The sequence below is a fragment of the Poecile atricapillus genome, chromosome 2 (genome assembly GCF_030490865.1).
Source record: "Poecile atricapillus isolate bPoeAtr1 chromosome 2, bPoeAtr1.hap1, whole genome shotgun sequence".
NCBI classification, from domain to species: Eukaryota; Metazoa; Chordata; class Aves; order Passeriformes; family Paridae; genus Poecile; species Poecile atricapillus.
Window position 1 is genome coordinate 146,123,383 of NC_081250.1, and position 144,179 is coordinate 146,267,561.

The window sequence follows — 144,179 nt, forward strand, 5'->3', positions numbered from 1 at the left end:
TGCCACCTTGATACCAGCCAGGAGATAAACTACTGCTGCTGCTACTGTTCTGGAGGCATTATTTACTAGCACACTTGGACTCACTTTCTTGCACGTGTTTATTCAGAGCAGTCACGTGCTTGAGCAAAGATCAGTGTTGATTTGTGATGTCTGCTGAAAACCTCCAGAATATCAGTTAGTGATTAAATTCTTGTTATCATTTGTTAGAGATGACTGTGCTAAGGAGCTCACAGCACACTCAATGGGATTTGGCGGGGACTATGGTAAAGCTTGGTCAATACCAGCCTGAAATTAAGTATTGCTTTATTGTACTTTGCTTTCTGCTCAGGAGACATTTATGAGAGCTCAAAATGTAAACATGAAATTCTGACTTCAGATAAGTCTTATCCAGAAATACAGGCTAACTGCTCAGCCGTTTGTGTGCATCTGCCTTTCTGTCCCTTTGTCACTTTGAAACACGTCTTTATCTCTCTTTTATGTTTTAATAGTGGCCATAATAGTAACCACCCAGCTTACTGCAGGGAGCATGTCCTTCAGCAGTGAAACACACAGAGCTTTGCAGCTGCAACCCTGAGAGGGATGAACAAGATGGCAGAAAAATAAAACTTTCTTGATAGAACTGCTACAATTCAGCTGCTGCTGCAGCAACCTGGACCTGGCACCCAAGCTGGGAAGGGCTGAGAGAGGAAACAAAGTGGGATGGACTCCAGTGTGAGCAGAAGCCAGGTTCATGTCTGTCACTGTCCCTGTTCCAAGCAAAAAAATTCCAGGCTGCAGCTGAAAGTCTGCACCAACCAAATTGCTCAGCTGCACCATGAACTGGGGCAGTGGTGCCTCCAAAGGCTGCACTGTCCTGTCCAACCTGTCAGGCTCTGGAAAGAGATAACCCTTCCTGAAGGACACCAGTATTTTGAAACCTCAGACAGCTACTCAGTCTGCCCACTGACCTTTACTGAGAGGCCTGTTGGGAGCAGATATTCATTTATGGAGACCTTGCACTGCATTTCTCAGAAGTTGAAATGTCCTGTAACACGATTCAGCATTCTATAAAATGCTGCCTCAGACTGTCTTGGTTAAAGGGAAGTATTACTTCCCCCACGTTACTTGTAATCAAAACAATGGACATTATTATACTCTGTGCTGGCTCTGGGGTGTGTGAGTGGGAGAAAGCGAGTCACAAGTTTTACTAACTAGATGGATTGTTTGATTGCCTCTTAAAAACATCCCTAAATCTGGAACAGCAATGCTGCAGCCACAGCCATCTTTCAAGTTTTGTACTCCCCCAAATGAGGATTTATCACTTGCACTGCTGGCAGATGGATGACTCGCCACTGAGTCACAGAGAGTTGCTCCTTTTTGCCTTATTTGCCACTTGTTTCCCACAAAGGCACAGGATGCTTTGTGTTTTAAAGTATACCTCTGTCACTTGATTTTTCAGGTGTATTTTAGAGTTTAAAAAGAAAAATAAATAAAAATAGAATGTGGGAAGCAAACAAACCAGCTGAAGACTTCTTCCTGCCCAGGTGTTGCACAAAGCAACCCCAGCTCCACTGAGCAAGTCTAAATTATGAAAGAAAAGGCCATTTATAACTTGGAATCCTGATTTTTTTCACTGGAAAATTGAACAGATTTTTCCAGTTGAGGAGCTGATTAGGTGGGTTGTTTTTTTTTTTTCTTGACACTTCTGTCTGAAAGACAAATTCTTTAACCACCCTTTCCTAGGATACATTTGTTTATACATAAGGATACATAAGTTTATTTGCATCTGCATTTTCCCACTAAAGATGAAGATTTCTCAGTTTACCAGCAGTCTGTAATCACAACCACACAGTGCCTGAGGTGTGCTGCCAGTGCAGAGTATATGCAGAATTCCCACACACACACCTGTCCCACCAACACCCAGAAAGGGTATTTCTCCTATACACCACAAGGAAATGAATAATTAATAAGAAATAAATACTAATACATTATTTATTATCAATAATTAGTATTTTATATCATGTCTTCATGAGGATGAATGTAGGCTTAAAAAACCCAGTGTGGACTGCTTGTGGGTGGAATGGAAGTGTGTGCAAATGGACACATCCCAGTGCAATGGGATTCATGGGGTGACCCCACTGGAGAGAGGCACTGCTGTGGGTAAAAGGGCACCACCAGAATCCTCCTGGCTGCTCCCAAAGTGTTGGAAACCCCAGATAAGGAAAGAGAGGAGAGCACAGGGCAGTACCCTGCAGGAAACCCGCCAGATAACACTGGAATCCTTTACATATTCAAGCAGGATGGACCCCAGGATAAGTTTCCACTCAATAACTATTTCAGGAATGCACTTGGGATCCTGCAGGGAACAGCCCAGCCCTCAGCAGGTGAGGCCCAACCTGCTTTTAATGGGAAAAATCATGAGACAGAGTTCCCTGGGTAGGAGGCCAAGGAGCTGGAGCCTGAAGAAAACATTCTACTGAATTGAAAAGACTTGCTCTTGGCAAATAAATCCTGTAAGGTCTGATAGAAAATTAAACACCTGAAAGGAAGATTTGAAATGTCCTCTAGGAATTTACCTTTGTGCTACATATTTTACAAAAATCTGGGTAATGCATTGCATTCTTACCTCACTGCAGGGAGCTAAATGCTCTTGAAATTTCTTGGAGTTTTGACAGGGATGGCAAAAGCCCCAGGATTTTGTATCACAGAATCACTTTCAGTGCACTACATGGCATCCACAGAAGTGACTTGTTCATCACAGCTGGGCGCAGCAGGATGCTCCATGCCAGAAGCAGTGGTAAAACTACCTGCTGGTGTTTTAGGGACTGAGGTGTGGGGGACTTCCAAGTGCCTGGATGGAAGGCAAATCTGCAAAGAGGGTGGGGAAAGAGGATTTCTGCTTCTCCTCACATGACTTTTCAATTTCTCTGGTGGAGCTCTTAGGAGGGGTGAAAACAGGATGGCTGCCAACAAACTTGTGAGAAAGCCTGCTGTAGGCTAGATTTATTTACTAGATAACATCTAGTGCAGGTAGCTTGCAGCCTGCCTTACACTGAAGGTTAAACATTTCTCTGTCAGTGAAATTCAATTTACAGGTGCACTAATTAGTCCTAGATTGGACTCTCAGTGCAAACTGGGAGACTTGGGGCCATATTTTGTATCTTCTATTCTCCCAGAGAGTGTTTACATTGCAGAAAGATCAGGCTTCTAACAACTGCCACTGGGGAAGCTTTGCATTTCTGAAATATTTGAATAGTGCTATCCTAGCCCATTTGCTGCATGCTTTGTTGTCACAAAAAGGACATAATCACCATAAACAGCATTTTTGCATGGCATTGTGCATGCTGTGGATTCACATGGTAATTCCCTGAAGCATCTGTTCCTCCATATTCACAGGTCCTTTAAAGGACTACAGTCTGCAGGTGTAGAACTTTGCATCCTAACATTTCCTGATTTCTGCCATAGATTAAGGGTATGTTTCTCAACTGCATGGCTGTGAAACACAGACTATATTGAATACACCTCAGCTAGATATCCTCTGAAAGCTCTTCCTAGCTCTCTGCTCTTGAAAGGACTTTCTGGAGGACAGGGTGGGAGTAAAGTACTTTGTGAGGAGCTAGGTGCCACTGAGACTGCAGCTGTCTTGGGAAAATCTGGCACCTAGAAACAATGTTGGCAGTGCTGACACAGAGTGATCCTCTCCAGAACCTGGCTAAGTGTTTTCCTCTCTAGAAAACCTTTTTCAGGCATAATTTACCCTGGAACTCCTTGCATATTTTAAAGAAATCACACTGCTGTGTAGCAGTGAGGTTCTGATACCAGTTTCCAGCACTCCTGCTGGTTCACAGCTTTGGCAGGGCTTGTCTGGTCAGGGGGGATGCTCTGAGCTCAGCCCTGCAGTCCTTAAGTGAAGAAACAAAAGAAAGAAAACACTTAATAACTGGTGGGCTCCTCAGAAATCAGTTGCTGACACAAAAGTTTTATGCCAATAGCTGAATTGATATGATTCATCCCAGGCTTTACTGAGTTTAGAAGTTCTTCAAGTGGGTGCTTCCATTATGTGTTTGGACACTTTTACGGCAAAAGGAAAACTTAAGTTTCAGCCAGAACTCCACTGCCTGCTATTCAGTTTTATATTGACATTTTCCCACTAAATTAACATCCAGTCACTCAGTTAATCTGGTCCCATCCCAACACACACAAGATCTCTGCTTTTCAGTAAAAAAGGTTTTTAGTACAGGACAAGTGGTAACAACATGAGTTTCATCTGTGTAATGTCTGTTTTCCTACACAAAAACATAGAGCTGGGCATGTGAGAACAGACACATCTTTGTGGCCCGTGTCAGGAACATCATTAATTTCATCATGATTTGTTTGGGGATGGAGCATACTCAAACCTTGGAGAAACCAAAACAGTATTTTCTTCATACAGGGCATCTTATCCCAATCTCAGAGAGCCCCTAAATTTCTAAGATCAAATCTACAGTGTGTTAAAAATTCCTCAGGCTCTTCATAAATCCTTTACTCCTCCTCCATACTCGGTCTCCCTGCTGCTAATGCAAGTCCCTCCTCTTAGTGGTGACCTGAGAGGAAGCACAGTTTGTGTAAGATAATCACCATTATCTTATTTCTGCTGTTCTGTGAAGATGGTACCAAACAGAACATTTCAGTTTTGCTCTACTGTTTTTCTACCAGCTGATCAACTTTCATTCCTTGTTGTGAACCCACAGCAGGGATTTCCCATTCAAATCCTGGGCAGGTCCACTCTTAGCTTCTATTAGCAAGAGTGTTCAGACCATTAAATACAAGGTGGGGTTTTGTTTTGTTTGGTTGGTTTGGTTTGCTTTTTTGTTTGTTTTTATTTCTTTGGTTGGTTGATTTGGTTTTTGATACTATAAATGGCAGCAAAAATGAGAGGGTGCTGCTATGTCAATGTGTAAAGGGTGATGCTCTTGGCATCTGTACAGTCTGTGTGTGACTAAGAGACTTATATCCTGGTCCACACTCATTTCCTTAAGGTCATCACCTCTGTTCCTCTTTGTCATATGCTCAGACTGATTTTTTTTTCTTTCTTAACCCCTGGCCTGGAGACTTCAAGGATAGGATTTTCAGAAGTGACTTAGAAAGAATTTATGTCTGGAATAATCCTGGCTGTCTTAATCTTTTGGCTCTGAGTTGGGGCATGCTGTGCTGTTTGAGTACCAGCTCACGTGCACCACACAGAACACAGGCATGGTTCTGGTATGAGGAAGCTGATGTGTAAATCAAGATTTTTCTTTGTAGCCACCCTTGATGACAAAACAATGTCTCACCTTGCGTAGAGGAGCAAGGTGAGTCAGCAAATCTGGTGACTTCATTCTTCCCACAGACACAAGACAGGGTGAAGTTCACCCCTTTTCCTTCCTTTCCTTGTGTGCTGGAAAGTATTTTGGAGGCTGAAATATTTCCCATACAAGCTCAGGGAAATACAGGGTGTTTTAAAATAGAAAAGACTGCCAAGATTCATGGACACCTCTTAGCAGTAGCAGGAAGAGATAGATATTGTTTTATCAAGACAATGAACCAAAATCAGAGAAGGTGAAAGGCATCTGAGAATATTGAGAACTGTTATGGAGGACATGACCTGAAGACCTCAACTTTTCATTTCCTTTGGGTCTTAGTTTGTGGTTTTAATGATACCTGAAGAGAAACAATGAACTCAGAAACCTCCTGTGAAACTCCTGGGTGCTGTTGTGTGCCTGGGTGTGTTTGTGTGTTGCAAACCTCCCTTGTGCACCTCCCAGAATGGCAATGGTGGTGAAAGCTACACTGAATGTGCAGGGCAGTCTGGGAGCCCCTTCCAGGCATGGGAGCTGGTGTAGGTACAAATGTTGGGATTGTGTTAGGCCTTTCCAGGCGTGCCCAGAGTCCAAGGCAACACTGATGCTGAATTTCTGCTGAGAATACACTTTGGTTTAAATTAAATTAAGTCCTGGAGATGCCTTGGGCCTTTTGAGTGTCAGATCTGGGGTAAAGGAAGAAAACTGGACTGAGAAATATCTTCAAAGTGTTTATAAGGAGCAGTCATCTCCACTCTCCTGCTCTTGGACTCCAAAGCCTTGTACATGTAAGAACACAGGAAGTTCTGTGTCTGGCACTGGCCAGAACTGGAATATTATTGCTTGATTGGTCACTTTTCCCCATGTCTGGTTTCCACTTTCCAGAAATAAAGCAATGATTAGTAGCACAGGAGAGGAAGCAAGGAGAAAACTGCAGGCAAAGCTGGAGTTTAGTAGATTATAAACCTTGCTAGGTTTGGTGAGTTCCAGGCTGGGCTGTGTAATGTCGGGAAAGTAAAGTAAAATTTTAACTCAGACAAAAATCCCAGTGGTGAATCAGCAACCAATTCTCTACCATCACATCCCTGCAGGCACGTCCATCACGTCTCAGAGGAGTGGGTGATACCTTTCCTGGGACATACACCTTCCATGTGATATTCCTGAGTTCAGTGCTAAAAGAGGAACAGTGCTGCCTGGCATGTTTTGACCTGCATGAGCTCTGAGCATGTCATTGCCTCTGATGAGCTATTCTCTTTCATCCTCCCTCTTCCCCTAATTTTTTTTTTTTTTGAGAATTAAGGTCTGCAGTCATAAAAAGTGCTTCTGCTCATATCCATTGACTACAGGTCTGGATGTGATTTGTTTCCCTGTGAAGATATTGATATGTTTCTGTAAGATAAGGCCTTCTCTTGCAATACAGATAAAAAGAGTATCTGTCCTCAGGCAAGGCAAACTGCAGAAAAACTTTCCAAACAGAGAAAATTGCCTTTCCTGATTCACAGGTCCTACATGCCTGTGACACCTGGTTGTGCCATGTACACTGTTTATCAGAAGACTTCAGAAGAGGTTACAGTGTAAGGACATCTACTCTGGAAAACCTAGTGGGAAATTAGTGGGCAGCTATGGGAATTGCTCTCTTGCCCCTTATCTGCTGCAGCCATCCAACCCTTCTCCTGCCCCCACTGCCAATACACAGCACGTGTGCTTCTCTCACCTGCAGCCACGTCACTGAAGGTACCCACCAGAAATGATGATGCATCAGCCACTGAGCAGAAAAGACAAATTGGTTGCACAAGGAGTAGCTGAATGTAGATGGAAATGTAAAAACTTCCTTGTTAACAATCACTGAAGAGGGCAATATGGTGGTTGTTCAGCCCCTGGCCAACTCAAGCCTGGATGTCTCAGCTCAGGGAGGTTCCCCATGGATATGTAATTAGCAAACACATTTGAGCTGTGCAGGGAGCTCTGGGGGGCTCTCAGTGCCAAGTGAGATACTGCACTTAAAGGAAATGTGTATGCCCCCACTGTTGTCTCTCACCCCATAAATTCAGATTTGCAGGTAACTGTGAAATGGGGGCAGCAAAGATTTTAAGGTTTTACACTTTGAGAGCCCATGCTGCACTTGACACCTAGACGATGCCTTGGTAGGAAATGCAGTAATTTACAGCTGAGCCCCTTGCACTGGAAAAGGCTGGTTTGGATTGCCTTGAGCCTTATGGAAAATGCCAAAATAAACCTTTGTGTCTAGGGATGACTCTGGCTTTCATATGAAGCTTGTGCTTTATAAGACCAAAGCTCTTCAGCCTGACCAATGACTTTGTATGGCATTTTCATGCTCAACAAGCACCCTGCTATGGAAAACCAATTCATGCAACTCTAATAGAGTTCACTCTAATCACTAATCACTGTGGTCACAGGTTTTCTTGGCATGTTCTGTGGAGGCTGATTTCTGTCATGCTGCAGAGCATGGACCTCTGCTTGCTCTGTATTGTTCTGTTCTTTGTGACCAAACTACTGTTTTACCTCCAGCAAGATGAAAATGGAAAATTACTGACCATTTTTATTTTTTTTTGTGAGGTCTCTATTTCTTGCTTACTCCTTTCTTTTGCCTCTTTCATCTCACTGCATATAACTGAAACAGTTAATAACAATTTGGTAACACAAAAATATTGTTCTCTCATCTCACTAGGGAGCTGGGGCTTTTCGGGCAGGGTAATGAACCTAGAGCTGTTTTTGCAATAGGTGGCTTTAATTAGTGTTTAATGTAGGCTGGAAAGAGAAAAGGGGATTTCAGAATCAATGCTAGGAAGCAAGTAACATCATTGCCAGGTCAAGAGAGTTTCTTCTCTCAAAAGCAACCAGGAAATTTGCCCTGCACGTTTCTAGATTTGTTGTTTCTGGCTTTCTGTTGTTAGACTTTTCCAGTTTACAGGAAGAATAACTCCATCAATCCATCCTTCCTTTCTCAGTACCACTCCTTTAAATGCTGCCTAGGCATTTAAAGCTGTATGCTTTCAGGCTCTGACAACATCACCAGGAGTGTGTACTGCAGAAGCATTGTTTCTTCATTTAATTATCTGCCCCTGGCTTTTATTCTGAGTGAGCTCAGGACCATGCTCACAGTCTATTTCTCTGCTGAAGGTTATGTGGGTGAGCAGAGGCTCTGGGACAGACAGCCCCACCAGGAAGCTGGAGGGGAGTTAAGGAAGAGCAGCTGTAGCACTTCTGGTGGGCAAAGAGGAGTTAAACTTGGATTATTGCACCTTGTTGTCAGTATTGAGAAGAGTGGATTATGAACAAAGCTTTGACACCATGGACTTTTTTAGCAGTTGCTTTAAAAGCTGTGTTTTGAAGAAAGAGAGGGAGAAAAGCAACCAAACCCAGTGAAGACCTGGGGAGAAATGAAACACGTGAAGGAATCAGAGCGATGGAGTGGGAAGGGGTGCAGAGAGATCAGCTCATTCTTTGTAGAGGAAGAATTGACTTAAAAGTGCACATTAATGCTTAATGGTGCCTTTACATACTTCCATAGATGTCAAAATCCTTCATGCTCAGCTGGTTTAGCATTGCAGTGCTCAGGACCACATTGCCTCAGGTTACATGGGAGCAGGCAGAATTGTTGGCTTCCTTCATCTACGCAGGTACAGAAAGTGCCTAATCCAAAATTCACTGTGCAATAAAAAATCATTCACTTCCTTGCTCCTCTCCCAGCAAGCACTGGCAGAGAGCAGAGGGAAGATATGTAGGACACAAAACTTTCAGAGATTTCATTTCTCCAAATGTTGCTGTGGTTCTGAGTGAACAGGTGGAAAGGAAAGGACAACAGGAGATGCTGAGAGACCATATGAGGGGTAAAGTCATACTGGAGTGTGCATGGAGATGCCTGCAGGACAGCACTGGACTGAGAACATGCCAGACTAGACATGGTGTCAGTGTACTGAAGGCGCTGATTTTTTTTTTTTTTCCTTCTTTGAATTTGTTTTTTTTGAATTTGAGAAGCACTTGAATATTCATTTCTACGTGCCAATAACTGGGGGATGCAGCTGCTTACAGTGAAAATGGCCACCAACAAAAGTCATAATATTTTGAGAGAACAGGTGTATTTAATCCCCTTCCCAGTAGTTACTCATTAAAAGGAGGAAAAATAACCCAAACCAGCAGGCATTGCAAAGGAGGAAAAAAAATGGTTAAACACGCAGGCGATAAACATCTGAGTTACTGATTAACTCCTGGCTTTTGTAACCCCCAGAGTTCTTCAGCTGGCTTACTGGGAGACCAAAACACTGAGCTGTGCCACTTCAATGACTTATAATGCACTTTATCTCTGCTTGGCACTGGTGTCCTGGGCTGTGACAGTGAGGACAGCACTGCCCTCTCTTGATGAGAAGAGTTCAGATCCCTTTCAACACTGGCAGTGCCTTTCAGTGTGAGTCAAAACAGCCAGAGAAATCCATGTAGGACAGGGTGGATTGAAATATAACCTCTTCTTTGGGGTGTCAACTGCCAGAAGTTGGGAGAGAAGAGAAGGAAAAATTGACTTACTGTGTGTGCACATCCTTGGGCATCTGCTTCAGGATGTCCATTGCAGATGGGATGCTGGGGCAGCTGAGCCTTTGGTCTGTCACTCTGTGGCCAGGCTTGGGCTCTCAGGGAAAATCTGGGCTTGAAGTGCAAATTTAGACATTTCAGGAGCAATCGCAGTGAAAGCAGTGCAACATGCTTGGCAGGATGGCTGATGCTCATCTCTGAGGAAAAAAAGGTTGATTTCAGATGCTTTCTTCCACCTGAAGCATCTTGTTTTCCTTCCTGCACCCAACCAGCTGCATTCAGTCTGGAGTGTTGCCTCAAGCAATATCTCTCCCTTGCTGTCAGTCTGGATGTTGTCACTCGTTCCTGCAGCCTGTGGCTCGGGTTTGGCTGAGCACATGCTGGTTGCCATCTGGAGGGAAGTTTGAGAAGCGAGAGGGCAGCACTCACTGCCATCAAGGGCTCAGCTGAGCCTCCTCAGCTGCTGGCTCTTCCTTATGCTGCCTGACTAGAGCATCCTGAGGTCTTGCAGGGATGTGAGGAAATCTCCTGAGGATGTGAGTCCCTGAAGAGGGGCAGTTTTGCCATGTGGTGCAGAGGAAGTCCTCCCAAAGTTTGATAACAGCATTTTTAATTAACCCAGCTTGTGCTTATGCAAAGTTGCTCTGGCATGGGGCTGATCCTGCAACAGCCCAATTCACTCTGAGGTGGCAAATGTGAAGAAATCAACAGAAGCACTCAGCACCATCAGTAGAGATGGACACAGGCTTGCTGAGTGGGCAGGGTGTCAGGAGCCCATCAGGCTCAAAGTGAATTCTAGACCATGGTGAGCTGAGCCAAGGAGGGCCTAGCTGTGTCTCTGGGGATAAAGGATGCCCTGTGAATGGAGTCTGAAAGATCCAAGTCTAGTTTGTGTTCTCTCTTACTTCTGCTCAGTCTCTTAAAGCTCCTCATCTATAAGCCAGAAACAATAGCCATTAAAAACATCCAAACTCTTGTATCTCACCATTAGCTGTCACAGAAGGCAAAAATTCCCATTTGCTGCACCAGCTCATTCTGCTGCTTGACCTGCCTTTGCAGTGCTCAGCTTTAATTTCACAGTAAGGCTCTATTTTCCAGGTCCCAAACAAACAGCAGGGTGCACACTGAACAATAGCAAAGGGTTTGGCAGCATGCAGGTTTCTCATCTGTGCCAGAAAAGCTTTCTGATGGCCCTGAGTTCCTCTTTACCCCCCTCTGCCAGGGCCTGACATCAGGGAAAGAGAAAATACAATTGAATGCCATCAAGAGTAATGTCCTGTTTATTTTCCTGCTAACAGAATTATTTTCAGAACATCTCAGAAATCAGAAATAAGAGCGATGGGAGGGGTGGGAAAAATCAGAACAAGCCCACTTTGGGATTTCATTAGCTGTCAGTAGAGAAAATACTAGGATCAGGACTAAAATGCAGACCAGGGACACAATAAATGAAGCTGTACATATGTCATGTGTCCTTATTTACCCTTCTAGTAAAAGATCATAAAGAGCTGGGGAGGTTCTTTTTGCCAGAAGCAGGACGACGTAATCTGTTAATTGTGTTTATTGGTTATTGCTGGTTCCTATAGCTGTGTGGGACACTCACTCCAGGGCAGCTCATACATCAGTATGGATTTACCAGGGGAGAAAATAAAAGGAGATGTGGGCCCCTCCCCATGAGCAGTGGCTGCTGCTGTTTGCCCTTGTGCCCAGTGATTTGGTTGTGCCTCTGCACAGCCTCTTCCTTGTGACACAGAATAGGAGAGCCAGTCTGGCATCCCCCTGGGGATGGGAAGGGAAAGGTCTCGCTCCCTCTTTTTACCTCTCTCCTTTCCTCCCCACAGCTGCACCAGTGCAATCTTGCCCTCTTGCAGAAGCTGTAGCTTGGATGGGAAGGGGAAAAAAATAAGCATCAGTGGGGCTGGAGCTCTACCAGCTTCTGTAAAACAATTTATTTTCTTTTTTTTTTTGGTTCAGTAAGGCTATTGTGTTAAATTCTGCTTGTTAGCTCTAAACAGTGGAGATCCTAGTCTGTTCTTGTTCTGTGAAACTGTTCTGGCTTAAAATCTGCTTAATTATTCCTTAAAAGGGAGAATCTTAGGATGCTGAGCTCTCTTATCCAGCACAGAGCAGCAGGACACATGGACTGTGCAGATCATCTCAGGGTTGCTGGAATGTTCTGTGTGTCCTCTTTCATGAGTGGGGTCCCCTTGCCCAAATGTTATGTGCCCATCACAGACATTCAGTTCTGCCTTCCAGGATTCTGAACAGCTCTCAAGAGTTCGAGTGGTCTGCTTGTCCTCAGGGCAGGAGAAGTGAGATGGATGGACATGTGATCAGGTGTGGGTTGGGGAAAATGGGGTGGCTTCCATCCAGGGTTGCAAAGTGGGAATCAGAGACCAAGTGTGGTGCTCCTGACCATGCAGTCTCTGCACCACCTCTGCCCTCGCCTGCCTGGGAGATGTTCCTCCTCTGGAAACCCCCACAGCTTCCACTGTTTCCACTGCTTTAATTGTTGTTCCCATCCCTGCAATTACAACTGCTGTGACATGGATCAATAATGAACTGATGAGCCAGAGCCTTTCCTGAGGCTACTGCATGGAGCAGGGGATGAGGAATGGAGCAGGAGGCTTTCCAGCTTTCAGTTCACTACCTCATGTCTCACCATGGTCAGGAATATCCCAAAATCAGGCAGAACAGAGGGCTGACTCAGCAGGACCCCCCGATGGACTTGCTGCCTGTTCCTCCCTGAGCTGACTGCACTGGTGATGATGGGTAAGAAAATATATGGGAAGGGATGATGGATCTGTCACCTCCAGACAGCAGGCTGGTATCAGCCATGGACTTAACTGGGTTTGTTGGGTAGAATAGGGGCACTTGTCCTCTCTTTCTCTCCATTCCTTGGGCCAGCTCAGGGATGTCTTTCCACAGATAACAGTGCCATGAAATGAACTTACAGTTTTCCAAGAGAAGTAGTCCTTCCATAGGAAAGAGTGAATGAGTCATGAAATTTCTGTCCTTTACACAGTATCAGGACCCAAAACTCTGTTGACCTTTTAACCAGGACAAGTTACTTTACTGATCTGTGTGCTGTGAAGTCCCTTCCTTTGCCCATTCCCATTTTGGTAAGGACTGCATTTGTGGCATCGCTTTCTTTGTACAACTCTTTTTCAGCATAAATCGCTTTCCATTGTTCCTGTCCAACCACTGAGTGGAAAAGAAAACATGTATGAGCTTTTATTGCCATCTCTCTTGCTAATAAAGGAGAAGTGCCAAACCTGCTCTCTGTCAAAGCCAACAGTGGGTGGCCAACACCTGCTTGGCAGTGGGGAGAAACAGCGATGAAGATGGCAAAGGACATGGGGGTGGCTCAACCTCCCCTGGCAGAGCGGCTTTTCCTCCTGCTTAGGAGTGCTTTGGTGGGACCTGGCTTTGAGCTGAGTCAGGTTGGGTCCACAGTGACAAATAAAACACAGACTGAAACCCTGCTCCATAGCTGTCCTTTCTGCTTTGTTGTTTGCACAATTGCTGGCCTGGTTTTGGGGGGCCATTCCCATGAGAGAACACCTGGAACATGGCTCTAAATGCAGCCCTCTGGGTGGATGTGAGCTGTGCTAAAGGCTTCTGACACGGACATCACCTGCAGTCCTCATCCAAACCCCCTAAAGACAATGGAAAGATCACCTGGTGGCTTCAGCAGCCTCTGTGTCATGTCCTAAAGTGAATCCAGGCCAACACGGGATCAGACCATCCTCACTGCCTAAGCAGCTTTAGGCTGATGTCAGTGGCGTGCTTGGTGTGAATTCTCAGCAGCAGGGCTGGTGCTGAGGGGTGAGGGCTCCCTCAAAGCCAGGATGGATGCTGGTCATCAGGTCCAGGAGTTATAAACTGTGAGCATGACAAGTCCAGTCAGGGTAAATTTTACAATAGTGGCCTGGATAATGGTTAATGACTGACCTACAGAATAAATTATTGTAGTTGAAATCTGTTAACCTCATGCTTAAAGCAGTCGTGCTGTACTCCTCCTCCACAGATGAGGGTTTTTTCAAAACAGAATGGGACTTCAAAAGTTAAAAAAGTTAATTAATTAATTTAAAAATTAAAAATTTAATTAACTTAAAATTTAATTTTTTCCAAGGAAAGTTTTCACTTTGTTCTGGAACTTACTGCTATGATGTAAACACAGGTGCTTTCTACTCTTTTCTCTGACCTTCAAAATTACTTCACAACTCCTAAAAATTTGGAGGGGGAAAAAAAAATTTGGATTACAAGTTAAAAAAAGTAAAACTTAGGCTCCAAGAACAGCTAGATTTTTTTTGTGTAAATATATGCATATTTCTATACAACCCACTTTATAAAAAATAAGTTTTAAAACAATTTTGAAAATTCTATTGTCATTAATTCCATTTCTTGATTATTCTTGGTAGCACAGTAGATATAGTAAATATTTACATACCCTGTGTGTCTTGGGGATAGGAATAATTTCTGTTTTGCATTTATACTTCTGGTATGAGGACAGACACCATTATGAAGACACTGAACACTTTTGCTGCAGCAACAAGGACTTGTGTCACTGTCATTTTAGAGAAAACCTGTGGCCCTGCTGCATTAAGTGATAGGATTTTTAGGAACCTGTTGAGGTACAGGAAAACATTTGACTGACAGACAAGTTTTACCAGGCTTTCTTTTTCACGGCTGCTGAACAGATCAAAACTGTCTGGTCAAGACCCAGATCCTCCTGTGCTAAGCTCCAGGCAGAGGTTTGACAATAGACAAGCTGAAAGAGTTGAATGCAATGGAAACCAAGTGTGGAATATCTATAAATGCCATGTGGTATTTCCATAAATCCGGATCCAGAAAGTTAAATTCAAGGAGAGCATACAGGTGATTTCAAAAATGGAATTTTTTTAAATTATTTTTTATTTCTTCTGGGACTAATGGGAAATCATGCTGCCTGGTATAAATGGATGTAGCTTTGACCTGTGGGAAGAGATGGTCTACATCCATGAGAACATGGCCAAGTGTTACTGTGCTGTATGACTGCACAGGAGAGGAGGCACCACTATCAAAGGAAATGAATACTTGAAACACAAAGAACTAAAGTTGTTCTGTACCAGTCATGAGGCCAACATTTGTTACTGTAAGCACAGTAATCTCTCTGTCCTTCCTGCAAAATAGAGCCTCCCCCAAAAATCCTGGATGACAGAGACTCTTTGCTGATTAATTTAAAAAACTTTTCTGTCTTTTGTTCCAAACCCTGCAACATCAGCTGGTTCACCAGAGCCATTCACCTCCTGGAGCAGCCCACTGCCATAACCCCATAACCTCAGCCTTGCAAATCAAGAGAAAAACACTGTTCACCAGAGCTTCCTAGAAACCTCAGCTGAAAGGACTCTCTGGAGGTGTCTGACCCAAGAGGGAATCCAGAGTACTGTACAAGACCAGCCATGGTTTTACTGGGCCATGCCCTGATGTCCTCCAGGGACAGAGGTCTCATTTCTTCTCCTGGCTGACCTGTTTCCTTCTTGCCCTCCTAGTGAGAAAGGTTTCTTGCCTAATGTCCAGCCTGAACCTCCCAAGCTGCAGTGCATGGCCATTGTTACTTCTACTGCCATTTGGTACTACAAAAATAAAAGTGTCTCAGCCATCTTTACCTCCCCTTAACAGAAGGGCAAGGACATCGAAGCCAGATGGTATTTCTTGGTACACATCCAGGCTAGAGACTGGTACCATCAATGTTGTTTAGCCCATAGCATGTTTCCTGGCACTGTTTTAGCTCATGGCTATTCATCCCCCCACAGATTGTACTCAGGCTTAGCCTGGGACACAGCATCAGCCAAGAACTGTTCCCAAAGAGAGATGAAACCATCCACTATTTCTAAGGCACTGAGGTTTAGCTGCACAGTCATACTCCATGCCCTTGGTCACAAGAATGGGATATGAACTATCTTATTATATCTTACTTTTATGTTTATATATCTGCATATAGAAACATGTCCCAGAACGTGCCTCTTGAGCACCAGCTGCCAGTTCAACCTTTCAATGTCCACCATTCCCTTCCTGCCACCTCTGGGGACACAGTGTGAACATTCAGCTTCTGTCATAGCAATCCCATTGATGGTGCTGTGGCAGTACTCTTACATTATTTCATACACTTAAAATATAGATGAGTTTAAGGAATAACATTATTTTAGGTAAGAGGGACAGTACTTGAAGCTACAAGAGATGCAGGGTTAGATGCTAATCAGAACATATAAATGGTCAGTCAGCTGGAGAGAACTTGTCCTCAGCACTGGGGGTGAGACCAGCTCCAGAAAATGATGTCTGAGCAGTGCTGATGTAGCCACAGGAACGAAGAGTTGGCTATTCCTGGAAGGATGTCTAGAGCTGGTAGATGAGCCCTACTGTGCTTTCCATTATCATGGAAAAAACACTGGGCAAACAGCTCACACACTGCTGGCAGCCAGCGAGACCTTCTGTTTTCATTGAACCCAGATAATTAATTTGCAGCATTGATTGTTTTTTACAATATATCTGTGCCTCATTTAACATTTGGGTACTACAGCTGAGAACAAATAAATCCAAAACTACAAGCTGATGGTATTGGTAGCATAACATGAAAGCCCTTTTAGAAATAACTGAGTTGACTTTATGGTCCACAAAGGACATTTTGATCTGCTATAACTGAAGTCTTTTACATAATAAAAGATTTGTACCACTGCAACTTAGCCAGAAGTCCCAAACATTTGTTCTTTATCAGGAAATTAGTTTACAAGAGAAGAATTAGTTTATTTCTTTCTTTTTTTTCAATGATGAACATTTCTAAAGAGTCAGTAAAAAGAAAAAAAAATCCACAACAAATCTGGGAGTGCTGTCCCCTTTCAAACAGAAAGGAAAACTGCACAGAAAACAGCACTGGTTGAAACCCTTAGGGTGTGAATCCTTGCAGAATTTCTCTCATCTTGTTTTCCCTCATGGCCTGTGGGCTCTTGCATTTAGTCATTACCCAGAGGCCAAAATAGATAGATTCAGCAAATAAATCCCAAGCCTCAGCTGTGAAGATAGAAGTGCCAGGAGGGAACATGCTCTGAGCTTGTGATGTGACACACTGCTGTGAGAGTGCTCCAGAATCCACGGGATAACTCATGGGAACAGGAAAACAGCACGCTCTAGTGGGGAAATTATTAAAGTCTATTAGAAAAATCTATTAAAAAACAAACCTCTGCACTGAATACTGCATGTGAGAGCAGCTGTTGCTCCCTGTCTCTACCCAGTGTTTCTTCTCCCATCACTGTGCATCTCCTGTCCCTTGTTGCCCCTGGTACCCCCTAGCCTGGGCAGGGGGACAGTCCTTCCAAGGTTGTCCCACCTACTGACACACAGCTTGGGCTGATTTAAGGAGCCAAAATTGGGTCTTCTCCCTAGGCCTGGCTGAGTGCACTTGGCACAGGGCACGTTTGCCTGTGCCAGTGTGGCAGGGACAGTAAGAGGGGTGTGGGGGGACAGCTGGGTCAGACCTTGATGGCAAAGTGCCCCGTCAGCACAGTAATTGGCAAGCTCCTTCCCTCTTCCTTTCACAGTCACACAGTGGAAAACTCTCCATTAAGAAGGAGAACTCATTACTGGTGAAACAGACGCTAATCAGATATTAGTTGTAACCATTAATGAAAAAGCTAATGAGGTGCTGAGATCCCCAGGCTGACTGAAATGAGTTAATCACATCTCACTGCTCAAAGGCCCATTAACCTGTGTGCATGCTGATGTTTCCCATTCCTTTGCTTATTATAGGAAATAAAAAACATCATCCTGGCTTCATTTATGTGCATCTGCTGGATCTCTCTGCTAAGCTGTAAAGCCACATTACAAAACCTGTGACTGGTGACAAGCAGTGACATTCCCTTGGCCCACAGGAAGCCAGCACAGAGAGGTGGAATGGCACTCACCTTCGAGGAAGAAAGGAAGCAAACACTGTGCCCACAGCCACATAAAAGTGATTTCTCATTGCCCCTGGCTGTTGGTTTAAAATGTTATTTCAGCCACTACAACTAACAAGAAGTGAAGAGCCACAAATACCCCAGGTACATTCCTCCTGAAGCAGCTTGTAGTTTTTTCAGCTAGTTTCCTGTCTTTATTGCTAGTGGTGAGTATTAATCTCACCTGATTCCAGTGGGATATCTCTGGGATGGATGAGTAATTAGAAGCATCCAGCAATTGAGGTAGTTAGGTTGAGCTACATTTATTTCAGGTGATGTTGGCAATACATGTTTGCAGACTTCCAGAGATCCCCTGGAATCTACAGGATTTATCAAGTGTCTAGTTTATTTTAATCTGCCTGGAGTGGAGTTTTATTCCTAGCAACCACATAGTGCCTTGTTTTGGATTGGTGGCTGTGGGAACTGGCTGTGTGGGTGCTTGGCTACTGGCCAGGGTCAAATCACAATGTGTGTGCCCAAAAACATCACCAGCTTAATTCACTCCTGGCCCACCTACTTTGATGAACCAAACAAATGGGTAAAACTACCTTTCTTCAAAATGTTCTCCAAAAGATCCATTTGCTTTATTTTTATGTATCCCGTCTTCACCTTTAAATCTGTTCATTTCTATTTCCTTACCTATTCAGTCTAACCCTCAAATGATAAAGCCTGTCAGCTTGCAGAGTTTCTCTCTGCAGCCAACTCTTTGGTGTTCTCAGTGAAGTACCATCAGTCATCAATTTCTCCCCTGCCTCTTTCCTGTAACTCTACCACTGTGCAGGCAGGATCTCTGTGCCTCAGCAGCATCTTGGGGAACTTGCTCACACTTATCCACTCCCTGATACCCACATCCTTCCACATTTATAGGAAAAAGCAGAGTTGAAATAGTGGTGGGACAAGGGGGAACAGTTTTAAATTGACAAGAGGCTTAGATTAGATGTTGTCAAGAAGTTATTTAGATGTTGTCAAGAAGTTATTTACTATGAGGGTGGTGAGACACTGGCACAGGTTGCCCTGAGAAGTTGTGGATGCTCCATCCCTGGAAGTGTTCAAGGCCAGGTTGGATGGGTCTCAGAGCACCCTGGTCTAGTGGAAAGTGTTCCTGTCCATGGCAGCAGGGTTGGAACTGGATGATCTCAAATGTCTCTTCCAACCCAACCATTCTATGTTCTTGAATACAGCTGTGAAAAAATTCCACCGCTTTTCTTTCACCCCCATTTCCCTCTCAGATCTAGTGTTAAAGGCACAAAACCTATTTCTGGGCTAAACAGATGAATGGGGGTAGAATTCAGCACCATAAAGTCACCCCAGGACATAATGATTCTATGACTGAAGCTATGAAATCACTATTTTATACCATATGAAACCCAGTGTGGTTTTTGCACAGGCTGAAGACCAGATGTGGCTGTAAACAGGAAATTCTTTAAAGCACAGCTCAGGTATGGCCAGTCCATCCACACCCCTAGCCCCAGACTGTGGGAAATGTGCAGCTTCCCTGGATGGTGGCAGCTCTTTGGGGCCAGCCCCAGCAAAGCAAGGAGAGAAACACAAAAATGCACATGGGAAGACATGGCCCTTAGGGGCTCCTTGATGTAACACTCAATCTGGGGCATCCTTGGGAGGACCCATGGTGCTGCAGCAGTGTTTGCAGTGATGCAGTGTTTGTGGCACAGGTTAGGATGCTTTCCTTACTGATCTGGTGTCTGGGTGGACAGGGAGGCCAGCTGGTAGCTGCTGGGTCTCTGATTACATGGGAACAGTAACTATTGTGGAAAATGTCCTGTCTTACAAGGAGTGTTAATGTCATGGGGACAGACACACTCACACATGGATATATTTATATTCTGCCAGCCAAAGGTTACCTTAGAAGCTGCAAGCTAAGGAATAGACCAACATGGTAAATTTCCTACAGGAGAAAATTTAACTGAAAACACAGAGATTTACCTCTGCATACAAGTACCTGACCATGAAGAACTTTTCACTGTCCCTATTTTATTTCATATTGCCTCAAGACAATAAATGTAAGGAGATTAACTCCCTCAAATTCTATAGAAAAGACAAGGGAAAACAGATTTTTAAGAGTGGCAAGGGACTCCTTTGCCTTTTTATTCATTTGGTTTAATTGCTATTCTGACTGTGAGCCATCAAAGGAACCCATGCCATGGACTGAAGCCGTACAGTTCCCCTGTGGGTACTTCTGCTCTTCATTTGATGGTATAAGCAAAGTTCTCTTTCCAAGTCCTGTGGTCGGTCCATCTGTCTGCACGCTGTTGTTGCTGCATGTCTTACTAGTCTCAAGTGGTTTCCAGATTGTAATTTTATGCAAATTACTTTCCTGACAAAATCATTTCAGACCTGGAAGCTGCATTGCATTGCACCTCTTGTGAGTGGACATGAAGCAAAATACAAAATGATTTCCAAGAAAGCTGTTCCTTGGTGTTATTCTGCTTTGCAGAGGAGCAAGTGCTTTTCATCTCCTCTGCACCTGAAGCGACTGGAACAGCTCCTCAAACTTGTGTGTCTCTACTTCCCACTCATTTTCAACAAGTGTGATTCTGGCTGGGCTGTATCCATTAATGGTGGCTAATAGCTCACTGATGCAGCACGTCTAGAGCCTGGATTGAAAAGCAAAGTGTCAGGCAGATTCTGAGAACCTGATGCTCTGAGGGTCACACTAGACAGCAGCTCTTACTGTGACCAACTTACCACTGCCTGTGTCTGAACAGGAGCTTCCCAAGCTGACCTCTGATGACTCCCTGAGCTCCTACCATCAGGATGGCTGCATTTCAAAGGGCAACTTGCATCACTGCCAGCCCATCCACCCTACTCAGTCCCTTAAACAATGAAAAGGAAAGGACAGATAAGGAAAGTGAGCAGTTTATGAGGTCCATAAAAAGTAGCCAAGGTGGTGTTCCCACATGTAGAGCCATGGTCATGCAGATGTGGGTGTGACCTGCTGAAGTGACACCTGATCAAAGGGATCCATCTCCTGGATGGGGTTCTTCCAAAGGACAGCTAAGCCAGCCATGACTGCAGTGCTTGTGTGACCACTGCAGGCCCAAAAACAGGGACCTGGGGTAGATCCTCTGATCTCAGGCAGGTCAGACAAGCTGAATCTTCTCTCAAGTCACTGATTTCTGAGTCTGCATTAATTTTCCTTATTTATCTCTTAAATAGAGCATAGATCCATCAGGAGACCACATTAGGTTCAATTTCTTTTCTGCAGAAAGGCCTAGAGCTGCCATGTGAGCAGTGTGATGCCATGACCACAAGCAGCCTGAAACATGTCGAGGTCACCCAAGGGATCACAGAATCATAAAGGTTGGAAAAGACCTCTAAGATCACTGAGTCCGACTGGATGGGTGTGAAGAAATGGAATAAGTTTCATTACACTGTTATGTGACAGAAGAGGTTCTAGGAGCTAATGAAAATACTGTGGAAAAAGAAGTGTGCACAGAAACACTTTGATTTGATTACAATAAAAAATTTATTTTGATTCATATCATACTGAAAAATTAAATAAATAAAATATCAACGAATGATTGTATGAGACTTCCCACCATTAGAGAAAAAAATCATAATAGATTGTGAAGTCAGAGAAAATTACAAAGAAAACCTGGTCATGGGAGGAAAAAAGTGCTCAAGAGATTTGGCTTTGGTAAAAAACATAACACACTCAAGGAGTGCTTCAGAGATTTTGCAGTGGTGGCAGTCCAAGTCCAAGAGTTTGAAGCCTTAACATGTTGTTAAATGTTTTCCTTGGTTCTTTTAAACCAAAAAAACCCAAAAAGTTTCTAGCATGAAAACAGCCTTCAACAATGCCAGTGGAAATTAATTCTTCCCTCAGGATCATTTGTTGGTATCTCCTGATTCTGAAGGCAATTGAAAGAGCAGCAAAATTGTGGAGAAACCGAGAGAAGAATCTAACACAATAGTTAGCTGCCTAAAGGACTCTAGAAAAAGTTCCCCTGGAATAGAAACATGATGACACAGACTATTCCTCATCCTACACCTGGAGAGATCCACTCTCTGCTCTCCTAACACTCTGAAAAATGGACATCAGTGGTACACAGTTACTGCTTGCTGTTGACAACAAAATTAAATGGGAATTGAAGCTTGTTCCATGACAAGGACACTAAACCTATCTGCATATATGAGCCACGAGGTTTTATATGTGCTGTCAGAGGCAGAATGTTCAGGGGAAATGGAAATTTTATTAGAACAGCAAAAGGAAGATTTCAGAACAACACAGGCTAGAATATAGCTGGCTTCTTTTTTTGATTCTAAATTGACCCATGATTAAAAACAAAAACAAAAGCAAAACATCAAGGGGATAAACCACCATGAGTTTTCTTCCAAATCTTTCTAAAAATGACTGAAAGAGCAGTCAATGTTTCTGAATTACTAATATTTGTCCATGAGGAAAAAAAGAAAAGTATTTGAAGCTCCAAAATCCAGCCACACTGTGAAGTTGTCACTGGCATCTTACACATAGTCTTTTACCTTTTAAACTTGCTTTGTTTGTATTACTGCAGCATCTCACAAGAGGCATATTGATTAACAGCAATTTAAACAAGCAGGAATGCTTAAAGCAAACAAACATGGTTCAGGCAGTAATGCTTCATTCTTTTTCAAAGGACATGTAGAAGACAGTAAGCCCATCAAATCTGCTGTGCCTGTGACATGCAGGTGAGTTCTGCTGGCCACCGTGCTGGGAAATGGCTTCTTGACATGAGGATCGTGAACAGGTCTCATCATGAGGATTTGAAAATCCTGCCCTTTCCATGTTGCTGACCTGAAGGGTCACACGAGCTGAGGGAGCTCGATGCCCACACAGACATTTGGCATCCTTGGCTCTCTATACCCCACAAGTGAGTAAAGCAATTCATGTTGGTGCACGGTGCTGTGGCCCAAAATTCCAGCTGACCATGACACTGTGCCATGTATTGATGCCTTGGAGGGCACCTCACTGGTACCAACTGGTGCAGAAAGACTAGGGGATAAATCTTGGATGGAGCACATCACTGTTGAAGGGCTTTCACTGACCTCAAATATTCATCTGCTTGGACATGCTGCCACAACCGGTGCATAGAAGAGAGGACCTTTAGATGATGATTTCTTTTGACATAAAAAAAACCTCCAATCAATGTGATACATTAAAAATTAAAAATGCCATTTTTCCCCAGCCTAATCGAAAGTCCCTCGAAGTCTGTGGCAAGAACTCCCCTGGTTTCACCAAGGCTGAAAGTGGATCCATAATTCATGAGTCCTGTTTCCATGATATTGAGAAGAAAAGGCCACTGTTTTCCATTCTTCACTGCCTGAACTTGGATTTATACTTTATCTGTCCTTGAAGCTTTAATGCACTGATTCCATCAAAAATCTGTGGATATAAAACCTCCACTGTACCTCCCCTCCTCTCACTGCCTGGAGGTACTGACATCAAAATACACATTTCTCCAGAGATGTGCATGATTTTGAAGTCTGTCTCATGCTCTAAGATCAGCTTGTGCAGATTGTGTCTTTGTAGGTGCTGCTACACTACAAAAGAATCTTAGTGTATAACTGGTTAATATCCCAAACCATGATTTTTTTTTTCCATTTCAGATAGAGAGCTTGTGAAGAGATATCGCATTTTTAAACTTGTAAAAAAAAATTTAGAAGAAACTTTTCCTTGGGACTTTTGAATATTTTCCCATAAAAAAAGGTAAAAGCTACCTTTAAAAATTGTCTTGTTTGTGTTTGTTCAAGTACAATATAGGAGTTGTTATTATTGGTTTTGACTACAAAAGCATACCAGACAGAAGCTAAACTTTGGTTACTTTTCCCCCCTTTTAATAAAAAAATGTTTAATTTAGGGTTTGTCATCTTGAAAAAAAAATCACATTTGTTGCACAATTATAAAAGGCACATATAAATGACTTGAAGAAAGTCCACTTTCCAATCTTAAATTGATTAAATAAAAAAATAAAATAAAAAAACAATTTCAGGGTATTTTCCACCAAAAAAAAAAAAAAACCCACAAAAAAACCAAAGAAAAAAAGCACAAAACCCCCCAAAATTACATATAACCAAATGAAACAGACAAGTGGCTAAAAAGGCCATTTTTTTTTCCTGGAGTTTTCAGTATTATTTTCTCCATCACTAGGACGGAGGAAGTGTACGAAACAATGTTAAATAACACATGAGATGATTTTCTAGACACTATCAATGCAAAATGAGGCAATGGTTGAAATATTTACTCCTCCAGGCAACTTCATCATGTTTTTCCTTAATACAGCATGAAAACGGAAGTAGTAAGAGAACAGAGAAGAGGTGGTTCAAAAAGAAGATCAACAGCAGAAGTGAATTCATTTCTTTGAGGTAATCCTTACTATGATGTTCACAGCTGCCTTAGTGGATCTCAAGTCCCAGAAGTCATTTCCTCTCCTCTTCAAGGATCTCCTGCCTTGCTCGAGGAGAGAACAGACACACAGATAGCAGTTCCTGTGCTCAGGCTTCCTCTAATTGCAACAGGCAGATCTTTCATCAGTAATTCAAGAATCGAGCTGTAGAGCCTAAGCAGAGATTAATTTGTTCCCACAAGTGATTGGTAGCTCCTGGCTATCCATAGATAGGAAAACGTGTGCAGCTTGGAAGCCGGTCCTCAGCCTCGTTCCCTGCAGTGTGAGCTGCTCCAAATCCACCGCAGATCCACGCATTCAAACCTGGCTGGTGTCCAGATCATCTTCACTGAGCTTTGTTCTTCTGCATGCTGGAAATTGCAGCCCCTACTTGTCCCCGTGGCCAGGGTCATCTGCCCTTGAAAAATTTTATTTTTTCAATGGAGGCAAGAGTCAAAGTTATATTGAACTCGAAATCCCCGTCATGGACACCTGTCTTCCGGAATGCCCCACCTGAAGTGTTGTTTTCCCAGTAATGATGCCAGTGTCCTTTGCTGTCTGCTCCAAAGCCGTACACATTCACCTAGGATGGAAGGGAGAAACAGTGTTATGGACTGGAAAGCAATTGCTCCTCATCTGAAATGCTGAAGAAAATCTTTACTCTCAGTGTATTTACAGGCAGCAGCACCTGAGCTCCTCAGTGGCGTCCTGAGCTCTTCTGCTGCAGGACATGACCACAGAGAAACAGCCCAGGGCCTACCCAAGGCACCTGTGCTGAGACACCTCCAGACCTGAACTCAGAGGGAAAAGGAGATTTCCATCCATTAATTCTTATTTGGCAATATGAAAATGCATTCCTATCCCTTAAGCATGACTGACCCCAGGAGATCTGTGGCTTGGGATGGGAATCTCCTCTGTAGCTGATTTAAGTCACAAAGAGTGAAAAAAAAATTTGGCCTGATCCTGGTCTTCTAAATAATGACTCATGGTGACCACACTTATATGCTTGATTATATGATATTTTCAGTTACTTCAGAGACAGATGGATTTTATGTTCTTTGCATGTGTACCCACCTACAGCCTCTCCCTCTCCCAAAGTCTGGTTTGTCGATGCCTATGCCTGTCTCCTCTGACGGTAACATCAGTCCAAACATCACCACTAATTTATTTAAGCTCAGAGTGGTGATATATCTGACTGTATTTGAATGGGCCATAGCCTCAAACCAGCTCCCTAAACCAACCACACCCAGGGCCATTCAAATATGAGCTATTTTTAAGTTCTTTCTGGTAATGTCAGAGGCCTGTTCATTGCCTGCTTACCAGAAAACAGGCTCCATCCAACCTGCTGTGACTATGATAAGAATTTCTTCCAGTATCTTTAGGAGTATTTCCATCACCTCTCCAAGCAAAACAGGCTGGGGTGACCAACACTCTCATCAGCAGATGTGTCCAGGACAGGGATTTTGGCAGCAAAGTGATTATTTCCCCCATGCTGCCAAGCCCATGATTGCAGAATTTTGTAGAACTGACCTTGCTCTAACCAGCTGAGTCTCCAGTCACCTTGGAGCAGCTCACATCACTCAAACCAGAGAATTTCCCCAAGTAACTGCTGGAGCAAAGGCATTTACTATAACCTACAGTATAAACCCACAAGCCTGAGTTTGAAAATATGAGACAAAACATAATTCAAACTTTCACTAGCAAGATGGGCACAGATACCATTCATGTCTAGACATCTTTTGATATCAGCTGGAACCTCTGTTTATGTTTAATTATATTCTCCTGGAGTGCATCATAAACCGTGCAATTTGCTGACATTAAAGAAATCCATCACTGTCCCTTGAGCATGTCTGCATGTTTCTGAGAAGTCTGCATATGTTTGAAGAGGTAAATAGCAGAGAAGGTGGAGAGGGGAAAACAAAGGCTGAGTGAGTGACCAGAGGTTGTTCCTGGCTCTCCAGTGTGAAATGCCCTGATTTTTTATCCATATATCCAAAACCAGCTGGACTTTACCTCATCGCATACATGGAGAGCAAACATCAAAGACAGAAGGCCTGTGGAGGGGTATCTCCCATGATGCTCCAGCCAGTTTTCATAGATGTATTTCATAAAAGCTGGATTATAAACCAGGATCTAGGCAAAATTGGAGAGACTCATTAGTAAAATACCCTGGGGAAAAAAACAATGGTAGCACACAATTCCTAAAGGACACTGGGTAAGAGACTGAGTAAGAAAGGAATAATAGTTACTCCTTGAAGGCAGGTGAAAGGCAAAAATAAGTCCCATATTAAGTGCATTCAGGAATATTTCCCATGTGCAATCACATATCAGTAGCCCTTTCTTGGTCTTGATATCCCTCCTGCTTCCAGTAATGTAAATCCTGGAGATTCCTACTGAAACCAATGGGTATGAAACAACACAAGTGAGATGGAACTTCGGCATTAGCCATTCAACTCTCCCTGCAGCACCTTGCAGGTGAGCTCTGGGGGGGTGGAATCCTGAACAAGGCAAGCATGGGATGCCATGATATGTTTCACAGAGCCATAGATTAATTTAGGTTGGAAAAGACCCCTAAGATCATCAGTTCAGCTGTAATTTGAGTGGGAACATAAGAGCAGCTGCCTCTTCTGCACAATGTGCCAGCCATCTCTTGGTACCTCAATAGGTACAGATCTAAGGAAACCAAGGGCCAAATTTAAACTATCAGTGAGCCTATCAGGTCGTGAATGCTTCTTTTATCCTGTTTTTCAAACGTGCCATTTTTCTATTCTGTATGTTGTTTTTTTTTCTTACAAGACACAGAATGCATTTTTTTATCTCACAGAGGTTAAATCACAGAGACAGAGCACTTAAGATAAGACCTGAGAGTACAGTAAATCCAAGGACTGGTAGGAGCCCTTGGTTTCAACCCCCTCCCCTGAAAGAGGCTTTTCCCTCCATGCAGCATTTGTAATTAGAGTGACAGCACTTCAGTGCTATCTGGTTAGCTGCAAGGCTCTTCCTTTTACAAAGCCAGAGGTTAATTGCTGATACTGCATCTGTGTGTAATCTCTTCTCACAGGGTGTTTTGCATTGCAGTGTGGGAAGAAACACAGGCTTCTCCTCTCATGCTCAGGAAGCTGCTGCATATCACCATGCCCTGTGCTGCTGCCACTCAGCTGTGATGTGAATTTAACAACCTGCCCTGGTGCTTCTCACAGGGCTTTTGCAGAGGTTATCATGAACCTCACAACAGGTAAGGATGAGCTAAGGGATCATTTAATGCACCCTAGAGGTACATGGTTTCAAACAAAGGAAAATAAACTGATATTAGTTCAGGCTCTCACCTCACTTTGGCAAAATCTGACCTCCTGAATGAAAGGTATGTGCTTCAATTTGTAATTTTAATGTTCTGGAGCTAATGTCATACTTTAACAGCCCTTGAGGGACTAAACACCCATACTTCTTTGGAAAATCAGTCTCTCCAAAGGCTGAGAGAATGAGATCTTTATTTTTTCTGGAAGCTCCACAGAAGAGGTTCTTCCTCTCCCACACAGCCTGCCTTGGTTATATCCTCAAACCATGCAGCTACAACACCAGAAGTCTTTGCACAGTGGCTAAAGTTCCTACATGGGAATTAACATCCCGCCCCATGGCAAATCCTGCCTCCAGCCTGTCCTGTCTGTGCTCTCATGCAAACTGTGCTTGAACAGTGCCTGTGAGACCTGTAATACACCTGGAGAAAACCTTCCTGGACTTGGCCTGAGCTCAGCCTCCAGGCTTGTTTAATTGGCTCCAGGTAATTACTGCAGCTGTGGGCTAAGAGCCCAACACCAGGAATTCTCCACTGACTTGGGAACGCACAGCTTTATTTGTTCAGAGTTCACTTAGCTCCTTATTACAAGGAACTGACCTGGGAGTGAGAAACATCCTTGGTGTTCAAATATTAAAATTGTTTAAGAAAACCTCTGAAGTCTCTCCTCAGCATCATTACATACAAATGACTGCAATGGGTAAGAACAGAGCAGTTTCTGTGGAGGACGATGCTGCACTTTTAATGTCCCTGAGCAGCACCAGAGGAAGTGATGCAACCTTCAGAACAGTGTTCATGCAATGTCATAGCCACAAGAGCAATTTCTTTCCAACCACAGTTATTTAGTGGTTGATCTATGCCCTAAATGGCACACAGGAGCCAAATCTTTAGCTTAGCTGAGCCTTATAAAGTGTCTGCATTTTGGCTGCAACTTTTTATGAATGTCAAGGGCTTGCTTGGATTTTTGCAGTCTACGAAGGAGGCGAAAGACCTACAAATAAATTAGCAGAACAAATCCACCAACCAGCATTGCTCACCTTTTCTTTTTTGACTTTGATTTTCCTTGGAACTGGAACATATGTGCTGTTAAAGAAAAAAAAAAAAGAGAAATAAAAGCCAAACTTATTAGTCTTTTAATGTAATTCCAAAGAAAAAATATTATTCACGTAAAGTAATAAATTCCAATTATTAGACAGTAGTAAACTCAAGAAGTTGTTGTAAAATGAGGCTGCAATTAAGTAACACAGCAGGAAAAGAACTGAGTTGTCACTGCAGCAATTTTATAGGAAACTATTACATTCTTAAATATTCAAGTTAATTATTGACAGTAGGACACCAAAGATTAAGTTGAGAATACACTGTAGAGTCAATACTATGTGGAGATCGAGACTTCCAATTCTTGGATCATTATTGCTGCAGTCTAGGCTCTTTGATGATGGGAAAGGCTTTCCGTTTAATTTCATGGCAGAAAAACCTTCTCCCACCAGGGGGAGACTTTTCCTCTCCTAACACTCGGAGCTACCACAGGCTTTTCAGAGTCGGTGGCAGCAGAGCTCACCAGTTCTCTGGTTATATGAAACTCGGGCATTCCCAGTACACAGCCCCTCACAGAAAACTATTTCCCTCCTCCCCAGGGCGATGCTGATGGCCAGTATAAAATTTCCAAGTTACACCTTATGACTGGATTGAAATCACGAGTCATATCTTAAAAATGAAAGGAACTTTTATTCCCTGTATCTCATGCTCGGTGTGTGCTGGCATTGCACTCATCACGAGTGCTGTAAGAAAAAAATCATCCTGAGTTTGTTTCAAGTGAAAGAATTTGGGTGAGCTGGTAATTGGAATATATCCCAAAACATATCCTGCACACTTTTTAGATGGGTTGTGGTAAATCACCAAAGCCTTCTATTAGTTCAGTATGAATGTTTTCGCTTGGGTTTTGGTGACGAGGTTCCTGTCATTAAGGTTTTATTTTCTTTGAACCACAGAACATCATCACTTTTAAAACTTAGTCTAAATCTTCCCAAACCAGTGGTGACCTGGCAAAGTTCTCTTGACCTGCAGTCGTGCTCTGGGCTGGAGGCAGTGGGAGAGGTGATGGGTGGTTCCAACACTCCTAAGAGGTGATGCTGTTGGGGAAAGGGACACTCACACAGACCTCTAAACCTGGTCTCAGCAAACAAGCCCTTGCAGCTGCAGCCCATGCCTGACCTTGATCAGCAAATCAGTAATCACAGTCTTGGTGATCCCATGCCCTTTTTGTGCTCATAAAGTCTACAAGGGCTTCTTTGCTGCTAGAATCTCCTTAATATATTATAAATAAACAGTTAATCTTTTCTAAAAAGGTGATGTGGAAGGAACAAGAGGGCTGTGTTTCATGGATAGATACAGCAGAAGACCAAAGAAACGAATATGCAGCGTTCACGACAGTACTTGTGGATATCCCTGATCTAACCAGGAAATACATCAGTCAAATGGGACTCAGAATGTCTGAATCACTCAGCTATTAATTGAAGCTAGTATTAAAGCAATCTGAAGTTTGACTTTTGTTTTGAATCCTAAAAATTGCAAAAATGGTGATAATACTAAGAGAAGAATATGTTTAACTCACAGGTTTCGAGTTTTAGGAAGTTATTTCATTTGGCTGAAATACAGAAAATTAAACACTGTGTAAAAGTCTAACCAATACAGGATGCTTATCTTTTTTTATCTATGAGTACACTTGGGATCTTGTTAGCCTAAACTCAGCTGACACTATGCAGCCTGTGCACATGGAACAATGCCCAAGCAGACCAGGGTAAGGAGATAAGTACTTCTTCCTTTCTAAAATACTGACTTTCAAATGTGTTTTATTTTTATTTCATGCTTTCTCTCCTTTAAAAATGTGCACTCAACAATTTCCTTATACCCATTATCTGACACTGTGTGTTTAATGCGTGCTTATAGGTTAATTCTACAAGGCTAAAATTATGCTATGTGCATTGCTATGATTTGTATGCTTATGATTTTCTGGTTTTATTATTCCAGCTTATTAATTACACAATTTTCTTGTTTTGAGAATGGCAAATATCTTAAAATAGTGGTATTTCTTTCATGTGGTTAAATACTCACTAATTTATACCAGATGCTTACCAAGCCCCTGTATACAATCCAATTATAAATATATAATAGATCCTGTAATTTATTAAGCAAAGGTGTTTTCCTTTTCACTTGCTGTGACTACATTGTGGTCAACCAGTTATGCTTTCTTCATAGGCTAAGAGCTCACTTGAAATCAGAGCAGGGCTCAGGGAAGTACCAAGAGCTTTCTCCCAGGGCAGGGACAGGAAGTGCACCTGCCTGCAAAACCTGTGTCCATGTAAATTACAGAACAATAGAACCATTTAGGTTGGAAAGACCTCTAAGATCATTGAGTCCAACAGTTAACCCACCACTGCCAAGTCATCACCAAACCATGTCCCTAAGTGCCACACCTATACATTTCTTAAACTCCTTCAGGGATGGTGACACCACCACTCCCATGGACAGCCTGCTGCAGTGCAGGACAACTTTACTGGCAAACAAATTGTTTTTGATATTCAATCTAAACCTCCCTGGTTTAGAAACTTGAGGCATTTCCTCTTTTCCTTGTTACTTGAGAAAAGAGGACAACCCTCACCTGGCTACAGCCTCCTGTCAGGGAGCTGTAGAGACTGGTAAGGTGCCCCCTGAGCTTCCTTTTCTGCAGGATGAATGTCCCCAGCTCCCCCTCATCAGATTCGTGCTGCAGACCCTTCCCTGGACAGGCTTCAGCCCCTCAGTGGTGTTCTTGTAGTGAGTGGTATACTTTTTTAAGTGTACTGATTTTCCCAAGTTATGAGTGTGTCTTGAAAGTGGGTTTTTTCAAGCCAGTTTATGACTGTATATATTAAATGCTGGTGATAAAAAAGGTTAAAGGAAGCTAACACAGATTTATTACAAGTTAAGGGAATCTTAATAAGAAATAATAAGAATCTAACATGTATCGACAAAGAAAGAAAAGAAAATGAAGAGAAAAAAATAAAACTTCATTTGTTTTTCCATGACAGAGTTTTACTTAAAATTGCAAAGTGGGTCTTATGTCCAGTCAACATACCCAAGACACACTTTTACAAGTTTAAATTTTCTGAGACTTTGAAATTGGGAAAAAAGTTGAAATGTCTTGAAATATTTCTCCCTGGAGTAAAGCAATCCGATCTGCTCTTGCTGCCTATGTGTAGCAGAGTGTCACCAAGCGATCCCACAAGGCTGTGGTTCCACATCCAGCAGATAACCTTGCACACAGTACAAATATCACGTATTTCATTCTCTGGATTAGGAAAAGCCAGGAAGGAAGAGAATCTGCTAGCAGGCTTCCAGAAGAAACATGCATTTTGATCACATTTCTAATTCTGGTGCTGCCATAAATATATCTAGCAGGAGACAACCTTTACTTCTGACAGCATTCAAAAAAGAACTGGAGAATAAATTCCAGTGTGTCACATTACTGCCAAGTAGAACTCTTGAATTTTAGGCTAAGTCATGGAGGTGACACATAAAACATTGTTTCTTCTAAACAGTTCTCAGTCATGTTCCACCAGGAAAGAGAGACCAAGCTCCTGACCAACCTGTCCAGGGGAGCTCATCCTCAAGTGCTGCAGTCTGCATCTGCTCTTAGGGGAGCAGCCCGCACACTCCTCATCCTCTTCTGCAAGTGTACTGACTCCCAAGGAACCAGAGAGGAGGAGGGATGAGCAGAAGCCCAAAATGAGGCAGTGAACCCCAAAGCTTATGAGCCTTTTGATCAAACTGGTCACCTCCACCAGCAAAAACTCCCCTTTTCATTTCTCTGAGACCACAGGGATGTAAGAGACTGGATCTCGATCTCTGCCTCAACAACTGCAATATAACATTAAGCTTTTCCTAGAAATCAAGTGTTTAGGGCTGAACTCTGACTTGAGTGGGTCTGCAAAGCACCCTAGGCCTGATGAGAAGCAGGGACTTGCCCCACACAGGCTAACATCTCCTACAGCAACGTGAAGTACAGAGCTCCCACCCCTTGTGCCTGCCCTTACTCACAAGTTGATGGTGCCTGTGGTGAGAGCGGTGACAACCCAGCGCAGGTCCAGGGTTTTGAAGGGGATCAGGATCATGCTCACATTTGCTGCCAGCTCTTTGTAGCTCTCAGGATAAACAAAGTGGTGAGTGGTCTTGCTCCCAACATCTGATTCGTAGCCAGCAGTGGGGGCACGGTTCATTCTGCAGCCCAAAAATAAGAATTGAGATAGAAGAGGAATTAGGTAAGTACAAGTACTTTGGTGAATTTTCACCAAGTCATTTGCTTGAGGTGCAGGAACATGCTCCATGGCTAAGGGGAGTGCTATATGCAGGGTCTTCAGACAGCCCTGACAGATGTAAGGGTCCTCAGGCAAGCTGGAATGATCATAACCCATATGACTGAACAGTAAATGAAAGCTCAGCCTTAGTGTGGAATTCCTTGGACTGAACAGGAGTGTCTACCAGGCAGGTGTATCTCTGAGCACATCCCTGCATTCCCTTTACAGTCATTAAAAGACTGGTGAGCCCATGAGGACACATCTCACTTCATCCTAAAGCTGCATCCTCCAGCTGGTGAGAAAAACATTGCCCTGAAGTACATCAGCTTGACTTCTTGCAGTTCCATTTCCCCCTTATCCATACAGGTGTATTTGAATGTCTCGGGTCAAGGTAATAAACCATGCTGTGTTTGATGAGAAGCAGCAAATATTCCTTATGGTTCTCCCATAAAAAGGCACCAAATCAGTGCCAAATAGACACAAATACTGGACCTGCTGCTGACCCTTCATTTACTCAAACCTTACTTTTACTTTGTAGGATGTCCTCCACAGATACTCAGGGTCACTCCGCACACACATGGGGTGCTTTAGGTAACCCTGGGGTCAGTACATGGAGATCTGCCCAGGGCCTCCAGGGCTCAGTTAAGATGTGTTGGCTAAACAGGGCTGCCCTACCTTATGTTGGATGTATCACAGATCGACAGAATCAAAGGATATTCTCAGTTGGAAGGGATCCACAAGGATCATTGAGTCCAACTCTTAAATGAGTGGCCCATACAGGGAACAGAGAGGGATTTCTGAACTCAGGACTGCAGAAATGCCTCTGTGCCTGTGTTCACTTCTGAAAGCCAATCTGGGAACACATCAGCAATTCTCTCCCTGCTGCTTTAGCTCCTCAGTGGAAGAGATTTGCATATTTCTGTGGTGCAGCACATTGTACATTAGAGATCCCTGAAGCAACTTGCATGACTCCATGGTGCTGTGTAAAACCATGGAGAAACCCCTCAGCTGTCTCTGAGCAAAATGTTTTTTTTCCTGCAATAACATTAGATCAGCTCCTGGCAGAAGCACAGGGAGGACAAGGAAGGATGTAGCTGACGAGGTAATGAGGAGCATCATACATTGCCAGACAACATGCTGCCCTGGTTAATGATAACAGGAGATGCAAAATCTGTTTATCAAGTCTATGCCAGGCTGTGTTATTGCAGTTCTCCCCCAGGTGAATTACTTAAGTTTCTTCTAACTCCCTTCAAGGGAGTTATTAGTGTAGTCAGAATATCCTGCCAGCCTTGTGGATTTGTTATTGAGTTCCCTGTTACTGGCTTCCCTGCCAGCGACCCACAGCATACTGTGTAGAAATACTGGAAAAGCACAGGACTTTCTGTGTTTTACCTTGAGATTAGTCAGTAGTCAAAGGTATAAAATATGGGTGTTTCTTTCCATCAAGACAAAGACAAGGGTGACATGTTGGTCATCTTACAATCTGCCCTTGGGTCTCTGTGCCTTTCCTGCTACCCATGGTGGGGCTGTCGGTGCCAGATGGCAGAAGGCAGCGTTCACACCCAGTCTCAGCAGGAAGGACCAAGCAGGAACTTCCTTCTGTCATGGAAGGAGCTAGTTATACAAATAAAAGTGGGCTGGAACATGCTGTTTGGAAGGAAAGGTGCCCCCTCAGACTCCTTGGCTCTCCCCAGCACTTGGCTGTATTGCCAGAGGATGTGGAAGTGAATTTCAGGTCACCAGAGATTTTGGGGTTGATGCACGGAGGTGTCACCTTTCCTGCACAAATTCCCACGGTGAATCCTAAAACCTTGTGCAATTGTTTCAGATCTGGCTTAAGATAGCTGAAATATAAATCTGAGACTGGAAGGTTCACTAAGTCACCGAGAGTTTTGTCCTTGTCAGGGATGGCTGGCTATGGGATGGGCAAGGCCTTGAGGCAGAAACATGCACCTTAGCTATTACTACCAGCTTTTGAGTCTGGCAAAGTCTTTCCTGCACAACTCTGGAAACGTAGGACAGGCAATATAAGAAAGTCCACACAGGAACGGGGCTGTCTGCATATGGGAGGACTCAGAGTTAAACATAAATGCACCACAGCATCCCATATTTGCAGCTGCCCCACATTTACAACCTGTAGGAATAATGTTGAGGGCTCTCCCTTTCCCTTCATGGATCTGAAGGACAGCTTGATGCCTCTGCCTTTGGGGAGGTACTTTTGGCAGGAAGCAACTCCTGATATGATTTGTGAAGATTTAGATGCCATCTGAAGACTCTATGCCATGTTCAAGCCACATCAGATGCCAAGGTGGCTTAACAATTCAAACAGTGCTGATGCTCTGTTGATTTATTCTTGACTTCAGAGCACAGTTTCCTTCTAAGGCTTTTGTTGCTTCTGAGAGAATAATCCCACATGTGGCATTTCAAGAGCAATCCCTCCCTTCCTGCTCTTTATTGCTCTCCAAATTGTGCTGTGCTGGCAGCTGTGGTGTGAAAGGCAGATGACACATTGGAGATGAATTTAGTCCAGATATTTTGGCTGCCCTCTGCATGATAAGCCCTGCTTGCCTAGTTCCTGCTTGCCTTTCAGTGGAACTAAGTGGCCAACCTTGTTGCCTCAAAAGGGAAAGGCAATGCCATGCTTTAAAAATTCCCTGCAGCCAAACAGGTGACTCCAGTCCACTGAAAGGCGTCTTTGGTTCCCCCACCTCACCACTGTTTAAGAGTGAGCTGGTGCAAGAAAGTCAAATCTAACACAGTCAGTTAAAAGCCTCAAAGATTGCTCGTGAGCACTGGCTGCAGAAATAACTTTTACTCATAAGTGCAAATCTTTTTTCGCCTACATTTTTTAACACAGGCAGTTATGGATTGTGCAGAACAACCTACAGTATCAATACCTATTAATGTTTTGTTGTCCAAGCTAAAACATGAGGTCCTAGCTCCAACACTCATAGTTTATGCCCCTGAAACTTAGGCCTGACTTAAGTACCAGGTTTCACTAGACAGACCCTGAAACCTTGTTTACTCACTTGTACCTCTCCAAATACCAATTTAGAGTGTGAATTTTAGACAAGAAAGGCATCTGTGGCTGAGGTGGTTTCCACTCACCTGAGCACAAAGTCATGGGAGTCGATATCCTGGCCGTACTGAGACTGCCGGAGGTTCCCGGAGTTGCCCACGACGGCGCAGCGCCTGCAGGTGTAGGAGCCCCGCTCCTGCAGTGGATCCCTGTCCCCAGGGATGAGCCCAAACAGCTCTGTGAGAGTGGCATTCAAACTCTTCGGAGCTTTCTCTCCTTGTAGTTTCTGTCAGGGAGAAAAATCGCTCCAGGTTACCAACACAGGCAGCTTTTCTGTGAGCTAGAGATGGCTTGAAATATCTCCTCAAAGAGCATTCCATCTACCCACAGATGCTGCCTTCTGCAGCACAAGGCTTCAGGTTGGGAGCCGAAGTGTGAAAAAAATCAAGCGGAAAACCCCTTAACTTTTTAAACTTGGCTTTCTTTTTCTCCTGCTCATCAGATTCTCACACTTCCTCAAGTCTCTATCTAGACATGATAGAACAGATCAAACATCTTCCCCGAGGCTGGCCTTAGGAGAATAAATGTTCCTCTGGTGTTCTATAAGCCTAAACCCACTCTGGGTCAAGTATCTTCTGTTAGGATACGTGTAAGATTTCTTTTAACTCTCCTACAAATGATGGAAAAGTCTCAGGGGAGCTGATTGAAGACGTGGCTGATATCTCTGCCACAAATTTTGGCATATGCCAGGTGTGGGAGAGGGAAATGGGAAGTGAACTGTGGAGGAACCAGCTGCTCATGCAATAAGAAACTCTACTAGAGTTAGCCCTGAGGGCTGGAGATGTATAATCATCTAAAAAAAAATCTCCAGGATGAAGAAAACCACCCGGACCTTGGTCATTGTGTCTGTTGCCATGGAGGGAAACTGCTCTGTTGCAGCTCTGTGGTGCATGGTGGAAACAATGGCTGGAGTGGGAAGGTACAGGCACGGTGCAGGGCAGGTGATGGTCACACACTCCTGTTCTGGGGCTCAGCTCTCAGAGATTTTCTGAAGAGGTTGGGAGTACTGGCATGCTCACAAACAGCACTGCCCACCCTCGTGGTGCCACTCGCTTCCAAGCTCACAAAAGGAGAACGGCTCCAGCACAAAATAGTCCAAAAAGGCTCTGTCTTGCTCTGCCAGCCCAGGGCATGGAAAGACAGGGAGGGACAGAAGAGAAACACCTTTTCCCACGACTCCCAGGAATGGCCTGGGCTAATTTGGCTTTAGTTTCTAATGTGTTTCCCTTGACTGCACCAGGAACTGATAATTTGTCCTGCTATCTCCCTCTCTCACACAAACACAAACAGGTGCAGCACTGTAATTTTTTGTTTAAATTTTGTGCTTTTTGCAGGACCTTATTTGCACTGAAATGAACAACAGCTCTCTGGAGCTCAGAGCTAGAAGATGACATGAGAAATTGAAACAAAGTAGACAAAGAAATCATATACATATACATATACAGACTTAATCATATACAGATTTAATCATCCCACTAATCCTTTCTAATCTATTTACTTGTATATGGACTGCACAAGGTGATTAGGATGCAAGGTAATTAGGATGACCAGACAAGCACTGTAATTGTGACCATGTGTGTCACTATTCAGTGCAAGGCTCAATGATATAAAAAAAAAGGTCATCTTCTGAATCTGTGTGTGATGCAACAACAAACACATGGCTAAATATCTGAACTCTTGTGTGTTCTTTATTAATCAAATCTAACCTCATCTTGCTCTGAATATGAGAAAAACAATGTTAGAAAACCTGCAGCCCTCAAAACAACTTGAGATTTCACAGATGTCACAGAGTGTAGTACAGGTGCATAATGTAGTAAAATACAGTATTTTCTGAAAAAGGAACTTATTTTGAGTTATTTGAACACACATTTGCATTCATCCATATATACTCTCTGCCTCTGTAAAGATGGGCTGATTCTTAACTGTCTTTCAGAAATGAAAAGGAAACCCATCAAAATCTCACCCTTGAACTGATTTTCCCTCAGAAAATTCAGAACAGGAAGGCAATTTTCAGAAAATTCCAAGTACCTGGGTATCCCTTTTAAGTTAAATTTTCTTTTCATTCATATTGACAGCATCAGAAAAGGGAAAGACCTGGATTATTGATGCATTTTTGCTGTATTAAAATAGTAAGAAACATCCTGGACAGGCTCCTCCATTTACAGATCTCAGGCATTCACCATTCTTTTATGCTTCTGTCTAGAGGAAGTCTACTGCAACCAAGGTGAAACATGGGAACTAACATCAACCCGAAAGCACAACACCACTGTCCTACAATCCTTCTGTTGTACACAACTTCCATAGGAAAGACAATTACTAATGTTAGAGATTCTCTCAGTGCCCTCAAATAGGGTGATGACCGTATTGCATTGTGTGTTGAACACCCATACAACGACACATCTGTCCTTAACTCATTTTAACTGCTCTGTTCTGATTTCTCAGGGATTATCTGATTGAACTATACATTTCAGGACTAATCTTCTATCAACACTGGTTAGTCTTTGACGTTGCAGCAAAACAGAGAAGAGGAAGCAACAAAGCTGGTTAACTCCAAGGCATATTCAGCTTGTAAATATTCAGACTTAGCATGCACAATTCCTTATACAGTTCCTTATTGCACAATATTTGCTTGGCTTATTGAAAAAAAGACATTTTAATAGCATTACAGTTACAAGACGATTATAGTTCACTTTCCCACACCAAACTTTAGTCTTTTTTTTTTTTTTTAGTATTGTTGTCTTTTCTTTTTTTCTTTTTTTTTTTTCCTTTTCTCCTTATCAAGCTCCCACCAGTCTGGCCTTTCCCATAAATCAACAAAAGCACAGAGTGGAAGTCTGTGAGTGAGAGCCTGTGGCTCTGCTAGGACAGCAGCATCCTCCCTCCAAATGCTGTAGATGTGTCACAGGGATATGTGTATGGATATAGTTGCTAAGAGCAGCCTTAACTACACTGAAATACTTGACCCCTATGTCCTGAGTGAAGTGGCTGTTTTTCTCAGAAGTCTGTGCAAGTAATACATGTATCTAAAGAAGCAGTTCAAGTTTTTGGCCAAGATCATAAAGCACCTTAACCCATTTTGTGTCCACATATAAAATATCACTGGATTACTGAACAGTCCAGCTTCCCTCCATAAAATATTTGTGTGTCACTTGAGAGTCAACTCTTCACCTCAGGTTGTTAAAAACTATATTTGGGAGTTGAGATTGAGAAGTTTCCTAAATCATCTCCCAGCCTTAGAAACTCCCCATTTCACATACAGAAGGGAGCTAGCAAGAAAACAAAAAAGGCAAGAAAAAAGAACCCTCAAAGTTCATGCACTCCCTTTCTTCACCCATGAATGGCTCTCCAAGGAAGAGCCTGTTGTTCCCTCCTCATCGCTGTGCATGCCCCCACTAAGGAGGACAAGGGATTTGCTGCTTTTTTAAACTTCTCAGGAGGCTTCACTGGGTTCTCCAACACCATCACACTGACAGCACTACCAAGCAGAAATACCCAAAACTTGGCTAAGGGGTTGCAAAGGGAGATTGTGAATCCAGCAAAGGCTGCTCAGAGCTAATGGCTTGGAGTGGTGAGGACACAGCTACAGTCATGCCATCACAAAATGGTTTGGGTTGGAAGAGGCCTTAAAGGTCATCTTATTCCAATACCCCTGCCATGGGCAGGCACAGGTCCCATTAGACCAGGTTGCTCCAAGCCCCATCCAACCTTGCCTTGAAAACTACCAGGGATGGGGCATCCAATTCTCTGGGCAACCTGTGCCAGTGCCTCACCACACTCAAAGGAGAGAATTTCTTCTTAATAACTGATCTTAACCTGCCCTCTTCCAGGTTAAAGCCATTCCTTCTTGTCCTATCAGTCCTTGTCCCTCGTGACAAGCTCTCCTGTAGCCCCTTTAGATATTGAAAGCTGGCAGTAAAGTTCCCCCAGAGCCTTCTCTTCCCCAAGTTCAACAACCCCAATTCTCTCAGTTTGTCTTTACAGGAAAGGTGTTCCACCTATCTTCCCAGGCCTCCTCTGGACTTGCTCCAAGACATCCATGTCCTTTTTATATTGGGGCCTCTCAAAGGAGCCAGGAGAACCACAAGGGAAAGCTCTCCTGCTGTGCATCCTGCACCCATGGCCAAGTTTGCCAGCACATTAAGCACATCTTCAAAATCCCAAATCATTATCAGGTAGAACAGATTAGTCTGCAATCACTGGTGTGGTGTGGATGCAGATAGAAGATGGACCAAGGCAGAACCCTTGTGGTGGACAGACAGGTACAGCTGTGGGTCTGGCAGCAGCCAGCACTGGTGAGGCAGCCCCAGAACACAGCCAGGCAGCCTGGGGGAAGTTGGGGTAGCAAAACTGGGGTTTGTGGCTTTTCTAATTTTTTTTAACTGTTTTTAAAAGATAAAGAGCAAATAAAGCTCCATGAGAATCTCTTTTGCACAGCTACTAATTGCCTCACTGCTGCAGTTTGGAGGCATTAACACTGATGCAACACTTCCCAGCTACAAGATTAATCCTACCAACAGTCTGGTGGGGCAAATCCAGGTAATCTCTGTTCTACAGACTCAAGGAGAGTTTGAAAGGAAATCATCAGGAAATTTTAAAAATGCCTCCTTCGTCTGGAAAATATGGCTTTATTCCTGTTATTATTTAATGTCCTTCAATTACTATGCATCTAGGAGTTGAAGGGGAAGAATAGAGGAGCTGTCAAGAGTTTGGGCTTTGTTTAATGATCTGTGTAGTCAGAAAATTTCCTTCTCAAATATAAATATGTATGTGCATCTATTTTGTAAATAACACACAATAATATGTTGAGTTGTACAATTTCTGACTTCCATGGTTGGTATGGGTCACTCTACACTACTCTGACCCTTGTGCTGAGAGAGACTTGTGAGCTTGGACCACCTTCACATCCATCTGTCCTCACCACAGGAGGAGCAGCTCCAGCCCAGCTCCACTTACATGGGGGCTGCCAGTGAGGGTAAGAGGGGGCCCAGGGCCAAAATCTGGTCCAAATCTGGTCTAAATGTCACATTTACAACCAAGCAGCTCAACTGCAGGTGGGACTGGGCATGTGGCAGGCACTGGGACCAGAGCCAGGGGCCTGGATTTGGTATTTGGTACCACCTTCTACAGTGATCTGGTAGCTACAGGCTACCTTCGAAGCGCTGAGCCCTCTGAATTGCTTTCAAAGTGTCACAGATAGCTTCCCAGTTTCAAAGGAAACTTCTGGTGATGAAAGTATTTGCACATTTTCCTCAGAGAGCATTCAAAATGCATGACTCAGGTGCCAAGCAGCTCTGCTGCTGCCTTAAAAATCAGTGCAGCTGCCCCAACTTCCTCAGCACATGTGTTGGGTGGGGATGCCCCTTTGTTCACTGGCTGAAAGCAAATTTTTTAAGCCATATATTACATTTTTCCTACAAACATAATGAATTTAAACTAATATTTTCTTTTAGATACGCTAATAACATGGCCCCAAGATCTGAGCTTTCTTCCAAAGAAAAGGCAAAAACCCTTCACCATTATAAGACAAGATAAAAGTTCTCAAACCATGACAGTTTATGAACAATGTGCTATAGAGAAGATTGCCAGGAAACTCTGAACCTAAATTTACTTATCACAACTTCAATCCATCAACCTTAACATCTGAGTTTAGAACAGCAGGCTCTAATCTCCTATTTTTTATACTTTCTGTTCTCCAAGAACAACGCATTTGTCCCTTAGAAAAAAACAAGAAAATGATAAATAAATGCTGTGCTTTGTTACAGCATATAATTCTTGCCATGTTTCCTTACATATAGGTTACTAAATTTAGTGAGAACATCACAGCTTTTGTGTCATGGTAAAACAATGGAAAACTTGCAGGTGAACAAGCTCAGGGAAAGAAAATATAAACAGAAAGGAATGTATTACGTAACACCAGGTGCCACCCTGCAAAAACACTCTCACGGTCCCTGAGCATAAGGGAAGGCAGAGGAGGAGACAGGAGGTGAGAGACAGGGGAGGATAAAGGGAGAAAAGGGAGGGAGGGAGGAATTTCTAACAAAATGTTCACAGCATGAAGTGTTATTAATGCCCAGATCCTCCCTGAAAGTAGAAGATTCCAATTGAACTTTAAGTCACCAAAAGTACAGAACAGCTGCAGGGGTATAGGCAGGAGGAGAATTTGGGCCATTATTTGCTACCTGATTAAAATAATGGACAGTTTGTGTCTATTTAAGCAAATGAGAAGCAGGGAGCAGTCCTGACAACATCCCCCTTGTTTCCATGAACAAAGAAACAGCCAGGTACATTTTCAGGGGCCTTCTCTGGAGCAGCCCTGCCCCGTGCAGCAAGAGGAGCCACTGCAGGGATGGTGGCACTGACCTTCTCTCCCCTGCTCCTCCCCACCTGCACAGGTGGTAGCACTAAATCCACTATACACAAACAGTTTTATTCAGAGCAAGCAGGAATATTTCCTTCTAAAGGTCACATCCTACCAGGCTGAAAGTGTTCAAACTATATATTCTCTAAATAAACCATGAAGCAGCCTGGCAGCTATGAGAAGAGCTGTAAGCAAGGGAAACCACCCCATTCCTTGGTCCCAAATGTCCCTTTGTCTCCAATACTGGTCATTAATCTCTGAAATGAGTCCTCAGTGTCCTGGTACTGGAGGGATACTAATGCTGCAGGACTGTTTGGGTGAACAGCACTTAGCACATCTACAGCAACATGGGTTAAGGGGGAGAGAGGGCACACTCAGCTTGGTGGCCAGGCAAGGGCTCTGCCTGCTTTTAGGGCAGCACATCACATGGGTCTCCCCACGACAGGGGAGTCACAGCCGGGTAATAAAGAGCTCCAGTGCATCTCAGAGCCTCAGGTACAGCTCAGCAGAACTGCCACACTGTCTGAAATCAGCTCCTGAGAGTGCACCCAGTCATTCCCCCCTGACCCAAAAAGAGGTTTGAGCAATCTCAGGTTTCCTCATACCTCCTTTTTATGCACAAATACAGCAAAAAGTCACAAATTACTGAGTTGGCAAAGCACACAAGAGTGAAACATGGCCATGAGCAATGTTTTCTTAAAGACTGGCTGAAATCTCAGAATTGCTTTGAAGATGAGCCTAAAAATGAATAGCGAAAAGGGAGTTGCCCTCAGGATGCACCTGGGAATTATTTACTGAAGAAATGACACCATCTCAGAAAAGTTTACCCAAAGCAACATGTACATAAGGAATCAGCTGCAATGAGGAGGTAAGGCCACATCATGCCTGGGGTTTACCCAAAACCATATTTCAGTGGAGTCAGGGCACTTTCTCCATCTCCTACACATTAGGGCAAAGACTTTCAGAAAGTAAAAATTTCCAATACAGAATGCAGTTATGGGGGACATCAAAATATTTCCCACAACCTGCTTGAAGATTGAAAAAGTCTAGAAATCTTAGAAGATTTATTTTTACCATCTGAAAAAATATTGCTTTGATTTTGTATTCTGAAGTGGTATATTCCTTTTGAACTCGATCTGAATAAAAAAAAAAAAAAAAAGAAAAAAAAAAAGAATGAAAACACTAAAACATGGTTAGACAGCCCTGAAAATTAATGAGCAGCTTTTGTTTGGGATGGGGAGACTTTCAGCTGTCCTGAAAGCCTGTTTTTTCATTTTGCTGAAAAAGAAACAGACTTCCTTTGAAAGAATCTATTCCAGGTCAAGCTGAATTTTTAATGCACTGGTGAGACCACGACTCGAGTGCTGTGTCCACTTCTGGGCCCCTCACTTCAAGAAGGACACTGAGGTGCTGGAGCAAGTCCAGAGAAGACAACAAAGCTGGTGAAGGGTCTGGAGCACAGGTCCTATGAGGTGACTGAGGCTGAGGGAGCTGGGGCTGTTCAGCCTGGAGAAAAGGCTCAGGAGTGTCCTTGTCACTCTCTACAACCACCTGAAAGGAGGTTGTGGCCATGTGGGGGGTCAGTCTCTTCTCCCAGGGAACTGGCAACAGGATGAGAGGACACAGTCTAAAACTATGGTTGGGGAGATTTAAGTTGGACATTAGAAGAAATTGATTCATAGAAAGGGTAATTAGACATTGGAATGGGCTGCCCGGGGAGGTGGTGGAGCGACCACCCCTGGAGGTGTTTAAGGAAAGACTGGATGTAGCACCTGGTTCCCTGGTCTGGTTGACCATGTGGTGTTCAGCCAGAGCTTGGACTTGATAATCTCAGAGGTCCTTTCCAACCTAATTGATTCTGTAAATCGAGGAAGCACTGCTTCCTTTCTTTTTTTTCTGTTTCACTACAAGAAAGGGCATTACATATTCAGGCTTCTGTACTGAGTCCCAAGCTTTTTCTTATTTTTATTATTTTTTTTCCTAAGAGAGAATGCATTCAAACCTCATGCTTAAATCAGTGAGCTCTGAGTGCAGAATGCAGACTGGCTTTGTTCATGTTGTCCATAAGTAACGTCATCCTCTCATTACTGAGCTCAGTCTGGGGAATGTCCACTCCTTTGCAAACTGCCAGTTGTTAGATCAGCCCATCTCCCTGGTGAAACCTCAAGCCAGGGCAAGGGCAAGGACCTGAGCTTGCCATCTTCCCCTCTCAAGGCTCCAGCAAAGTCCAGACAAAACACATGGGGACCAGATGGAAAAGTGTCTGGAAGCTGCAAGAAAAACCACCAGCAATGGGAAATCAAAGTCATGGCCAAGGGGAAGGTAAAAAGATACAGCACCTGCAGTACTTGAGTCATTGCAAAAAGGAGGGCCTCATCATAAAACAATGATATCATTTACACACCAATTAAAGATGACAGAGTTCAGTGGCATTTATTTTTCAGCACTAAATACAACACCCAGTGGAGTGAGAAGTGATAAATCCAATACAGGCTCATCTCCACAGCACCTGACATCCCCTCCAAAACCCAAATGTCCCCACTACAACAGTGGGTGCCTGTTGGAGAGGCCCCCTCAGGGTGCCAGAGAAGCCCTGAAAGCCCAGAATTCAACAACAAGGGTTTTGCTGCTCCAAGACATTAAACTGCAGGCTGTTGTGTGTTCAAAGAAAGGCACAGGGGACTATTTTTCCGGAAAAGGGGGAAAACAAGTGCAATGAAACTGCTATTTCACTGGGGTTGTTGCAGAAGGACCTGCACTTTAGCACCTCGTTAGCACAGCCATGAGTAAATCAAACAACTGATGTCTTGTTTCAAGAGAACATAAAAGGGGCTTTTGTTAGGCAAAACAACAGGACACATCTTTTTCCCTTCTGTGATTTGTGAACAAGGCATCAGTTTGCTTTCATGATCAGGCTTCAAGAGGTAGCTGGACCACCCTGCTCAAGGACACACTTGGGGCTGTTCCTTCCCAGTGATCCACCGCCACCCATGAGCTTTCCAAATCTGTTTTACACCATCAGCCACAACAGAGAATGTGTTCATACACATGGAATTAATAATTTCCCATTTAATCCTGCTAAGCATTTATGTATCTTATGTTAAGGAGAGCCCCGGGGGAATGGCACACCTCGAAATTAGTTTGATTATCCGCCTTAATGAATGGCAAAAAGACCATCTGAAGCAGAAACAGAGGGGTTATGAAGCTTGGTCTTTGGAAGAGAAGGGAGAAGATGACAGTATTGACATTTGGAAATTCTGGTTCACCTAACTGTGTCAGGGACTTCTGTAGCTCAGAGCAAGTGAATGTGCACTCCAAGCACTCCGAGCTAAACAGCAGCACAAACACCCACTTCCTTCCACCTCCGCCTGGTCAGCTGAGACAGCAAATGCTTTGGGCAGAAAACATCTCTTTCTATGTGCCTGGCATCCCTGGAAGCCTGACACCACCACCATCACCCAAAGCCCAGGCTGTATCCACACCCCCCACTTACCAGCCACCACCTGTAGCTGTCTTCTGGGATCAAGGCATTTTGTGAGGTCAGGAAAGGTTGCATAGTTGAGTTAAATCTCTGATCGAACCAGAGGGAATGTCCCAGCTCTGAAATGCACGTGTGACAGCTGCAAGGTCTCCTGGGGTACCTGAAGAGTTTTTGGACGTGCTCTGAAAACTGCACGACGAGATGTCTGGGGTCCCAGGTGGTCGTGGTCACCTGGTGCGTGTAGTTCAGCAGAAACGACGTCACCGTGATGAGCAAAAAGGCAAAGGTGAACATTTTCACATTCCTCCTCCTTACCACGACCATCTTTGCCCCTTGGGCTCTGCCCCACCGCCGGCCAAAAACGCAGGCTCCAACGTAAGGCAAAAAGAGGCTGTTTAGGCAGCTAGCACTGGCTGAACAGACTCACCCCACTACTGCCAGCCATAAGGGAGAAGCTTCATCTTCCCCAAACAGGCCTGAAAAAGGACAAGCTGGGTATTTCCTTCCACCTTCTCACAGTGTTTCAAAGTTCCTTCCACCTCTCTGTCCTGCTGATAACCTCTCCTGATGAGGGTTTGCTGAAGACAGACCCTGTCTGTCTGAGTACAGAAATTAAAACTCAGGTTTTGTGTGTGAGACCAAGCCATACATTAAAACAAGCAAATTGTAGAAACTGTATTCTTTTTCTTGGAATTTAGTTCCTGAAGGATGGGATCATATAGGGTTGTACATTCCATCAGAGAGACATGCTCTGATATCTGCTTAAGCCATGGAGAGAAGTTTGCAACCTAGAGACACACAGACAAAAAAAGAAATAAAAATAGTCAGGTTTTTTGTTTTGTTTTGTTTTGTTTTGCTTTTCATTCCCCCCTAAGTTCTCTGCTTTTCCCCTCCCCATCCAGAACTTCTGATCAGGTCAGAGCCCTGGAAACAGCAGTCCTGGCTTAAGCTCTGCTCTGGTATTTGCACACTGAGGAGTGTGAGGGTGAAATTTTGGAAAGGGCAGAGCATCGACCTGTGGACATTGAGTCTCTTTGTATTGAATCAGCCTCCTGTCTCTGCTTTGGCCTTATTTGAATTACAGTTTGTTGCTATTTGAATGACAATGACTCACCTCCCTCCTTCAGGCTGACCTTGATAGCCACAAGAGCAAAGTATTCATAACTCAGAGCAGCTGAACAGCAAGCACCCAGCAAAGGAGGGAGGAGCAGCACAGGGAGGAAGATGAATCAGTTCTTTCCTCTTTCCTTCCCCAGCCAGCTTAATTTCTTAAGGATTGGGATTGGATTTGTGATTAGACAAAGCCAAGCAAAAACAGCTCATATGTCCTGGGACAAACAGGGGAAATCAAAGTATAAATGGCCTTTGTTTGACATGGAAAATTGCTCTTTTTTCTGTCAAGGAAAGGTAGGTGATAGCTGCTTGACCCCAGCCTAGGCAGAGAGGCACAGAGCTGCTTTGGAGGTACAGAGGGACCCAGAGCTTCTCTCCCTTCCCCTCCTGGTGTTCCCTGCCTGACAGCAGTGATTTAAACAAGTTTTAAAAAGTCATAAAATGAATCCCTTCATCCCACAGTGTTTTGTGGGAATGCCATTGTAGGACAGGCTTTGTTTTGTGTGAAGAAAAACATGTTGTTTATAAAACTTCAGATGTTTACCAAAAGTCCCAAAAGTGCCATTGCTTAAATAACACTCTTTGTTTTGTTGTTGTTTGTTTTTTTCCCAAAAAGGTAGGAAAAATATCAGAGAAGCAACCATGCCAGAATATGTGCAATTTATGAACAAGTGAAAACCCAGCGAGAGAAGCCTCATTCACCGCTCAGCTGAAGGCTTCAGACCAGCAAAGAGCCAGCAAAACTGCAATTGTTACCATGAAATCTCATTATTTTAACCCATTCTGTGCATGGCATGGATGCAGGACCCCCCCATCTCCCAAATGTGCTGTTTATCCAGACAGGAGGGAAGTGCAGCTGCAGCATCCCCAGCTTTCCTGCTGGCTCCTCTTCTGGGGATCTGCGAGGAGCTGCCCCAGGACAAACCACTTTTCCAAGGGATTTGACACAGCATCCTGGAAACAGCTTGGATTTTAAAGGTGGTGTGTAAATATTTACAGAGTCCCATACAGCCAGTTCCAAAAACAGGAGACTCAGGCCTCGGTTTTAAGCCTTTGCCCCAGGTTTCTCCTCCTCAGCACATGATGGGCAGCATGTGCCCTTCAATTAGCTGCTGTTTGCCAAATGCCTCGAGATTTATTTTAAGTCTGGCCCCTCCACATGCATTTATAGCAGCTCAAGGGCTGACAAGTGGGTCAGGCTGGATAACAAAGGGCTTTATTAACCCCATCTGCTTGGGCTCCTTGCACCAGTAAATCAGGGAACCATCCTGCATTCACTTTAATGTTGCAGAGGGAAGTTTTCACACTAAGCAGAAATCTTCTGAAGTATTCCCGGGTAAAATTCAGGAATCCCAGCCTTAGAGATGCAATGGGGATGCTGCCACTGTGCCTTGGGGGTCAGAAAGGGAGCTCAGGAGAACAGCCCCAGTGCACAGCCCCATCCGCGCCAGCTGCACCCTGCACCGCACAACAGCCCCAAACACATTTGCTTTCCTAGCCTGGATGTGAGTTTAAACAAAAATACAGCCTCTAACAACCCTGAAAACATGCTGAATCCCAGAAGCAAATTGATTTTCCATTTATGGAGTGGATAATTCAGGAGCTGTAATGCTGGCAGGTCAACCCCCCACTGCTGTCAGTGCTGGGCCAAATCAGTATTTGTAAACACAGCTCCTGCTCTTCTGTTACATTTTTAAGAGGAGAAGGGAGAGGGATTATCCAGCCTTTCTTGGAAAAGCCTATAAAATGGAGTATTGTTGATAAAACAGTTCTGGCCTCCAAAACAAGCACCCATTTCACCAGATTTATTTATTTATTGTAACTCAGCTAAGGTTAAATTTGTATTTATAACTCAGGGAGTAAAAAACCAAAACCCAAACCAGTGTTTACACAGTGGGATAAAATGTCTTCACATTCCTAATCATCCTGTCTTTTTTAGCATGTGATGGAAAGGTGAAAAACCAGATTTCATAAGGCCCTTTTTCCCTGTGGATATGAAGACAGGATACTCTATTTTAATTCTTACTGTTTACAGTTTCCTCTGAATGTTCATGCTTCCTATATGGCCTGAGGAAAAGGATGACTGAAATGAATGCAAAATCTCTTTTTTTTTTTCAGTTCAGTGTGACTTGGAGTTTTTTGGGGTTTTTTCTGGTTTTGTTTTCTTTCTTTCTTAGAACACCTGGCAGATCCAACCCAGATATCACTAGTTTTATTCTTCACAGCATCTTGTACCACATCTCAGATTATCCCTGTGTCTGTCTCGCCCCCTCTGCTCACACAAGATGCATAAATCTTTGCAAAAGTGTTTCCATAGGATTCACTGAGGTGCTGGGAAGTGGAAGGTCAGGGATTGCTGTAGGAAACCATGCAGGGATGTCAACCCCAGCTGTTGGGAATGTTTCACTTCTGGACACTACTTGTGATAGTTAAATGAAGCCATTACAAGTAAGAAACATGATAGCAGCCACAGCCCTTATCACCATCCCTGGCATGACCTCGGCATTAGCACCTCTGTGAACAGGCTATTTTGGCCTCAGACCCAGAAACAATTTCTGGGGAGTTAAGGTAGGGAGATTTAGTGCCCAGCCCTCTCCCAGCTACAGTCCCCTGAGAGATAAGCAGAGCTTAACAGTGCCTGCCCGCAGCTGTGCCCGTGTGCAGAGATCCCAGCTCAGCCCCTGCAGGCAGCAGGTTAAGCTACCTTAAGTGATTGGGTGCTTAAGGTCTTATTTCTGGTCCGGATTTTGTCTGCTACCTTCCCACTCCCCCGTCCTTCAGCCGATGTCATTGTCCCCGTGTAAGGCACCTTTGTGCTCCCCGGGACAGTTTATTTATGCTGGTAATACCCAGTGATGTGCAGTGCAGGGAAAATGCAGAGGGTCATGTCCCAGGAGGACCAGGGAGGCAGGTTCAGAAGAGACAAGTTCCTCCAAACTCTGTCCTGAGTGGGTCCAGGGTGATCAAATGGTCATGAGAGTCGAGCTTAATCTTCTGTCTACATTTTACGTTGTGAAAGATACCAGGATCAATCGTGATTGCCGTCATTGTCTGCTCGTTTTAGAAAGAAGGAACAAGGAGAGAGGAGGGTTTTTTTGTTTGTTTTAGGTTTTGTTTGTTTTTTTTTTTTCCCTTCTCCTCCAAGGTAGATTTTATTTGCATTGTAAACTCACGATCTGAAGAATGTCCCTGGTCCCTTGCCAATCTGGTAATTAACAAAGATAAAAACACATTGGTTCAATGGACTAATATAAAGCAATCCTTAAGACCTTAAGGAAATTTTTTACAAATCCACTTACAAATGCAATGTATTCTCACTGCACTCGTCAGGTTCTCTGACAAAAGCTCATCTGCACACCCAGAAAAGAGCACAGAAAGAAAAGGGGAACCTAAATAATGCCCTGCTGGAGCTGCTCCCAGGCCCACCCCAAGAGCCATCAACTGCACCAGCCCAAAGGAGCCCGGGGACACAAGGACAGGTGGGACCCTGAGACAAGACCTCAAAGAAGGGACACCCTGCCTGCATCCCTCCAGGGCTGGCTCTGCACAGCCTCAGCCTCAGCCTCAGGCATGAAACTCACCCAGGTGAGCCAGTTCTGCCTTTGGGACTGAGATATGCTGCTACCTTGGACATGGGACAGCTTATGGGGTGCAGGGGAAGGGCATTTGGGCATTACAGAAGATCTTTGTGGTCAGCCACACAATATTAGCACAATGGTTAATTTTTTTGATCTCTTTTTAATGGGCCTTAGACAAAATGCGTGAAGAAAATAACAGTGAAAAAGCACTGAAAAAGAAATCACCATACTCATTCCCCAGCACTGTAAATGTCCCAGTACATTGGTGTTTGGCCCTTTCTTGATGCCTACTTTTCTAACAAAGAGATGCTTTGTACCAGCACCACATTGAGGAGATCTTTGTTAGCTTGTGTTGGATTCTTCAGGATCCAGCTTTTCTGGTCTGTAATTCACTCTAAAACCCGGGTGTGAAACCCACTCTGTAGTTTGAAACTGGCAACGTTTTCCAGACACAGCATTCCAGGCAGAAGAGCACAAAGGCAACAGGGAACAGCAGCATCCTGGAACAGAGACATTGCCACAGTTCCATGCAGGGCTTGAACAGCTCAAAGGTCCCAAAATCCTTTAGACCCCAAACTCACACATCCACCTGCCCTGTCAGGATCTGGGAAAAGACAGTGTGACCTGTGCAGCTCTTTCCTGACTGATGGTGGCCATCACACAACCCTTGGACATCCCACAGAATTTTACAGCTGGGAACTCTACACTTGAAGGAGTAGGTTCAAGATTTGCTGCAATTTTGACTTCAAGAGAATGTGCTGTGCTAGAAAGGTCTCAGCAATAGAACTGAAAATGCCCATTTTCAGAAGCACAGCTCAGATTCCTGCCCTGTAAAACCTACAGAGATTAAGTAGTTTCTCAGCTAAGCCACTGACAGCTATATTGTTATAAATTTGGCAACACTGACAGTACGTCCCTAAGCATCCTTTCTGCCATTTGAGGACTTTTTTCCTGTCCACACTTCTTGGGAGTAACTATTCAAGCAACCCTTGGCCTCAAAGCCCTGGCCTGGGAGGTTAAATCTTGCCTTACTGTACCCACAAGGGCCCAAAGCAGCCGTGAAAGATCTCGTTCTAGGGAAACAAAAAGCACATCCCTGGAAAAACACACATAAATTCACACCCCAGGTCTGTGCTAGGCCTGGAGAGAAACAATGGAGGGAACTGTTTAGCTCCAAACCACAGGCTTGTCTACCCTACCCTGGCTCATCACTGCCTGCCTCCCCCTGACTGGGGCTGGCTGACATTTAGAAAGAAACACTTCATTGGTCTGACACCTCACCAGAGACCTCTGAGCTTCTGCTCCGTGAGACAGAATGTGGATTACAGGACAGCCTGGCAGACAGAGCTGAGCATGAGGAGGGAGCGTGAAATTACCCAGATGATGTTGGGACCCCCTGTCAGACCTCTGATCCATGTCCTCCAGCTCCAGCAGATCAGTCTCACCATGCACTGAAGGGCTCATGGAGACATGACAGGGTGCTGCTTGTGCCCCAGCACAGCCTCTGCCACTTCAGTTCGATGCTGTGGCAGGCAAAGGTGAGCCCTGCCTTTATAGGGCACCAAAAGCCACCACATGACACAATTTTGGAAAAGCATAAGCTGCCACATCCCTTTCCCTTTCCCTTTCCCCTTCCCTTTCCCTTTCCCTTTCCCTTTCCCTTTCCCTTTCCCTTTCCCTTTCCCTTTCCCTTTCCCTTTCCCTTTCCCTTTCCCTTTCCCTTTCCCTTTCCCTTCACCCATCCATCCATCCATCCATCCATCCATCCATCCATCCATCCATCCATCCTTCCATCCATCCATCCCTTAATTACATTATGGATTCCATATAATTCCTCATCCCCGGAAGTATTCAAGGCCAGTGTGACTGGGGCCCCAAGCAGCCTGGTTTAGTGCAAGGTGTCCCTGCCCACAGCAGAGGGGGGCTGGAACAGATGATCTCTGAAGTCCCACCCCACACAAATCATTCTATGATTAATTAAAATTATCTTGTGCTTTGTCTCTCAGAGCTCACTGGCTCCTTCCTTCTGTCCATCATTACATCCTCACAGAGATGGAATGTGTGCTGCTCTCCTGTGTGCCCACAGACAGAAAGGCAGACCCAAGTCTCACCTGCCATTTAATCAGTGAGAAAATGATCTTTAACTCTTCTGTCCCATCACTGACCATGCTGAGAGGCATAAATCTGTTTGATTGCCACTGTCAAATGGCATCACAGCACTGAAATCAAGCAAGGTACTTGGTATATTGTTCTCAGATTTATTAAAACGTTCACTCCAAGCAACTCAAACTAATCAGATCTGCCTGGAAAACAAAAGCATTCAGGAACATTTAAGCTATGAGAGAAAGTAGCTTCAGAAAGATTTGAATGCAGCAGCTCCTCTGTGCTTCTTGAATGTGAAGCCAGCTATTGGGCAGTGTTTCATCCATCACAGTGAACAGAAGAAAAACCGGAGATGGTTTATGGAGCATAACCTGTGCAGCATTTTAGGTGCCAGTGATCTGAAAAAAATCATTACCCAATTTGTGCCTTATCAGTGAGCAGTTTGGCAGCAGGCTGGGGCTGGCCAGGGCAATAGGGAATTTCCCTGGTACTCTGACACAGCCTGCCCTGCCTACATGAGTAACAGGTCTGCGTGGTCAGGGTAACCAAGCACCTTTTTGTGCAAGATGTTATGGGATCAACAGAAATTTGGGTGAGGAATTTTCATTCTGTTGCCTCAAAATAAGTTTATCTTAGCAGACTTTATCAGGTTTATGGCTGAGTGGCCTGGAAATGAAAACTCCCTTGCAGTATTTGAAGAAAGGGCTGGAGGATCTGGCTTGGAAAAGGTCACGAGTCTGCCCTTATCCTTGTGTGCAGAGAACTGCCATCCCACCTCCCACCGTGGTGAAGACATTTCTTCATTCACCACATCCTCCTCCCTTGCATTCCAAGAGTTCACTCCTGCAAAGGCTGGAGAAATCACAGTGTTAACACCCAGGATTAACTGTGCTGTCCTCCATGGGCTACACTCCGTACTCATGACTTCAGGCCAAGTGGGAAATTTTGCTTTGAATGGTACTGCAAATGCCATGAAGGATTATCTGGCTCCAAAATCTCCTTCATGAGGTTCAACAAGGGCAACCCCAGGCATCAACACAGGCAAGGGGACAAAAACACTGAGAGCAGATCTGAGAAGAAGGACCTCTCCTATGAAGAACAGGCTGAGAGAGCTGGGTTTGTTTAGCCTGGAAAAGAGAAGCATCTGGGAACACTCAGAGCAGCTTCCCAGTGCTTAAAGGGGGCATAAGAAATGTAGGGAGACACTCTTTAGTAGAGCCTGTAGACACTCTTTAGAGTAGACTCTTTAGTAGAGCCTGTAGACGAGATAAGGCAAAATTATTTTAAACTAAAAGATGGTAGATTTATACTAGATACAAGGTAGAATTTTTTACAGTGAGAGTGATGGAACACTGGAACAGGTTTCCCAGACATTTCTCTTTTCCAGGTTTTCTAGTTGACAATGTCCCTGCCCAAAGCAGAGAGGCCACGTTGGACAAGATGATCTTTAAGGGTCCTTTCCAACCCAAACTCCAATTCTAAGACCCGGATTCTGTGATTCTAAGAATTAAAAATGCTTATGATCACTCTATTATCCCAATAAAATTTCCTCCTATTTGATAAATGCCATGTCCCCTACCATCATCTCTTCACACAGCACATGACTTCCAGCCTTGAGAGAGGTGTGAAACTGGGTTTGGGGTGAGAGGAGAGGGTGGGGAGAGCCCAGCTCCCTCCACTTGTGGCACCAGCTCTGCAAGGATGACATTCACCTGGGTATCACTTATCATTCAAAAACACATGAATGTCTGGGACTGTGGAGATAAACTCATGATCAATTTATTTCCACTGGGAACTATAATGTGAGTAAGTCACCATTTATATAATGGCCTTTTGTTACTGCAGCCAGGCTTGGTGTCATGCCAGGTTCAGTGAAGAAAAGCACACTGGTAATGCACCACAGCTTGCCAGTGGGAGCTTGGTCTAAAGTTTTCCAGGTCATTACGGTGCCAAGGGAGCACTCAGCCTCATCTTCATACCAGGAAACAACCGTGAGATAAACTGGGAGAGGCCAGGGAAAAGGCCTGAATTTGTTGGTGAATTCAAACTTAACACACAGCTCCACTGCTGACCTGTTTATGATCCATTCCTCTGGCTTAATACTCAATTCAAATATTTTCAGGACAAAACAGGAGCACTGGAATGACACAACTGTCCAGCCAAGTCGTGAACAGCAGCATTTATGGCCAAGAGGCTGGAGTCTGCCAGGTCAACCAGGGATGCGTTGAAAAACAACAGTGGAAAAACAAGCTGCTGGTCAGAACGTCTTCCACAGCCTCTGTCTTGCTAGAAAGTGATTTTGGAGGAGCCCTACCTCTTTGCACACACTCCATTAATCAGAAAATGGCACCTCTGCTTCCCTGGTTGTACTTCATTTTCTTTTATATATTCCAAATCCCCTTTCCCACAGACACGTTGATGTTTTAAATCGCAATTATATTGTTACAAGTTCTTAAAAAATACTCTTTTCTTTCCTTATGCTGTAGTTTGCAATGTTGGACAGACACATAGGTTTAACCTGATGGATGAGAGCTTTTCTGTGTTGGGCCAGTATTCACCATGGGTTAGGATTTTTTTGGGCTGCATGCCAAGAGTCCAAAGCTGGGACAATGAAAAGAATAACTCTGTGGTGAAAATCCTAAACTAAAATTCACTCACTCACTTAAATTTATTCACTCTATCTCTGTGAATTGGTCTACTTCAAAGAGTTCTTTAAAAACATCCAAGCAGACAACTGGAGACATAAAAATTGCTGTTTGATTCCTGTTGACAAACTTTGATAGCAAAGTCCATGGTGGACAGACTGCCCTTGTGCTTCCACATCCTTCCCATGCGTCCCCATTACGTGATTAGTAGGCTGTGATCAAAGCTCTGCTACCCTTTGCTTGGAAGAGTTATCAAAGGGATTTCCAGGACACCTATGTGTGCTTGCACCTAGAAGAATTTTTAAGTGGTTCATGATAGGACAAGTCTAGGATTGGAGCTGGTAAGGTGTTTCTCAAGCACAATTTATTTTTATTTCTGTCTTGTTTCAAATCAGTTTGTCAAAACTAAATCTATTTTTCATCTTGATTTGCTGCATTAAGAAATTTTCAAAAAGAAGCATCTTTGACATTTTAAATGAAGAAATCTACTTTTCATTTTGCAAAAGATTTTCTGGAAAATGTGTCATTTTGGTAATTAAAGGAAAGCAAAACATTTAGAAATTAAAAAAAAAACCCAAACAAAAACACCACCACCACCCTCCAAATACAAAGCACTCCTTTTACTCCTCGTAAGAGAAAGGAAAACTAAAAATCACCTCTAATTTTTGGTTTTAGCTTTATGTTGGGATGACTATAGATTGCTTTTAAAGTCTTGGTGATTCACTAAAGACAATAAGAAAACTACTTTAATGTAATTCAAGTACACAGTGACTAATTAAATAGTGGCACTAGAAGAAACAGTTGCAAACTAAAACTACTGAAAAGTAAATCCTGTAGCTGCATTTGTTTTAATTTTACAGGATTACAAGTGAGGATATAGGATTATTTCAGACTGTAGAATACTCTGAACCAAAGGTGTGTACTGGGTTGACCCTGTCTGGATGCCAGGTGCCCACTCTGGACATGGGTGAAGCTTCTGGAACCTTCTCACAGAAGCCAACCCTGTAGCCTCAACCCCAATCCCACTACCAAAACCTGTCCAAGCAATCCCAATATAAAATGGAACCCAAACACAGGTGTTTTGCTACACCATCTGTGAATACCCAGCTCAAAAATATTCACCAATCTATTCCTTGGTTAAAGCTGTAGGGAAATGCATGTGGCTATAAATACAGTTGTTCGTGACTTCAAAGAATGTGTTGTGAGGAACATTAATTTCTGATATTAAGAAAGTGATGAATGCACTGCAGGGAACCTCATGGCATTACAATTCTGAATGCCAAGAAGGATTAGATGGTAATGATAATATTGATGATATTGTCAATAATCCCAAAACTCCAGGACAATCCAGGAAAAATGTTTCTGTGGCCATGTGAGCACCTCTGACTCTTTTTGCTGGGATTCCTGCCCTGAAGCAATACCAAGCAGTTGCTGGCACTGTGGGGTTGTTAACTGGAGCTCAGCTGATGGGATCCTCGTTAAACCAACAGCGTTTCTCTCACAATCGATGGCTCCATCTGACACAGCACTGCATTAAACATTTATTCATTGGGCAGGCTGAGTTCACTCTGGGGAAGATTTAATGACACCACAGGGATTTTCTCATTCATTAACCTGGGATTTACATTTAGTCTTTATGGTGCTACAAAGGTGTTAAACTACCCACGATTAAATTCAGAGGTGTTTTAGCATCTGTGCATAGTCTGGACCTGGCACCCACTGCAAACCTTGCAAGAACAAAATAATACTTCCAAGTTTTTCATCTACTGTGCACACTATGATAATTTTGGCAGCCACAGAAAGTTTACAAGAAGTCTATAAATGATACAATAAAATATATTAGAGATATAAGTAACACATTTGACAATTAATATACTGTGTTACAAGCCAGAATGACAAAGCCATTAGGCAACCACTTTAAGTGATTGATCATTTATGTCCCCAGTAGGTGTACTTGACCTATTTGGATCCAACTGCACGCACTGTGTGCTCCTGCTACCAGCCCAGGCATCCCCCAGCCTCCATGGGTGAGGTTCCCATTCCATCTTTTGCCCTGCATCTGGAACAGAGGTGACAGTCAAGGAAGACATTAATGATTCAGGCTGCCTTTTTTCCAGAGGACTGCTAGATCTCAGTTTGTCTCATATCTGATGGATACAAGCAGCTGCCCAGAGCAGAGCACATGAATTTGGCCCTTCAGCACACCACTGGTGGAAGCTCTGCTCTGAGCTATGTGGGGACCTGGCTACAGAAAAAACACAGGGCTTCGGTGAAGAAGAAATATTGTCTACTTCTCTGGACTTTTTAAAGTGTTTTTAGAGAAACAAAGATTAGCATACATCAAAGTGGCACACAAAAAGCTTCCCATAATCCTGAATATGAAAATATGTCAAGAGCTGCATGCAAAATGGATTTGCATACATCAGAGCTACACATACAGCACTCAGCTGGGCATCCTGAACTGCATCAAAAATGGTAATACTGAGGTTTTGGATGCTGATAATTGAATGCTGGAGAAACACACACAGACATGCACACAACTATGGCATCTTTTCCACTTGCCTTACTTAGGTGGCTAAAACATAAACAGGGAGTCTGCTAAGGTAGCCAGCAATCATTGAATATTTAAGGGCTTCCTTGTTCAAAGAGAAATTCAAAGTATCACTTAGCCATACAGAAATAATTAGCAGAGGAAGATTCAATTAATTTAGGACTTAAATTTTAAATTCTAAAATGGTATCATTGATTTTGTAAATGGAGAAATTTTAACACAATTAAGTGGTGACCAATTCAATATTGTTTTGGTCTTGCCTTCTGCAGTGCTGCCAGCATGCTACATAGAAATCAAGGTGTAGCAGGCTAGATGCTGTGGAAACATCAGCCTGAATTTACCCCTTTACCTGTGACAAAGAGTGGCAGAGGGGAGGGAGATCTCTGTCCTTTGGGCTCCTGATTGTTGTCTCAGGGTGGGGAAGCCCTGGCTGCTGACTTTTCCCCAGTAATACTTTCCAGCATCTTCCCAGTTAGTGACACATAAGAAAACCAACAACTTCTTGTGTTTAAACAAAAGACAAACACCAGTCCAGCATGGGCTGGTTTGGTGCATGTCAGAAACCTCAGCTTCACCCTCAGTGTTACTGTCCTGAAGTGACTGTAACCGTAAGAGCCCTTTGTCAGCACAAAACCCACAGCAGGGCAACATCTAAAGTGAAATTCTGTCCTTGGGTTCAAGATCACAGCTCCCATTCAAACACTGAGAACAGGATCCCACACTCACTGCAATATCCTTTCCCCATCTAAATCATCCCTCCATTTTCAGTGGGACAGGGAAGCTTCTCTTTGGGATTGCAAGGTTTTGTGCATATGAGTATTGTGATGAATGTGGGATCCTGCTCTCACTCAGATGAAAAATTGGTAACTTTTAAAATGGAGTTTATGAAAATGTCACCACTTGCTCTAGAAGAAAAGCTCCTGGCAAGTTTAATGGGCACACTGTTAAAAACAGTCCCCAGTGACCACAGGCAGCAGTGCCCTGGGGCTTTGGGTTTTCCCTTAAATGAGCCACCAATTTGTGTCCAAAAAAAGAGTGGCAGCTACAAGATTTTTATTTGTGTTTTGCTTTTATTAAGGAAAGGAAAAAGAAACTTTTAATTAAAATCTCTCTAAGATTTGCAAGGAAATGTAAACCACGAAACTCTGGGAAATGCGCTGTTCTGCTTGGCTTGGTTTAAAACAGGGTAATATGAGTTTTTAATCTTTTTCTACTACGCCTCTCTTGCTCAAAAATAAGAAGTGAATGCTGAAAAATAATGACTGCATCCAAAGGAAAGTCATTACAAACAGAATTTAGACATTCCCAGAGGAGAACTGACCTATGACTTCTTATGGAGGAGATGCATGGGCTGAAGGGCACCATTGTTTTTAATTTCCTCTAAAATGAGATGTGATTTCCCATCCCCAGAAGTGTTGTCACACTCAGCTACAGGGGGATGATCCAGTACTTGGTAATTGCTGTTGCTGGGGAGTTTCCATCCTTAGGAAAATGGAATGGATACCAGGGGTTCCTGTCCCTCACTGGATTGCTAGATCTTTGTTTGAAGTTTCCAAGTTTCCAGCTCCCAGCATCACTGCTGCCAAGACATTTCCAAACTTGCAGCTGATGGAAATTGTTCTCATTTTGCAGCCTCCTGTATTTCTTGCTTCTGAATTTCATTGCCCCTGCTTTGGTTTATGTGCATGGCAGATTTGGTGCATCTCTGATTTCCTCAGCGAGGAAAGTGTGAGGGTGAGGCTCACAGCGACAGCACATGGCATATGCAGGCAAAGTGATCCTCCCTGAGCTCTACAAATATCTGCAGTCATTTCTGTTCATGGAGCTACCAGCCAAGGACCAGACTGCTCACCCCTCAGAGCCACTCGGAGAGGGGCAGTTCCTGGCTGACACCCGAAACTGAGATGGTTTGGCTTTAATCCTGGACATTCGTTCATAGACTCGTGGGAGGCTCAGCTGGGTGAGGTGCTGAGAGGTTTCCTCCCATGCAAAGGCAGTACCAACCAGTCACACATAACTAATAGATGACTTTGTAATTTCTTCCCCACAAACAACCAGTACAGGAAGTTCTCTTGCCTCTCGCGTTATCAGTACCAGATCATAAGACAGCAGCAGAAAATGTGCTTCCCTGAACTCTTAATTAACAGTCTTAAAGGACTGAAAGAAGAAACTGAAAGAAGCCCAGCCTTCAGATGAAACACTGTGCTGCAATCCTCTTGGTCCTGAATAAAAACCAAACTCTTTGGGATCACCTCACAGCATCCCTCTGCAGAATCTACAAGCTGAAGCTGCACCCTGGCTTGCACAGCAGAATCACAGAATCACTCAGGTTGGAAAAGACCTCTGAGATCACAGAGCCCAACAGTTAACCCAGCACTGTCAAGCCATCATCAAACCATGTCCCCAGGTGCCACATCCATATGTTGTTTGAACATTTTCAGGGATGGTGATTTCCTTACTTCTCTAGGCAGCCTTTGTGGTGAAGAAATTTTTCTTAATATCCAACCTAAACATGCCTCTAAACATGCCCTAGCACAGCGTGAGGCTGTTCCTTCTCGTTCCATCTCCTGTTACTTGGGCAAAGAGACTGAACCCCACCAGGTTACTGGCTCCTTTCAGGGAGTTGCAGAGAAAGTCTCCCCTCAGTCTCCTTTCTTCTTGTCTAAATGAACCCAGAAGGAAATGTCCCCCTGATTTTAGATACAGGCAGCCTGGGAAATAAGCTCAACCTTATTTAAATGACTGTGCTGGGAAAGCCAGAGGAAGTCCTGGGATGGCACTATCCAGGCAGTCATGGTGGGAGGAGCAGGCAGAGTGGGCAGACTGCACACAGACATCTGTACAGAGCCCACAGAGACAGCAGGAGCCACCTGCACTTCAGGGAGACTGATTCTGCTCTCAGGCACCTACCAAAGTGGCAAAAGGATGTTTCTGTAACTTCCCTTCCTTCATCCTCACCTTTTAACTCCAAGGTAATGGAAGAAACAGGAGAAGGTACTCGGAAAGAGGATTTGTCTGGATTAGCAAGGAGCAGGAAGGGTCTGGGAGCAGGTTTACTGACCTGCTGACAGGGCTTACTGTTGGAATTAACCTTTATATGGGTCATGCTGCTGCGTGCAAGGAGGGTGGGAGGCACACAGGGACGTCCAAACTTCTGCTGGTCTGAATCAAACCAACTTCTCTCTGAGACAAAACCCCTCTTCTATAGTAAAGGATAAAAAATGAGAGAGACATTGCCCCTCTTCCTCCCCATAGCTTTTATTAGAATCTTGGAATGGTTTGGGCTCAAAAGCACCTTTAAAGCTCACCTAGTCCAACTCCACTGCAATAAACAGGGACATCTTCAGCAAGATCAGCTTCCTCAGAGCCCCATCCAACCTAACCTCGAATGTTTCCAGGGAGGGGGCATCTACAACCTCTCTCGACAACCTCTGCCAGTGTTTCACCACCCTCCTCACACATTTCTTCCTTATAACTAGTCTGAATCTAAAAACTTTTAGTTTAAAACCATTACCCCATGTCCCATTCCTGCAGGCCCTTGGATGGTTTTGTGCCTTCTCCAACCCAAAAAAGTAGGGCTGGGTCTGCAGTAGCATCCATGGGGTGAAGCACAATTTAATGCTCAACTTGTTCAACACAAGCAGAATGAAAACAGGATCAGCTTTCAGAAACAACTTTACAAAATCCACAGAGGTGAGCTGCACATTTGGTGGCCAAGCTCCCCAGCACTGTAATAGCAGACAGAGCAAATGAAGAAGTCTTTGAAGCCCCACCAGTGACACTGGGCAAGAATAAATCTCCTTTATGTCCAGATGCCTGTCAGCAACATTCCCCCTGTGCAAGATGGGGTTCCTGTGGGTGATACCTGCCCCAAGCCCAGACAATACAGCTCTGTGAAAGCACATGTTCTCCTGTCCCCAGGCTATCTAGTCCTGGTGTGCAAAGCCTTTGGTTTGGCAGGAGTTGCACGTTACTTCAAGTTGGCCAGACATCTTTGGATGAGTGTAGAAATACCAAGCTAATTAAGAAATGAAATTAGAGCTGTCTTCCTGATTAGCAAGCAAATAAAGAAAATCCCTAATTGTGCTAGACAAAAAAATAAATTAAAAAAAAAAAAAGCCAGACTTTAAGTGACAAAATTCAGGTTGCATTTGTGGCTGTGCAATGATGAACAAGTAACAGCCAAAGCACTCACTGCTTCCATTTGAGGTACTCCACATGAGATGTTTGAGCTATGAGTTTCCAGAGATGCTGAGAATCCACACCTCACCATTTTCCACAATTTTTGCCACTCAATGCCCCCAGGAAGGCAGACCAGAATCCTTCAGGTTTGGTTTGCTACTCCTCAGACTGAATCACACAGCTCACCCCTGTTTTCAGCAACATCCAGCTTTGCTCTGACAGCATCTCTTGCCACATTCATGCACAGACATCACAACCCTCTCAGCTGACACAGGGCTTCCTTACTGTTTTCAAAGCTCTTTGGGAAGGTGTCACAGAAATGGACTGATCACCTCTGTTTTTATTTCCTGACCCACTGAGGTTCACTTGCTGTGGGAGGAGAACCCCTTGGAGGCAAAGCTGGCACAAGGCAAGTGGTTATTCAACCCCCATGGCAACTGTTCATGACAAGCCCTTTCTTTAACCCCTCCAAAAATACCACCATACACAAGGCATGCTGTTGCCAGCTCTGCTTTGCAGATGTGGAAGGGGTGAGTGAGCCTGCAAGCACTCATTTTATTCTCACCTTTGCAGAGCTTGAGGTAGAAATGTAATATCCATCCCTGGGTCCCAACCCTGCTCCTAACTCCACTTCTTCCCTTTGCCACAGCTGCTCAGCATTTTGACGGTAAATCACCAGGAATTGGAAGCTGGTGCAGTAGCAGACACGACACACGTTACTCTGCAGCCCCTTCACACCTCCAACCTGCAGCTTTTTCAGGGCTGTGTTTCAGCCTCTGAACACTTGTTAGGCAGCCATCCCTGCCAGGGGTAAAAATTAGTTTAAGATGGAGTTGGCTGCTGTTCCCATCACTCCTTGCCAAGTCTGATGCCTCCCTCAGCAGATTTCCTGGCATAGCTGGACTGGAGGAGAAGCACAGCTGTACTACCCCTAAACTAAATGGTAAGGGCCATTTAGTTTACAAATGCATGGGTAGATATCTTAGCACTAAGCAGGTAATGAGAGTCAAACCATAAAAATACGTTCCAAGGCTTCCTTGGTCCAGTTCACATCCTTGTGCAGGTGCTTGTGGCAAGTGGAGCTGCATTCCATGTACTGTCATTGTATGGGAAGTGCTGTACCCCACGGGCACTGCTGGCAGTGCAAACCTGCAGGCACAGCTTTCACTCCTCAATCACAGCAATGGAGTTTGGGGATCCACCCGAGACCCTGGCTGCCCCCATCCCCAGCTGCATGGGACACTGAGCCCCCCTGCCACTTCCAAAGGCTCTCATTTTGCAGTGGTTACAATGGCTCCTGCTGTAGATCTTTCCCATTCCCACACACCTTCACTGACACCAGCAGAGCTGCTGATTTAAATCACTGTCCCCTGCCCCCCACACAACATTCTCCATATATACAAACCCCAGAGTTAAGGGATTGCACGATGCTTTTTATAACTTTACCACCAACTCAGTTTTTAAGAGCCTTTTCTTCCACTGTTGTGGACAAGATTAGCCTCTGCAATTTGATTGTGCTGCTATGGCAGTAATAAGAAAAAAAAGTAATTTCTTTTTCTTAAAAAAGGAAAAAAAATCAATAATTGGCATTCCTGTGTAAGGTCTCTGACATTAATTATAAATAAATGTTAGACCTACTAAAATAAGAAAGTGAATTTATGGAGGCAGGCTGCGTGCTGCTGCTGAAGCCTGTGCGGCTGCTGCGATACAGATGCAAAATATAAAGTCTTGAGCACTGCAGTTTGTATTTTATTGCCTCAGAAAATAAATGTGTAAATAGCAATAAAATGCACAATTATTTAGCACAAAGCCAAAAGACTCCACAGCATTTATAGGCTGATGGATGGCTTGCCTGCCTGCTCTAATTTTCCATAAAACAAGGAAGACAAGGATGGAGGAAAACAAACAATGGTTGCTGTCACCATGATTAGCTGCGAGGCGCCAGGTGAGAGCAGCCGGTCTCTGGAGAGGGGAACACTGAGCTGCTTCAGCTGCCTTTTGCTTCAGGAACTGAGGCCAGATTGCAGCTCTGCTTGGCAAGGGCTGCTGAGCAGGGAGGCTGTTCCCAGGCTCCGGGTGTGCCCCATCCCTGATGCCTCGGCAGAAGAATGGAGCAGCCGCTTGGGGTGGGGTGAGGGCTCAGTGCCTGCAGTGGGAGGAGGGGGTTTCAGGCAGCCCTGCCACGGATTGCTTTCTGGACAAGAAAAAAAGACATCTGACCCTGATAATCCGAGAGGTCTTTTCCAACCTTAATGCCTCTATGATTCCATGAAAATCTTGCTGGTGCAGAAATCAGTGTCAGGGATGTCACCCATGACATGATGAGGCAAGGAGAGCCTTAAAAAAAATTGGGGGGGGAAAGTGAAAGTCCTTCAATGTCATGTTAAAAAACAAGGAGCAGGGGGCAGCATTTGAAACTCTTCATGGGATAAAGAAAGCTGCAGACAGAGAGCTACCAGCTGGGTCCCTGGCAGCGATTCTGTGACCCATGGCGATGCCTGTGGAGGAGCCACAGGGCTCCATGCTGGGCCCTGGCAGCAGGAGCTGGTCCACCTGGCACCAGTCACCACAGTTATCTGCTGCCTCCACCTGCATCTAGAAGACACCATGCCATTGTCACCCACCCTATTCAAGAGCATTTGAGTGTGACATGGGAACATATTACCAACTCGTTTCTTGTTTGTTTTCCTCTAGCTATGTATGTCCATACAAGCCCAGATTTCACATACTGCCTTTCCCTGGGTCAGAGAAACCACATGCAGCTATTCACATTTGCACAACCCCTTTTAAGCCACTGAGGTTGCAAAGACATGAATCTGGGTGCTTAGCGTGATATTAACAGCAGGCTGCTCGTGCAGACAGCAGTAGTCCTACACAGGGTAATGTAAGTGTCCTTGTGATGATGGAGCAGGTGAATGGAGATGTTTAAGCTGTTGGGTCACTGCCCACGAGCACCCAGGGTAAGAGCCAGTGCAATTCCAGCCCATCTCTGAGACAGAAGCCTCAGGCTCACATTTTCAATGCACACTTTTAATTTTGGAGTTCAGTTCTTCCCCTGAGTGATCACAGTGCAGAGACTCCCACCACTGGAAATGTGGGGAGCCACATAAGATAGCCACCCAAAGTAATGTGTCTGGTACTCACTGTGCTGGGTTGACCCTGGCTGGATGCCAGGTGCCCACCAAAGCCACTCTGTCACTCCCCTCCTAAGCTGGACAGGGGAGAAAAATATAATGAAAAACTTGTGGGCTGAGATAAGGACAGGGAGAGATCACTCACTAGTTACCATCAACAGGCAAAACAGACTGAGCTTGGGAAACAGAACAGGACAATGAGAAATAAAACCAAATCTTGAAACATCTTCCCCCCATTCCTCCCTTATTCTGAGGCTCAATTTCACTCCTGATTTCTCTTCCTACTACCCCACCAACAGCAGGGAGACGGGGAATGTGGGCTGTGGTCACTACATCTTATCTCTGCTGCTCCCTCCTCCTCAGGGAGCCAAACCTCCACAGGCTTCTCCAATGTGAGTCCTTCCCATGGGCTGCAGTTCTGCATGAACTGCCCCAGCGTGGGACCCTTCACAGGGTACAATCCTCCAGGACCTCAGTGCCTGCAGAGATGCTGCTCTCATATGCTCCCTCCACTCTCCTCTGCCTGCTGCTCAGAAGCAGCTTTTCCCCCTTATACACATTATCCCAGAGGCACTACCAGCATTGCAGATGGACTTGGTCCATCTTGGAGCCAGCTGGCACTGGCTCAGCTGGACATTGGGGGAAGCTTCCAGGAGCTTCTCACAGAAGCCACCTCTGTGGTCCCCCCACTGCCAAAAGCTTGCCAGGCAAACCCAACAGACCTGCATTCCCTTTACTGGGCTCCCAATGTAGAGACTGTAATTCAGTGCCTAAGGAGAGACAGTGAGAATAACCCAGAGTGCAGGGGAAGGAGATACATTAGCTGACAACAGTTTTTTTTTTCACTGCTGGGCTTGTCAGTGTATTTTGAGCCTGCTCCAACTTCATGCAAAGCCAGCTGAGTCTTTCAAATGATTTCCACCAGCTGTTTTATCCAAAATCCTTCTTTAAAAACAATTAAGGATGAATTTTAGTACTGCTCCTATTTATAACAATGGACATTACATGCAGGACAGCTCCTATATTCAACAGAATCGGGACAAAACCCCCCAAAATAACAGAACAGAGAAATGTTGTCTATCCACATCAAGTCCATTCACTCCAGAGCAGGTCCTGCAAGAAGGGTATTACTCTTGCTAGAGGGAGTGTCCTGTGAAGGACTCTTGATGTAACTTGTCAGACCTAGTTCAGATCACTAAGCCAAAAGAAAAGTTTCAAGTAACGTGTTCAACACATGGAACATCTTTCATCAAGTACCAAGCTACAATGTGGGATAAAAAGAATACTAAAGACTGAGTTCTGCCTTTCCTCAAACAATTCTCTTTGTAAGAATAAAAAAATAATCAGTAATCGTCAGTAAGACTGTCTACTTGGATTTGAAAGCAGATAATAACTAGTACATCCCTTTTTCACTTATTAATATAACTAAGCTTGTTGCATAATATCTGCTTATTTTTGGAAAGCAGCCCTTTCTACCTGTCCCAACAGCACATTACTGAGTTGGCAAGAAGCATGAGCTTTTGAGTGAATAAGACAATTTCTTCTGTTTGAACTCACTTGCCAAATATTTTGTCTTGAAAGTCTGGGTCACCCATTACATGAGTTTTTGAAGGAGAAAGTGCCCTTGACCAGCTTTGCCATAGCTTCCATTTAATTTGGCTGTGTGTGACACCTGCAGTTTATTTACCTCACAAATGATTATAAAGCAAATTTTGGCAGAGAAGACCCCTCTGCTAGATCACACACACACTCTCAAGAGTGCTGAGAAGACACATCTCCTTCCACCTATCTTTGCTTGGGACAACATCTGTTGCTCCAAATCCAGGGTTAGACGCACAGAAAATGGTCCATGATGGTTTTCATCCCATGCCTGTGATGCTTGTGCTCCATGGGGCTGAGCCCTGCAGAGGATGAGCACACCAGAATACCAGCTGGGACTGAGCCCTAGGAGATCTCATCCCTGCCCCACAAACAGATCTGCAACAGCTGAGGACTTCTGCAATGTTCTGATGGCTTCTCTGCACTGCTCTGTGCTGGCTCTTAATAACTGGATAGACTGGAGGTGCAGTCTGAGTAGTCAGTCCTACTGTGGCTGTCACCCAGTGTTTATATTCCTTAGTTCCAAGTCTCATAAAAAGCCCAGCTGCTGGTCTTGGAAAGATAAATCAGCATTTCAGTATTTACTCTTGCTTCCATGAGGTGCTATCAGTCATGTCCAAGATATCTTTTATAGTGCTTCTCTTTAACTTATCACTGTACAAAACACAGTGCTGGGGGAGAGAACACCAGCCTGTATCTGAATGCAAGCAATTACAAGATTTGAGAGTCCAGGGTGTTGTGTTGGATCTGTACCTCTCAATGGAGTTCTCAGGGGTCTATGAAGACAACAAAGGCTTGGGATGCCTTAGCCCTCTTGTGCTCATAAGCTGATAGAAAGGAGAAGACCAAAGGTATGAACCTTTCTGACTCTGCTTGGTCTAATTTTGTCCTAGCAAGGGACAGTCAACACTGCACAAATACAGTAGAATGATGACTAAGGTACTAATTGGCACTTTAAATGGCTCCTAATGTCCCTCCACAGCCGTGCAATGTGTTGTCATCACTACAAGCCAGGCACCAGATGCCTTTATTTTTAATTGCACTGAAGAATTACGGGTCTCAGGGAAGGCTCTGCCCAAAGGCAGGACTGATCACAGCCCCTCCTCAGGCAAGTGCTGCTCCGAGATGTCATTTTCCCTTGCACTGAAAAATGCTCCTAGTCCAAAAATTCATGGCATGGGTTCAAATGTCTCCTAGAAGCTCTTTCAACCACAGCCACAAATATGGTTTCACTCTTCAAATGCTGCATTGGCAGCAAAATCAAAGCTTTGCCACTACTCGGCCATTCTAGTTTGGAAACAAATTTTTTAGCCAAGATTTCTCCAGTCAACCGAATTCTCACTAGTCATCAATCACAGCAGCCTCAGATGAAGCTGATACTCTGAATGTGTCTACAGCAAAGTAACCCCTTGATTTTGGTGCTCTTGTGCCTTTTCCTCAAAGGTAAATTTCTTCACATGAATCATTACACAGAACCCCTCTGCCTTCCAGCTTGCTATTGAACCATGCAGGAGGCGGCATTTAAATGCAAGAAGGTAAAACAACAGTATTGACTGTCCTTTGTCTGGGTTTATTTAATTCTCTAAAGCAAACAGTTTGTGTGAATTGCATTCCTGGTAATAAAATCGTCTTGCACATTTGCTTATAGAGGGTCACCAGGGAGAGCAAATGCACCTGTACTCAGCAATAAATGTTTGATTCTGTGTTGCACAGCAATTATTCAAAATGAGAGAGACTATTGGATCCAAGACTGCTGCCCTTTAGGACTCAGCCTGTCAAGTTGCATAGCTCTGTACTTATTATCCAAGTGGATTTCATCTCCACAAACTTATTACTAGGTGATATTCCAGTCTTTCAGTCCAAGTTGCACCAAGCTTGAAAAACATTTGACTACCAGACTGCCTTTTCTTTGCTATAAAAGGCATTGCTTTTTTGTTATTATCATTTTTTATCAATATCCCATAGCATATGAAAGGAGGAAAATTTAAAATGCATGGCTGATTTATTCCAAGAGGACAGAGAAAGGCAGAGATTTCAATTGAATCACACCTAAAATTGCTTCATTCCTGGCTTTAAAAATGCCATAGCTTTAGTCATGAAGAGGAAGTTATAATATTGGCATATATTTATTTTCTCTTTTTTTTTGTACTTCAGAAATTTATCATGAATGTGATATTTTTCTGTCCTCTTAAATTAAACAAGGAGCCATTAATTTATTTTACAAATACATCCTTCTATTGATACTTTCTTGACATTTATTACTTATCTAGACTTGCACTTGATGTATTTTTACGTATTGCTCAGCAAAGAGAAATGCAGCAAAATTCCACAGAGCTTTAAGTGTTTGCAGAGATATGAACCAGCTTCTCCTTAAAGTAAGATTTAATCAACACAGTGACACCCCAGCCCTGACCAGATGATCAGCCACCATGGCTTTGAGGAATATCTTGGGATGTCTGAGCTTACACACAATTACAGATCACTTAATCACCAAATTTAATCATGATAATAATTAGGCATTGCACCCTGTTTAATGCAGAAGGATGTGAGCCTTCCAGCTCCTGCTGCCAGATCGGAACTGAACACAGGAATGGAGGTAAAGAATCAGCAAAGTCAACAAACTATATCCATAATTATAGAAGGAAAGCTAAACTCAGCTTGCCAAATCCTTAAGAAATCCAGTTTTTTGTGCCAGTCGAAAACCCAAGCCTACATGATTCTTTCAACAACCTATTTCTTCAGAAGACCAACCTATTATTTTGGATTTGACCAGGCTTGAGAGATAAAGCTCAGGGTCCTGGCACAGTAGGTGTTCAATTGATGCTTAGTAAGCACTTTCTGCTCAGATAAACCCTGCTCTGCAGAAGGGATGAGGGGGGAAAGGAAAAGCTTGATTAAGTGACTTTTTGAAGGTCAAAAAGCAGAATATAAACCTGTCAGTCATCTCAGCCACTGTACTACACTGCCTCTTGCATCAGCTTTGTAGGTCCAGGAAAACAGTTACTCTACAGTTAATACACTTTTTGAAGCACCCCATATTTACTGTAAGCTAAGCAAAGTCACTTTCTGGGATAGATTCTATTAAGAAGATTTTTCCCTATTTTCCTCCAACTTCAAAGTGCCACATGAGTCTCCTTGTTAGAGCCTAGTGACATCCACACGTCACTGAGCTGGAGAACAGCTGCAGCAGCAATGCATCTATAAACATTAAAAAGCCCAGAAACGTGAAGGCTTGCAAGAAATAATGGAGGGGTGTAGAAAATTGACTGTATGACACAGTAGGCCACATCTATTTCTAAATTCTACAAACCCTCTGTGTTAAAAATAGGATGAAAAGTTTGGTTTTCTTTTCTTTTAAACCAGTGGGGATATTGGCTAACATTTTATATTCAAAAAATGAGAAAGTTATAATAAGGGCCAGCAGGAAACCACCTCCAGAGAGTGATGGGGAAGTAAAATCCTTTCTTTACATACATGAGATTTAAAAAAAAAAAAAAAGGTAAAAGTAGAACTGAATGATGGTTACATTTTCATCTTCAGAGCTGCTGTTAGCTGCAATAAATCCCTTTTGTAAAATTGGTATCTTAAGCTGCAAATTCTTATCAAGAGTGTGATTATCACCCATTATGGGACTGTGAACAAGGATTCTCACTGTATTTTAATGGCTGCTGGCCATATCCATCAAAAAGGGGACTCTAACAGACATACAGTTATCATTGTTGAAATTTTAATGGCTATATGGCATTCCCATTCATTATTCAAGTGACATTCAGATGCAGTTTCAGTCAAAGCTGCCTCTTCATAAATATTATTAGCTACAAATGTGCCTTTAATAAAATACTACACTGTGCAAAAATAAAGCATTGTACTCATAATCAAAGGAAAATGAATGGAAGGAACTAAAATCCACAGCAATACAGTCTGAACTCCTTAGTCAGTCAAAAACCTCTTTGATTTTAATGGTCAGTTCCTCAGAACCAGCACAGGAATGCAGGATCAGGCCCACTGGGCACACACAAAAAACACCTTCTCCAAACTCTTATGGCTTCCATACAGACTGTTACCTGATTATTTGAGTCACATCGGCTCTATCTGTGGTCATTCTAACCACAGCTCAACAATACTTCTGCAAATTCAATATACATGGTCCTCTGGACAACTTTACATTCACTATCCAACTGCTTGGACTGCACACCTTGGAAATCCCTCTGTAAACGAGTGCTGGATATGGTTCAGTGCCATTAAGGCTCTGCTTTTCTTGTGGGTGTTCATGTTTTTTTTTTATTAACTTGTGTGTTGAGGTATCTTAAGTCAGGCACTCAGAACTGAAACACCCTAAATCTAATCAGGTTGCACATGCTGGCCCCAGACTCAAGCCAGGAAGCATCTATTTATTTTCTCTAAATTAACACCAGTTCAGCAAGACACTTAAGCACACATCTAACTTTGTAACCACACGGTCATTCCCCACTCCCTTAAATAGTGCAGATGCAGATGCCCTGCTGAATCAGTTTTGTAAAAATCCAGTAGCAGTCAGTAATAAATACTGTGACTGTGCTCTGCAGCCAGGAGGCTGGAGCACGCTGCTGGGATCTGAAACAGTGTCCTCACTAATGCCACTGGGATGCCCCCACTTCCCTCCATCCCACTGGGCTCCAGGGCCCACAGCCACACACCCTCCTCCTCCTCTCTCTGTCTGGGAATGAGATGTATTTCTGCATAGAAGGTATCTATTTTCCAAGATATATCTTGGGTTTCCCTGCCCTGCTTTTCTGACTGTGCATTTGAGATGAAAATACTGTCAGCAGCAAGGCTGGCTGGCTGAAGCAGGAGGGACAGGAGCAGAAGTGGTTTATTGGCCAGGGCAGAAGGCTTTTCTTCTGCAGCAACTTTGCATGAGTTGGATTTATTTCTACCAGGATGAAAGAATGGAACACTTCAGTGGAGCTGGGAACCTGCCCCCACGAAGACACCCAGAACATGCAGAAGATGAAGGCAAAACCAGTTCCTGCTAAACTCAGTCAGCTCAGATGGAACTCTGGACTCTGCTCTGGAAAAGAGTCAGAGAGACAACAACAAGAAGATGCCTTGGTGCAAACTTGTGCATCAAACCCCTTCTGGTCAGTAGCCCTCTTCCCACACTGGCACCTAAACTCTACAGAGACTTTGTCTTAATAGTAAAAAAAACACAAACCTAAAGCAGCAGTAGCAGTAGTAATGTTCCCTGGTGTGATGTCCCTGCACACTGCACCTTGGTAGAGGGAGCATTTGCCCTATACCTCATGGCTGCATGCAGCAGGCACCCAAAAATCACTCATTTCTCTCTCTGCCTGTGCTTCCTTGGAGTTCCCACATTGTATGTCTTGTGCTCAACATACATGGACAAGATGGGCTGCAGAAAGTTTTGTTGAGAGGAAGACTGAAGGACATCCTCCCTTCCCACCACTGGGGCCTCTGGTCAAGGTTACACCTGAGTGATTAATAATCTGTGACCTGAAAGAAGACAGCCAGCACTGCTTGTTACTTTTTTTTGGAGAGGAGGAAGAACTTGGGAAGTACTTTTGGGTGAAGTTGATCCTTCGAGTTGAAGGATCTGGAGTACAAAACAGGCATTGTCCTTGTGGCCTGAGTAAGGCCTTCAAACAGCTGTGACTTCATGCACACATGGAGGATCTGGCCTTGACTGATGTACAATACATAAATGACCTTAATGGCTCAAGGAAAAGACCAAAACAATCACGAAACATCAGCCAATTTAACAGCTTTAGGGGAAGGACCATCAGCATCAAGGAAGATGTGCCCAGGGGGGATGCTCAAGGACAGAATACAGTTTTATTGGAGTAAATCTGGATTAATCCAACCATTTTTGATGCATACTCATCCCAAAGAAGCACACCAGTTTTTCTACAAATCAACAATGGTTTTTATTTTTCCCCCTGCACTTTGGGTGTAGGTGATCCACCATTTGATCCTAAAGGTTCAATTTCATAAAGAAGTTTCAATGGGAAATCATTATCCCTCCAGCCTGGGTGGAATTGGTCACTGTTGTTGTTTTAAAAGGTGACCATAAAAAGACATCTCACCCAGGCTGCAAAAGCCAGCATTTTAATTGTGAAACTCTTTCTGTTATGCAGGATTATTTCCATGGAGCCAGAGGAAAGAAGCACCCTCTTCACTGCTGCTCCTCACTTAGTGTTAAAACATTTTCCAAATCATACATCTATAAGCAAGGTAATTTCACAGTGCCTTTGCTAGATTTAAAAATGAAAATTAAAGCATTATTAGGGGGTAAGGGTCAGGCATATACCCAGCCAACTATTTGGCAATGACTCCACCTGGAACAAAGAGATTCCAAAATAAATTTTTTAATGAGAAGGATGGCAAAAAGCCAAGCAGAAGTTGCAGGGGACACCTCATTAAAGAAATTGATAAGCCCAAGTCAGGTCAATCTGTTTAAGTAACTCAATGGCTTCAGTCAGATTGGAATAGATCTGTTTAATTTGCCTTCAGAAAAGCAGCAGCACAGTGGGAGCGGAGGAGGAGACCTCGCAGGGAGCCATAAGTGTTCCGTAAAAGTTGGTAATTTTGCAGGAAGTTGCATCTGTGGTTTACTCACTTGGAAGAGAGAGATCTCACACGAAATGAGCTGAAGGAGTTGTGCAGGGAGAGGAGCCACACTCAGCACAGTGTGACAGGACTGCAGGACCTCCCCTGCTCAGCCACAGCCTGCACGGGGCACAGGACCCACCAAAAGAGCCAATCTGGAAAACACAAAACACGACATTTAAGGCATGAGCCGGAGCCTGGCTTATTTTTACACCTTTGCAGCACTGAGAGGGTTTCAGCAGGGATGAGGAGCTGACTTTCTATCGGAACAAAGAGCTCAAAATATGGTTCTCGTTTTGAAACTCAAGCTCAGGGGCCCCAAAAGGGAAAATGAATTCTTGCAGTTCACAAGAAGTGTGCTGTGAACGAAACAGCGCTGTCTGGTCTCTGTCAGGATGTCTGCCCTGCTCCTGCTCGTGTGCTGACCCGAGAGGCATCGCTCACTTCAGGATTTCCGTGATGCTGAGAGCAGCACAGCCTCAGCATGCCACACACCCTGCCTGGGAACTGCCCCAGCCAAACAGCATTTCACTATATATGAGTGAGATATAAATATATATATATATCTCACTCATATGAGATATATATCTCTCACTCTATATGAGTGCTGCTTCCAGGGCACAGCACCAGCTGCAAGCAGCAAACTGCTGCTACACTCAGGCACTGCATTTGGAGGTACCTGGGTGACCTCATTGGTGTGACTTCAGGGCTTATTTCATCACTGAGCAGAAGAATAATGTCTTTAAGTAATTGCATGGCTTGATAATAGGTAAATAAGAACTTTGCCTCAAAAAAAAAAAAAAATTAAAATAAACCCAGTGCTGCTTTTATTGGGCAGATCTCAGCAGCAATGCCATGGGAGGTTTTGTCATGGTTGGACTTAATCTGCCTTTTAGAGATGATGTATAAAAAATTATCATAATGATTAAGAGGCAAACACAGCGCAAATGGAGTCCCTGTCACCCAGTCTGCAAGCAAGTATTAAACTTTTTAATGTATGACTGTACACAATAATGAATAAGTACACTTCTCAGAGGCTTTTGTTCCTTGCAGCTTATTCTGAGTGGTTTGGTGCAGCCCCAAATATTAAAAACCCTTCAGTAGACCCTCAGGAACCATGAGGTTTTGAATTCTTTGAACAGACCTTCTGGTCTCAGTGCTGGGAATCACACCTCAATGCTTATCTTGCTAATAGGAAAGTCAGAAAAAAAAATTAGAACATGAAGGGAGAGATTCCCACATTGCTACTCAACCTGAAAAGGAGGAATTTTAGTGAAACACCACTAAGATGACCATGACAACATCATTAATCTCATCAACACAGCAATAACGCACAAGACCTGCAGCATCAAAGTGAAACCCATTTATCTGGAACTGAGCAGATTATATTTTAGCCTGGAAAAAGGTATTACATCCCAACTGAAGGTTCTCCTGATTTTCCAAAAGGGAACATGTTAGGCACACACTTCACCAAGGATGTGGGGATCCCAGGGGTCCCAGCCATTTTATGCTGCACCAACATCACCTGCACTACTCGTGATCAACAATCAGAGTGGTTTGGGGTGGAAGGACACTTAAAGATCATCCCATTCCAGCCCCCTGCTGCAAGCAGGGACACTTTCCACTAGACCAGGTTGTTCTAAGCTTCATTCAACCTGGCCTTGAACACTCACCAAGGCACAACAAGGACACAAATGGTTCCCCTTTAGGAGGAAAGGAGCTACACAGGCTGGAGAGATGAAGATTGTAGCCAGGAGTTTGGATGGATGATTACTACAGACCATTAAGCTGTTCCCCTCTGGCTGGATTTCTTGTTGACTCAACAAAGAAACACAAAGGGGGCTGGGTACCTGCCAGGGCTGTGCATAGCAGCTGAGCAAAATTTATTTTAAAAAAGGAAAAGACAGTGTAAAATCGGAAGGAAGCCACAAACACTTGTTTTCTCTTGCACCTGCAAAACCAAAGTTAACTTCCCTCTCAATGGGAAATCTGCAAGTGCAGAAGCCAGAAGCTTTTGAGAAATACACCCCTTCCTTGCCACCATGAAGACTGTCAGTAGATGTTTAAAAATCCCATCTCCATCACACACTTCACTTCCCAAAGTTGAACACATTTTGATTCACCTTCTCCTAGCAACTTGCAGTTCCTTTTCTAGGGGGAATGACTGACAAAGCAATGAGAAGGGGAAAAAGCAAACCTGACAAATGCCCACGTCCCCAAGGCAGCCAGCTCCGAGCAGGTGGACACCGCGGGAATCGCTGGCGTCTTGGGAGTGGCGAGAGATGGATGATCTGGATCTGCAGAGAGCTTAGGTTTGTCAAATGACTTTTGCAGGCTTTGTGCCAGAACGAAGCAGAATGAAACAGAGATAATCCGCTGAAAGAATGCCCCATACAGCAGGGGAACAGCCAGATGCTTCCTGTGCATGATATTTCAGGGTAGCATAAGATACGGATCAGGACAGAGGTTCAGCAAGGTCATCAGCAGCAGGTCAGAGGGGGAAAAGTTAAAAAAAAAAACTAGAATACAACAAAGCAAAAGCAGAACTACAGGGCAAGTGCTTTGTGCTGGGAAGTTGTGACTCCCTGAGGCGTGACACTGAGAAAGGGCAGCCAGAGCACCAGAAAAGCACCTCAGAGCAAAGCTGCACATGGGTGGATGGGAATTTGGGGGTTTCTGCAAAGTCAAATATTCATAAAAGGTTCAGCAAAAACCTTGCAAATAAGGAAAGCATCATTGCAAAACAGACTTAGTATTCCCCAACCTGAAATGCAACTTTTGATTTAAAAGCTTCCAGAGTTAAATAAATAAATAACATAATCAACATGCTAAAATGGCATACAGTGGCCATACTTTGTTTTTTCTGGAAGCATCTGAATGTCTAAGGATCATCCATACCAGTCATGTCAGACCTCAAAAGAACATCCCACAACTTAGTTTTATTTATTTTTAACACACTTCCTTAAGTATCCAAAATTAGGTAATTAAGAAAATAGTGCCTCTAGCAGACATCTGGGCTTTCTGTGGTCAGATTTTCCAGCTATATCATGTGCTATTTAGAAACATCTTTCCTTGTCTTCAAGTATTTTGGTGTCCTTAGGGGATTTTAGATCACATCATAACTAAGGCTATAGCTGCCCAGCTAGTGACAAATAATCAGAATATTATGAGCTGAACACACAGAGACAGAGAGCAGAGTGTTGAGAGCCAGAGGTGTGATGCAGAATTACAATACAAAATCTTCTGAAAATGAATCATGTTTTCACATCCCTCAGCTGCATTTGGAAAGCATTGCTTCTTTTACTTCTCTATGACTGACCAGTATTTTTGGCTTTATTCTTTTACATGCTTAGCTGTTAACAGAGAACAGAAATAATGTTTCTTTACTAAACAAATTTCAATTCTGCATCCCCTCATCCCTTCCTGACAAAAGCCACCTAAAAGGACACTTTTGCAGTGTCAGTGAACACACGTGAGAGCAATGGGCTATCAAATTAAAGACAAATGTGTTATAATTATATCAACACTGACTTGCATGCACAGCAGAGCTGTCCTGCTGAAAAAGGAGCCAATGAATCCCCTGATACAAATCATCAGAAAAGTGCATTTGAGCAGTGTGAGCAAAGGGAAATTGCCACTGAAATTACAACTGTTCAGATGGTTGTACAGGAGAAATTCCATCCTCAGGTTATCACCAGCAGCTGGTGCTCCAAAAGACCAGCAGAATGTTATGAAAGGCCTTTTCAGGCAGGAAGAGCCATTTCCTCCTTAACCCTATGGAGGCAGCAATACAGCCCAGACATGAGACACAGCACCTGGTGTATCAGAAACCCTGCTCTTCTGGTTTACTCAAAACTCACAAGTTTCAGGGTGAACTAGACTTTGATGAAGCCTCATCGCTCCACTGGAACTTGAATGTTGCTATTCTTTCATTTGAGAAAAAAAAAAGAACACCTAAACACTTGCCCTGTGCAGAGGGCTCACAGCATCCTTTCAATCAGGGGACAAGGCAAAGTAATAAATACTTGAGGAAGACGTTCCCTCATGTGGAAAAAAAGCACTTTGAAAAGGGTTCAGTCACTGGATGTGTGGGCACTTGGGATCGGGTCAGTCTGGACCACCTATCCATGACTGTGTACAGGTGTAGGCAGCAGGAAGGCAGCAGTTTTCAGCTGAGCCATGGATCTGAGAACAACTGAGTATTTGGGTATTGACTCTGTTTCATGCATTAGGTTTTATGGAAAACAGTCTGAGTCCTCAGTTCTGCAGCACACATCTCAGTCAACAAGGCCAGTGATTTGGTTTTTTTTTACTTTCTACAGAAAGAAGAACAGATCCTGTTCATTTTGGACCATAACGAAGCTTCTTCATCTCTTCCACATTTGTCTAAAAGGAACACCTATGTGTTAGATAGATAACATACACACACATATATATATGTTTTTTGTTGGTTTGGGTTTTTTTAATTACATAAAAAAAGCAAGGCAGCATGCCCCTCACTGACTTTCATTAAGGTGCAGACAACTCAGTGGTGTTTGGGCTCTGAAAGTCTCCCATCAGGTGGATGGGCACTACCTTGGTGCTTCAGCTCTCCACAGAGGAAGGTAATCACAGACCCAGCATTAGCTCCCTCATTTAGACACCCCAGCCTCTGCCCTCTGGCACTTGCATCCCCAGCTAAGATGTTAATAGGATCTCACTCCCAGCTGTGCTGGGGCAGGACCCATCTGATCTCACGTCACACCTCAACGCCAGAGCAACTCATCAAGGCTTCTTGAACTGTCAGCACGGAGGAAGTCCCACCTCCAGAGCCTATTTTTCCAATGCCTCCTCTAAATGTTACAAATTACATATTAAAGTACCTGTTTCTCATTGTGACCCATAAAAGGAGGACAGACTACCAGGTCTGACAGCAGCACATGCTCTGCAGATGCTTGTACTCTGTCAAATGTACCCAACACTGATCTGCACTCTAAGGAAGTTCTAGCACAGGAAAACTCTCCTTGTTCCAAAAGGAACATGAACAGCGTCCACCTTGTACCACGCCTGTCCTCCATGCACTCACTGCCTTTCATTTCATAAGGAGAGCAGTTTCCTCCTGATTGAGGGAATCTAGAGTATTCTTAAAACAAAACCAAGTCCCTCTGGGACTTGTTTCTGCAAAATTGTTTTTAAATTATGGGGTCACAGCAGGGTATTATTCCCAATATTGATTCTGCCAGTGGCTCTGTCAGCCAGCAGCAAGGAGAAGGGGCAGATGGAGTGGGAGTCCTGTCCATGAGAGCCACGTATGTCCTAACCCTGGAGCAAGATGGAGAAACCAAGCCCTACTGTCAGTGCTGAAAGGCAGGGCTTGTCGCCAAACATGAGCACGGTTTTCCTTCATATTTTAGTCATCCCACATGTTTTTGCTCTCTACTTTGCTTCTTAAGGAAATGAGTCCCAGAAGCCAGGTGTTTTTCCTAGCTGTTTGTTTTCTTGGCTTCTCTGACCACTGGCTCCAATTGACAGCTTTCTCTTGTGCCTTTCTGTCCTCACCACCAACCCTGGACACCCGGGAGGACAGTGCTCTGAGCCGCCTTGCCTGAAAAGCTGCGGAAATGAAGAATAAAGACTTGTCTGGGGACAAAATGTACTGAAGCTGCAATGTTCAGGAAGCCCTGAAAACCTAAAAACACCTTCCCTGGCACGGGTGAAATTGCCACATTTCAACCCCCATTCCCAGCACTGGGACCAAGAGGAGACAGAGATAAAACACTGACAGGCTTCATCCTGCCAAAGAAGAGTTCCATGGTGGCAGCTCCCTCCACTCTCCATCACTGCATGTCTAGTACAGTAGGAGAACAACATCTCTGGTCACCAGGGTCACTGCAGAATGTACAGCACCTCAGGTCATGGAGCTGCCTGGGCAGCAGAAACTCCTCAAGCCACCAAGGCTTTCTGCTTAAAAGGATGACACCTTTGCAGATACTTTGGGCCTGGCAGCTCTCCCAACTCCCATCCCATGGGGCACTGCTGTGCACCTGGGCTGATTCACTCCAGCATCAATGCACCCTTCTCTGCTCAAGGGTCATCCTGGCTGGATCTCAGCTCTGCTCTCACGGCAGGCGGGCGGCAGCATCCCACTTGGATAATGCCTCAAACAATGTCCCACATCTTTGCCACAGTGACAGCAGATCCTGCTGAGGAACATCTACTCTCAGCACACTGTCAACCACATATTGTCATCCGTGACCATGTCTGCTAGGTACCAGGAGCTACTAACCACAGAATGGCTTGGGGTGGAAGGGATCTTTGAGATATTCTTGTTCCAAACCCCTGCCAGGGGCAGGGACACCTTCCATTAGAGTGGGTTAGTAGTCACAGCCCCAGCCAACCTGGCCTTGAACTCTTCCAGGAATGTGACATCCACAGCTTCTCTGGGCAGCCTGTTCCAGTGTCCCCTCACCCTCACAGTAAATAATCCATTCATTTTCCCATCCAGTACGTTAAATAGCTTGCAAAACCTGAAACTATTTAGTTAAAATTCCATCTAAACCTGCCTCTGTTTTTCTTTCCTGTACATCAGAAGGCAAGACAAGTGCTCTATTTCTCTTGTTGCAGATTGGGACCTCACAGTGTAGACCTTGCTGGTTTTTATTATTCCCACATGCAGCAAAGCTCCTCTTCCCATTGTTACCCTCTGACACACTGTCACTGCAAGGGTAAAAAGGAAGGAGAAGGTGGCAATGACACAAAACACAAGGTTTTAACCTGAAGTTTATTCCTCTTTGGCTGTCTGAGGCTGCTTGAAGCATGAATCCAGTCTGCTGTTTAAAGCAGGAATTACCCAAGTGACTCACCTCTTGCTGAGTGAGAGACCACAGGCTTGCTCATCATGTGCCAGTGCTCAGGGCATGCCACTTGTCCCTGTTTACAGCAAGAACCTGATTCCTGCAATTTATTCCTGGGTCTGCTGTGGATTGCGTGCCTTTGGGGAAATTGCAATAAAAACTGGAAAACTTGACAATTTTAAACTCTGATGCTTACATTCACACAGCCTCTTCCTGTACAGATTGTTTAAGCTCCAATGCTGAAGCTGAGATTTCAAACTTGTGCTTATACTGTAAGTCTCATTCACATCGTCATTAGCAGCATTAAATCAGGGGAGAATCTGCTGTGAAACTTAATCATCTGGTACCTTGAAAAAGTGCTGGCATGGCTGTTTGATGCTGTGATAGAAGCTGGTACTCCAAACCAGGAGAGAGCAGAGCTTTTCAAGTTCTGCTCATTATTGCTTTGCAATGACACAAGAAACAGCAGGGGCTTTAATCTCTAAATAATTTTTCATTCAGGGATTTGGGAACAATCTAGAGGATATAGAAATTGTTTTGTTTTGTTTTCTCCTTTAAATGCTTCATTAGAGTACTGTTCACTTAATAACAAGCTTGGGGAGAAAAAAAAAGGAAATAAGTGATGTGTTTTTATTAAAAACTAAAACTCTGACACATCTTTGCTCTTGTTGTGATTCAAACAAGCTTGCTTGAGTTGCAGGAGACTTGGCTTTGCATAAGAATGTCTCACAGAACAAGTGGGAAAAACAATTTTAAAACACAAGGGAAAAATTAAGAGGGAAAACACAATATAAGATGGCCAGATGAGTAGTTAAAGACTCCAACACCTTGATCTCGGCACATCAAATAGAATGCATCTACTTACATGCAGCCTGTGCCCTCTTCCTAAAAATACACTGCCTCCTTGGTGCAGATATTTGATTTTAGATCAAAGCATTCTCAAAGGTTGTTTGCTTTCTGGTTGTTTTTTTTTTTTTTTCTTTCAGCCACTTCCAGTCACTTCCTTGAGTAACCCTCACTGCTCCAAACACTCCTTGATATGCTGAAAACAGGGCAGCACTTCAGATTCAAGTTTCAGGGCTGTGCATCACCATGACTGACCAGACTTCAGCAAAAAAGACTGTGTAATGAAAATTTCAGGAAGAGGGAGATAAATTTTGGTGTGATACCAAAAATCAGTCTTCATTTTGGAGTAATTAAGTCCAGCAGCTACAAGCCTGGCAACACAAACAGGGCTGCTGCAGGTACTCTGCAGCACTGCAAGCTGTAAACTCTGTGACTATCAGGGATTTATGGTGGGACTCATCTGCCCAGTAATCCCCAGGAGTGAGAGCATTAGTGCAGCAGGCTGCCCAGAGCAGTGCTGGGTGCTCCACACCTGGAAACACCACAGGTCAGCATAGACTGGGCTCTGAGCAACCTGATCTAGTGGAAGATGTCCCTGCACATTGCAGGGGGGTGGGACTAGATGACTTCTGAAGGTCCTTTCCAACCCAAATCATTCTGTGGTTCTATGATTCTTCTCCCCTGCCTATCCCCAAGGTCAGAGGCAGAGTGTGATGCTTGTAGGTCAGAGGAGCAGCAAATACAAGAAGCACCTAATGAAGTCACACTGGCCATCCAGGCAAAACGTGCCGAAATCCTGGCCATGGTACATTTGGTAAAAGCTGCAGGCAGAAGAAGGAACTCAACATCCTGATTTGCTGTGGCTGGTTATTTTAAGCATAGTGGAAAACGCATTGATGATCCTTGGTTTAATAATTAAGAGCATCAAACTTAAACTTCAGGCCAAATTATGCTCTCATTTTAGTTCATTTAGATCTGTGAAAATGAATTGAATTACTCAAGATCTTCATCGATGTAATAAACCTGGTCATTTTGGCACTGCAGTGCATGGGTACTCATTACAGCAGCTAAACCACAGCCCTGCTCCAGATGGCTTGTCTCTTCAACATACCATACATCCAAGGCACTCCAAAAACTAATCACCAACTGATCATATCACTTCAATTAAAAATTGCTCAATATTTCCAATTGCTGGCATCCATTTTAGAAATAAGAGAAAATTACAAAGTACTTGGCCAGTAATATGCAGCTTTTCCTACACTGCAGAAATGTCAGCTAAGCAACATTAACCAGTTTAGCAAGGCAGTAGATTTTATATCTGGTATATGCAGCATTTTAAAATCTCTCCACCTTTACATCTGCTGTGACAACAAACTTCATGGGACCAGCAGAGAGCAGAGACAAACAGGGAAAAATGTCTCTTACCCTACAGTGGATATATAGATGGAGAGAATTTTTAGAGAATTTGATTCAATAAAACAGCAAAAGCTTAAAAGAAGGTGCAGTATCACTCTTTTTCACTCAGGAGGACCCAGGTTGATGCACACATTGCTGCAGAGACAATACGGAAGGAAAGGAGAGCTTTGCTGAAGAGTGTGAGATTAACCATGAGTTCTCATTCCCCCAGTAAATCCCACATTTGTTTACATGGCACTTACTCTGGTTTATATCAGGTAAATACAGAAAAGTAGAGAGATGTGGACCTGAGATGATGATGATGATTATTTTTTGGAAAACAGAAAAATGCAGAGATGTCACTACAGAGTTTTCTGGATTCCTCATATAAACTATAGACACAAAGCCAACTGGGTTTTTTATTCTAATGCAAACTCCTCAGAGCATTGCTCACCAGCTGTTTCAGCTTGAATCAATGAAGTCTCACCTCCAGGAATACAGTCATTAGCTCCTCTAGTCTCTGCTGATAGGCAGGCAGGGTTTACATCCTGGCTAACAACCTGGAGTGGCTAGCAGTAAAACTAAATACACCTTTGAGGAAGTAGAAGACTTTCTTACTTATTGTAAGGAAAATTAAGGGTATTTTCCAGACAAATGATTGTGTATGCCAAATTTGGTTCAATATATTTAACGTCATAACCATGCTTTCAGGTTGGAAAGGAAAAAGCAGCTCAGCTCCACAGCAGGAGCAGTTGTTTGCATGGGATAACTGAAGCAGTGTGAGCAAAGTCTTCCTATACTGAGTCTTTTTGGTAAATGTCCCAGAGTTCAGTGTTTTTTCCATTGTGCTGGGTGAATCATGGGTTGTGGGCATCCTACAGCCCATAAAGACAGGACCATCCACAGTCATCAACTACTGTGGTCTAAAGCTTGGAGCATCTCAAATTGACATGGCAAAGAGACAGTCACTAAGAAATTTCAGCTGATAACAGAATTCAAGAACAAAATCTAAAAGGAAATAGGTGGGCCATTGCATGAGGCTGCCCATCTGGTTCCCACTGTATGGCTGCATTTAGTATGTTCAAACGCTGTGCAAATGTGTCACTACACCAAAATTGTGCTTTGCAGAATGACAAAAGTGATGTATTCATTTGAGAGTATGCACAGGTATATAATAATATACCAGTTTCCTTTAGAGCAGCCCTGTGAAAAGATGTTTTCAACTTTCCCTTAATTGCAATATAAACACAGCTTTAAAAATGAGCATGCAGACAACCAAAACATGAACAAAAAGAATACTAATTTGGGGCCATAAAGGAGTTGGCATGATGACTTAAAGGTAACCTGTGCTTTCCCACCCTGAAACTGTAAATTTGCTTTTGGTACCTGTCTCAGCGAACACTAACTGAACCTGCACTAATAAAAATCAGTTTTCTTCTCAGCAGCTAAGTATGACATAGCCTTTTTTCCAGAAACCCCAGTATTTTCATCTAACAGCTTCACACTGTTCTAGGTTGCAGACCTCTTCTTACAGATGCCACTCATGACCAGAGACTCAATGTACTAACTTATTTTTGCTTCACTGCTAGCAACCAGAGTCACGGCAGGTCATTAAAGAGATTTGTCTGGCTGAACAGCTTCCAGAAGTGCAATGAAGTAGTTATTTAATATCCTCACATGAAAGGTGCAAATACAGAGCACTGTTTTGCACCAAAAAGGATTCTCTGATTACCTCCTATTAGTCCAATAGAGGTAAATGGGTTCTAGCCTGAGGTTTTGCAGTACCATTTCCCTGTCAAACAAGCTGTACTCAACTTAGCTTGACAAATTTAAACAGTTAACCCACGGGAAGTCAGGTTTCCTTTTCATATTTGCAGGTCAGCTGCCTTGAGACAATGTCTGAAGTACAAACAGGCTTTCAGGGCCAGATTCTGATTTCATTCAGGATGGTGTAAACCAGGAATAATCCCTTTAGCGATTAGTAGGAGTGAGATCAGATTCAGGCTCTTGGAATTAACAAGTACAAACCATGTGCTTGTGGGCTTATTCTAATTCCACTAAGTACAACACAATTCTCCCCCATGTCCTTCTCCCATTCTGTCTAAAGCACTTTGAGCTGAAGAGCAAAGAAAGTCCTGCTCTGAACACACAACAGAGGATGTTTGGCATCATAAAATATTTTTTGCCTACAAAGTTCTTAAATAAACCTTGTGCTTTAAAAAGAAAAAAAAAACCAAAAACCCAAAAAACCCTCCACAAACCAACGCCAAAAAAAAAGAGAAAAAAGGCCACCTTCAAATTACAGAGAGTGAAGATATGTTTAAAGATCCCTCTTACCCCCAAACTATTAAATGAACTACAGTAGCCATTTTTTACAAGAAATCAACACATTTAATTACTCCATTTTACAGCATCTGTCTCTGGTTCTGGGAAAGAACAAGCAGAGCCTTTGCCGGTTGCCTGCAACATCTTTAGGAAGCATCTCCACAGAAATTCCAGCATTGCTACAAATTAATGCAGTGTCATCTGAAAGTTACTTGTGTCCTTTCCCTGCCACTGTCTCCTTTGATGGGTCAAGCAATGAAAATATAACCACGTCAGTCAGCACCTTGTTTAACTTCAGGTAAGATCAGAAACCAAGTCACCACCTTAAGGAAAGGCTCATCTCTGTTCAGCTAAACCCAAAGGATGTAACTCTGGCCATTCAGGATGCTGTGGCACAGCCCTGCTAACACACCGGTCCTCAGTGTGCACCTACAGCATCCTGGTGAAAGAAGCCAAGCGACAAATCTCCATCCTGTTTAGATAAAGATACAAATCCCACAAGTGATGGGGAACTATGAAGTCACCCACTGAGAAGGGTAGCATGATCCTGCATAAACAGTACTCCATTTGAAGTGGTGTCTGATTTGGGCCAGTATGGGGCTGTGTTTTGGGTGGTTTTCATACTGCCATGGTGGTGAGAAGACTGGGAGTCCATGGGAAGCTGGGAGGAGACACAGCCAGGAGAGGTGCCCCCCAACTGACCCATGGGATGTTCCAGACCACGTGACATCATGTTCAGTATATAAAGTTTGGGGAACAAGGAGGAAGGGGGGACACTTGGGGTGATGTTGAGGGCCTTCTTAAGTCACCACTGCCTGTGACGGGGCCCTGCTCTCTTGGGAGATAACTGAACACCTGCCTGTCCGTGGGAAGCAGGAAATTATTTCCTTGTTTTGTTTGTGTGCTTGGCTTTTGCTTTCCCTATTAAATTGTCTTTATCACAGCCCATGAGTTTTCCAGCTTTTACTGTTCCAATTCTCCCCCCAGTCCCACTGGTGGGGGAGTGAGAGAGTGGTGCTCAGTTGCTGGCTGGGGTTAAACCACAAGTGTTTCAGTCTCTCTGCCATGATGTTTACATCACTTATGCCTCCTAAAATAGCCAGCTGGCCAGGCTGAAGGACATCTTTAATGTTAATGCCAGTGCTGTGGCTTTGTTCTGCACCTCCTGAAAAAAAATCCAAACCAACTTTAACTCTCAACACCCAAGACATTCTCTGGGTGCCTACTGCATGTCATAAAGATCACTCATCAAGTCTGAAAATTTTCACCATGTACTGGTGACAAGGATCCCTCGTCCTGTGGCCTTTGAGGAAGAACATCTTCTTAACTTTCTCGTATCCTAACAATTCTGAACAGGAAGTTGAAATTCAATGGGAGCTATAAGTGGACTGGGAAGGGCTGTCACACCTATGAAAGAATTTCCTTGGGGAAGGGAAGAGTAAGAAAGAAAATTTTACTTTCACCCACTTTCAGATAGACTCTTAGACAGTGATGACTGATGGCTCTAAGGAAAGGGCTCTGCTACACAGGAAGAGTCCTGTTGGTTTTGGGTAAGGGAACTATCACTGACAAACCTCATACAAATGCCATGTGTTTTACAGATTATGAGAAGCCACAAGCTTTGCAAACCTCAGAAAGCAGATGTCAGCTTCAGCAATCAATTCAAATACATGTGCTGAACAACATTCCCGCTCTCTCAGAGGGATGCATGCTGCCCTCGCTGAATTCTGAAATATTTTGGTCTTGCCTTCAACAGTCTCCAGGTAATGAGCAGATCAAGCTCTAATGAGCTCACTCGATACGACAGGTCTATACTCAAGGTTACTGAGCACGACCCTATTCTCTCTTGGAGAAAGGGGAAAGTGTTATGCAGCATTTTTTTTTTTCTGACATAAGAGAGTATCAAAAACAAAACACAGGACTTGATCCAAGATGCAGAAACACCCTCCTTTCCTTGGAAGTCAATATTGTTGGTGCCAGGTAAAATAATGCCAACACTTACCTGCCCAGGAGTAGCAATCAGCTCACAAGAGAGCACAGCAGCTGGAGGGGGAGATCTGAAAGATTGATTCTGACAGCTATAAAAGCAAGAGGTTTTTAATATTCAGAAAAGTGTCAGTGCCCTAATAACAGAATTTCCAGCTCCAAGAACCAGAGTTGTCAACTGAAGCCTGATCAGATACAAACGTAACAAAGGCAAATTTAGATGGGTTCCCTTTGTAGGGATGAGGGGTTGTGAAAGAGATACTTTTCAAAACAAGCAAATCTCAGCAGGTTTTGCCCTCAACCCTGGGGCAGGGGCGGCAGTGTGCCACATCTCACAGTCTAAGTGAGGAGGGTGGCAGCAGCACAGCAGGTGGCACAGTCCCAATGGCACCAGGTTTCACCCTGAGGAAGAGCTGCCTCCTAAAGCCAGCTGGCCTCTTCCAAGAGTGGGAAGGGTTACATGGCACCCCCCTAATCCCACCCTCAGGGTGAGCCCTCTGCCAAGCAAGCCTGGGACTCCCATAGCATGTGCATCAAGGTGCCTTGGGGTCTTGTTCCAGCTCCAGGCTGTTCCATGAGAAGCTCCTCACTGAAGACACACTGGTATTTTCTAATTATCAGAGCCAGATACTGAAGGTGTAAAAATTGTACTGGCAGACAACAGCCAGACTCATGATACTATCTTCCAAATTCAGAGACATGCCAAAAGTAAGGTTAGCAGCTCTGAGAGCAAGGCAGGGGAGAGTCACACCTTAATGAAAAGCTGTTTTCAAAATGGAGCTGTGCCTGGTGGGTTTATTTCATAAAATACAGAAAACTTCTAAGTTTGCATGGGGTAAGATAAGTCAGAAAAAACACATTTTGAGCAATGCTTCTTTAAAAATACATGCACACACAAAAGAAGAAAAGTTGGGTGAGTGAGTCTCTGACAGCTTGCCTGAGGAGAATGTAAGGATTGCTTTCTGCTGCACTGAGATATAACTCTTGGTCCAGCTGGTTCCCACAAGACAACTGTCCTTTTTCCAAAATAATTTGAAAATGGGGCAAATTTCTTAGGATTGTTCCTCAATTAGTATGATGACAGTCACCACAGACAGGACTTGGGGATTTTAAGCCAAAGGGACAAAGGGCTACTGTCACTGGAGTGTGGGAAGCTTTTATCAAAAAAAAAAAAATAGAGGCAGTGGCCACACTGAGCACTACTGCTTTAATCTGGTAGAATTTTAGCTTTATAAAGCTGGTGTAGGGGCTAGAATACAAATCTTACGATGGGGGTGTTTAATCTGGAGAAAAGGAGGCTGGGGGGAGACCTTCCCTGAAAGGGGGTTGTAGCCAGCTGGAGGTCGGTCTCTTCTCACAAGTAAAAAGTGACAAGATGAGAGAAAATGGCCTCAAGTTGTATCAGCAGAAGTTTAAATTTAACATTGGGACTTTTTTTTTTTTAATGAAATGGGTTGTAAAGCATTGGAACTGGATGCCCAGGGGAGTGGTGGAGTCACCATCCCTGCAATTGTTCAAAAAACTTGTGGATGGTGCACTTGAGGACATGGTTTAATGGTGAAGGTGGTGCTGGATTGATGGTTGGACTTGAGGATCTCAGACATATTTTCCAACTTAATTTATTCTATGATAGAATTCTTCATCCAGACCTTTTACAGGCAAAGGAAAAATGTGTTTCCTCCTAAGACAGCAGAAACAAAGCTCAGCAAATGAGCCCTTCTCCTACAGCAGCAGCAGGTCAGGTGGCAGCAGAGGAAGAGACAAGCAGCCTCTTCTGGTGCTCTGTGAAAGAGACATCCCCTTCCAAAGGAGTTTGATTGGTAATTCTACTGATTCTTTTCCATACAGACTTCCATAGTTTTCCTCTATTAAAAACACTGTAAAATGAACTGCAATTACATAGCAACATCCTCTGCCAATACTCAGTATCAACAGGAGACTTTGGCCTTGGGGAGAAGCAGCTTATCCTAAACTCCTTTGTTTCATTGCTACTTCCAAGAGTTTCAACCACTTCTGCAATTACTATATCACCTTTTGTTTTTCAATAACCTTGTATTTTTCAACAGCCAGTACCCATCTCCTGCTCTTTGGGCTCATAACCAGTTATGCAGCTGCTTGAGGTAATTTCTGTTTAAAGCATTTGGCATTTTACACAACAGAGTTACAGAGCTTTTGCAGAATTACAAACCAGTGTCTTAGCTGGGCATTAACACCCAACTCTTGTCGGTGTAATTAACTGTCTGAATTGTGAGCATTATATCAAATTGCTCCTGACAAATCTCATGGCCTTCTACAATGGGCATACAAGGGTCTTACAATGCTATGGGATGAGGGAAGAGCCACTGGCATCACCTACATGAACTTGCACACAGCATTTGACACACTGTCCCACACAACATCCTTGTCTTCGAACCAGAGAGACAGGATTTAACAGCAGGATGCAGGACAGCTGTGCTCCAGCATCCTCAGTTTTATCACAAAGTTGTGAAGCTGCTGCTATTTCACACATCCTGCCACCACATTACAGGCTTTTTCTCTATAACTCCAGGTCTGAAGCAGCTTTTACTCTTGCTTATCTATTTTTGCATACTTTTTAACAGTAAAAATCTCCTGTGACAGGCACAGTGAGTCAATGACACTATGTTCCTCTGTAAGGTCGTAGGATCCAGGCAAGCAAAATCAGCTCATGAACATGGATAAAGCACCAGATTGCACAATCCTGTAGCACTATGGTGATAACCTCACTGTAGTAAACAAAACAGAAATATAGATTATTTACATTGCATCAGCTGTGCTTTTTTTGCACATCTTTGATGACTGCATCACTCAGTGGAGTGGCAGAGAGTGAATCCCTTCTCTAAAGCTCTTTTCTCCATGTGGTAAATTTCCCTTTACTTTCATAGTTCAAAAATCAAGCTGTTGGTCAAAAGGGCAGTGTTTACATCTTTGCTGGAATGCCCAAACACTTTACAGGCTGAACCTCCAGGAAACAGAAAAACTGTCCTTAGCAGCCAAAAAGTCTGGAGAAGGGGCAGGCCTTCATTCCAGGTTCTCAGCCACAGGTGTGTCCCCCAACACCACACACTTGTCCTCAGATGCAAAGTTTAAGTGTCCCTGGCTCTCCCGTTGTCTTGGTTCCCTCTGATCCTGGCACACAGAGAACAAAGCATGAGAGAGGAAGGGGGATGGTGGAAGCTACAGGAATAGCCTCTCCCTTTGAGCAAGGAGAATTTGTGGAAAAAGGATGGATGAGAGGAAGAAAGTGCGAAAGAAGGACTCTGCTGGTTTTGGCTGGGATAGTGAATTTGCTTCACAGTAGCTGGGGCTGTGTTTTAGATTTGTGTTGGGTACACTGTTGATAACACAGGCATGTTTTCATTATTGCTGAGCAGAGCTTACACAAAGCCAAGGCCTTTTCTGCTCCTCACCCCACACCACTCATGAGGAGGCTGAGGGTGCACAAGGAACTGAAAGGAGACACAGCCAGGACAGCTGACCCCAAGTGACACAAGGTCACATCATGCAGCATCATGACCAGCACATGAAGATGGGAGCAGAAGAAGAAAGGGAGGCACCTTCAGAGGGATGGCATTTATCTTCCCATTTACCATTATGTGGGATGGAGCCCTGCTTTCCTGGGATGGCTGAACAACTGCAACAAATGCCCACGGGAACTGATGAATGAATTCCTTGGTTTGCTTTGCTGGCCATGTGCAGCTTATGCTTTACATATTAAATTTTTCACAACCTGTGAGTTTTTTCACTTTTACCCTTCCAGTTCTCTCCCACTGCAGGGAATGTGAGAGAGTGGTTGTGTGGGGTTTAGCTGCTGTCTGGGGGGTTAAACCATGACAGGGAAAAAAGCCTGAAGAGCAGGACTAAAGGACATATCAATACTTACTCAGGAAGAAGAGAAACGGAGATGAAACTAGAAAAAACTCTCCCAAAGCTCTGAAGAAGCTTTCAGTATCTCACACACACTTTGTACTTCCATGAGCCCTTCACATCATCACACTGCAGACATCAGAATAACCTTGGTGGAGCCGATGTCTTTTTGCCTGTAGCTGTGATCTTGCACCAAAACCATATCCTGAGCCCACAGCTGTGTCCCCTGCCTGGATTTTCTCCATTAATCCACTGCAGAGTTCCTCACATACACCAGCAAGCCACACCATAGGCATTTCTGGCAGCCCAAGGGAAGGGAGCTGCCTTTTACCAAATTTATTAAGCACCCCCACACTACTCTCCCAAACTGTTTTCTTTCTCTTAACACCAGAAAAGAAACTTTGGTTTCCCTATTATATTTTGTGAGAGCCAGTTTACATTTCAATATTGCCTTCCTAAGCAAGAGAAATTTTTGCAAGGATCTGTTTAACTCCTGACCTTTTACAAAGGGTAATGCAGTTTTCCCTTGTATTTTTGTGTTGTCATTACAGCACAATCTCCAGAGCACAAGAGAGAACTTTATCATAACAACACAGCAGCAACATAAGACAAGAAATGTAGGAAAATATTAGGAAGTGTCCAAAGAAGAGCTATGAAGACAGTGAAGGGCCTTGAGGAGTGGCTGTATGAGGAGCAGCTGAGGTCACTTGGTTTGTTCAGCCTTGAGGAGACTGATGGGAGACCTTTCTGCACTTACAGCTTCCTCACGAGGGGAAGATGAGGGGCAGGCATTGATCTCTTCTCTCAGGTGACAGTGACAGGACCCAAGGGAATGGCCTGAAGCTGTGTCAGGGGAGGTTTAGGTTGGACAGCAGGAAAAGGTTCTTCACCCAGAGGGTGGCTGGGCACTGGAACAGGCTCTCCAGGGAAGTGATCACAACACCAAGCCTGCCAGAGCTCAAGAAGCACTTGGACAACATTCTCAGGCACAGGGTGGGCTTTTTGGGATGTCCTGCACAGGGCCAGTTCAATGATCCTTTTGGGTCCCTTCCAGCTAAGGATGTTCTGTGATTCCAAGATAACTTGCACAGTTCCAATGGCTGTGGCACTCTCAGCTGCACCAATGTCCTGCCTGCAAATTTATTATCTACCTGCTCCATGTTCCCACCAGTGCTACTGCTCAGAGACACTGGGCAGCCCTCAGTATCACAGTCTGAAGTTTGAAGCTGAATGTTTGTTAATGGGATGGGGGCCAAGCAGAAGTTCTTCACTTTTCAGGTTAAAGTTTTAGGCTAGAATCAAGCCAGCTGCTTGAGAAGAGCTGCAGGTGTGTTTTAATAGGCAGAGGGAAGCCACAGGAGACCTGATCATAAAGTCAATGCTTCTCGATAAAGGCAGATTTTAACTGAAGGGGAAAAGCAGAGCATATGGGAGCTGAAAAGAGAAGAGAGATCAAGGAGGAAGAGTTCTAATTCTTCTAATAAGCACTAGACTGAGGAGCAGGAGAGATCCTTTTCTTACTTGAAATATATAGAATTGTCCCTGAAGAGAAAAACAGGGTAAACCTTCCAAAGAATAATAACTTCATTACAAAAACAGTTTCAAAGAGAAAAGAAACAAAACCCCAAATTCAGCTATAATATCAGTATTGCCATTGGCTGACAAACTGTGACAATGCAGGTCACATCAGATTCAGAGGAATCCTTCTGACATCTCTGAAGGCAAACTTGGTTCTTTCAAAATGAGTAATTTTGACTACCTGAGAGGTTTGAAATGGACCTGGAATTAAGACAAAGTAAATCTAAAAGCAACAATGCATCACTTTCTCAAAACCATAATTATTTTGACCTGCCTCTGCTTAACTAAAAATTGCTTCAATTCAATGTAAATGAGTATTTTTCTCAGTGTTGTCACCAGAAGAAATACAAGTCAGACAATTTGCACAAACTGATTTAAGTGAAGCTCTAGTAAGAGAAAGCATTAAATGCACATAGCAACAGAATTTACAGTGAAAGTCTTGCAGTCATGCAGGCTGCAGGCTCCCTAGATGGCATCACCACATCCCATCAGGCAAAAGCAATTTAAAGTACAGGCATGGGTGTCCTTATCACACCCTGGCAGCTTTGGATGCACCTTAGAGTGTGAAAAAGAGACAAAAACTGCCAGGTCAGCTCTGATTCAAGTTGCAGGCAGCCCTACACCATGTTCTTTACAAATGGGTTTGTAGAAGTCTCAGGGTAAAGTAACACAGGTCTCAGCTTCAAGACTAATCCCAAAGGACTGTCTGTAGGACTCGAACTTCTATGTTTCAACCCAAATATTCAGATGATATTGTCCAATTTGTTCTGTAGTTCTGCATGCCAAGATGCAAGAAGTACCTTAGAAAATATTTTTAAAATCCAAGCCTGGCCACGTGTACTGTGCTTTGAATTTGAGCTGGCAGCGGGAATCTGATACCTTCCTAAAAGAACTGGAGGTGATGCCTTATGCTTCCCTGGCAGTCATATTAACTGAGCTGGCAGATTTGATAGAATTAGATTTCTTTTTCGAGCTAGTACAGCACTGTGATGTGTCAGCACACGAAGTATTTCAGATAAGTAAGATTAAGTCATTGATTGAAGATCCAGCCTCTAGAAATAATGTAGTGTCCTTTTAAAGGAAAAACCTTTGTTTTGTATTAGCGTACCAAAGCTATAAAAACAAAAAAAAATCCAAAACTCCACGAATTCTGGAAAATGTCAGTGCAATTATTTAGTCCAGAGACATTCTAAATGCACCAGATTTAATACCTCAGTGTCACTGTGCCAGTTTCTACTCTGCAGAACAACCCTCCAAAGGGATGCATAAGGAGTCCACTGCAGGAGTTTTGGGGATACCAAGAGTATGTGTGGTCACCTCCACGCCAGCAGCAGTCCTGTCAGGCACCAGCAAGGTGAGAAACACTGTGCTTGTACCCTGCAGGCTCTAACCTGTCACCCATTCCTCCTTTGTCCTCCCCTCAAATCTTTGGGGATGGAAAGCTGAGCCTGAACTGAAAACCTGCTGGGACAAAGGACTTTCCAAAGAGATGGAAAAGAAAAAACAAACAAAAAGGAGTTCTACTGAGATGATGTCCTCAGAGACAGACAGCTACACCTCAAACATTTGTCCCCAGGTGCAGGTTTCAACCACTTTGTCTCTTTGTGTCTCTTGCATTCCAAGATACCTTGCAATTGCTTGGCAGAAGGAGCTGTGGGACTGGCCCAGAGAAACAGATGCAGCTTGATGAGGTTAACAGGTTTCCTGAAATAATTCAACTCCTCTCTGCTCAGAGGTTTGGTCATCTCGTACACAGGGCACAAATCTTCCTCTCCCTGAGGAAGGACGTGCTTGTCAGTCCAGATGAAGCAACTTAATCACAGGCGGTTCAAAGTAAAGCAAAGCTAGGAAAGAATTGCTTTCCACCGTCCTTTCCCCCAGAATTGCATTTTAACAATTACTAGAGTCTTTACAATTGATGACATTCCTAATCTTAACTCACGCTTCAGAGCAAGCTTCTACCAATACTATGGGGAGTTTCTTTTAACAAGTGATTCCTTTCTGTCAAGGCCCCTCTTTTTCCACATTCCACAGCTTGAGGGGGTTGTGCAATTTAAACGAGCTTTTTGAAGTTTAATGGGACATTTTACACAAAGTGACTTGAGCTTACTACTTACACACCAGAGCATAGGACTCCTGGCACCAGTGGGAAAAAGAGGTTGGGATAGGAGTGGGAAAGGTGACCAGAAAAGTGACAGCAGTTGCTCTGTGGTTGCTGTTAATTAGTGCTGGGTCAGCTCAGAGGCCTTATCAGGACAAGAGGGGTCACAAGAAGTGACAACTTTGAACAGCTAACAGACATACAGCCTGAACAGAAACCGCTTATGTAGATAATGTTATCTATTTCATAACAGAGGTTTGTGCTCAGAAAACACACTTGGCTCCCATAGGGTCAGTTCAGTTGCCAAACACATTTTAGATGCCACTGAAGATACCTTGGACCTCAAACCCACCCTCCTGAAATTTTAAATACAGCCCCAGGTGTCAGCCAGTCACATTGCTCTGTACTGGCACCAGAAGACAAGGGCAGACAGTGCTGCTTGAACCACCTGGCACTAAGAGACGACGGTTGAGAAGCCGAGATCCCTGAAGCCTGGTAGGAGATTCCCAGCTCCCTGGAGCAGACACATGTTGGGTGGTACAGAGCAAATACCCACTGGGCACTGGATCAGACACCAAGCTAGCCCAGAGAGGGATGCAGACATGCTCTGCACGGGTGGCAAGGCAGCTGTCCATCCCACCAGTGGCACCAGGCACACCACTCCTGCCAGGACTGCAGAGGCAGATGGGAGCTGTCACATTCCTAGGCTAGCCATGGCCTCCACTGGTCTGCTGGCTGCTGGCTCTGTGGCAAAGAGAGCAATTCAAACTTAGAGCAGTGTTTTGCCCGCAAGGCTGCATGTCTTGTGCAGGAAATGTCTGCATGGGTCAGGGAGCTTTCTCGCTGTTGTAAGCAACTCCTCTGAATTGTGAGCTGACAGATAACCCCAGAGTTTACTTTCAGCTTGCATACCTGTGAGTTAGATTTTCATTTATCACTTAGGAGGCACACCACAAACATAACAGACAGGTTTTGATGCAGTCAAGCAAGACTGTGGCAGAGGGAGGCAAAGTGTATCTGCCATACTGCACCTTATCTCCTGGAATTCATTCCTATGTTTTAATTACCTACATCAGGAATGTCAGATCAGTTCAAAATACATCTGCTTTCTGCTCCTTGCCAGCTTGATTGAAAACAGGCTGTTCAGAAAATATTTTATAGTAAATAAAATATTTTATAGTAATATTTATATAAAAATATAAAAATTATTAGTACAAAGCTAACTGGGCTTGCACTGAAAGATTACACCCGAGTATCCTGGCAGAGGGTCTGGTTATTAAAAATAATTCTTCCACTTAAGTATTTGTAGGTGAAAACTTTATCCCCTGCTTTACCAGTCTGCTGCTTCAGGTGAGACACCAATAGTCCTATGCTGCCTGCTGCAAAGTATAAAAGATACAGAAGACATGGAAAATTAATTAAGTCAGGTATGAATAAGAAAAAAGTTGAAGGAACTCCACATGTGGCATGTGACTGTGTTGAAACAAGACAAAATAATGCATCCTTTTCAGAGTTCCCTCAGCCAGAGCCATGAAAAGCTCCACCAGGTGGTGAGATTAACAGCACTTGAAATATGCTGTGGAGCTGAGTTTGCTTTCTCTCCTTCGCTTTTTAAAAGCAGGTTTCTGCTTCACTATGCTTTTGAAAATGGGTGCAAAAGATGTTCCAAGTAAAAATTTATTTCTACTATCATTTAATGGCAGCACTTGCAACTCACTTGACATAAAAGATGTTTTTACAACCTAGAAGATGGAACTGCCATCTGCGTGACCTTAATTTCCTCTCAAGTTGCTCCCAGTTTTACATAAACAAAAAAAGAAAATGATAAGCACATACCAAGACTTATATAAAATTATGTTCAGTTTGAAAAGCAACCTTCCTCAATTGAGAGGCCAATACCAATATAATCAAGTTTGGAAGAAAAACTGCAAAGAAGGTTTCAAGTTCGTTTCTGGCCAGGATGTGTGACCAACTCATACAAACAGAGCAACTTGGTGTCTCCCCTGCAGAATCAAATTGTGCACCAAGTGAGACAAAAGAATAAATAATACAATTTCTCTTTTCTTTTACACTTTCAGAGACAATGCTTCTACTAAGCAAAAAGGTAAAATAAATGTGTATTAGCAGAACTGTAGTTTCAAAACTTAGTGATAACTTTAAAGCTGGTTTGGCAGAACCATAGACTGGGACTTTGTTGAGGCACAGGATTTAAATCTCCTGGCATGGAAATGTTACCCTACAGAGTAAATTAAATGAGAAACTGGCAGAGGAAAAGAGCACCAAGTTCACCATAGACCTATGTTGGGATCTCGTTGTTTCCAGCCTAATCAAGAAAACACGTGCAATTAAGTAATAAGCGGATCCATTCATTTCATTCACATCCAACCATTCCCTCCTTTACCCCCAGCTACCAACTGGACACTCACTCAATTGAAAACTGTCAGGTTCCCAGACAAGCCCAGAAAGGATCTCAGCACAGCCTTGCCCTGCAGATAACACTCTGCCTCTGCTGAAAGCAGGAGTAGGAACTCAGGGCCACCCCCAGCTTCTAACAGGAGAGCAGCTCTGTCAAGACATTGTGCACAGAGCACCAGCGGCTCCAGGCTGGGGCAGAAGAACCGAGGAGGGGTAAGCACACTTGTGGAAGGCTCTGGCTGGCATGGGTGCCACAGGATGCTGTGGATGTTACAAGCCAAGTGCTTCCAAGCAGATGCTCCACACAGAGCCACCCCTCCAGCTGAAGCTGTGTAAATAATATACAGGAGTGTGTGTTGCTAATTGAGTACCTCCCGAAATGCCAAGAGGCAGAAAGACTCCAGCTAAAGACAACTCTTCATTTTAACTTGTGTCACTGAAGAGCACCAAAGTAAATGAACTCCTGAGGACAAGATCAAAGTAGAATAAGAGACTCTTTTTTTATATCCTTGAATCTCCTGTCCCTTTTGTACACTGAAATTTAATTTCCTTTTCAAAGGGAGCTTTTGGAGCTTATGAAAATTGACCCAAAAGATTACAAGGGCTTTGTCACCCTTCCAATCTCTCTGAAAGATCCATAATTAGGGAGGTTTTTCCTTCAACATATGTGCCCAGCAGACAAATATATAATTTAGACTTACAATAATGTGAATGAGTTATTTCAGTATATTGGATACATACAAGTACAATCGTTACAAAGAGTTGAAAAATCTTGTGTGCCTCAAATGAGTAAATGTACATCGAGGCTTTTTTTTTTTTTTTTTTTTTACTAGCTTGCTTTAATTTGTGCCAAGACTACACACAATCACTCTAAAGACCTGGGATGGATGTTTGCTACTGAGAAAAATATACCAAGTACAATACAAACAAACTGCTGACCTCGAAGATTAGTTATTCACGCTCCTCTAAAAATTAATTCTGCAAGGAGGAATGTGCGAGCAGATACCAAAAACACCTAGCTTTTTGCCCTCTAACGGAGTAACGCTGGCTTTACTCTTTCGGCGCACAGCTTACCCAGGGGAGATAGAAATGGCACAGAAGAAGCAGGGTGCGGGTGTCCGCCGGGCTGCTCCCGGGCGCTGGGTCCCCGAGGGGCAGCTGGAGGGGGGTCCCCGGCGCTGTCGCCCCCCGAGCATCGCCCGAAGGGGCCCCTTTGCTCCGGAGCCCACCCTGGCACCCGCCGCCTCCCCTCTGCCTCCCTCCAGTGGGGAAATCCCGGCTGGATCGGGAGAAGCCTCCCCGCTCCGGGGCACCGAAGCGGAGGATGCTGCGAGCTCCGCCAGCGCCGGGGCCACCCCTGCTTCTAAATAACAGAAATATTTTTCTTAAAAAAAAAACACCCAACAACTCAAGAGCCGAACGAGGAGTCAGGAGGCTGGGAGGCTCCCAGCGCGCCTTCTGCAGCCGCGGGGGATCCGCAGGTAAGCGGGGAGGAAGGAGGGGGTCCCACGGTACTCACGGCGGGGTGCGGGGGGCCGGCCGAGCCCCATGGCCGGGGGACGGACGGACGGTCGCTGCTGTGGCTGCCGCCGAGCTGTCTGTCTGTGTGTCTGTCCGTCTGTCTGTCTGCCGGCCCTGCCCGCCGAGCGGCTCCGGGCGCCCTCCCCTCGCTCCCTCCCCGGCGCTTCCTGCCCGCTCATATAGCGCGCCCTCGGCCACGTGGACTGCGCGGGGCCCCGGCTCCTCCTCGGGGCCGGGCCGGGAGGGGCGGACCCCCCAGCACCCCCTCACCACCTCCCCACACCACCTCCCCACCAGCCCTCACAGCCCCAGCTCAGGCCCCAGGTGCCCCCCATCGCTGTTCCCATCGCTGCCCCCATCGCTGCCCCCCATGTCGCCCCGCTCCCCTCCCACCCCCAGGCCGCGGAGCCCGGCTCCTCAGAGGTGCGAGGCGAGCCCGGACTCACCCCGAGCGCCGCCGCGATGAAATCCGGCTCTCGGGTCCTCCCGAGAGTCATCTGCCAGGAATGTCTGTGTTTGCCACAAGCCCCAAACTGCTGTGTCTGAAATTGGGCTGCGTGGATCCCAAAGGCAGCAGGGAAAGTGGAAAGAAATTCGGCGCTTCTCAGGGCAGAAAATCTGCTAATAAAAATAGCTCATAGTCGATAGTCACAGAGTTATAGGATGGTTTAGGTTGGAAGGAACCTTAAAGACGATCTAGTTTCGACCCCCCTGTTATGGACAGGGACGCCTTGTATTAGACCAGGTTGCTCAGAGCTCCATCCAGCCTGGGCTCGAAGAACATTTTGGCAGATGGGTCATCTGCAACTGGTCTGGGCAACCTGGTCCCGTGTCTCACCACCCTCACAGGAAAGAATGTCTTCTGAATATCTAATTTAACCTACTCTCTTTCATTTTAAAACCATTCCCCCTTGTCCTATCCCTACATTCCCTTGGGGGACAAAAAATCCAAAACCAACATTTCCAGCTTTCTTGCAGCCCCACTGAAATGTGCTGTAAGGTTTCCCCAGTGACTTCTCATCTCTGCTCTGCACAATCCCTGCCCTTAGCCTGTTTTTACAGGACAGGTACTTCAGCCCTCTTCTTTCTGTCCCGCACCAGACATTTTTAAGGTGACTATAAAAACCTGTAGAATTAAAAAGAAAGCAGCATCATTAAAGAATCCCCCAGACAGATACATTCAAGTGAGAAAGTGTCTGCTAAAACTATTTAACAACATAATGCTGGCTTTTTTAGTGTCGATCTGTAAAGACTGGAGCCATGAGATGTTTAAAGACTGGGGTCATGACTAGAAGTGGGGGGGATTATAGCACCTCCAAAGAAGCAAATGATCTCTGATCTTCTCTCCTCCACCCTTCCGTAGGCAGGCGAATATGCACAGTGAACATGCACAGCACATATCAGAGAGGAGAATGCATTCCTGAGCTCTGAAAAACATGTTCCATAACACTGGACAGCCAGTGCACAACTCCCTTTGTGAGGCAGACGAGTTTACAGGTGATTAATCTACTTGCTGAAACTGCCCACGTTGTTGGTTTATTAAATCCAGCACAAGGTACTTCCACTGGAAACTGTAACGTGCTATGTGGGAGCTGTAATTCATCAATCACCACTGCGCTTGTTTCCATAGAGTTATATTAGTAAAAGCTTGAGTGTGGATTTAGACCGGTGTCACATCGTGTACCGTGCTGTGCAGACATTTGCATGCGGGTGAGAGCACCTGTGACAGCCTGAGCTTTCTGCTGAGGGAGCATAAGCCTGTACAAGCCCTTCGAGGGACTCACCCCGTCACTAAATCCTGCTTCTGAATACCGAAGAGCAGCATAGTGTTATATCCTTCATAAACAGAGTTTGGAAGGGATTTAATCTACAGTAATGAGCATTAAAAAAAAAAAAAAGAAGAAAAAAAGAAGAGAAAAGCACATTACTCTTCTTTTACGAGGACTGTATCAATACAAGGAATTACTGTGTGGTGGAAACAGTCTATTAAATAGCTGTTCACTGTTTTTTCCCAGGAGCTGCTTGACATTTTGCTGGAGGTGAGATGAGGAGCTCCGATTTGACCATCTGGTAGTGTCTCTGTTACCTTTTTGCCTTGATGCTCTCATACGTTCAGGCAAATTGGCTGAATTTGGTGCTTCATTTGTTTCATGGTAATAATGGGTGAATGGGACTATTTATGAAAAAGAATCTCTGGGGAACAGCTCACTAGTAATAGGGTTGTGCATCAGGTTTGGAGATTTCTCCCAGGCATTTATGGAGGGAGGGAATGAGAGAGTGATGAGAAAGAAGAGTTTGAGCACTCTGCATTTCAATGCCTGTTGTACCACACCTGGTTTCTCCATGAGTTCAACAGAAAAAAAAAAAAATAAAAAAATGTAGCTAGTAAAAAAGCTGATTTATCATCATACAACATACGAAGTTTCACTAGGTTATATCAAGGAAAGCTTGACCCAGCAGCCAAGAATGTCCTAATTATTAATAGTTAATCGAGTTGACACTGGTGCAGGTTCCCCAGAGAAGCTGTGGATGCCCCATCCCTGGCAGTGTTCAAGGCTGGGCTGGATGGGGCTTTGAGCAACCTGGTCTAGTGGAAGGTGCCCCTGCCCATGGCAGGGGGGGAGAGATGACATAGGCTTTAAGATGCCTTCCAACCCAAACTATTCTATGATTCTGTGACTGAAGAAAGGGAGTGATATATAAATATATATTTTTAAAATTTATTTTATTTTATTCTGTGTTTTCAGTCCTGTCTCTGCACCGTTTCTCTGAAGCACACATGAGAAAAGATATGGTGCACCCCTCCAGCCACAACAACCTCGGTCACAAGTTGCAAGGAGGAGACAGTGACTGGGTTTGCTCAGAAAGGCTCCTTTCTGTAAAGCAAAGCAGAAGAGGAATGTGTTTGCCCCAGAGATGCCTCAGGGGGGCATGACACAGTGATACTGGTGTAGCATGGAGAAGTGCAGAGCATGGGGAAGATCCGCAGGTCTCTGCCAGCACCTGGCGTAGCCAAGAGAAGAGAACAAGACCAAATCCACCTGAAACAGCAAGTGTAGAGCCTATTTCTCCTTTTTATATCAATATTACACTCACTTAATTCCTTCGGATGCTCTCAACTTCCCTGATGCACCCCAATGAGCGTGGAGGTAACAAGTGCTCTCTGATAATGCCATCGGAATTACAGCAGGGTCCAACCCAGTGTGCTGGATCTGATCCCTCTCCTGCTGTAGCATTTCACTAGCAAGTGTCATTTAGATGGTTTTGGGAAAGAATCCAGGATTTGTTTCACAGACAGTATTTCCTCAACAGCTCAGTGAATATGGAATAGTTTGAACTAACCATGCAAATCTTGCTTGTCGTCTTATGTAGAGAAGCTGTATCTGTTCTAAAGTCTGGGCCAGGACTTTCAGCTGCTGATGGGGGATAGTTATGCAGACTTCAAAGGAGCTGTATCAGCTTTTACCAAGTGGGGATCCAGACCTTTATTCATATTTTAAAATTCAGAAACTGTGCCTAGGTAAAGCATTTTTCTCTATATTTTCAAGTAGCCAGTTTTTTTATTTTATAGCTGTTCCCTCAGTGGCAGGATTGTTTCTTAGTAGTCAATGTTTAAAGGCCCTTCAAGGCTGAAGGAATTAAAAATGAATAATTTAAAGCTGGTCTATGATGCATAATTTTTAACATATGTTTTACAGGCCATGTGGAACAGTTTTTGACTTGTCAGTAGATATTTTACAAACATGCTGTGCTGGAACCAAAACCTTTTTTATTTAAGAGTCAGATTTGAGCCCTCCTGTGCTTCAATACAGCAGTGTGCTGGAGTCTACAAGCCATAACAAGGAAACCATTATCACCAGCACTGATCAGAAAAAAGGAGAAATGGACCAATTGCAGCACTTTCCTCTTAAACACACTGCTAAACCAGATGTGGGCAGAACTATGGCTCTTCCATCTTGAGAAGCCTCACCCCAAGGTAGAGATATAGGAGCTGTGATTTGTCTGCTGTAAGGCTGCAAAAGGGATGGACCCAGGTGATGCTGGAGAAGGAGCCATGAAACATGTTGTCTTTGGGTTATTTTTTGAAGGATGGCTGGAGTATTTTTTTGCCAACCTCCTGTTAACTCCCTAAATATTGTGCTAGGAACACCATCTGAGTAATTCTTGGCAGTTTTAATAGGCAATGCTAATTGCTGGTGAAAAACAATGATTCACCTTTTACGGATTTCATTTCTTGTCCCTTCCCGACTGCCCGTAACAAAAAAGGGAGGAGGCATCTACCCTGCAGATGTTCAAAGGTAGCCTGGTAGCCTTATCAAATGGTTCCCACACTCTTCCTTCTTTTCCTGGATTGTTCAGCTTGTCACTCCTCTTTTAAAGTTACTTCATATTTGCAGCTAAAAATAAATTTGTTTGGTTATTTCAAAAGCTCCAAACCCAATTTCAGGTGTTTCACCAAGCTGTAAATTGAGGTGGTGCACTGGGAAAGTGCAGATTTGGGTTCATGTTTGCTCCTCCCTCATCAGCTCTCCCTTCAGTTCATAATCCGTCATCTTCCAAATAAGCCAATTGCCATTGTGTCTAGAAGTTAAAATAGAAAATCAGCATTTGGCATGTACACAGTTGCCAAGAAGCTATTTCTCCTCGCCTATGTAAATAAATTGTCATTCAAAAATTGTTGGCTTGCTTTAAAAGATGCACTTATTGCTACCACTGCACTGTGCTCCCAGTGGGAGGAAAGAGGAGAAGATCCAAGGGTGTAGCCAACTAATGCCCCATCCCCAGCTTCTCCCACTAATTCTGTCGAATGGGACTGTTCTTTGCACAGGCCAAAATGCCACTGGATAGTTCCTGTCCCAGTGAACAGAGCAGGGGTGATTACTGACCATCCTGGTCATGCCCCCAGGTCAGGATCAAGCTCTGCACAGCTGGCTCCCTTTGAAAGTGATTTACTAGTAATCTATATTTATATTAGCTAATGATTCATGTTTATTTATTATTATTATTTAATATATTTATAAATAATAAATAATAATGTATATTTATTATTATTATACTATACAGAAGCACATCTATTGATCAGTATGACTAGGTGTGAAGAGATTAAACACTTCCGAACTTTATAGATACGAAACTAAGAAGATTGACACAGATTGACTGCACTGTTTATTTATTCTGTCTGGCAGAAGAGACAGATGGTGTATGTATATCCATACACATGACAGATGATATGTGTATACCTACCTTACCTCCATTGAGGAGGTACATTGTGTTCTGTATTCAAACCCTAAAGAGTCACTGCCCTTATTTTGTGTAACTTGCAACAGTAGCACTTTAAACACCATGCTAATAAACTTGATAATGCTATTTGATGGCTGCACACTTTGCCATAACTGACACATGGTTTTATCATGTTTGGCATTGTCTTCTCGCTGGTTTTTTTTGCAGACCACATTCCACACTTCTAACAGATATCACAGGACCGTAACAGCCTTCCCTGATCCAGAGTCTTCTAAAAGCAAGTGGTAAGAGTGCAGGCTTAAAGCAAGCTTTTAGATCACATCCTCAGCCTCCACGCTTCACACAGCCAGGCTCTGGCACCGAGGTGCATTAAGAGCAAAGAGAAGAGAAACAAGAAACAACAACTTTCACTGCTTGTGCCTGGAATTCAAATGGTGAGGAGTTGTAAGAGCTCAGTGGTACTGAAACACAGTCAGGGGTCTCTGCATCTGCTTCACAGGACCTGGGTGCAGGCACACATCAGAGACAGCTGTGACATCAGGGAAGGATTTCTTGTGAGGCCAAACTATCACACAGAGATGTGTTTTTACCAGCTAGGACTCATTAGTGCTGTATATGGGAGCGTTGGCTATGGGTAAAGGTTGTGATTTGGTACAATCTGCTCTCAATAAATGTCTGTGAAAGTCAGAGAAACCTTTCAGCATTGCAGCACACAAAAGCACACAGTAAACACCAAAAGCCGGATTTGCAGAAATATTCAGCAAATCTGGAGCTCCCACAAACTCACATAAAAACCTCTCTGTACTATGAAATACTTATTCGCTTTTCTGCTCTTAGATAATGGAAGTTTTGCTATAAGGACAGTATAAAGCCTGAAAGGAATAATACACACTTATAAAAAAAATTTTAAAAGGCACTGATATGATATGAAAACAGAAAAAAATCCATAACGCAGGTAGGGGTGGAATCACCATCCTTGAAAGTGTTCAAGAAACAAGTGAACATGGCACTTTGTGATATGGCTTAGTGGGCAGGCTCAAAGATTGGACTTGATGATCTTGGAGGTCTTTTCCACCCTTAATGATTCTATGATTCTCTCTCTGTCAGGATACAGGAAGATTAAAATAATATAAAAACAATTTTCCAAAATCACCTAAAATGAGGATAAAGGTAAGTAACTACATGGCAGAGAGAGACAGCCATGTGTGCTTTCTGTGTGTTTCACAGATTGAACGTGTAGCATGCTCAATCTCTCCAATATAAATGACCCTTCTTTGCAGTTCAGATGTCACCTACAGAACATCACAAAAGTAAAATAAACCTAATTTACATTCACAGTGCCTTGAGTACCATCTATTCCCAAGTACAGACTTGAAAATATGTGCATTAAGTGATTGTGAAGTTATTAGCATCGTGTAATTTTATTTCATTTCACTTGTCCCCCAGGACAGTCAGGAATAAACCAGAAGGTGAAATTAGATCCAGAAAATAAATGTTGTTGATTAGGTTGAAGTGTCTATTAGGCTTCTGTTTGAATTTCCAGCCCACAAGAAGAATGGCAAGCAAAGCCTGTTAAAGACACATTTTGACAAGAACGCATTTTTCTGTGGCTCCAACAAAATAAATATAGTAACACAGAAGAACCTTTTAAAAGTCAGGCTTATGTGCTTGTCTGATCAGCACCAGCTAACAGTTTCATCTCTCCTGAATATCACAGAAGCACACGAGCTGTGCCACCATGCAGTTCTCAAGATAAATGTTTTTCTTCAAAGGACATCACACACATAGCAAGGGCTGTACATTCTGCATTAACTTAAACACAAATAACACAAAATGTTAATTGCAGGTGGAATTCATCCCCAGGGAAAATTGTAAATAAAACACTGAAGCACACCTGGCAAACATTACTCATACACCTTAATTTAGTATGGATAGGCATTTATTTTGAATGGTAGAAAAGCAATATAATAACCCAGGTAGGATAGAAAAGTTTGTGTGGTTTTGCTTTCTTGCCAGATGTATAGGTTAAAATAACTTTTCAGTCCAATCCAGCTATTGAGATAGGCTGGGAAGGGATAAATGGTATGAGCAGAATCCCTACAAGAAGGGCTGCTGAGTGCTTGTGGAGGGATAGTTCTGAAGATCTGCTGTTAACCCACAGCTTGGAGCTCAGTGCAGGACAGACCAGCTAAGATGCTGCTAAAGAAAAAAAAACTAAAAATATTTAGAAATCAATTCTCCAGATGTTGCCTAGAAAATATTTATGTCACATGATTTCTGTATGCAAAAGCTAGCAGAATTCTTCACTAAAGCACCTATTCAGTTGTAATGCTGTTTTAGATATTAACAAATCAACATTTAGAGAAAATCTTGTCATCAAAGTTTGCTTTGGAGTACACTTCCCTGATAGCAGAAGAATGAAGTTGTGTAAACTAAGGAATTGCTTTAATGATTAAATATGAAACCTGGACAAAAGATTTCAAAGACTTGAAAGTGGTCTTAGTGTAAACCAGACAGGTGCTGCATTCCTGCATAACTTACATCTAAGAAATTGGAAAAACAAATTATTTAGAAAACCAGAGAACAATTAATCTAAGCTTAATACAGTGTGATTTCTTAGAGTAAATCCAGAAAGAAAAAAAACCTATTTACCACCCGGAAAGAAATACAAAGTGGAATAAAATGCAAATCTGTATTTGTCAAAGAGACAGTAAACAAGATTACTGTGTAAGTATATTGAGCCAAGAAATGATTCTCAGGAAAAGATTAATATTATATATTGTGTTTACCTGGACTTTAGTTAAGCAGGAAAAAGATACCCAGATAATTGTTTGTTTTCTTGGGGGCAAAGGGCAGGACCAGACCGGTAGTGCAGATTCCATGTGTGCTAAGCAGGGTCTGTCCTGCAGCTGGGTTGAGGCAGCCCCAGGCACAAACACAGACTGGGCCATGAACACATCGAAAGCAGCCCCAGGGAGAAGGACTTGGGGGTGCTCATGGATGGGAAGCTGAACATGACCCAGCAGTGTGCTCTGGCAGCCCAGAAACCAAACAAACCTGGGCTGCTCCAAAGCCTCATGGGCAGCAGGTGAGGGAGGGGATTCTGCCCCTCTGCTCTGCTCTGCTGAGATCCCACCTGGGGTACTGCATCCAGCTCTGGGGTCCCCAACATGAAAAGGATGTGGAACTGTTAGAATTCCAAATGAGGCCTTGAGGATGATCAGATGATTGAAGCAGTTCTCCTATGAAGACAGACTGAGAGAGTTCAGCCCAGATAAGAAAAGTCAGCAAGAACTTACAGCACATTTGGGGACCTAAATGTGCTACAAGAGAGCTAGAGAGAGACTTTTTCAAAAGTTATGTAGTGATAGGTAGGACAAGGGAGAATGGCTTTGAAATGAGACAAAGTAGATCAAGATTGTATATTATAAATTCATTGTTTCCTGTGGGGGTGGTGAGGCAGTGGAATAGGTTGTCAAGAGTTGTGGATGCCCCATCCCTGGAAGTGTTCAAGTCCGGATTGGATGGGGATCTGAGCAACCTGAACTAGTGAGAGGTGTCCCTGCTCATGACAGGTGGGTTGGAATTAGATGATCTTATGGTCCAAACCAAGCTATGGTTCTATGAAGGTGCAGATAGAGCCTTGGGCACTTTTAGTGAAAGTGGATTCAAAATAGCTTCCTAAGGATACAGAGGACCATTTCCCCATCTCCTACCATCTCATTGGATATATTGTTTTTTTCCTGATGTTGAGCTGCTCACATTCACCACTGCAGCAGCCCAACTGATCTACAAATCTGTGCCTGCAGCCAGGGTGTGAAACAGGCCCCTGGAGCAAGATACATGTCCAGGGTAGTTCAAAGTGCTGCATAGCACACCTCCATGAGGCAGGGTGAGGCATCACCCAAGATACTAGGTAAGCCCTCCACTCAGGAAGAGAAGGTATGCAAATAAAGCACAGAACCATGGAATCATTAAGATTGGAAACTCTCTCCAAGATTTGTATAGGAGGAGTTACCTGGGCTGAGAGATTAACTGCTGGAGAGCAGTCAAAACATTTGAGGGAGCTGTCAGGATGTCCTTTAGGGCAAAGTCACTGATTAAACCTCATCCTTAGAAATTTATAAAACAATCTTCCTTGGAATAAGAGCTCTTTACTTGCTTCCAGTGTAGGAGGGGAAATATTGTGATGTACATGATGACTTTAAGCTGCTGGCAGGATGAAGCCCTGAAATGGACAAATGAGATTTGCTCAACCTTGTAAAAGGAAAGCTGAGGTGGGATCCTATTGCTGTTGATTGATAGGGAAGTCAATGTCAGGGAAGGGGGAATGTATAGTAGCTGAAGGAGAAAAGAATATCATGTTCAGGTGAATGTATTCAGGCTGTAAATTAAAATCATGTTGGTAACCATCATATCAAAAGTCAATAGATGCAAGAAAACCTCCAGGAAGAACAAATTCTCTGATGTTTGCATATGGGACTTGATGCATTCCTGACAAATATATTATGTTTGAGAAAATAACCTGCCTTAATACATTAGACCTACAATTCCTTATATAAAGAATTGTAGCTTCATGTTTCCACAAAACTGCTTCTTGTTTTACAGCAAGGAAAATGTGCAAAGCAAGAAACAATGCATGTAAAGACATGAGGACATAGCACAGTGCATGCATCACCCCCCAGCCACTCCTGTGATGCTCTAACCATGCTTCACAAAGGAGTCAGAGGAGCTGGCAGCAGTTCACATGAGGCAATGGAACATGTTCTACTGAATTCTCTAAGATCTAAACTGAGCCAGCAGTACAGAGCTCAGGGCAAATATTTCTTGCTATCTCAGAAACCAGGTGGTTATGGATGCCAGCACCAACAGTGAGGGGCTGAACAAACTCAACCCCTCTCACCTGCATTTGTCACTTGGAGTAAGTACAAGAGTGAAGAACCAGTGATTCCAGGGGCAGCAGCTCAGGTGACTTGTTCTATTTGGCTTGCAAAATTGTTCCTGTCTGTGCAGATGAAATCCTTGTGCTAGCTGCCATGACTGTGTAGAACACAATTATTTTTGAAAAGGATTATTTCTCTTTTAAAGACAAAAGAACCTACCATATTTCTATGTGTTTATTTATTTCCCCTGCAGAATAGAGGAGAAGACTCTGGTATGGAAGAGTATGCAGGTTTTAAAACAAACTTAAGACAGGGACCAGCCAGATGTTCTCAAGTAATCTGATGTGGTCTGATTTATGGAGCAACACAGTTTTATTCAGGTTAATAGGTTAATTTTTTTAATCCACATTAAGTGGAACTGGAGCAGCGATGTTTCATAAAGACATTGCAGGCTCCAAGAGATCAAGAAGCCACCTCCTCTACTGTTGAGCAGTGCCTTGTTTCGTTGATTGTATAAAACCCTTCACTTTGCACACATCTGGCTTCAGCTTACACCTGTTAATTCCTGTTTCTGTCTGCTGTTAACAATGTCCATTGGAAACAAAACTGTCTTTACATTAAGGTCTCCTTGAAATGTGAGCACTGTGATCTGCTTCTGACAAATGAAGTAGATAGAATTTTTCAGTCTCTCACGTGGATGCATCTGGCCAGGTGTGCACTTCTACCCAACAGATGGCTGTACAGCACTAGTCACCATCCCCTTGGAGTCAGCTCAGAGCAATGAGCCCTTTCACAGTGAAGTTCATCTCATTCCAAAGCGAATCTTTAAACCAGACTGGATAAATGTCCCTCTCAGCATTCCTATTACTCTCTAGCAACAATCAAGGAACCCTGTGCTGGCTACCTCTCATATCACCGCCTGCGTTATAAAGTTCTGTATTTAGGCAAGATGAATCTGACTTTTGGACTAAGGCATTTTCCCAGGTTTGAATCACTTCCTTGGCATCCTCCTCTGCACATCACACTGATGAGGCTTTGCAGATCTCCAGCAGATGCATGGTGTTATTGCCTATGGATGAGAGGACTCACTCTCAAGTGCTGGGTGTGCACACAGGGGCTGTTCACTGAAAATCTGGTTAGGGAGATAGAGCTGGATTTCAGTACTTATGCTGTCCACAGTCTGTGCTTGCTATTGATTGTACCTTTTTAATGAGTTCCAAGTGGCTCTGATGAGAAAATGCCTTAATAATTACGATCCCTTGGAAAAAGAGCAGATTATGTAACTATTGATCTTGATATTTTTGTTCCACAACTGTTTCCCCTTTTTCTGATACTAAAAAGCATTGCTGCATCACAGGGTTCAGCTCCTTCCATCCAGCTTGGTTTCCAACATTAGCCATTCAGCTGTATCTATTTGTACCAGGCTCAGCCTCTAGCTCTGCCAGACAGCTGCCAGGTGTTTTTTTTATTAAATTAATTCTTACATCTATTGAGTTATAAAGCAAAGAACAATAAATCCATTCTTGGTAGCCTTTTTTTTTCTCTCTCACTTGAAGAAGACATGCTATGGGTTTCATACTCTCTGCAACAAATGCCAAGAGATTTATGTATCTCAGCAGATTCCCTTTAATTCACATAAAGTGTGTTAAGCGTTGAGGTGTTGACCATCAATCCATTGTGGCTTATTTGGTCTGAAGGAAAGAAGGATTTTCATTACACTTTCTCTTGCCCATCATCTTATCCCTGTGCTAAGAATGGCTGGTTGGAATGTTCTCACATGATAAATATTATTGATATATTTGTATACTGGCTACTTTCAGGGGTGGCAAGTAGGGCTGAGAGGGAATTTCCAGTCTTTCTGGCTGGGAGAAATAAGGAGTTTTCCCAAGAGAATCCTGCTTGTGGAAGAGGTCTTCCACTGCAAGCTGCAGGAGCAGCTCAGGTGAGTTCTATCCCCATCTGTCTCTCTCTTCTCTCTGTTTTTCCCATTCTCTCTCAATCCCCGTTTTCCTCTCCCCATGGTGCTTACTTGCACTGTTTGCAGATACTTTCAGGAAACCAAACACTTTTGGACAAATGTTGCCATTTTTACTTAGCTCCGTGTCCCCACAGATGTTCAGGACATGCTAGAGAACCAAGTTTCAGCCGACACTTGCTTTGTCACCTGAGCATCTACCTCCTCTGTATCCATAAACTGGTCTAATACAGATAATGAAAGCAAATTCATTATGCCATTTATCACTTTGTCTTCTCACTTGCTCTTACCATGTTCTTTTGGGACAGGAAGAATGAATTGCAGGGAAGAAGAAATTCCTCAAAAAAACCCTCATATTTTTCTTGTTGAATTTTGCTGTACACTATTGCAGTCAGTGAACCAAGATGTGCAGGTGAGATCACACCACTCCCCTGCAGCTCCACATTGCTCTAAAAGTGGTTTGTATCCATTTAGTTTTAGTTGGTAGGAATCAATTTTAGTTAAATCATTATAATGTGGTTTTGCAGTGGTTTGAGAAGGTTCACACAATGTGTTGTGCTGGTTTAAAGAGTAATTTTCAAGATCTTCGGAAGCTGAAGTTAAAAAAACAGCACATAAGCCAGTTTGAGAACTCTGGATAAACTGAGTATTTTTAGTGGTGGATCATTGCAGGGGTAGTAAAGTCCATGCAAAAGTGAAAATCTTGTGGGATAAATGTGAAAGTGTTAAAAACACAAAACAATTCACTAAGAATTCAAACCACGTCTGGCATTTTGAAGCTAATCTTTGCTTAGCTAATGTAATTCTGCTTTTTTAAAAAAATAAATGTAGTTTGTTCATTTCTTCACTTATTTTTCTGCTTGTTATATCAGAAGATTTTTATGATTGTCTGCTCACAGACAATCATACAAACAACCCTGTGACAATTGGAATAATGTTTCCTTGAGGATTAGGAGAGCTTGTAGAAAAAAATCATTGCTTCGTGTGGGAACAATCAAGCACTCATTGCAAGCATCTTTGTTGCTTAATTTCTTTGTGCCAGTACCTTGATTTGTTTCTCAAATTTAACATAGAAGAGTATGAAGCAACAAAATATTCTAAAATTACAATGTAACCATATGGAAATATTAAGTTAAAGAAGTCTAGGCACTTAAACCAACTGTTCAGGGTATTTTCCCCTTAATGTGCTTACATAAATCAAATTAGTTTTTATGAGAGTTATTTTTCAAATTTATAGACTTTTCAGATGGATCTTCATCTCCCAAGGTAGCATATGCAGAGGCAGAGTGTGTTTCTGCAAGTTAAAGTCTGTGGAATTTAAAGTTTAACTCTGACACTGGATTTGTGGATGTTATTGCATAAGAAAGTTATTCATGGACTTTTGGAAATAGCTTTTACTTTTTAGTGCTCAGCTTTAGAAAGCTGAATTGTCATTTCTGAATACCCAGCATTCAAATTACAGATGTAATAAGCAATATTTGTGTGGCAATTCTAAAACTGATCTGTGCTAAGGCTTCATCCCTAACAAAATCTGAAGGGGAGAAAAATCACTGCCACTATTTGAGCAAACACAGCGCACAGAAGTGTTGCTGTTTCTCTGAAATCCCCCGTTTCTAGAAATAGCTTTTTTGAGGGTGTTGTGGTTTAACCCTGATAGTCAGCTCATCCCATCATAGGGATGGGGAGAGAAGGGGGAGGGTAAAAGTGAGAAGATTTGTGGGGGGTGGCAGCTAAAAGCAGTTTAACAGGTAAAGCAAAAACTGCATGTCCAAGCAGAGGAATTCATTCCCCACGTCCCATGGGCAGGCAGGTGCTCAGCCATCCCTGGGAAAGCCAAGATCCTTCTCCCTGCCTGGGAAGACAAACACTGTCACTCCAAATGTAGCTCCTTCCTTGTTCTCCCCCAGATTCATACACTGAGTGTGACCCCAAAGGGTCTGGAATATCCCTTGGGTCAGTTGGGGTCAGCTGTCCCTGCTGTGTCCCCTCCCAAATCCTTGTTCCCTCCCCAGCCTCTTCACTGCTGGGGTGGGGTGAGGAGCAAAAAAGCCCTTGCCTCTGTGTAAAATTCAGCAGTAATGAAAACATTGGCTTTCAGCACAAATCAAAAACACAGCAGCGCCATATGAGCTGCTATAAAGAAAATTAACACTATCACAGGAAAGAAAGATATACATGGGACTATCTTATGATTTAGAAAAATAATATTTCTAAATAATACTTCTAGCTTTGATGAATTATATTAACATTTATGTACTTAAATGTTTACATAGTAATACCTAAATATAATGCAAATGTATATTAATATTTTAATTTATATATACACTATTTCTAATTGTGCTAGGAATATGCCCTGAAGGTTTAGAAACAAGAATGCAACCCAAAACTTTGCAAAATTTATTACAATATTGAATGCCATTTTAACATTGATTTGGAGATTTGGGGATGATCTAGTTTACCTGTTTTGAATTTTGCATTATTGTGGAAATCAGTGAGGATCTTTTGAGTGCATTTGCGGGCCATGTGGGCTGGTTGGCAGCCTTGCAGGGAGCTCCCATGGAACAGGCAGGGTTCTGTCCTTGCAGATCACAGCACGTTGAAGCTCTAAGAGGCTTCAGATACTCAGAAGTCAAGCAGAAACCAGACAAAGCACAGGGCTCTAAGTACCTCACACATCTGTAGCCCAAACAGATTTTGCCTTGGAGCTTTTGGATTCACCTTTGACCAACCTTTTTCATGACTCCTTACGCAGGTTTGGGCATTATGGAGTTACATCTTTCCTTATGCTTCCTGTGTACAACTCCAAGTTCACTGTATCCAATGAGAGACACTGTCTTAAAAGTAAATCCAAATATATTTGTAAGGTGAAAGTTCATCACAACAAGGCCAATGAATTAGCAGCACAAACAAGGGAGGTGTGCTGCCAGCTAAACCTGTCTTTGGGACAGAGTGTGGGTCCTGATTCATATTTCACTCCCTCTTAACTTCTGAACAGGCTTAAGGCGTAATATCTGCCCTCTGAGGCAGCAACCTGGCCAATTTTTGGACCTAGAGGGTGTTAGTCCTGGCTAGGACATGGGAGCAGTGGGATGAGAGGTTTTCCAAATCCAAGCTGCTCCTGTAACTCCTTGAGGGCAGTGGCATGTTATCCATCTCTTGACATCTTTACCCAAAACTGAGAGTTCAGGCTGGCTCTCTGCCCTGCAAAGGGGGCTCATGCTCAGCCAGGAGCCACGTGCTTGGTGTGGGAAGCACTGAGCAAACGCTGCTCTGCATTACACAGCAGTTCAGCAGAGATAACCACAGGGGCTCCTGCTGGCCTTACAGCCACTATTTACCCTCCAGTGGCCTACATGATGGGTGCTTGCATCTAAGCCTTCACTGACTCAGGGCTCCTCTGACCTTTGTTTCTCAAGCATCACACCCTCGAAAAGCCTTACAACTGCCTGGATCTGGGCTTTAGCTGCTTTGCTTGCTAGCTGCAGTGTAGATCCTACACCTTAAAAAAAGAGCATTTCCATTTAATTTCAGGCTGTCATGGCTAGGAAGTGTTTTGAATAACCAAATCCTTTGTTTTCTTCTCTGGCGTGGGTGGGTTGAGCTGGCCGGTGCACACAAAAAGCCACAACTACCCAATTCACTGTGTTGGTGATGTGGACTGGTGATTGTGCACATCACACAGAGAAAATGTGGAAATACAGAGATAAGGGGAGAGGCATTACATGCTTACACAGGATGTTTTTTAGCTTTGAGGCATTCTTCTGCTTCCTATTTATATTGGGGAACAGTTTACTGTCTTTGTTTACCTCAGGAGTCAAACACAACTGTAACTCCAAACTGCAGGGTTGGAAGTAGATCCTGAACGGGGCAGTTACCTGGATTACATTTCAATGAGGCAAAACCCTCATTGTGCTAGACCCTGTGTGCAAAACCCAGTGTGCTAAAGAGCAAATTCCTTTCCCATTTTGATGGCAGGTCATGTCTGTACTGCCAAATGGTCTGCTCAATGAGCTTTTAAAAATAATCACCTGTGTAGCCCAGATCTCATTCCCCTCTCCTTTAGCTGCCATGGAGAGGAAAGGGCTGTGCTGTGCTGGAAGGGCAGCAGAATTGCAGTGCACAGAAACAGCAGCCAGATTCCTTCAGCTTAAATGGCATTAAAATAAATTCTTTCCTTGAAAGTAAAACAAAACAAGGAAGGATAAGAGGAAAATCTGTGTGAGAGAGCATGGCATGTTAACCATCTGGGTCTGTGCTGTTCTCTGCAAAGGGAAGTTTCATGGGAGACAGTTTACATGGGAGACATTCTCTTCAAAATGCAGAGGTGTGACAGAGCTGAAAGCTCAGATGCATCAGTGCCTGTCCCCATGGACTTGTTGCATGGTAGCTGTGCTGCTTTAGACTGGTTAAAACAATCTGCAAATTTATTCTAAAGTTGTTGCCTTGATGTTAGAGAACTTGATATGTTGAAGCCTCTCTTTTTGCAGTCTTTCCACTTTCTCATGGTTCTCCCATCTCCAGGAAAGACCTTTGAAACTGATGCCTTAAGTTGTAGCTTTCACATTTTCCAGATTCTGTATTGCATTAGTACATAACTCTGAACTTCATATAAAGTGTTAGCAAGTTCTCTTCACAGTTTGGTTTGTCAAAACAATCCTTTTCCAGCCCGAGAACCAAGGACACCATCGCAGTTTCAGGCCCAAAAAGTATAAACAACAGTGAGTTGAAGAGAACAATCTGGGAGGATGTGACTTCATAACCTGAAGCTGTAATTGGACAATTAACCCCAATATACAGATGGACCAAAACTCATAAAAGTGTGAAAATGTGTGACCATCGTCCATCTTGGGAGTAGCCTTGGCCAGGCTCTTGTACTGCCCAAGGTGTATCCTTGGAAGGCCTTGTTAATAAATACCCACTTTATTCCTTTTACACTGTCCAGCCTCTGTTCCAGGTACCTTCTCAAGGCATCAAAATAGCTTGAGACACTCATTCTTTTTCTCCACAATACCCATGGATGAGCATTGTCAGCCTCGCAGGTCTCCATGAAGAGACCTCACAGCCCCCTTCTCTCTCTGCATCAGGTGGTGGAGACCACCTAAAGAGCATCAGACTCAGTGGGAACTAAAAGATCCAAAGATATAATCCTCCGTAGATAAAGAGTTCAAATACATCCATGGATCTCAGTTGTGGTTTTTAAAGTTACTTAAGAAAATGGGAGGTTTAAGATCCCCAGCTTCTTAGGCAGATAATTTTCCTTTATCCCTGAGTCTTCCCTCCCCCCCCTTCCTTTTTTTCCCTAATTTTGCCAAAATTTCTGCATCTACAGACACTCTGCAAAATCTACCCATAAATATGTTTCCATCCTTGTAGTCCATATTGTTCTGACACTGATTAGTGCTCCAAGCAGCAGGTAAGTCATCTGGAGGAGGCTTGTGCAATGAGCTCACTTCCCTTCCCTTCCCTGAGCACCACACAGCTGCAGACAGGGTGCTTGGGTAATGACAGGGTGCTTCTGCAAACCACCGGCTGTGAAGTGACACATTCCTGTCAGCAGAAAACTCTGCAGATGTTCTTTAATCTCTCAACAGAGCAAACATTTCTGTGCCATGCTAGCAGGGAAACCATCTTTGTTATAGCACATCTGAGCAACTTTGTTTTTTTCCAGAATGTGCTACAGCACAACTTTGTGTGCCATGGGGAGCTGCACCAGGCAGACAAACCTGCTGACTGAGACACAGCTGGACACAGATTTATTCCTGAAGAAAAGGCTGAAGAAGATAAAATCATCATGGCAGCATAGAGGTATCTGAGGCTCCAGGGAACACAAACAAGTTGCAGGGTAAAGCCAGTTGCCATCAACAGCTGAGCAGGTAATTCACAAACCATAGCTTTGATTAAGTGCACCCTTTTCCCAGCCACAGAGAAATTGTTAAAGCTCTTGGAAGTTCCCTAATTGCTTCTAGTAATTACAAATGGAGCCCTTTATGCAGAAGAGCAGAGAAAAAACTGTGCATCTATGAAATGCCCTGAAGCCCTGGAAACAGAGGATGTCACAGCAGTCAAGGTATTTCAGAGACTTTGAGGACCTTGTAACTGCATGAATTCCACCTACTCTTGAAGTCTTGCCTTTTGCAGTCAAGAGAATAAGGCAGAACTATCCTTATCTCGTGTCTCTAAAGGGAGGAGCCTAGCACAAGGAAAGCTTCATGCAGAGTACATGAGCAACAAGGCTGGGAGATGTGAATTGTGTCATTGCTTTCTTCATAAAGATTAAATGTCATCTGTGCTTGTCCCCTCCATGCATGGAGCATGTAGGGACATTGAGACACACGAAGCCCATAGCTACTGCAGAGCCCATGTCTCTGTGTAAGTGATATCCACATTCCTGATCACCCAGCCATTCCTACACGTTGGCTTCCAGTCTGGTTGTACTCCAGAGCCAGCAAACTTCAGGCACTGCAAGAACCAGCTCACACATGGGTATGGATTTAGCCCGAGATAGTCAGGGAACCCACATCACCATAGTAACTGCATGCTGTTGCATTAATTCCAGCAAATAAATGGAGCTTGTAAGTCAAGGGGTATTTATGCAGTGCAAGAGCACACAAAGAAATTGCAACAGTCCCAAATGAGGCAGCCAGGCTTTCCTGGCTTCTTTATCCTGCTTTTCAGGAGAACTGATTGTCTGGTTGGAAGATTCCTTTCATATGATTAGCCTGCTTTCTGTTTTCGACATGGATTTTCAGACATGACTTGGGTATATCCACACAGCACAACACTGAACCGTATAGGATCAACCAGAAGTATGAAAAAGCTTCTACAGTAACATGCACATTTTCAAAAACTGGGGTTGCTATAGAAAAATTTATCAAATTTGAGAATACCCCTTCTGACTGGTGAGGTTTGTTTAGGAGCTTTTACGTGTTGATGAAGATGAGATGAATTGTTCTGTACGAGGAAATCAAGAACTTACCTAAGGTGGGCTGGGATCCTCATTTTGTTGCCAAAAGCCAATCCACTATTCTTTAAAAATGAAACAAGAAATACTCACCAGGGGCAAACACAGGTGCAAAGTTTGGTTCATCCAAGCTGACTTAAAGACAGCCTGGCTGGGAGGGGAGTGGTCAAGCACTTGGCTTGTTAGCCACTGACTAAACTCATCTGTGACTGCAGGGTGTTGACTTCCCCTTTAGTCATATGCTTGCAGAAGTGTTATAAAAAAGGAGAATCTGACTAATCCAGGAACTGTAGAGTCAGAAGGATGAAAAGTATTTTTATTGGGTCTGAGATTGAGTTCATTTTCCCATGGCAGCCCTCACAGTGCTCTGGGCATTGGGAGCTGGAAAGGTGTTGGTAACACAGCAGTGTTTGACTCTTGCAGAGCACAGCTGGCACAGCATCAGCACTGTCTCCCCAGAATTTCCCCATCAAGGGGCTAGGAGATCCCAGGAAGGGACACAAGCAGGCCAGCTGACCCAAGTTAACCAAAGGGATATTCCATACCATACAACACACCAGCTCTGATATAAAAGCTAAGAAAAGGAGGACAAACAGGGTGCTTTTGTTATTTGCAATATTTGCTGTCTGGAAAAACTGCCACATGTGCTGAAGTCTGGCTTCCTGGGATGTGGCTGAACACCACTTGCTGGTGGGAAGTAGAGAATACAATTTTTTTTTCCTCTTTATTTCAGTGCATCTAAACTTTTGCTTTAGTAAATTGCCTTATCTCAACCTACAAGTTAATTTTCCGTCTTATTTTCCCTCCACTGAGAAGGGGGAGTGATAGAGTGGCTTGATGGGCACCTGCTGTTCAGCCAAGTTCAACCCACCACGTCATTAAAAAGAATGAAGATGAACAGAAGTATTGGCACCAATAACAAATATTCTGAAGATGGCAGAGGTTCCAGAGATGGGGGATCCATGGCTTCTCTGGGCAACTTGTTCCAGTGCTTTACCACCCAATCAGGGAAGAATTTCTTCATAATGTCTAATTTAACCTACTCTCCTTTAGTTTAAAGACATTGCTACTTGTCCTATCTCCATCTGTTATGGAAAAAAAATCTCTCTCCATCTCTCTTGTAGGCCTCCTTTAGTTACTGGTAGGTGTTTTAAGGTCCCTTGAGAGCTTCTCATATCCAGGCTGAACAGCCCCAGCTATATCAGTCTTTATCTGTGGAGAGGGCCCATGGTGGGTGGGGGGTCAGACAAAAGAATTGACAGAAAGAAGAAAGCAGCAGAATTCCTGTGTGTCCGTGAGAAGAAGAGAAAGAAGATAAAGGTAGAAGAAAACAAAGAACATCTGTGCTGTGAAAAACACCATGGAAAAACAGGATTTATCTGTATTTTGGATTTTTGGGGATGCTTTCTCAAAACAGTGCTTCCACCAATGGACTTGAGGGGTGGTGTGATGATGGTCAATGAGATGGTGCACTATGGGGTCAGAAGGGTATAAAAACGCTATGGATGAGCACAATAAAAAAAAACATGGAAGAAATTTCTTAAGGATCTGCTTTGTGTCATGTCTCCTCCAACAACTACATTTATCCATAGCAAAGGTGCTCCAGCCCCTGATCTTCACCTTCAGGACTTGCTCCAAGAAGCCCACACCCTTCTTGTGTTGGGGACCCCAGAGCTGGATGCAGCACTGCAGGTGGGGTCTCACCAGAGCAGAGTAGAAGGAGAAAATCATCTCCCTTGACCTGTTGCCCACAGTGCTTGGGATGCAGGCCAGGGCACAGTTGGTTTCCTGGGCTGCCAGAGAACATTGCCAGGTCACATCAAGCTTTCCAACAATCAACTCACCCAAGGTCTTCTTCTCAGGGCTGCTTTCCATCCATGCTTCTCCCAGCCTGTGTTTGTGCTTAGGATTGCCTGGACTTATGTGCAGGAGCTTGCACTTGGCCTTGTTGGCCACCCAGTGTTGTCTTGTGTTTGAATTTGTCAGGAGCTTACAAAGGTCTGTCTTTCAGACCACAAAGGGATTGTATATCTGAGCCTGTTCACTGTCCTCCTGGCAATACATTCATCCAGAAGTGGGGCAGGATACACCTACCATGCTCAAAGTTGCCCAGGAGGTTCCTCCACTCCTGATATTTTGGCAATGACTTGGGAACATCATCTGAGTGAGAGCCTTAAGCCTCTGTTGGCTGCAGAACTCCACTGGGATGATGTTCACACAAAATGGGAGATGGTGTGAGGACATCCCCCACCCATGACATTCCTTTGAGTGTTGGTTGGGGTTTTTTTTCAGCTTACTGGAAACTCAAGCAGCATCTAAATAACTATAGGACGGAGAATGCATTTTTGGGGGCTTTAGCTGCTGAGGGCACAAAGGTAGTTTGGAACCTCCCTGACCTGTGATTCAACCACGAACTCTGCAGCCTGATTCATCATCAAGAGTATTCTGATCATGTCCTCTTTGCTTATATGCAATATAAGGAAGTGAGTTTGTTTCCTTTTATTAAAAAAAAAGTCATGTCCACCAGCCTGATTTTTTTTCCCTGCAAAGCTATCCATTTTCCAATAAACCCTCCAGCAGCACAGGCAGTGATAATTCAGGTCACAGGTTTTGACAGAGAAACCACATTGTCAGCAAGTCACTGCTAATGAAAATGTTTTTTTCTTCCTCCTTGTGCATTTCTTCTCATGTCCAGACCTCCACTGCTTGGAGTGGGAGTAAAAGATTTGTTGCAGCAGTATCTTAGGAACCCTCTAAATCTTTGCATGGGGCTGCCCTTTCGTTGAACTTTTAATTCCACAAAGCGTGGGGTGAATTCAGGACATGAACAAGGTGAGCAGCAAAGTCACAGCCCATGCTGAGGAGTCTGGAGGAGGCATGATGCAAGAGAAGGAATTTCTGAGGGCATCTCCAGGGTCTCTGCAGGAGCTGAATGAGGATGTGGGATGGTAGGAGCAGCAGAGCACAGGGCAGCTCCTGGTTTCCACACAGAAATTCAAGGATGTTTTGGCTGCCTCTCAGCTGAGGTGGCAGAGGAAAGGAGGACACTTTCTTCCTGTTGCTGCCACATGCACAGTGATAGGTGAACATATGACAATGAATTTACAGCAAACCTGACATTTTTCAATCACGTGATGTTCCACCCCAGACTCAGTGCACTCAAATCTGTTTGTTCAGAAAACTAAACCCAAAAAGGTCAAACGAGTGTCAGAAGATAACTAGACATCAGGTCCTCTAGAGTGTGGACTTCAGCACCTGTGTGAGGATCCTGAGAGCTCAGGGCTGAGTTGAGGCCACAGACAGGTTCTTGGAGGCAGTCAATTGCTACTGCCAATGTCATCTCTATAAATCAGCTATATCTCAATTGATTTCAGTGACATTCTGCTGGATTTATACCTGAGAGCAGACACTGACCTTACGCACACGGTCTGAACAGGGCCATTCCCACTCAGCTGAAACCATTTGGAGCTTTTCCAATGCTATTTGATTGGCATTAAGACTCGATCCATAATGGGAGAGTATATAATAGCCTGAGAATAGAATCAAATTAATCTAATCTGGGTCAGATCCTCAGACAGGGATGTTGATGGATCATAAGCCAGCTCACTGCAGGTTTTAACTAAAAATAAGGACATGGCTCTTTAACTGTCACTGTGAAAGGCCCATATTTGATTACATAATAATATTTTAATTGGAGCTTGTTCCTCAACAGCACACATCTTCCTTCCTCATTAAAATTAATAAGCTACTTTCTCTGGGAAAGACAATGCCCACACCTGTGTTTCAGGAAGAAGGTGACAAGAAAACAAGGACGACATGAGAGTTAGGAATGCTCAAAGACCTTTCTAGCCTTAATGCAATGCAGAGAACAATTTTGCACAGCTTCTTTGCTGGAGCAGTTCTCTCCCCTGGGCTCTCCAGTCTCTAATTTCTATGACCCTGTGAATTTAGTGTACACACAATGCGTGACTGATGCTTCTACATGGAAAAAAAACACATTAATTTTTTATTCTCACCAACCACAAAACTAGAAAACTGCTCCCAAAATTGTGTGAAAGTTCATCCCTGGAAAGACATTTGACTTTGGTGGGTGGATTTGATCACAGATTAGGTTTGAGAAGGCAGGAAGGAGGGAGGCAGCGTTGGCTAGATTTGAGGAGTAATTACACATTTTCCCTTCAGAAGAGAGGAGATTGGTGGGATGCAAGTGGGAGATAGGAAGGGAAGAGGGGCTATGAGATCCACAGATCAGACTGACTCATGACTGATGGATACAGCTACTACCACATCCTGGGGTTTATAGCTGTGCTCTCTCTTTCCTTCTTTCCTTGGACTTTTCTGCTGAGGCAGTGATGATGGGCTGACAGATGGAAATCCTCTCCCATCTGTGCCTAGGGTGGCATGGCAGTGGCAGTGGTTGCTGTTGGGGAGGCTGGGTCCAGAGGCTGTGGGGAGGAGAGTCTGGCACAGCTCCGTGCCCAGGTCCCAGCAGCATGCAGGCTGAGTGTGCATTCCCTGCAGGCACACACAAAGGGCACACCTACACACCACATATTGCACACGTACATGAATCCTGGACACTCGGGGTACAGACACACAGAGGGCACAAATTTTGAAAACTGACAAATTTTCAGGATGTTTAGATATTAAACTTGTACTGAAAAAATGACTATAAAAAAGCTGAACACGGTAAGCACTTGGAGACACCAGTCCATGGGATCACAACCCCAGTTCAGCTGTTATTTCAGACCAACTCGCTCACACAGAACGCTCTCTGGGACTGCCCTGGTCTCTCCAGCCTCCTTTGGTCTTGGCCTCTGAGGCTTGCTGACCCCCTTGCTCCCAGCCCACATCACCTACTCCCTGGCTGGTGCAGCTCCAGCTTCACTGGTGACCACAGACTGACCACTACACCACTGACACGGGGATCCCACGGCTCCTGCTCCCATTCCAGTTGCTGCACTTGGAACTGTCCCCGTAAACAAGCAGAGGACACACAGGAAAAGGGGGTTTAAATGAGGTTTGAAACAGTGTTTGCTGAGAAGACAGGACAGATAGCGTTCATGAGGCACAGAGCATGGCCAGGCAAGCACAGTCTCCAGCAACCTGTTTACACTTGACCAGCCACTTTATCCCCTTATCCTTCTGTTTTCCAATGCTTGTTCCTCCTTAATCATTGCTAATGTTTTCCTTTCCCTGCCTTTGGTTTCTCCTCTCACCATCCCTTAACAAGCCTTTCACAATCCAAAGATGTTGTTCCCGTGCATCCCCATGCAGAGACCCTCCTCAGTCAACAAGGAGACCCAGGGAACTGCTGCCCACAGCAGGGGTGCCCCTCTCTGGGGCCAAAACTCCTTATGGACAGTCCTGGCAGGTGTTTGTGCCTCTGACTGGGACACTGGAGCTCCCCCACATCCCTTGTGTCTCCTGTGGGCATGGAGATGAGCTTCTTGCGCTGTCACAATTACAAGGATGGGATGGAAGGAGGCAAGAATGGAACGTTCTGGCATGGTTCTGTATTGCTCATGGGTCACCAGAATGGAAAATCCAAGATGAAGTACAAAGAACCAAAACAACAACAAAAAACCAAACAACAATAACAACAACAACAACAACAAAGACCATGCTTGCACACTTCTAAAATTTTTTCGTTAATCATAAGGGCTTTAGGGAAGGGTCTGACTGTCCCAACCCATTCAGCCTCCACATTCCTGTTTGGTCTCAGATGACAAGGGTTGTCATCCTTCAGTGTTGTGTAGCCTTTGTGGAAATGTGCTTCCTCTCAACACCTGGCAGTGTTCCTGCTGTGAGGTGACAGTGCTGCTGCTGTGAGGTGAGTGGAGAAAATTAATCATAAAAATGGGTGGAACAGAAAACCCAGGAGTAAAGAGGGTACTGTGAGCAGAGCTGAGGTTTGGGGACTCCTGTATTGTTTAGTTTAAATCTGGAACCTGTATGATATAGTCTATTCCTCTGTATGATGCAGCAAGCCAAAGTGAACACTTGGGTTGACTAAAGCTCATTTTTCACACTAGCTTAGGACAAATTTTCAGGATGTTTAGATATTAAACTTGCACTGAAAAAATGACTATAAAAAAAGCTGTCTCTGAGTCTTCTTCACTGCATAAGGAGAGATTTGGCCACCAGTAAAATTCTGCCTCATTCCATCCGTGTGGGATTTCTTTGCTGAGCTGTGAGACATGGGCAAGATAACAAGGAGTGGAAAAAGGGATCAGCAGCCTGCTGGGTCACATCTGTTGGTTTTCACTCCACAACCAAACATCTACTGTCCTGCCAGCATCTTCTCCCTTAAAGTGGTACTAGAAAAATTGTGAAGATATGCTTATTGAATTCTAATTAAAATTAACTGTTTCAAATAACTCCAATCTGTGCAGAGGGTAGATTTAGCAATGCAGGGTCCAGTGATGTTATGCTTCATAAAAATGTAAATATTAGGGTAATGCTCAGGTTAATCAACTTCAGTATGACTAGATTTTGCTGCTGATCTTTCCCACTGGAATATTGTCTCTTAGTTCCCAGATTCCTCCATCCACCTCAGATAACACAGATCTGAAAATCCTCTGTCAGCCTGGGGTGCCCATGATTTCCAGACTTTTATGATAGAACAGGGAGTGGTACCAAAATCCAAGATGGGAACTTGGGAACTGATACTTGGTTACAGACCCTAATACCTAATAGTAGAGTAGAGAGCCTCAGGACGCCCTATGGCTTCCAAACTCAAAGGTACCATGCAAGTTTAGAGTTTAATGGAAGATTGCTGCAATGAATACAGTCCCATGGATGTTTCATATCAGCATTTTCTAACAAAACTCAGCTCTAGAAACTGCATCCTCTTTATTGTCTTCTGGTTGTGCTCAATTTAAGCCATATCCTTCTGAAGTCTCTCTTATGGTTAGGAAAGACCAAAGTGACCAACAATTACAAAATTTAGAAAATCCTCTAGGGTATTGTGAATCCTCTAGGAACAGAAGTGTCTTCAGTGTTCAATAAAAGATCCACCAGACCTTTTTTCAATCTAGACCTATCAGGAAATCTTATATTTCTATTCTGAGGTAACTTTTATTTCCATTGCCCTGTAAAGACTACATTAGACTCAAAGTCTGCTTTCACAGGCATGTTTTGTTACCATCTCATAGCTGATAACAAGTCACAGATAGACCAAGATTTTCCCTCCCTCACACTGGTACCTGATCTTGGGGCTTATCTTCCTCTTCCATTACTTTGATTTTCCTTGTTTATGCATGTGTATGGCTTATGGAAAACAGGAAATATAAAGGGGAACCAGACTGATTGTCAAAATTTAAATAGGAACTACTGAGAGGAAAAAAACCCATTCATTTATTATAATAGAGATCTGGGGCTTTGGGTGGGGTTTTTTTTGCATTTTTGGGAAAAATCCCAAGGAGGCTTCTGCTCTGGTGTCTGGCTTCATGTAGGGCAAAGGATCCTACATGAAGGAGGCAGCTACTGTGCCCTTTGGCAAGGACCTGATGGGCTGCCTTTTCTTGACAGCTGAACAACAGAGCAAGTGGACACAGGAAAGTTATATAGATTTGCTGTCATATAAATGGAGTCTGCACAAAGTGACAAATTCAGCAAGTGCAGCAGTGCTTTACCTTGGCCTCAAGAGAGGAGATGAAATAAGCATAAATACCTGCATTTAATGCCCCAAATGAGGAAGATGGACAGACTGTAGCCCTCTAGGGCAGCAAGGCTGGTTCTGGGAGGTGTGCAGTGTGGGATAAAGCACGTGTGGTAGCACAAGGTAGCACAGGCCCAGAGTTATGGTTTTCTCCTATCCCATGTCCTCATGGAGGCTTATTCCATAATGCAGAGCGTGGAATTCCATACAGCCAAGTTCTATTTAAATGAATCCAGATGTCCCAAGTGCCCACAAAGTATTCTTCTCAGAACAGTCATGTTTCTCTTTTCCCTTTTTGTTTCTAACATAGTCTGGATGAAGTACAGCCCTCTGTGTTCCCTCCTTTAAACCTTTTTCTCAACCAAGTCTTTGGCAGTATCTCACAACCATTAAAAAAGTGCCCAACATCATCGCCCTCCTCCACTTCACCCAGTGTGTTATGGCCCATGGTACAGACTGAGAAAGTGTTTTATGCAAAGCTATACAGAAAAACTGCAAGACACAGATGCAGAGCCAGGGGGTTGTCCTCAGGGTCTTCTTTCATCTGATGTGATGTATTTTGGAAGAGCTGTATTAGGTTGTGTGACTTAAAGGCTCACACTTGCAGAGGCAGAAGGACAAGCCACGGAACCATAATATCCCAGACAGAGACACGAAACTAAAGTGGACTGGAGACTAAACTGTTCCAGGAGAGCCTCATCATCATGGGCAGGAGGTAACACCGTTCCCAGGGGAAACAGCTCCCCAGCTCACCTCAGCTGGGAGAGGAATCCCTGCCTGGGTATGGGACACATGATAGGATGTGGAGGAAGAGCAGCTGGGGATTCTACAAGACCTGGTATGGGCTGAGGGAGAAACCAAAGACAGGGAAAGGGAAGGATGTAACTGGTTTAGAGAGGGACAAAGGTGGGGAAATAGAGGGAAAGGGGGATTGAGTGTCCAGTCCCATGTAAATAGGTTGCCAATTAGTGTGCAGGACATGCTCCTGAGCAATGAGACCAGGGAAAGAGATTTATGGGGAGCTGCTAGAAAGGAGATGGGATGACCCTATTTTACAAGTAGATCTTTCTTCTGGTAATTGCTTCACACGTTGCTCTGGCATGGCATAAGTGAGGTGCTATTCTCACTCCAAAGCAGCACTAATGAGTGGTGAAGACAGGAATGCATCTTACTTTTCCATTCTACATTCCTTTTCTGTGTTTGTAGGGACACTTAAGAGAACAGACTGAGGAGTTCACCCTCTGAATTCATTAGACTCTCTTGTGATTTTGATGCTAAAAGTCTCACTGAGAACAAAATCCAAATGGAATAATTTGTATTAAAATCAGACAGATACAGACCCTAAAACAATTTGTTCATATAAGGAGACTTCAGTCTTGAATTAACCTAAATTCAGTTCTCAATTTGCTAGTTAGAAGTCTAAGAGCTTACAAAATGCTTATCATGACATGCAAGTCCCACAAACCAGCAAAACACATAAATCCTGTCTGTGCTAATTATTTGGAAGATGACAACTAGAATTGTTACATACACACAAGGGTCTGGGTTATGACCCTGAGGAACTGGTGGCTATAGCCAAAGGATGATCGGAATTTCCTGTTGGCTATAATTTCTTTGGGCTTGCTTTTACTGTGTTTGGTTCCTGCCAGGATTAAAACCATGATTTCTGAATCTGGAAGCCTTCCAATCTCTTGTTTGCCACCAGACTGATGTCCTTGTGAGGTTCACAGCAAAGATCAGATGCAGTGAAAAGGAGCTTTGTGTGTGCAGAGTCACAGGGACATTGAGAAGACCCACTGGGCTGAGCCCCCTGCCTTGGATTACTGCAGGTTTCTTCTCAGATACCAGAGGTTTTCATGTACATTTGCATTTCACTAAATGCCTGGGCTCTGCACAGAAAGACCTTCAGTAAGGTTGTTACGCACCAAACCTGCACTGAACAGTGTAAATTTTCTTCTTTGGGTAGTTTCTAAGTATTTGCAATTGCTTTAAGAAGCCATCTTTTCTGTTGCCCGGGTATCAAGCATAGTTTCACATCAGACCTACTCCTGAAGCAACCTGATTTATACCACTCTCTTCTCATGCAGGGTGAAGAAGTGACTCCTTGAATTGAACAGTTCTAGACAAATTATAATGCAATGAAAAAGAAGTATATTTGAGGTCTGTAGGCAGTTTTATGCCACTCAAAATATCACCCTTCTTCCTACAGTGATGTGTGCAAGTCCCACTGAAAGACAGCACTTCCCAGTTTATCTCACTGGCATTTGCTTTGTGGGTTTCAAATCATGATCAGGGTAAATCCTGCTTGTGTAGGAAAAGTACTTCTGCTTATAAGAAACAAAAATCAGTTTTGAACACATGTCCATCCTCACACTGGCAACCTTTCTCTGTGTGCACACTAAGCTCCTCAAGGAAAGTGACGCCCTCAGCTCTCACTGGAGGGCACAGAATGAAAATGGTTTGGTGTTTACTTGGATTATTGTAGGTTGAAGCCTCATTTCATACTTGTGTATTAAAAGGCCTTAGAGTATTTATTTTTGCATTAAGCTATTCTTTCCTCAAACAACTGGTAACAATGTGCCTCCCTTAGGGTGGAAGTCTGTTCTGATGATATATCTAATGCTTCTCTGTAGCAGCTGATCTTCTCAAAATATCACATTGGATTGATAACCTTCAAGGAAGGATTGTACTGCATGTGATGACTGCTTCGGATTTTATCATGACAGTGAGAATTGTTTTAAGCTCTCCTACTTTTTCATCACCTATAGGACCTACAAAGAGGTAGGTGGCACTTATGTGTCACCTGCAGTGGTAGCTCAGGCAACTCTCCCACCAAATCTTGTGTCATTGGTGCTTTTGGTAATAATCTTGGGGCTCAGAAGGAGGCAAGCACGATTAGCAGGCATGAGAAACAGAGATATCCATGCTATCACTCAATGCATGCATGGCTTAAAATCTGTAGAAACTGTAAATATTTCTCTTAGGAAAAAAGCCATCTTAATTTTGTGAGCTCTGAGTTCTTTCATGGTCATTACCCATTATAGAGAAATCAGTACTCCTGAGCCAGTTTTTCAGAAGGGCTTGACTTTCCCAGTCACACTAATTGAAACTGATGTACATGTGGGGTCATATATTGTTCTTTGGGGGTGGAAGACTGAGTTTTTTCATTATCCCAAATCTTATCTATCATGGAATTTAATTAGGAGAGGAAAAAAATCATACACAAGCTGAAAAGGGTTTTTCCTAAGCCCTCTGAAGTCAATGGATGAGATCCTATAAAACTCCCCAGTCTCAGTGATTGGATGATATGTACCCACTGCTCAAAAGCCACAGATGTTGCTGTGGATCTGGTGCTAAAAGGTCTCAAATCAGGGGCAGTGAAATCATTGTTTAGTTTATAAGTGAACTTGGCACAGCAATGTAGTTCCCATCTTGCAGACTTACAGTGTTCATGGCCATGTTTTTAATCACTATATTAATTCCCTGCTCCTTTCATTAGGCACATGTGTCCCACACAGCTCATACATAAGCATTTCAAAATATACAAAATGCCTCTAGTCCTAAGTCCAATTTTATTGCATTCTTAAAAGTTTATTTTTAGAGTTAGCAGGATGGACAAATTCCACTCCTGCCTAAGTAGTGCATGACCTTTAGCTTTCCTTTAAATCAGGCTTCTCCATCTGTGTGATCTTTACGAATCAAAATGTCATTCAATTAAATCTAATCTTCCACTTGCAACTCTTGCCAGGGTTTCCTGAACCACTGCTTAGGGACCAGCTGACTGTGTGGACCAGGTTCTTGTGTGAAAAGGAAAAAGCACATGGAGTGAGGAGAAAGTTTCTCACTTGCTACTTAAGTTGGTGTGCCACACTGCCCGTACATACCAACACTGGATCAGAACAGGGTTAAGTTACTCCAACTGCAGTGTAATTTTACTAATATAAAATGCAAACTATATTAGATTCATTATTAAGATGATGTTCCTCATGCTCCTTCCTGTGAGCAATAGGTGACTGTTACCAACTCTCTCCATGTCCTCCAGCAGTGGAGTCGCTTAAATCTCCTCTTCCCTGCTTCCTTTAAAGATCTTCCAGGTCTTTGAATTGCTGCTAAGCAAATGCATGCTTTGATACTGAAGTAATGAGCCTTATGGAAGAAAAATACCAGTATGTGTACATATGTGCAGCTCGTATCTCTGTATATCTGTTCATGATTCAGTCTATCTCCAGCCATCCTGTCTAGAATTTATGGGCTGTTTCAATATTAAAAAAATTCATACTAGGTAGCAACAGAGCCCAGACTAAGTTTATGAGTCATTCTCTTCCTTCAAAGGACATATATTAACTGTTTTAAAATAACACAGTGAACTTCTGATCAACAGCTGAGACTTGATGCAAGAATCTGAAAAACTGTGTGACAGACTTCCATGCCAAAGCTCCCCAAACCAAGTTTAATGTGTTTTATGCTCTCTTTTAATCAAAGTTCAGTGACCCATTTCTTGCACTTGTGTTATACACAAAGGAGAAGTATTGTATGGATTTTAAAACTGAGGTATACATCCAGATAACTAGAAACAATGCCTGAATGAGCCTAGGTATAGTTCTCCCTGGACACCTTAAAACACACCCCATAAACGTGTCCACGTTTGCTTCCAAGAAGAAAACTGTGGTGTAGCCCCTTGTATTAATTGCTGTAGCAATTGCAGCAAAGCCTCTTGGAGAGAGTTCTTTGAAGTTGCAAACCATTGTCACTCCGTGAAGGGAAGGTCCTGGATTACTCCCCACACCCTAGTGACATATCCTGTTCTGCAAAAGGAGGGTAGGAGTGCCTCTGGTTTATTCTAAGTAATCTCTTATGAGCAGTACAAATTCTATACAACAGCAGTAGATAAACTCTAAGACACACAGAAATCTGGTCTTCCCATTGTCTGCACCCTGAGAACGGCAGGTGGATAAAATAATCTTGTTAGTTGTGATCACTGACTCACTCCATTGTTAACCTCACACATCCGGGGGGCTTTCTGAGCTTCTTAGCCAATATGTAAACAAGTTCTGCCAGTTCTCTTGAGCAAAACTAGATAAAGCAACATCCTGAGCTCTGATGAGTGAGGAGCCAGAATCTACTTTATGGGGCTGTGATCAAGCTTCTTTCCTGACAATAAGATTAAAAGGGAGTCTGAGAAATAGGTAACAGTGACATCACAGTGAAGCAGGTGTACAGACAGGAACAGTGACAAAGAGTCATTCTCTGTTAGCAGCCAATAACTAGAGTCACATGTGGACAAGGGCTTTTTAGGGAGCAATAGGTTGTTTCATTCAGTAAAGGGATAATCTGCTTCATTCTTTCACCCTTGATGGATAAAGTTATTTTCTGAAGGTGAAGTGGATTATTCCATATGTGGAAATTGGATTATGGCTGAAGGAAATGGAGCACTCTGCTGTTTCAGCTCATTAGACAGAGGATTAAGCTTCACCTTCCTGCAGATCTTCTTGGTCCAGGTGCTGGAGACACACGCTGTGAGTGATGCCCACTGATGAGGTTCAGGGCACAGGTCAGAGCACCTGGCAATTCCTTTGCTGCTGTAGATGTGAAAGAGGATCAGGATTTGACAACTGTCCAGGGAAACCCCTCTACTTTGTGTTTGACTAAATCTTCAGGGTTTGTTTTCTTAACATTCTACTTCTTTACTTAAGAAAGATTCATTTTATTGTCTTCCTGTGCCCTCTTTCAACCAAGTATTGGAGGTGGCTTAGGTTTTGTTTGAAGAAGTCAGCTGATACAGCTGAATAATGTGATCACTGGATCTAGCTTAGGCCCTTGTGAGCCTTTGTCATTGCTAATGTTCATACTTATGACAACAAGGCTCTCTTGTTACCAGCTCAGAAACAGGTCTCTGAGACCATCTCCCCTCTGGGCAGAAGATAGGTTCTGTCAGGACCTTTCTGTCTCACCTCCAGCTCACCTCCAAATGTATTGCAAAGCTGCACTACAAGGAATGGCATGAGAGTCTTGTAATGGGAACCTTGTGCACTTCCTCCTTCCCTTTCCATTGGCACTGGAGTGATTGAAGGCTGTCTTTCCAACCCAATTCAGACAGAAGTGACAGGTGAAATTTCAGTCATTTCAGTTATAAATGGGCACCAAAATCAAAATACGTGTCTCTAGCACCAAAGGAAAAGCAGCATTTGATACTGAAGGAGAGTCTGTGACTGCTGTCATATGTCACTTCTAAAAATGAATGGGCAGCAAAGGAGACTAAGGGCCCCCACAGAGGGGCAATGAGAGAGGACATGTCCTTCATAATAACCCAAAAAGGTCTCACAGGTCTTATTTGGAGAGACTACTTTTCCTAGTATACCTTCTGCAAAGTTAAAATTTCTGCTGTTTCCCTTCCCCTTCCCCTTCCCTCCCCTCTTTCACAGATGTACCCAGAAGCACAAGAAGCTGATGGTTTTTTTTACCTTTCCAACATAAGTGAAACAAAAGATTCACTAGTGAAAGAGCACTACTGGCAGCCATAAATTAGATTCTGAAATGTCAAATTCCTCCTGTTTTATCAGTGAATATGGTTCTTGTTGCACATTGGGCTTTTTGGAGAAAGAGGGCTGCAGGGAAGGATGTCAAGGCAGTGAACTCCTTTTCCTAGGCTGGGTGGCAGTGATAGATGTGCAGTGTAGGGTTATCACATCCATTTATTTTCCAGTGTTTAAAGGCTGTAACTCACCATAAAAATATAGTTTTTGCCTGCCCTTTCATATCTTCTTATAAAATATAGGTGATCTTCTAGTCTAAATTTGGCAAGTACATGCTGTAGGCATAAAAGGTTACAAATAAGAAGTGATTTGGCAACAACGATAATCAAAACCTCTGTGGAATCAGCTTTCAGGCAATTCTTGAATGCAACCTTACAATTCATTGCATTTTTTTTTTTAAACCAACCCTAAACTAAACTCTTGTTTGGGTAAAGGATTTCCTTGTCATCTAATTGTGCTCTGCTCACATCTGATCCCCAGGGGCATTCCCTGCTGATGTAATGATGATGATAACATTCTTCACCTGGAAATTACCTGTGATTGCTGTGGTTTTGTTCTGAACCCTTACAGAGAGCAGCCAGAGAATGACTTGTGTGCTCTTCACCTCCCCTTGGGGGCCCAGTGACATGTGAACATCACTGTTTGTTCTCCTGGGGCTCAGAATGTCTTTGGGAGGGGACAGGTGTGCTTGGACACAGGTGTTGAGACAATTAAGGTACCCACTGTTGCCTGTGGGATGGACTCACCTTGCAACAGCTCATGGGGAGCTGCTGCTCGTGAGATGGACTTGGAGAAGCTCATGGAGACTGAATGCTAGAACAGATACAGGGGTACAAAAATGTGACTTGCTTTACAGATCTACTTCGCTAGTCAGTAGAAATACTAACAAATCAGAAAAACAAGCCATTCCTTCTACACCTGGATGTTTCTAACACTTCCTACTCACATGACTTCCCAAAATAAGAAACACTTTATCCTTTGCTTCACCATCTGTACAGACCACAGCACAGCAGCAAGGTGAAGAGGTGAAGGATGTTTTCTGACCTCCCCTGACTGTCACAGTGACACTGGTGGCTTGGTTCTTTTCCCCAGGACTGAGATTGACAAGAGACAAATTGTTTTCTTGTGCTCAGGCTCAGTTTATTCTTTCTTATCTATATTACATATATACAGACTACAAGGAGCTATGTACACTAAGCTAGTAAGGTACAAAATGGAGAACAAAGAAGCTCCCCAAGGTCTTTTATGTGTTGATTTACCCAATAATAAAATGCCAAGTAACTTATTTTCTTTAGTGACCAAATTACCTGACACCTGTGCCCTACACTGTGGATTTCTCCATCCAATCCCCTAATATTACCCAAAAACCCCAGAAGACAAAGAAGAAGGAGAAGAAAAAGGACAACGCTCCAAATCCTCCATCTTGTATCTCACATATTAATATAACTAAAACTCCAAACTCTAACTTTTTCACCCAGTGGCTTAAGATAACTCTATCTAATTTACATTATTTGTTTCTTAACTTTAGAAGCTGTCTCTGTGGTTTTAGGCTAAACTCAGTGGTCTCTTGGGTGTTAGAGCCTGGCAGCACAGATAAGGGAAAATTTCCTGTACCTCTGACTCCAACACCTGACCACTATACTCTGGCCTCAGCATGAGATATTACCCTTTTCATACCTAAATTTGCAGAGCTACTGATGCCCCAGCCATCAAACAGACAAAACTTGAACTTCCCTTGTGCCAACACACAGAGGAGGCACTAAAGGCACTGCAAAGTATTATCAACAGAACTTATTAACAAATAACCAAGCAGAAGGATTTATTGCACATAAATTCTGAAACCAATTATATCTCCTTTGGGGCTTGGGTAATGAAAAGTCTCCTGTGTGTGCTTTCAAAGCACCATAAATCTGATGTATTCTTCAGTGCCCTCACCTAGAAAATGTGTTGAGTGTTGTAGGCTGCAGCAAGCTGGATGCACCGGTTATTGCCACCCAGCTACTCTGAACTGGCAGCAAAACAAAGGATTCTATTTAGGATCTGCACACTTTTTAGTAGTTTGAGGTTTTTTTAATTGTATTTTGATTTTTGGTGTGGCTGTTGTTGACTAGCCTTTGGTGAGGGTGTTTGTCTGTTTGACCATTTTAAAAAAAACCATAATGGCTGCTTCCTGAAGGACCTATTTTGAGATGTATTTAATTTAATTTCTACTGTCGCTGCACATTCCATTGTTGAGAGGCAAAGATTTAGTTTCAGATAAGCATTGTTAAAGTGGAGGCAGGGCTGAAATGCCTGGTTAGTGTGTATTTTGACCTCATGCTTTAGAGGATGGGCTGTGTGAGGCCTGGATGAAGTTATCCCACCCCAGACCCCTTGTGAGGAGTGGCCCAGGAGTTCTGATTGGGTTTGAGCCCCTGGAGTTCCTCCTTTATTGTGTTTTTAGTGGTCCCTGACACTAAACTCCACCCTCTGTCCATCAAAACCCCTCACCCTGCCTGTGTTCAAGGCTTTCTGTCTCTGAATCTGAGTTTGTTGCCATGCTGAATAAATGGTTTCATGAACAGATGCCCATCTCATTCCTATCCTGAGCTGGGTCCCAGTAACTTCCCTGGACGTGATCCTGTGGTTGCAGACTGCAACACTCCAGGATGCATGTGGATTCCTCTCCATGACTAAACACTCCTCATAGCTGGAGTTGTAGAGAGATGGGAGGACATGAGAGAATCTTCAATGTATTTAAGTCTTGTCATCTTAAAGCACCTGAATCTAAACTGATCATAAATTTAAATTTCAAAACGTTCTATATGCCAATCCCTTTGAAGAAAAAAAATAGGAATAGTAAAGAGAATATGTTTAGTTATTATAATAATTACAAGACTAGGTATATCTATATATAGATATAGATATGCACATAGTAGCCTGAGTAATTTTACAGATGTTGAGGGAAAGCATGGCTGAGAAATTGCCAGTGTCTGCAACTAGATCCAGTAAATAGGAGAGGTGGGTCAAAAAGCTAAACCTAATGGCCAGGGTGTTTGTGCAGGTAGCCATTTCTGCTTGGCAGTTTTAACTTGGGGCTTGGGGGAGTGAGCAAGAAAACATTAGCTCATTGTAGTTCCATTCTTAATCCTGAAATTACCTCCTTCTTTGTGGCCTCACTTTGTTGCCATCTTTCTTGATAGTAGCATTTGGGACTAAAGGCTTTATTGCTCTGCAATATGTCTTGCAATATGCAAAATGCATCCTACATTTGCTGTACCAGGTCCAAGATCAACCAGACAACTCGTAGGGCATGCTCTAGCACAGCCTTGTTTGCAGGTGGAGTTTTGAGCAGTGCTCTTTGCTACTTGCAGCTGCCATCCAAATTTTAATTGATTCCTCAACAAGATGGAAATGACAGACTGACATTTTTTTTATAGGGTCTGCTCTGTTGGATATCTGTGGAGAGACAGTCAGCAAGGTGGATTTCTGGACTACAGTGATGTAAGAGGATAATAGAACTGAGGAATTACTTTTACTGGGAAATGATGTGGTGCTTAGCTCATGTGTGTCTCAAGCTGCTATTGCAATCTTGGGGCGAGGGGAATGAACTCAGAAAATGTAAAACACCACATAGTTAGATCACCTGAGAAAGAATTGTTATGGGAGACTGAACTGAGGAGTAGCCATCACTGCTCTAGTTCTTGGTACTGGGTAGTACTAACCAGATAATTAACAGTGGAGAATGTTTCTTGACTTCTGCTGCAGTGATGTGCTCTGCCTCAAGCCACAGAGCTGGGCACCATGGGGAAGAAGACAGAGAGATTTGCCAAGCTTTGGGATCCTGGCTGTAGGTACCAGTCATGACTTGGTTCCTGTACCTGGCAGCAAAGTTCAAAAAGAGGAGCAAAAGGACATAAAGCCAACAGGAAATGGAGATGGGAGGTTGGCACGTTTGACTGATGTGTGAGATTTGTTAGGTAGAGAGAAACAAGATTTGTGATTTTTTATCTTTTGACAGTAGCATGGAAGGATTGGAGAAATGCAACCAGAGCCAAAGGGGGAGGTTTATAATTCAACTTTCTGATCAGGACTACAAAGAAGGGGGAGGGGTAAGAAGATGGCAAGGGTTTGCTCACAAGAAGAAAGAACAGAAATAGCATCTGTCATAGGAAAGAGAGGTTCTTACTAAAACTCAAACTACTGAAGCTGTCAAGGAATCCCACCCTGGAGTAATTCACCTCCTAACTGTGCTGAGTAAAATGATTGCAAGATCTTAAGCTATCTCTGTCACAGAATTGCAATGGGTTCAATCAACTGTATTCATCCTGATTCCACTATGATCCCAGCTGGGTGTAAGAGCTAGAAGGAAACTAAGCCCCTAGAGGAAAAACTGTCTGTAAGTTCCTGCTAAGGGCAGAAGAGGCTTTAATTTCATTCTTTCTTTCCTATTCAGATCCTTAGAAATATGAGGCTGAAACATGTTCCTTAGAAATATGAGGCTGAAATGTGTTCTCAAGTCTCAAAGAGACTGCTTTGACTGTTTTGCTCCCAGGAGAGGCAGTGCCTCTCATGTAGCACAAGAAAAGCATTCATGATGATTAGGTTTGAGATATCTATTTGCTGCTGATGGACTGTTGCTGGGCAGGACATATCTTTATATTAATTCAGCCTGGGCATAAGGGTACATACCCCTCTTCAATTACATCTTATTTCCATGGAAACATTTGCTGTTCTGAAAGTATTGTTTGTTTTCTTCTCTGGTCCACTCTGTTCAGCTCCTTTCTCCATCTCCTTTTTCAGGCAGCACTTTTTCATACTCTTTTTCCAATTAATTTCCTCTCTCATGCCCCAGTTTCTATCTTCTTTCAGTCTCCTCCCATTTTCTCCCAATTTGCCCTTTTGTCTCTTGCTCTGGTTTAGTGTCCTTCTCTCTCTGTCCTCTCACTTTGATCTTCCATCTCTCTTTGTCAGATTTGTCTTCTGCACAATCTCCTTCACTGCCTCTTTCCTTGTTCACGGCTCCCAGCCTCCCCTGGTGTAGATCACTGTCTTCTGCTGCAGCTTGTCTGGTGGCTTGAAATGGAGCTGACCCCTCCACACAGGAACCAGAGATCTGAATTTGATCCAAGAGACATCTTAAGACTTAGATGTTTCACTTGTGACAGCAGACACTTCAATTGCCTCTGGAGACTTGTCTCTCTGGGTCACTTAAGCTGTCACAGAGGTATCCTGTTAACTACTGCAGTTCTCCATGTCTGATCTATAGCTTCAGATTTTTTAGCCTGTTCTCTCTTTTCCTGTGAGTTGTGGGTGGGAGCAACCTACTTCCTTCTACACCTGGATCATTGGGAGGAAAAGGAGATCTCTGAATGGAGCTTTAGTCTGCCTGGCTCTCCATGGAGACACTCACTGAATGAAGCATGCTGCAGAAGAAGGCCTGGGCATGGCAAAGAGCATTCCTGAGCAGCAGGTGTCCTGGAAAATAGAGAATTTCACAGTGTGACCTCAAATGAAAGGCATGCAAAGGCAGAGAGCTCTGGGGAAAAGTTTCTGCAGGAGACCAAGTGGTAGAACATTTACAGAAAGCCACTGAGGCAATGCATTTATTAGATTGGAAGAAAATGGACGAAATGACAACTTCTTTGTATCTCCCAGGCATCCCTTGGCCCTCTGCCTCTCCAGGTGAGCCTCATCTGCCTACTCAGCTACAATCATAGAACGGTTTGGGTTGGAAGGAAGCTTAAAGATCAGCTACTTCCAACCTCTTTGCCAAGGGCAAGGACCGAGTCCACTACACCAGGTTGTTCAGAGCCCCATCCAACCTGGTCTTAAATGCTTCTGGGATGCCCACTTCTCTGGGCAACCTGATCCAGTGTCCCATCAGCCTCACAGGAAACATTTTTTTCCCAACATCTGATCTAAATCTCTCCTTTTTATGTCTGAAACTGTTTTCCCTTGTCATGTCTCTATCTGCCCATGTAAAGAGTCTCTCTTCATCTTTTTAAGTTATTTCCTTTAGGTACTGGAAAGCTACCATAAGGTCTCCCTTGATCCTTCTCTTCTCCAGGCTGAATAACCTGAACTCTCTGAGTCTGTCTTCACAGCAGAGGTGCTGCAGCCCTCCTCTGGACCTGCTCTAACAGGTCTATGTCTTGTGCTGAGGACCTGCAAGAGCAGCTCCAGAGGAAGGTCTCACAAGAGCAGAGTAGAGGGGCAGAATCCCCTCTCCTGGCCTGCTGCCCACGGTGCTTTGGATGCAGCCCAGGATGTGGTTGGCTTTCTGGACTGCCAGCATACACTGCCAGGTCATGTCCAGCTTTTAATCCAAAAGGAACCCCAAAACCTCTCTGTAGGACTGCTCTCAATGAATTATCCTCCCAGTCTCTACTTGTGTCTGGGATTGCCCCAACAAAGTTGCAGCACTTTGTGCTTGGACACTTGCTGAACTTTGTGAGGCTCTTGTGGGCCCACATGTCAAATTTGTGCAGGGGCCTCTGGATGGCATCCCATCCTTCTGTTGTGTCAGCTGCCCTGCTCAGCCTGGTGTCCTCTGCAGGTTTGCTGAAGGTACACTCTATTTCCCTTACCACGTTACTGATGAAGGTGTGGAAGGTATGGAAGGGTCCCAAGACACACCTGAGGGACACCACTCATCACCAGACTCCACCTGGACAGAGGAGCCACTGACCACAACTCTCTGGCTGTCTCCATGCAGACAATTCTTCATCCACATCAAATCCATGTCTCTCCATTTGGAGACAATCACGTTGTGCTATGTCAAAGGCCTTGCAGAACTCTAGGCAGATGGCAGCAATCAGCCTTCCCTTGTTGCCTGCTGCACTCACTCCATCATATGTCATTAGATTGGTCAGACTGAATTTTCCCCCTCAGTGAAGATATTTAGATCTTTTTAGCCCTTCAGATCTATGGACCAAGGCACAGGATGTTCTCCCTAAGCCTCATTAGTCTTCAGCTTTCAACTTTACAACAGGGCTTGACACTGAAAGCTCTTATCCTCAATTTGCAGTGCACCTCTGCAGATGAAGGAAAACGTGGTAGTGGAGTCTCTGGGGATGCTCTGCTATTGGAAAGCAAGAGGAACCCTCACTCTTCTCAAAGGTTGTGTCAAGACAGCAGGCAATTAAGCATAGTTTTAAGTGAATTCCTTTTAATCTTAATAAAAGCAGAGGAATTCCCCACAGAAAACTCATGAGTTCCTCTTACTGACAATATATGTGCCCAATATAAACCACAGCAAACTCAGAAGACATCATTTATTGTGTAAAAGTTCGCAGTAAAAGAAAAAAGAATGTCCTATACTTATAACTGGGTCTGTGCTCTTTTCCCTCTCTCTCCCTTGACTCCATTTGACATTCCCAGAGGACATACTGAAACTAATGGGAAATGTTCTGGACTGGACTAAAATGACAGTTCTACTCTCGAAGATGCAGGACATTAAACAAGATAAAGCAAAGGGTTGGTAGCCCAGAGTACTGCAATACTGCTCTAACACATACACAGCACAATAAAATATGATATAAACTCAGCTAATCTGTCAACACAGGATGAGTAAGTACTGGAAACCTGAAAGTTGTTTCAATTTTTCTCACATTAAAAATGCCTTCAAAATTGGTAATGTGTTAAACTGACGACCACTTGTGAAATGATACCATGGCAGTATTCATGGTTCTCCCTGGATTTTTCCATCTGGCTGCATGCCTGGTGGCATCTCTCCCCCTGAAAATCCCAGCAAGTAGTGGAAGGGTGCTCAAAGACTTTCACTGTGTTCAAGTTTTTGTCCTGGAGCAAACCTCATGTCATTTCTTGTGAGGGTTTTGTCTGGCTGCAGCCTTAACACAACACACTGGACAGGACCCAGGCAGGGCAGGGAAAGGGACACAACCCCTCTTCCTCTGTGCTTCTCACTCTCTCAGTTCCCCAACAGGGATGCTCCATTTATTCCCATACTTTGGCATTTCATTCTGCCTCTTGTTGAGTTTCTTCTCTGTTTTAAAGACACTTAAAGGATTTATTTCTAAAAGATGGGATCAGTTGTACAAAAGGAAGGAAAAATTCTTGTACCTGGGGAGGAACAACCTCATGCACCAATGCATGGTGGAAAACACCATGGAAACCACAGATGGAAATCAATTTTGCACTACAGGGGGGTCCTGGTGGGCACCAAGTTGAACATGAGCAAGCACCACGTGCTTACAACAGAGAGAACAATTGTGTCCTGGGCCTAATCAGGCAGAGCACTGATATCAGGATGAGGGATGTGATACTTCTTTTCTACTCAGCACTGGTTGAGACACATCTGCAATGTTGTATTCAGAGCTGAGCTGCCAAACATGTTTGAAAGTCCAACAAAATGCCGTGAGGATGATTAAAGCAATGCAGCATTTTTGATATGCAGAAAGGCTGAGAGAACTGGGATTATTCAGCCTGGAGAAGAGAAGGCTCAAAAGGACCTTATCAATACAGATAAATACCTGAAGGTAGGGTGCAGATTAGTTGGAGCCAGTTTCTCTTCTGTGAAGCCCAGTGCTAGGACCAGAGGCAAGGGGCAAAGACTGAAACAGAGGAGGTTCCCTCTGAACACCAGGAAACCCTTCCTTACTGCAAGGCTGACTGAATGCTGACACAGATTACCCAGGCAGATCAGGCAGTTTTCCTCATTGGAGATATTCAAGAGTCATTCATTCATATTCATCTGGACATGGTCCTCAGGAACTGGCTGTAGGTGGCCCTGCCTGAGCAAGGGCTTTGGGCTGTATGACCTCCCAAACTCCCCCGCAACCTCAGCCTTTCTGTGGTTCTGTGATTTAGACTGTAGAAATGCATATGCTGCTCTGTACTTTTTCTTTTTAAAAGAAAAAAGGAAGAATGAAAAAAAGATTTTTTATGAATAGGCAGCAGCCTGAGATTCCCAGTAGCAGAGACCTTCTTCTTCCCCACACCATGCCTTTGAGGGACTCCTCCATGCTTCAGGCATGATGAAACAATTCAATTTTCATGGCCAGCCAGGCCTTGGCTCCTCTTCTGAGTCACAGACTTTGCAGCACTGGTTCTGTGGAGTGGCAGGCTCTGCTGAGCAGTGCTGGCCTGACAGAGAGGAGCTGCTTGCTGGAAATAGAAGCACAAGAATTGATTGCACATGTAGTGAAGGGAATAGCAAATTTCTTCAATAAGAATCAGGAAATTTTCAAGCAAAGCACCCTCTCAGCCTGTCCAAGATGTTGCTGTAAGCTCAAATCAAGCCTCACTCTGTCTTACCTGATGAATCCCTTTTGGTGTGCTGGAGGCAGCAGTGCTGGATGCTGGTGGCAGCAGCTGCAGCACAGCTGTGGTGGCAACAGGCACAGATTTGGGACCTTCACATCTGCCCAGAGTAGAGATCATGTGTTGTTCTTTCTCAAGGGGTTCTCCCCACAGGAGCCCAGGGCAGCTGGTTACAACAAGAGAGGCTTTTAGAGCTCAGTTTTCCAGGAAGGGATAACACAAAGTAAAATGTCATGAAGACCACATGATGTGTGAAGAAAAGCTTGAGGATCAGTAAGGCTGTGAGAAAGCATTATGAACATCTGCTCTGAACAAGTCAGCAGCCCCAGCTTGCTTTAAGAGGGGCTCCTCAGACCCTGGTCCCTGCCTTGTGCAGGAAACTGCCATAAATCACTTGAATTTCTAGGTTAATGCTCAAGCTGAAGCAACAGAGCATTTCAGGATTCTCAGGATTTACAGCTCAGAGTCAATCACTTGTGTCAAGTCCGGGAAGTGCATCTCCCTGCTCCCTGAGGCAGCTGGGGGAAGGAGAAGCCATGTGGGCTTCACCTTTGTGGGAGCATCCTCTGCCACCACCACACTTCCCTCAGCACCTGGACTGATGCTCACTGTCCTGCCACCTGCTCAGCAGGGCCAGGCTGTGCCAGCATCCTCTGTTGCACAGCCCACCCCATTCCAGGTAGAGATTTCTGGTTTTCATCCCAGAAATGACATTTGTTTACCAGCAAAGCAACAAGCATTCATTCATTGTCCTGCTCAGGTGGCATAAACAGTGGATTTGTCTAACACCTGACTCTAGGAGGTGACCTTCTTAGATTATTAAATTTTATCTGTCAATTTGCACTGAATTTTCCACAATTATTAATCTGTTATCACTTGGTAGTCTGATGGAAACTTTAAGAAATACTTCATAAGAGTGCATCCAATTTCTTTTCCCCAAGCAATTAATGAAAAATATCAAAAAATCACAGCAGCTGTTTTCAGGTGCCAGGACTTAAAACAAATTCCTTTCTTTTAACTACTGTCTGAGATATTTGTGGAAAGTATTAGTAAGCCTGAGTGACCACAGACATTTGTGGCTTTGTGAAAATTGACTTTTGTTTCAGTAAAAAAAGAATAACCATTAAAATAAATATTTTAAACCCATGGCATGTTTTCAAAACCCACAGAGGTCTCCGGATGAAGGAAATGGTTTTTAAAATGCCATATTTCAGCTGGAGGAGGGGGATTTCAAGAAGTTACAAACTTGAATATTTCTGGATCATGAAGTTATGGAGAAATGATCTCCAGCTGGCAGAAACACAGAGCAGAGCCAGCTGAGATCTTTGGAATTTTAATGTTTGCTGCTTGCCATGGGGGCAGGCTCCACTCCGCCTGGGATTTAGTGTGAGTTTGAAGGGAAGGTTGTCCCGATCCTTGGTGGGAGCAGGGACAGATTCTCACAGGTGGGCTGGGCTTTGCTTGTGCTGAGAAGTTGCTTCACATTCTGTGGGAGGCCAAACCCAACAGCTCTGCCTTCTTGGAGATGGTTCTTTAATCTCCCTACAGAAAAAGCTGAGTCTTGCTCTTTTGACTCTGGACGATTTAGGGTGAATTTTTGATGATGCTATTCAAAAGAAATATTAAAAATTGTAGCTTCAAGAGATATGGGAATTGTGTTTCTGTTTTCTTCTCTCCCCTTCACTTACACCTTGATTTACACTGCACCAGCTAAGTGGCACCTACTGCACACACTGTGCAGTTTTACTATCTTCAGCAAGGCTGCATCTGCAACAGTGAAAGGTGGAATTTCACACAGCAGTTTCCTGTCCACTTCTGAGAAGGGAAGCGTTTGTGTTTGGGGGTTTTCTTTTTTTTTTCTTTTTTTTTTCCTTCTTTTTTTTTTTTTTGTTTGTTTTTGTTTTTGTGTTTTTTTTGTTTTTGTTTTTTTGGGTTTTTTTTGTGTTTTGTTTTTGTTGTTGTTTTGTTTCTTTTTTTTCCCCTCATCTCTTTTTCATTTTCATCTTAGCCATTTTATGGGTTAAATTCTGTGGCCTCACATCAATGCAGGCAGGATGTTCCACCAGCCTGACTGCAACCCCTGTCACATGCCACAAGCACTGTGTACATGTATCTGTTTCCCTCTTTCTCATTCCTCTGACTCATAATGCCTCATAAAAATGTTGATTTTAGATTAAATGCCAGATGGGTCATCTTTTACACAGGAGAACTTAAAATCACTTCAAACCCTGGACTTCCTTACCAGTAGCTATGAAGTTATCTTTAAGATATGGCTTCAACTGGATATTATCAACATTTTAAAGAGAAGAAAAATATGCATGAAAGGAAAAGGAAGACTGCATACATAGGCAAATATTCCCAATAATTCTGGAATTTCCACTGGATTGTCAGTTTTTAACTGGAGTGTATGACTGATGGATAAAAGTACATGGACAGCAAAGACAGGACAGTTGGTTGCATGACATCTGTCTAAGGAAACAATATGTTCAAGTCCCTTCTCATTGCCCTGCTTTGCCCAGGAATGTGTAGGTGCAAACCCCTGTTTAACCAGAGTCCATTACCATGCTGAGTATGATACCAGTAACTCATCCACAGCCAGCATGTAACTCCCAAATATTTTCATCTTGGACACATTTTTCAAGTTTTTGTCTTCCCCTGTGGTAAAGTCCTGTTTATGAATCCTTTCCATGTGCTGGGCAGCAAGGTTTCATGGAAGGAATCCCCCTGGGGTTCAACAAGGGGAGTTCAATCCATTCCTGTCGATGTTCCTTGCTTCTGTGGTTGTCCAAACTAAACCAGGATCGAAATTTTTAAAGGACTACTTAAAAGACACATATAACCCCTCAATGACACTGGGATCTAAATGCTTAATTTACTTTTTTAAAGAACACGAGTGATGAAAAAAACATGACATGATTTTTCAGGGTGAGAAATGGATGTTTTTCTAAAAGGAGGCAGCAATGGTAGACTTAAAAATGGAGGCCTTTTAAGGATTAACATACACATTTCTTTTCCAGATTTTCAAAGCTTCATTAGTAATTCTGGGTACACAACTTCTTTTATCAGACACACTTGAGAGAGCACTGAGCATGGTGAATCCTTAAAACCCATGTCCCTCCAAGGTGTCTCAAGACACCCATCAAAAAAAATACAGTCAATTTGGAGCACAAGTCACTTCACAGATCTTTTATTGCTTCTAAATAGCTGCTGTCATCCTGTACCAAATCAATACAGAAACTCCAGACATGCTATCCCAAAGAACTGCATTTGGGGTGGAGTCATTTGGTAGCAAACAGCACTGTATGCCCTACAAAACCCTTAAAGTATAATAAAGGAAGCACTGAATTATTTGTGAACTGTCATTTCTGATTTATATCAAATGAAATATTCTCCTCCAGCCTTCCTAATTACCAGTATATTTTATTCCCCCTTTTTTAAACAATATCTGGGAATATTTACTGAATGTCAAATGTCTTATTTCATATAATTTTCAGTTTGGGAGATTAGATCATTGGTAGTTCTGGA

At 43.6% G+C, this 144,179-nt stretch overlaps 1 protein-coding gene across 2 annotated transcripts; it reads right to left on the reverse strand.

Moving 5' to 3' along the window:
- Positions 1–21,294: 21,294 nt before the first annotated feature.
- Positions 21,295–98,268, reverse strand: ST3GAL1 (ST3 beta-galactoside alpha-2,3-sialyltransferase 1). 2 transcript variants are annotated; one of them, XM_058833358.1, is made up of 8 exons: positions 98,133–98,268; positions 73,260–73,404; positions 45,751–46,526; positions 35,929–36,125; positions 32,564–32,743; positions 28,525–28,570; positions 26,209–26,328; positions 21,295–24,778 (listed from the first exon to the last, which is right to left on the reverse strand). In XM_058833358.1, the coding sequence occupies exons 3-8, from the start codon at positions 46,060–46,062 to the stop codon at positions 24,605–24,607; spliced, it is 1,029 nt and encodes a 342-aa protein (XP_058689341.1). In that variant the 5' UTR covers positions 46,063–46,526; positions 73,260–73,404; positions 98,133–98,268; the 3' UTR covers positions 21,295–24,604. The 2 variants fall into 2 exon arrangements, with proteins under 2 accessions (XP_058689341.1, XP_058689342.1); XM_058833359.1 differs by lacking the exon at positions 73,260–73,404 and having other exon boundaries at positions 98,133–98,260.
- Between the last annotated feature and the right edge of the window lie 45,911 nt (positions 98,269–144,179).

Bases quoted from the DNA above. Each gene is read 5' to 3' on its own strand.
- ST3GAL1 (XM_058833358.1), bottom strand. From the start codon at position 46,062: ATGGTCGTGGTAAGGAGGAGGAATGTGAAAATGTTCACCTTTGCCTTT. The intron at 36,126-45,750 runs GTAAGTGGGGGG...TCTCCCTGACAG, and splicing joins ACAGCTACAGGTGGTGGCTG to AAACTACAAGGAGAGAAAGC. The intron at 32,744-35,928 runs GTGAGTGGAAAC...TTTGGGCTGCAG, and splicing joins TCCCATGACTTTGTGCTCAG to AATGAACCGTGCCCCCACTG.